General features: G+C 36.8%; 1 protein-coding gene across 3 annotated transcripts; it reads right to left on the reverse strand.

Moving 5' to 3' along the window:
• Nucleotides 1-6,810: 6,810 nt before the first annotated feature.
• Nucleotides 6,811-103,120, reverse strand: USP7 (ubiquitin specific peptidase 7). Of its 3 annotated transcripts, none has more exons than XM_078152770.1 (31): nucleotides 101,927-102,891; nucleotides 52,479-52,583; nucleotides 44,146-44,344; nucleotides 40,516-40,654; nucleotides 39,663-39,751; nucleotides 36,219-36,327; nucleotides 35,357-35,487; nucleotides 32,419-32,473; nucleotides 30,947-31,027; nucleotides 30,754-30,844; nucleotides 30,358-30,440; nucleotides 29,921-30,030; nucleotides 27,867-28,023; nucleotides 26,569-26,713; nucleotides 25,916-26,046; nucleotides 24,607-24,741; nucleotides 22,871-22,972; nucleotides 22,630-22,735; nucleotides 20,398-20,502; nucleotides 20,231-20,298; nucleotides 19,748-19,848; nucleotides 18,654-18,807; nucleotides 17,481-17,548; nucleotides 16,685-16,793; nucleotides 16,505-16,582; nucleotides 14,273-14,373; nucleotides 11,314-11,413; nucleotides 9,814-9,933; nucleotides 9,319-9,390; nucleotides 8,647-8,737; nucleotides 6,811-8,211 (listed from the first exon to the last, which is right to left on the reverse strand). In XM_078152770.1, the coding sequence occupies exons 1-31, from the start codon at nucleotides 102,000-102,002 to the stop codon at nucleotides 8,105-8,107; spliced, it is 3,318 nt and encodes a 1,105-aa protein (XP_078008896.1). In that variant the 5' UTR covers nucleotides 102,003-102,891; the 3' UTR covers nucleotides 6,811-8,104. The 3 variants fall into 3 exon arrangements, 2 of the variants coding, with proteins under 2 accessions (XP_078008896.1, XP_020828588.1); XM_020972929.2 differs by having other exon boundaries at nucleotides 20,410-20,502; nucleotides 101,927-102,889; XR_013485972.1 differs by lacking the exons at nucleotides 6,811-8,211; nucleotides 8,647-8,737; nucleotides 9,319-9,390; nucleotides 9,814-9,933 and adding an exon at nucleotides 13,382-13,523 and having other exon boundaries at nucleotides 11,313-11,413; nucleotides 101,927-103,120.
• Nucleotides 103,121-144,179: the final 41,059 nt, after the last annotated feature.

Genomic DNA, 144,179 nt, shown 5'->3' on the forward strand with positions numbered 1-144,179 from the left:
CCAGTAGGACTTATTTACTCATAGAAAAGAGTAATATGCATAAATGAGCAAGCCTCTCCTCAGAGACCTGAACAAACTTAGTTGCTTACAGCAATGCCCTGAGTAGGGCTCTAGGAAGGGACCCCTGGGGGCAGCTCCTGTCTGAGGTCATGCTGTTGTGGTCCCTTTAGCTTTCCTGTTATCTGTAGCAGTTTCCTGTAGCTCTCCTTTGGCTTCGGCAGGTGGCAGTCCGTCACAGGCCTTCCTGTTGTTATACATTACTGCGAAGGAGTTCTCTTCCTCCAGTAGATGTTACTGGTCCTCTTTCCCAGAGGACCAGCTCATTATCAGTTCAGAGTCTGTCCTGACTGAGCTCAAAGCACACCTCCAGAGCAAAGGACCTCCATTTTTTTTAAGTCATAATTCTGACAGTTTTTCTTGATAACTTAGGAAATCAGAAATTTCTAAGCAAAGTCATAAGTCTAAGCAAAGCAAGTTGAGGTTTTTGTGAAATCATTCTGCAAAACAGGTAGGTGAACTATTGTTTTACTGCAATGGAAAGAGTGTTGGATAACTTGGGTTTGAAGCCTGGGTCTGCTTCCTCACAACCTATGTGATCGTGGGCAAGTCCTTTCTGTAAAAAAATGAGACCACTGAACTGGATAATAAGAGGCCCCTTTAGGTTCTAAATCTATGAACCCACAAGGCTCTGATCTGATGTCAAAAGTAAAGTTGCTTTCCAACTAGAATTATACATCACAACTAGAAATGGATTGAAATTATTGAAGTCCAGTCCTGGTTCAGTGAAATGTTGGACATGTCATCAAAGATCAGTCCAAATCCCATCCCTAGTACTCACTACTTGTGATCCTAGGCGAGGGGGGGGGGGAGAATCATTCCATCCCCTCCCCCTCCCCCTTAATTTTTTTCATTTGATGACTCAGGACAACTTCCAAGAGTCCATCCAATTCTAAATCTGAAATCATGATTTTATAAATGAAACTGCCTTTTCTGAAGCCTTTTATACAATTTCCGTAGCCCCAGGTCTCCCAAAGGGCATAAGGAACTGCCTTTTTTTCATTCCTTGTATTTACATCCCCAATACAGTATAGTGCCTGGCACATAGCAGGCTACCTATGTAAAAGCCTCTTGACTGATTCCTATCAAATCTTTACAAATTTCTCCCCATTTTCACGACCTCTGTCCGCCAGCATTTGGGCAGCCTACATCATTAGTCTACAGGCTCAGAAGAGATCTTCACTTTCAATTGCCTTATTCTCTCAAATTACCCTGCATTTGAAAAAAAAATTATAAATCCTACAATATTTTTTAAATCATCAGCTGCCAGACCCATTCATAGCAGACACTGAATACTGACTGGTTAATGGGTTTCTTGCCCCATCCCTCCCTGAGTCCTATGATGATGCAATATGGTACAGGAGTAAAATAAAAATGAGTCTCCAGGTCCCCAAAGAACTGGTTCTAATTCTGGTTCTGGCATTACGTAACTGTGAGATCTCAGGCAAATAAATTCTGGCACTGAGGCCTGGATTTGGGGCCCAAATGCTGCCACTTACTACCTTTGTGACTTCCCATCTCTAGGCCTTGTTTACCACACAGGATTGGAACTACAGGAACTTGGAGGTTCCACCTTGAAATATATGATCCTAGGAAGCTTCTTATCTGCCAAATGGAGGCTGCCACACAGGGCTATCTTGAACAATGTGAAAGTGCTTTAAAAATTACAAAGCTATTTTTAAAAAATGGTTTTGAGAGAAGGTTAGATAACTTTCATTCACTAAGACCAATGGCATTACAAGTTTTTATTGCTCAACTAATACTTGGCATGATGGATGGGGTCCTTTGGATTTTATCAACAGAAAGCTGAGCACACTCTGAGGGAATGAACGCACCACGGAAGAGGTGACAATTCACTCCCATCTAGTGGTGAACTTCTTCACTGCCACCAGTACAATGTAAATCTCCAATGTTTTTCCTCTATCTTGCTCCTAAATGCTGCTAGACCAAGTGCAAAACATTCGGATTTCACGGACTATATATTTATTCTAATTGCAGCTAGCCTCTTCTAGCCATTGTCAATTTTGAAACAGCAATTTCTTAGCTAAAACAGTAACTTTCTACACTCTCTACACATAAGGGTTATCTCCTATCTAGTGTCTCCACTTTTCTGCCTCTGAGCCTTGCTTTACACTGCTATAGACGGCAGAAACAATACCTGTTTTGTGTAGGCTGGATCAGCTCACTTAATTCCAATCCTGAGCTTGAAACACTGGGCTGAACTTAGTCTAGAACATCTTGGCCTGGAGGAGACTGCCTCCCCCAAACTGATATCCTACCTACCTTTCAAGTCCCAGGACAATTGGAGCTCCCTTAAATACCTTATTTTTACATCTACACCTTGCTTTCTTCCCTTGGAGTCTCAGATTGAAAAAAAAAATGGTGAAGCCAAGGCTAACTCTTTGCATGGTGCTCCTGACACCATTATCTCTAGCTCAAACATTAAAGCAAGGGTATTTGAAAATCAGTGAAAATAGGTCATCCAATCCCCTGCTCAGAAGAGATGACAAGTGTGAAGATGGAAGCCCTTCACCAGAAGCTTCCACTGCAACTCATTGGATTTCTTAAGACAGGCTTCTCAGTGACCCTTCTGCCATTTCCTTGTATAAGATTTTTGCAGGCTTTTTATTGTACTCCTGTACTATTCTCTGCAAACATTCTCAGCTTTTATCTCTTACATCCTCTAATGCCATTTTATTACTGTATCCCTCTTTAATATCCTTGTTATCCCCAAACCTCTTCTCATCCTTTCCATTTTTTAATTCTGAGCAACTCGATTCCTCCAAACACTCCAAACCTTCTCCAGTGCTAGAGGTCTTTCTCCTGATGCCCTCCACGTCAGGAATAGCCATACACCACAGGATATTACACTTCTGCTGACACTTCCAACCTTACCTTGCCTGGTCTTTTATGCCTTAATCCTTCCAATTATTTTTTCGGTGGAGTCGTGGGAATAGAGGAGCTTCACTACAACCTCCGATAGCCATCATCTATCCTTGTTCTTCCAGTGTACAATGCCTGAGCTCTGGCCTCACTTTTCTCCTTAGAAGGATAGGGTCTATCCAAACTTTGCCTCTCCCTAGTGCCTAGCAAAATGCTCTGGATACAGAAAGTGCTTTTATATTTCTCAGGTTGTTTTCATTTTATTTCTATTGGCATTTTAGTTATCTCTAATTGAAAAAAAAAACCCACCTAATACTGCATCACCCCCTAACTAATAAAGGTGGTAGAGATGCATAGGAAGGTAGTTTGGATGAAATAAACCGTGTGTGTGTGTGTGTCCAGATTTATGTCTGTAAACTGAACATTTTGATTGCAGATTTAGAAACATTTTTTAAAGTCTTCATAACCAAATAATGGAGTGCCTATTACATGTAAACTATTAAGATTACTTAGTAGATGAATACTGCTTGCTTTCAAGTTGGACAAAACCTTGAACTTCATTGAGTCAAGCATAAGTTAATAAATCTAGCTTGCTAGTCAGACTCATACTGTTCCTTCACACTGGAAGGGGATGTAGATATACTGATTCTGGTAAAAGGAATCACACCCTATCTGGGTATACTTAAGAGTAGGATACATCTACCACTTTTTTTTCCCCTATTTCTAACAACAGCTACTACCTGATACATGGTTTTGTACCAAACTTTATAAACTGTACTCATATTAAACCCAATGTTAACTATTAGCAGTTTTTCTAATGCCATCTTCCCGGAAATTACCACTATGTTGTTTTCGTGTTCCATGCTACACAATATTATTCATGTCGGTTTCAAAACTTGACTCTTGGCTAACTCTCAAACATGCTTGTTGATACATTAAACAACCTTAAAACTAACAGAAGGGACTGAGATACTGATACCTGCTTCTTTCCTCTCCCCACTGACTTTATCTGGTGTGCTACGTTTTTTAAAAATGATCAAGATTGAGCTATTATCACCATTGTGAACAAGTTTATTTCAATATTTGAATTAAATGGTTCCATTCTTTTTCTTTCTAAAGTACCAAACAAAAGAAACAATCAGGAAAAGGCACAAAATGTAAGTGTGTTCAAGTGTTTTTCCCCCTTTCCTTTAGTACTTAGAATCACTGGGAAAAATGATTTTCTAATTTTACCTTTTAATTTCTTTACTTAAAAACCAAAACAAAAACCAAACCTTTCCTTTCTATTCTCAAGGAAGGGGAGACAGACAGGAATTCAACAGAGCAGAATTTAAAGACTTCTACTGATGAAATACTTATGTATCACTCAGAAACTTTAGAAGAAAGCTACCAAGTCTGTCAAATAGAATAAATCAAACAAGGTATTTTTATTTAAGATTTATAACCTACCTCCTTCCCAAAAAGTAGTAAGGAGGCTAAAGCCAAACAAGTTATGTTCTTAAGACACATTTAAGTTTTTTCAAACTTGTGAGAGTCAAACGTGTAAGAATCAGAAGATAACAAATTATTAGAGTTAACTGGTACAGATATTCTCCTTTACCCAAGATTGTTACTGAGCTGACAGTTGTCACCTTGAAGATGACTTCCTTTAGGAAAGTTCTCTGACAGTCTATCACATAATCTAATACATTTGAGTGGAGGTTTCATGACATGTTAGACAAGTGGATAAAAAGTTAGTAGTTGGCCAAAAGTAGAATTTGTATGAAAGTCAATTTAAAAAACCCTTACCATACACATTCATTTGATACAATACTTCAAGAACTGGATGATAGTGTGAGTATTCCCTTCATCAATGAAATTCAAAATTGCACTACAATTTAGTATATGTATCTTTGAGAATTTTTCATCACCCTGTAGACAACATGGTGATAAGCCTCTCTGAAATTATTTAGGCTAGTGCTCAGAAAACAGTTGTGCAGTATATCATGGCAGCCTTCCCTCATGTCTTTCCAGCTTGGTAGGATCTACTGGAGCTTGTGCTCTGCTGGTATAGCCAGGATATTTTCTGCTATTCAACTACTGACTTGGGTGGGAGACCACTTCCCTTCCTTCTTCCCTGCCTAGTTTCCAGAGCCACTCACTGACTTTGGCACGGCTGGGCTCAAGTAGATTTTGGTAAATGGAGTTCATGCCATCAGGTGGTCTTTCCCTGAGTGTTACAGGCCTCTGGCATGCTTCTTGAACACATCTTGGGGTCAAAGGAGACAACTTGTGTAAACATGTAACCTCACTCAAATCTTTTCAAGAAGCTAGTAGGAAAACTGGTATCAAAATTAGTCCCATGTAATAGAGGTGTAATGAAAATGTCAAAGTGGAAATAGAGTTTTAACCAATTATTCAGATGAAGCAGTAGAAGATAAGCAGTATAAATGTTTGATCTTTCTGGCATGGAAGCTGAACTCCCTTCATGCCAGGAAATTCATGAATTTCATTATGTAAGATTCGCAAAATAAACTGGTTCCTGGCATTATAAAGCCTGAGAACATACACTAGAAGACGCCACAATGTTTAGTTCTCACTAAACGAATAAATGATTTGGGTAGAAAGATTTTGCTCCCCCTACTGCCTTCTTGTGTTGAGATACACATAACAGCACCCATCTCTTTCAAAGGCTCTGTTAAACTTGCCACTAGGAAATATTTTTAGGGTTCTTTACTTCTACAAGGATAACACATTCTAACCTAAGATGCATTAAGTTGCTGCATACTTTGGTTAAAAAAAAACACACCCATAAGTATGTCAGTATGCTATCAAAGGCATGTCATCACAATACTGTGGCTGCTAAAATGAGCCATGGCTTCACAATATCCCAAGAAATTAAACAAAATGCATCCCACCCAATTATATACTCTAATGATTAAGTGAATCTATAACATATGTTTTATAAAACTATTATCCTGATTACCCACAGAAGGCCTAGTACATTGCAAGTATCCAATACATGTTAAAGAAGGTGGTAGTCACTTCAGTGGTTTAATATAAGCCATTAATGCCATCATTAAGGAAGTACCTTATATTTCATAATTAGAAAACCATTTTTCATTCAATTAAAACTCAGAAGCACTGCTGTCTTTGATCTCCTTGACTGGAAAGGAAGTAATAATTAAATGCATCACACAATGTAAACATTACCAAAAATTCTTTGTAAAAAGTCATTTAATATCCTATGGAAGAGTGGCAGGTTTCTGTTACCCTCTAAGACTGTACTTAATCCCTTTTCCCTCCAAAAAACCCCTTAAAGTTCAAAGACAAAAATTATTGGTCAATTATCTTTACTATCATTTCCACAACTAATTTTTCAGGGATTCAAAGGACAAAGTCTGTGGTACTGCTACTCCCCATTAGTGCTATCTATTCATTGATTTTGAAGGCAGCTTTTGGGTTATGAAGGCATACACATTACAGTGGAAGTCTAGAAAGAGAGATCATATTTAATAAGTACAGATTTTATCATATACCTTTATAAACACCACATTTGGGGTATGTGGACCACAAAATTTTGAACAAGGCAAGTGGAGCCAAATCTACTCCAAAAACTATGGATCCCACAGACTATATACCTTAAAAAGTATTTAAAGAATATTTCCAGTCATTGTATTTGTACATGGTTCCCTCCTGGAAAACCTTTTATTTCTTAAGCTCAAATGTGACTAGTTAAGAGGTCAAAAAACCAGGATTACACATTGGCAATACTGAAATTAAAAAAAAAAATACATCTTAGTAAAACCTTGTTGTAAATGAAAAGGTTTCCCAAACTGTACTTCCAGGGAGAGTAGAAATCTTCCTCAACTTCCACGTCACTCACTGAAGTAAAATTTTTATAGAAAATTTTATTCAACATACAACATTTTCCAGCAAAAAGGCAATATACAGGAAGAGTTGTACACTGCTGCTACAGAAACAAAAAAAAATACTGGAAAAGAATGAAAAATTGTGATTTGCTGATTCTATTTTTACTGCACTCAAAACTAGACACGCTGGCATTAGCTCCAAAATAAAAGGAAACAGTCTGGGACTGAAATAAAACTACACACAATGAATATCAACATCAGTGAAATTCACTTGCAGACTCACCCAACAAAATTAACCTCCAAGTGTTAAATTGTACATGTTCATTCATTAAATATACAATTTCATGTTCTTTTTTCTTTTCCTATTTTTTTTTTGCTTTTTTGTTTTGCTTTTTTTGTTTTTGTTTTTTGTTTTTTTTACAAAGTCAACAGCTTACTAAACACTAGTGAGCATGCCCTCTGTGCTAAAAGGCTAATGTTTCTTCCATCTGTTCCCATTTAAATGAAACTATATTTATAATCCTTGCAACCTGTTTTTGCCAACTTCTGATTTCATTAAATTTGCCAACAGGCAGCATAGTAAACCTTAATTGTATTCAACAGTGTTTTTAATTTATTAAAAAGACCCAAAATGTCTTTTAGGGTTTTATTCAGTGCACCCACTCTGCAAAACGGGTAGCAAAGTAGTGGCTGAACTAAATAAATCAAAACTAGTTTATTAAAAAGATCCTATGTAGCTGGAGGAGACATAAATCCCGAATAAGTGCCAACAATATACACAATGAAGTAGAGATCTCTATTTATTGATGTTGTGAGTTCTTTTTCTTTTGCATTTACAAATGCACAAAAGGTCATTTAAAGTATAACTGAAGGAAATAAATCAGTTGTGAGTCTAAACATAAGACTTACTCGCTGCAGGTTTGGTGAAAGAAACCATACCAGGAAGGGCAGCCAGTCAGCTTATGCCATCTATAAACATACTACAGACAAATTTTTCGCCAATATCAATTGTCCTACTAAACTCTTTCCCCCATTATGCTGACAATTGCCTTGCATTATGTTTACCATAAAATAACTCTCATTGGCATCCAAGCTTTATAAAAACACCTTCATTTTGCTCAAAAAGGGCAGTCAATAGATACAGAGAAGCCAAACTGAACAGCCTCAACAAAATAAAATTAACATCAGCAGCAAATCCTCTTGCTGAAGACTTCAGATATAGTGCACGTGTACCAAAGTTCTACTGTTGTTAAAAAGGTGCACACACACACACACGTATTGTCCCTTGCCTTGAACAAACTGGTTAAGTAAAGTCAGTTATGAATTTTAATAGCCTTTTCAAGGTAAGTGTAGCGACTTCTCTTTGGGGCTTTATTGAAATGGTCAAGCCCCAGCCAAGGCCTGGGATGAGACATGTTACCTAGGAGGAAAAAAAAAAAACAACTTTTAGAACTTTCAGCTTACACTTGAACACAGCAGTGAGAGTTGTTATGGTTTTAAAGTCCAATGGCTAGTTAGTACGCACTTATGTACGTACATGTGTACAGGCACACAGACATACACATTCTCTCTGTATATTTAAATTATAATTCAACTATTTCTTATTAGTCAATGTTGAAGTGAACAATACTAGGCAAATACTTCAAGGCTGTGATGTTTTGGACCCTGGTACATAGTGTAACTGTAGTCTAAGAAAAAAAATGACTCGATGTTTACTTGGTTAGTGACATACTAAAATAAGGTGTTTCTTCTAAAATTTCATTTAAGTACTAGTAAATTTATAAGATTTATTTTGCTGTTTAAGCTTCTTTGACTTGCAGTTCATAAAGAATAATGTAAAAACCAAGGCACTCACCCGGCTGAGCCTCAAAATCTTTCAAATTGACTTCATATTCATCTTCATTTATGTACTGGTGTCGACCCATCATTACAATGGCAAATTTAAACTTAAAAATAAAAAAGCACACACACAAAAAAAAAACACCAAAAATCTTTTCAAGTCTGAATAGAGGCAAAATGTGACACTGCTGGGGTGGTTAATTTTATTAGTAGCACCAGTTATCATCTTGAGCAATAAACTGAAGCTTCTCATATATACAGATATAATATATCCTTTGGTATAATGAAAGCAAACCATGAGGGAGAGGTGTAGTGTTATTGTTGTGGGCACAGTAGGGGAAATTAATGTAAGGAGGATAAATATGTGGGAAGACAGAGTTGCGAAGCTGCTGAGATAGGGGCTTTGCTGGCATGGCTACTGGCAGGGGCAGACTGGGGATGGATCTAGGGACTGTGCATTCAAGATGGCTCATCAACACTGACATTTTATCAGGGAACCCCTCATTCACACTAAAAGGAACACCAGTGTTTAAGGAAAAGTAAGCTTAGTTGTGCTAGGGAAAGAAGCACATTTTACATTATTACTCAGAAGCAAACCTTTATACCGTCTCTAACAATTATATATCATGTATAGGTCTATACAAAAATGATTTTCACTTCCTCCTACAGGTCTAAGGTAAATTCTTACCTTCTCAAACTCTTTTTCCTGGATATCTAGCATTGTTTGAATTCGTTTCATCACTTCTCTGAAATGTTCACCCTATAAATGATTAAACAGATATTATAACCAGTGATATTTAAAAAATAGAAAATTCCATTTGAAATTTTAAAATAACACTTTTCAAATGAGCCACATACATGACATTTATTTTAAAATTTAAAAGCAAGCTAACTGCAATTCACAAACAAAAATATATTAATATATTTATTAATAATATAATATATTAAGAGTCAAGCAGTGGCCCAGGTCAGATGTCAGGAGAAAATTCAAAACTATATAAGCAGGTTATGGCCCTCACAAAACCCATACTGAGTAGGAAGAAATGACATACAAGCTTTCCTCAGCTTAAACTAACAGTTACTATGCAATTTTTAAAAACAAAAGCAAATGATTAAATAAATGTATTACAAATGATTAGCCTGGTAATGAAGAGAAGCAGGACAATCTTAAAAAATGACTTACCTGGTGTATTCTGAGCAAAAATGGTATACCAAAAGTTCCAAAGACCTCTTTGTGGAAATGAGCCACTGTGATTAGCATCTCATTTTCTTTATCTATATCTACCTGGTCCAAGGGTATTTCCTGTAGTCAAATTAAATATTCTGATCATGAGCAGTTCTGATAAACAATTTAGAAGACAGAAATAGGTAGATTTACAATTAATACACAGACACTAACAAATTCCAAGTTTTTTGTTCTTAAGTCATTTCTAAACTGCATTAGTTTTTTTTTTAAAGGATATATTGACAATCAAAATTCAAATGATTTTCAATATAAAAGCACCATTCTAATATACTTATTAACTAATGGTTTCAGAGAAACTACAGAAGGCTTGTATGAAATAATGGAGTGTGAAGTGAGTAGAATAATTTATTACAACACCAACATTGTTTTTAAAAAAAAAACCAAATAAACCAGAACACAACTTTGAAAGCCTTAAAAATTGTGATCAACCATGATTACAGAAGACCAATGATGAAGCATGATACCCGAGTCTTGACAGAGAGGTGGATGGACTAAAGTGCAGTTCTGGCCACGTCATTCTGCCTCTCCTCGTTCAATAAACTCCAGTGGCTCCTTATGGCCTGTCTCCAGGATCAAACAGAAAGCCTTTTGCTTGGCAATCAATGCCCTTCATAATAATCTGGCCCTTCCTACTTTTCCAATCTGCTTAAAACTTCCTTGCCATATTCTGTGATCCAGAGGCTCTGGCCTCCTTTTTGTGTCATGCACAAGACAACCATTCTCCTGACTCCAGGCACCACTAGCTATCTCCTATGCCAGAAATTCTCTCATCTATATTTCCTGGCTTCTTAGAAATAACAGCTTAAATCTTATCTTCTACAAGACACCTTTCCTGATTCCTGTTAAAGTTAGAACCTTCCTTCTATTGATTATCTCTGTTTTATCCTGCACACGGTTTGTTTTCTCCCAGTAGACTGTGTGATCCTGGAGATCAGGGGCTGTCTTTTACCTTTCTTGTATCCCCAATAAATCAGAACAAAGTACACAGTAAGCACTTAATAAGTAAATGTTTGTTGACCAAGTGACTGAGTCCATTACCTCTGTCAGGAGGCGAGTAACATGAGAAAACTATAAAATAAGTACCTAATGGAGGCTTTCTTCTGCAAGTAACCAGAAGAACTTTAAAAAAATCATAGCATTGGACAGAACCCTCTAAAACATTTTTTGCCCAAAACAAAAATTTGCTTAGAGTACCCTATTTGCAGAAATCTTTAGAATCCATTCCCTCATGAATCGGAAAGCTATCTTCCATCAAAAATGTAACATTAAAAAAGAATTTAAGGAAAAGAAAATTTAAGGAGCCAGTTGTATACTCTAATTAATAACTGCTAGTTTTTACACAAAGTTTAGCTTTTATCATAACAGTCAACTTCCTTGCAAAGAGGAATAACAATCTTTTATAATTCCTTTCAGTTCTAAATCTTGTGATTTACTAACCTCTATTCGAAACGTTCGACTTGTTGCAGGTGATAAACATTCTAACAATTCATCTTCCTGATGGACACCAATAATTTTGTAGCTTACGATTTCTAGCAGCCTTAAAAATAGGAAATGAGTAGAAACAGAATTAAAGGAATTTTACAAAAATGACTGCTTGGATTAAATTATTACAACTAGCGGTACTTTCTGAACTTACCTATTCTAAATTTGTCTAACAGGATTCACTTTATGGGGTATATCACTTAACCAAGTTAACAATTTTTTGGGTTGAAATGTCAAAGGGGTTTTTCCTCCTTAATGGTGGAGGGAGTTGGGGAGAGAAAAAATAGATGCTAATTGGAAAAAAATTACAAGAAATAAACATGTGAGAGGGAAAGATGGGATAATGAAATGATCACTAACTTTAAATATACATGGACAAATAACTCATTAAACAACATTATATCTGAATTAAAAGGCTTTTCCTTATTTTAAGAACAGCTGTCATTAAAACAAATCTTAGAAGTCAGACAATTATTTATCATCTTAACTGATCATTTAAACTAAATATGACCCTTAAAATGGCCTAAACATTGTCTTTTCTTATCAAAAGAATAATAAGATCTAACAATTTCCAAATAAATTTTATGTTTCAAGGGTTTTTCCATTTATTCAGCTGTCTACCTCTTTCTGCCTTACTGATTTTGGCTAACACCAACAAAATGTTGGGCAAAGATAGAAGACAAAAGGACTTAAATTCAAATTCTAAATAATCAATTTAATTCTTTGTCGATAAACCTAGATTTGTTGCTTTCCTTTGTAACTATCACTCTGGGATATAGAGAACATCCCACCCTATGACCTGTAGGCTTCCCAACTCATGCTATGCCTGTCCTTTGAGGGTAGAGAAGTGGAAATGATGAACATTCTCACACCTGGTCATGCCCTTCACATCCCAGTGACTTTAAACTCCTGTGGATCATCAGCCAAACCCCATGCCATACTCCTAACCCACCTGATTCCTCATTCCCAATCCCCTGGACCCTCCCACACAAATGTTCAATTTAACTCCACCCAATCCTTCCATTGTGCCCTCTGCCCATTCCGTAGGCAACAAACTTCTCTTCATCTTACATCTTCTCCCACACCTTCTACCTACTAGTTCTTACAGAAACCTAGCTTCCCTCTGATGACACAGCCTCCTTTCTGGTACTGGCTAGGCCTTCATTCATTCTCCTTAGCTCTTCAGTCAAGGCAGAAGGAGTTGAAATACCCCTTGCTCCCCCACTGCCACCTGCAAGTTCTTCCCATTCTTCCATCACTCAATAACTTCTCCTTCATTTGAAGTTCATGCTATGCAAATCTACCACCCAATCAAAAACTTGGTAGCTGTTGTCTCTAGACCCCAATCCTCTTCCTTCCTCAATGAGTTCAATACATGGTTCACAATTTTTTCTTTCTCTCCAACTCCGCCCTCATACTAGGGGACTTTCAATATACCTATTGACTCTACCACCCCAACCATTCAGTTCCTCAACCTACCCTACTCACCTCCAATGACAGACTCTTCCACCCAACTTCAGCCACGTGCAAAGATGGTCATACCCTTTACAATCATCATGTTCAAGAACTCTGAATTACTGTTTTCTGACCATAATCTATTGGCTTTCACCTCTTCCTGTGCCTTCCCTTAGAAAACCTTACTCTTCATCCTCACTATGTAACCTCCAATTCCTTGACCCCTCAATTCTCTAAGGCCATCTACCCTGCACTAGTCATTCCTTCCTCTTCTCCCCACACTGATTGTTGGTGAACCAATTCAACTGTACTGTCTTCCTCTCTTCAATCCCCAGCCTCCTTACCATATCTCTAATTACACCCAGGCAAGCTTCAACCCTGGATGATTCCCACTATCTGTTACCTTCATGCCTGCTACTGAATAAAGGTGTAAGAACCACAATGATTCTGACTAGGTCCATTACAAGTTTATGTTATACAACCTCAACTGGGCCTTCATTGCCACTAGGCAATCCTATTACATCTACCATATCAACTCACTATCCCAACTCTTCAAACCTTTTCTTACCTTCACAAGCCCATGGAGCTCAGCATCTCCCCACTGTCTCAGCTGAGAACGTTGTCTCACATTTTACAGAAAAAAATCGAAGCCACTTGCTGTGAACTTCCTCTTCTCCCTTCTTCTTTAACTTCTATCACTCAGATGCATCCTGTCAATTTTTCCTCCTTTAAGGGCCCCTGTCTGGTGAAGTGGCCTTACTGCTTACCAAGGCTAACCTCTACTTTTTCAGTTTCCCCTATCCTGAAAAAACATCACTTGATCCTTCGTTTCCCCTTCCCACTAACCATTGTCTTATATATCTTTCTGCCCTTCTGGAGCTAAAATCCTTAAAAGGGCCAACTATAATGGAGAGAAGAAATGTACCTCCATTTCTTTCTTTTCACTTTCTTCTCACTTCCTTACATTCTGGTTTCTGATCTCATACCACCAAAGCTGCTCTCCAAAATTACTAATGATCTCTTATTTGCCAAATCCAGTGGTCTTTTGTAAATCCTCATTCTCTGTGACCTCCTGGTAGCCTTTAAACACTGTTGATCACTTTCCTCTCTAGATTTTTATTCTCTGGTTCTCCTATCTCACCACTTATGTCTTTTTTGTTGGATCCTCCTTTTTTGGGGGTCTCACCTCCAGTGGTGAGCACAGTGCCTATTTAATAGATGAACAGGGGCATTGAGGTGGCACAGTGGACAGAGCTCCAGCCTTGGAGTTGGGAGGACCCCAATAGTTCAAATTTGGCTTCAGATACTTGACATTTACTAGTTGTGACCCTGTGCAAGTCACTTAACCCTGACTGCCTCACCAAAAAGCAAAAAAGTTTAGATGAATATAATTGAACAGCAAGACTGTTTTGTCTTGCTTCCTTTACACTTTCCAAGACTATTTTCAGGAAATGCTTACCTAAGTTTCCCTGACGCTTTCTCACATAGTTCTACAGCCTTTTTACATTCTTCTAACAGGTCCCGGACACACCCATGTTTGTCTGGATATAGTGTTATTTCCTAAATAGTAAAATAATTAAACACATACTGTTTAAAAAATACAAAATGGCTTTTTCCATCCAAGTTTCCCAATGTCTCACCTTCATGTGGAAATGGCCAAGTCCTCAAGGGTGATAACAAAAAGAAAACTAGCTATAGCAGATAATACGCAAGCAGAGTAGTGGTGCAGCAGCAACAAACTGTGGCCTAAAATTTCCGAGCTAACTACAGAAACTCTTGTCACAAGATTAGATAATCCTCCCCTCCCTCTTCCCCAGAAATTCATGACACTGTCTACTTAGGTATGGATGAGCTATTATAATCTACATAGCATCAGACAAAAAATGGACATTTTTATAACATTTTAAAAAAGCATTTCTTTCACAGCAACCTAGTGAGGTACACAGTATATTTTGCAAAGCAGTAAACAAAAGTGGTGTGACTATCTAGAATCATAGACTATCAGAGTCAGGACACCTACATCAACAAAATAGTTTTCATAGTGTAAGGTACCTGCAATAATAATCTAATCTGGCCTGACACAAGGTATGGAAAAACATTACGTTCAAAATGGCTAATTAGTAGTTTTACTTCTAAGTGTCACCCTTTAGAAATGTCTGAAAGTATCTGGAGAATCTAGTAAAATTCAAATGACAAATACTACCATTTTAAATCAAGAGAGAATATGTGCAATATAGAAGATAATCTGAGACGAAAAATGTAGCAGAATAATTTAAAAAAGTCTTAATTTACCATGCCCTACATGCAGTATGCTGGTAAAGAATTCTTATAACCATTTTAAAAAGAAGCTGCAAGGTACAGCCTATTGCTATACCTTGAGGCCAACTCAGAAGCCAAGTTCCATAGGAAAGTTTTAGTGGAAAGATATAAAAAATTTGTCACATATATAATGGTTTGCTCATAAATTATTCCAAATTTTCAAGTATGGTTTCTCCATGTTACATCTTTAAGTTTATTACAATTGCATTTACTTCAAAATGGGCTCACAAAGTGCTACAACTGCAATCTAACGAATCAGGGAAATATGCAACTATTTATCCCAGAGTAATAAATGGCTATGACAGCCAGTGTCAATTTTGCATCCAATCCTTTGAGGCCCAGTCAAATGTAAGGAAAATATTCACCAAATTCTCCACGATTACAAAAAAAGGATGCCACAAATCTTATTCTTTTCATAATACTGTGAAAATAATGGTATTCTCTAGAGAGATTTTGTTTCTGGATGTGATTTTCTCAGTGCACAGGAAAAGATCAAGTCCAGATTTCTTTTTTCCTTTTGAGAGGAGAAGGAAGTATACTTGGAAATAATTTCAGTGTTATAAAAGCTCAGGAGCAATATGAATTAAATCTAAAAAAATCTTCAGGATTATTTTTACCTGCTATCAACAATATGCTATCAAATATTTTTAAATCCTGAGCCCTCCAGAAAAAGACATTTTAATCACTCAACTTTATACATAGTTATATGTATGACTGAAAGATTGAAGTGGAATATCTATAGATGAATATTTTCATTTGAATCACATGAAAATGCTAGAGGCAGCTAGATGGTTCAATGAATAGAGCACTGAGCCTGCAGTCAGGAAGACCTGAGTTCAAATCTTAACCTCTGTTTGCCTAGGAGGCAAGCAAGCAAGGTGGTTCAGTGGATAGAGTGCTGCGCTCTAAACCCATTTGGGGTTTCAGTCATGTCTGACTCTTTGTGATCCTACTTGGGGATTTCTTGGCAAAGATACTGGAGGAGATTTGACATTTCTTTCTCTGGTTCATTTTACAGATGAGGAAACTGAAGCAAACAGGATTAAGTGACATGTCCAGCGTCATACAACTAGTAAGTATCTGAGGCCAGATTTGAACTTAGGAAGACTCATCTTCCTGACTCATGAAGACCTAAATTCATATCCAGACTCAGACACTTAAATAGCTGTGTGACCCTGGGCAAGTAACTTAATGCCTGTTTGCCTTAATCCACTAGAGAAGGAAATATCTAAGCACTCTAGTATCTTTGTCAAGAAAACTCATGGACAATAGGGTCCATGGGGTAACAAAGGGTTCGATATAACTGAACAACAACAAAACTTTAATGAGGAAGCTTAGAATTAGCTCATATTATGCATTTTACTTTGCTTACCTCTTCCCTAAATTGAGTGTTTAGCCAAATACATTTAAAACTCCTCCGATTTTCAAAATCTGTTATTTTCATTTTCAGCTAGGAAAAACAAACACAGTTTAAACATATATCCACATGTATTTTCCTCCCACCCTTTTTATGATTATTGTCACTTCACTTATAAATGATTTGGCTTCCTACCTGCTGGTAGTAAAGTTTCTTGGGTTGTCTGGGTTTAAAGAACTGCAGGAGATCTCTTAAAGTACCTTCATAATTATGTCTAAGAGGATTACCTGGGCCATCCCTATAACTACACAAGAAAAGAGTATATAAATATAATTTGTTTATTTATACCTACAGTCTAAACATCTGGCTGTACATACAGAAGCAAGCCACTATCCTTTTAATCCTAGGTATGTAATTCAGAATCAACCATTGGAATTACCTAAACCAACAGATTATGTAGTTGTCTTTTTTTTTTTAAATACTCACAGATGAAATAATCTTGCATCATGGCAAATACTGCTACCAAATGTAATATTTACATATGAATATATGCTGAAGTTTCTTTTAAAAGTTTAAGATTCTGAAATCATATAACTGAAACTGCAAATAAAATAAGCATCCTTAAAAATTATACTTTGACTTACTCCTTTACATTTCAGGCTAATTGCCTGAAAAAGCTCTTTTCTTCCCATTCAACAAGTTTCACATGATCACCATCTTCCAGCTAACACACATTCTGCAACCAGTCACCCTTCAGTTTTTCAAATCAGTGACTGCAAAATATTAAAATACAAAACCTCCTACTCTTTCCTTAGGCCAACCCACTGCAGTAATAGGAAGCAATGGAATGCCAACTGAAGGACTTGCTTGGCATGGGCAATTGAAAAAAAAAAGGCTATAACTTATTTTAAACAGGTTTCACTATACCAGAGAAAGCACATGGAAATAAATGCCAGGCTGAACAACACAGATTTCTATAAATACATCTTACCCTTGGGACTTGAAAAACTGAAGTAGCATTGGATCTGTATTTAGCCTCTGTGCAACTGTCTTTGCAACCTAAGAAAAGGAAATGGTGGTGATGACAAGGTATGTCTCAAACTAGATCAAAATGTAAAATTTAAATATAATTATGAGCTATCAACACATTACCAGTTTTCTTGGTAAATACTGAAAGGCATACGGATATGGATAGAATATGACCTACACCAATAGTTTTCTTAGCTTTTTCGCTGGCTCATCATAATGATGGAGATGATCTTAGTCTTTGCAGTTCAAGAAAAAACCCTCAATATATTGAAATAACCCTGGTTCACCCAATTTTTATTCAAATATTTTAGCTTACCAAAGGGATACATTTTCTTATTAAATATTGCTCCATTTTCCTAATTATAGTTATCAGAAATTCAATCCTAACATACTAAGACTGGAGAAAATGAAAACCAATTTATACACAATTCACTGGAATATTCCAGTGAATTGCCTAAGATGGCCAACAGCTTTAAAATGGAGTTTGTTTTAATGGGTATATATAAGAATGCTCCAAATCTATTTTCTACTATCTAGTTGTAAAATGCCAAAGTTATGTTGATAGAAATAAATTTGAATTTCTTAAGAAACGCCTGCACCCCAAAAGCTGAGGTTAATTTTTATATATACCCATTATATTGTGGTTACACAACACAATATACACACATAACATATAATACACACACACACACACACACACACACACACACACACACACACACACACACACACACATTCCTCCCCTTGCCCCCCATTCTAAATTTCCCCAAAGCTGGGCTTTGGGATACAAAAGCATAAAGAGTGTGAAGTATGAGTAACAAAAATGTATACTTTGTTGGGAATAATGGGAAGGGGAACAACTCATACATCTCATTTCTGTAGGAATATTACAAATAATTAAGGAAGGAAAAAAGAAGTGAAAAGTATGTCATGGGGAAAATTCTTAATATAATTTAAAGTGTATTATGTGTTTTGAGTATGACCTACACAATGCCAAAATGACCCAAGTTTAAAACTGATAGTCTGAACAATTTCTTGCAGATTCTATTTACTAGAGAAGTTCTTTTAACTAGACTGAAGGAAAAACAATTTTTTCTATAGCCTGGGAAGCAAAACTGCAATTTGTAACACATACCTGAAAATAATTCATCCTATTTGACAATGTAACAACAAACCCAGGATCATTAGGAATAGTTTTATCACAGAAAATGACATCCACACGGTGATACAAGTCTCTGAAATACTCCTTTGCAGTTGGTAGTTCACTGTTATCATTTTCTGGGTCATCTCTGGAAAAAAAAAACAAATTAAAAAACCAACCTAAGTTATTAACTACTTAAAACTATGTGATAGGAGAAATGGTTAACACAAATTACACTAATATTTTTTAAAGATATTTTCAACGAGAAAATTAATTTGATAGAAACTTATCTACATCATATTGACATTTAAATGTTATGTTTTGTGGCTTAGAAGACTACAAACTAGTATTTTAAAATGGTCTAGTGCAAGACAAATATACCTCTAGAGGAAAATCTATTAAGATTAATGTCTCACAACTTAAGTTTTTGAATGACACTTAGAAAGTTTATTTGCATGATCTTAAAAATAAGACTGGTTCTAATCTGCTATCCAAAATCTGGTTGTTCCTAGATGATGTTTAACTTTAAGGGAATAAGCAAGGAAAATCTTTAGTATTAGGTCATATTTAAGACACAATCGCATATCCATGACAGAAAGCATAGAAATACTCATTTTAAATCCAAATATAACCATGCCATTAATCTAGCATACAGACTACAAAAGAAAATTCTCTGACAACTACAATTCAGCTTTAATCTTTGTTTGGGAGAAAGTTAAGTGAGGCTAATTTGAAAATCAGATGACTAGAGAAATATCAGAGTTCTTTACTTAATCCTTGTAAGAGTATAGACTATCACTAGAAAGAACCTTGGGGGCCTTCCAGTTGTATATGCTCATTTTATAGAGGAGGCTCAGAAAGGAAAAATGACTTTCCCAAGGCTACCATGGCAGCAAATAGCAGAGCTGGCTCACAGACTGCTCTTTCCACAGTTAGTTGTTTGGGTTTAAGCTTATTTAAATTTAGGTAAAAGGTATCAAGTATATGGTAAACAAAGGCCAGGTTTAAATTTCGTATGACAAATTCCCACCATTCAATAAGAAAAAGTTTAACAATTAGTTCAACTTGATCATTCAAAAAATACTTACTTCTGAAACACTATGATGTCACCATCCATTAGTTCATCGAGTGCTTTATCAAGAGACACATCATAATCCTGAATTCTCTCTGTTAAATTCGGTTTAACTTCCTATAGTAAAAAAATAACATGAAAACAAAAACAAAACAGCTTTTGTTTTTATAAGAACTGAGAAAAACAGTAATCTAATAACAATGCATGGCATTTACTTTCTTTAGTAAAGAATTTTCGTAATCATTTTATCTTAAACATAAGCTTAAGATATATAGTATAAGGATTCTTAACTAAACATAAACACTAAGTCACAAAATAGGTATACAATTAGTGTGATGTTAAATTTATTTTCTTTAAATCACAATCTGGCTAAAAACACAAGTTTGAAATCATCACTACTTTACATAATTTAATACCAGTCAGGATGAGCAAATGAAACTTAGAACTACCATTTAATATAGCATAGAATGTTATTGTAGAAAAGGTAAACAATCCAAACCTCATAGAGGATAAGGTTAGTTTCTTGGGAAAATCCTGCTCTTTCACACATAACTGGGAGCAAGTCGCCTAACAAAGAAAAAAAAAACACATGCATAACAACATATCACATTGTAATACACTGAAATTTTAAGTACCAAAATTCTAGATTGTAAAAGAAAAGCTTACGTAAAGACTTACGAATTTTACAGGATATAGGCGTATAGATATGTCCACAATAATTCAAACTCCGTGTTTTTGGATCATACATCTTCAGGAATAGCATTACATCATCTGTAAATTGATAAACAGATTTTTGCATAAATACCAAACACACACACACACATACACACTCCATATTAAACACCAAAAACATATTAAGTTTAAAAATAAAGTTCACTTATCGTTTCATTTAAACTTGATTAGTATTATTAGAAGCTATTAATTAATGCCAGGGCCTCAAATTATGTTGAACTCTAACAAATTTTTGAAGTTTATTTGTTTATTATGATATAATTATACTGGAGTAAAGGTGATGAAAGAACATTAGTCTAGGATCAAACATAGGTTCTTCTTTGAACTGTGTGACTCAGGGCAATCTGTCAATGTTGTAATGGATAAACCTAAACTGAAGTCCTACCTCTTAATGGCAGGGGGGTGGCCCTAAGATTTTTCAGCCAAAGTGCAGGCATTAGCAGCTTCTATAAAAAAGACTAGGCCTAATATCCTGTAGTACATTAGGGACATTTAAATATTTATACAAAGTATCTTAGGAACTCATCAATGTAAATATTCCCCCCCCAAAGGAAACCATCTATATCTTCTCAACCTATGCCATTCCTGTCCATGTCAATCTGTAAATCCATCAGAGAAATCTTCCAACATGTTCAAAATGTTACTCTAGAACATGTAATATTTTACATTTAATTAACATGATCAATACAGAAAACCATGAAAAGATGTACACAGAACTGATGCAGAGTGAATGAAGAGGTGCCAAGAAAACAGTATGTGCAATAATTATAAGAATGTAAATGGAAAGAATCCCTCCTGCCCCAAAAGAAGTGAACGTTGCAAAATTAAAAAGACAGGAAATCCACGAATGTAGTACATTCTATATATTTTCAATGTACTGATCAGTGCTGATTTTTTTCCCTTTTTTGGTAAGAAATATTATTTATTATTAAAATGGATCTTGAGGAAGGGGATGGAGATGAAGTTATTTACAACATTTTTTGCTGTAGCAAAGAGCTGAAAATAAAGTGGTTGGCCATCAACTGGAGAAAAGCTGAACACATTATATAATATCTGGCTCCTTTCTACTTCTCCTGACTTCTTACAGCCCTCTATGTATGATCCAGTTATGGTGGTCTACTCCCAGTCTGTCAAACATGACTTTCCATCTCCATTCTCTGTGTCTTTACACCGGCTTTCTCCTGCTCTGTTCCCTTACCTCTGCTTCTTGATTTCCCTGGATTCCTTTTGAGACTGCTAAAATCCTACCTTCTGCAACAGGCCTTTCTTGTTATCTCCCTGCCTCTCAACTGCTAATTAATGCCTTCCACTTTTAAATTACCTCCGTTTAAACACACACACTCTCTCTTCTTGCCAGTACCAATTTATTAATATGATGTCTACCCCATTAGAATATGTGCTATTTGTGCAGAGGGGTTTTTCGGTGTTGGGATTTGCCTTTCTTTGTATCTCCAGTCCTATCTATTATTACACCATTAAAAAAAAATGAGGTTTGTAAGGTTTCTCAAACCTGAACGTTTTTTCCCCTACCCATCCTCTTTTATTCCCATCTACATTAGCAGGTATTAAAGTACAGATTAATTTGGTTTGCAAGATCTTGTCAAGGTTTACACAGGACTATTTTTACAGACAAAGAATATCTCTTGAGGACCATCTATTGTCAAAGACCATACATGACATCTACTTCATCATCTATGACTAGCCTAACTTATATTATATTGAGTAAGTTCATCACTAGAAATATGGTCTCTTTTGAAGTATGTGCTAGATGATGAGCACTTCTGACTTTTTTGACATGACTTCTGATTTTATGTATTCTAAATTATGTTAAATAACATACAAAAGGCTAAACCTGTATGATACAAGGAAGGACCTTAAACATGTATGTCCTTGGCTCACTTTACTGTATCGTATTGACATTTGGAAAGTCTCATCTCTGTTCTTATGCTCTTACAAAAGCTCCAATTTCCTCTTCTCTGCTCAATCACACATGCACAGAGTTGTCACATAACCCCAGAATAGTCCCTTTCTTCCCCTGAATTCTACTTACAAGTGGTAACAACAACAACAACAACAACAACAAAAAAAAAACCCGATTAGGGAACACAACTCACATTGCTTTGCTCTTAGTTTACTACAAAGCTTTTATTTTTAAGAAGAACTTACGGTCTTTATCAAACTTCGGTAATGTTGCCCCACTAGCAGCCATCTCAGGATCTACTGTTTCAAGGAATATCGTCCATGGATTTTCATTGTCACTGAGTTCAATCATCTATTTGGGAGAAACAAAGATAGGTCACTGAACTTGGCAGCAAAAATTTATTCATAAAATGAAGATGTGATCCCATATTTCTAGAACTCTCTAGGCTGGATCATATAAGAGGCTAGTATCACATATAAAACTTACTGTTTTATTGCCATCTGCTTCATTATCTAACATTGCTGGTCTTTTTGTTCCATTACTCCTTGCCTGCATGGGCCATAATCGAATCTGATCCTGTGGAAATCCCTAAACAAACAAAACATAAAATCCCAATGAAGTATCATAATGGATAGAATACTGGACCTGAGACTCAAAAAGGTCCGGATTCAAAATCTAATTGATTCTTACTAGCTAAGAGACTCTGGGAAAATCATTTAAAATCTTTAATCTCAGATGCCTCATAGGGTTGCTATGGGGCTCAAGTGTGATACTATACATAAAAGCATTTTGCAGACTTGAAAGAATAATTTGAAGCAGCACGGTGTAATGGATGACGCTCACCTTAAAGTTAGGAAGACATGGGTTCAAAGGCTGCCTACATAGTGTTGTGTGACCACTACCAAATCACTTAAAACACTTGGTGCTTGAAAGCAACTCTAAGACTTAAGTCACTGATGAGAATATTAATCTGTGTGGGAGAAAGACTTTTCCATCTTGATAGTTCCCTATACTGATGAAATCAAAGATCAATCCTCACATGATCTTCCCAGAAAAAACAGCACCATGTCACTATCAGCTATTATCATCTTCACACTTTTTTTTTAGCCAGGCAATGGGGTTAAGTGACTTGCCCAGGGTCACACAGCTAGTAAGTGTTACTTGTCTGAGGCTGGATTTGAACTCAGGTACTCCTGACTCCAGGGCTCTATCCACTGCGCCACCTATTACTATCATCTTTAATAATTTACAATCACAGGCTGTAAAGAGTCAAAAACATTAGTGGTCTGTTACCAAGTATTCTTGTGCTTCTCTGGAAAATCTATCATAACTGCAATCTTTTTTCCCATTCCCTTCCCACCAGGGAAATAGTTCTTGACTACTCACTTTATGAATGATCAAAGCTTCTTCTGTTAGGTACTATACTAAGCAGAAACATCCAAGAGGAAATGTGACATCTGAGAATCAATTTTGTGCCTTGGTAAGAGTGCTAGTCAAGTACAGTTATCAATAAAACAAAACAACAAAGACATTTAATCTCCTGAAGGCTGCTGCAGCATGAGAAGTTTGCTCAGACAACACAGACCAGTCCTTCCTCTGATGTTGCCTATTAGATTTCCCTATGGCTACAATCACCATCCTTGTCTCTGATCTTCCAAACTAAAATACTAATCAGTCTTTGGACGTTCCTTCCTTTTATGTATTGTGTCCTCCATTAGAATGTAAGCTCCTGAGGGAATGGTTTATAGGTATCTTCTTCTTTTGATTAACTTGTCTCTCAGGGAGAGAGACACAGGGGAAATGTAAGTGATATAAAAACAAAAGATAGCAATAAAAAATCTTTATTGAAAAAAGTAAGCTCCTCTAAGGCAGTGAATTGCTTTCCTTTGGTATTTATATCTCCAACACTTGGAACAATGCTTGAAATATAGTAAACAATTTCATTCATTCTCTGCAATTCTACCTTTTGTGGATTTTGTATCAACTTTATAGGAAAAATATTTCTAGCACTTAAGGGTGAAGAGAAACTAACAAAGGTTTCATCAGCTTACCTCATGACCTTCATAAAAGATTTGGACAAAAATTCACCCCCATAAGATACAAACTGAAGACAATTTTCTCTTTACAAGTTCAGTTAGGAAGAATTTTCCCAACAAATGGAACCACTGAACTAGGGCACCAAAACTGAATGTTACAAGAATCATTCAACAAAACAAACTTACCATGGTTTGAGAAAGATTCTGTACAAACTCAGCTAATGAGGAGTTTTTTAATACTTTGAAGACCGTATATTTTACTTTTTCTTCATCATACATATCATTGCCTTGGTGCCCACAAAACTGGTCCTCGGTCACTATCTGGAAATACGCATTGACATGTGAAAATGATTAAAAATAGGCAATCTATCAACCAACCTTAATGAATAAAATCAGTGTGATGATTTACAGCTAGTTCAAGGAGAAAATGATAGGGAAAAAAGACTAAATACAAATAGCCATATATACCCACAAAACCCGCAAATTCTAACTCAAAGAACATCAATTCCTTTAAGAAAAAGAAACTGACATTTTTTCTCTGAGTCAGAACACCATATCATATTCATATATACATATATACTAAGAAAATAAAATGAGAAGTAATGTAAAGCACTAGATGAATGCAACCTATTTTCTGTATAGTGCAAATCTAGTTTAAAAATTTGATTTGTTCTCTCTAGTAGAACGTAAACTTCTTGAGTGCAATATCGCCTTCCTTTTTCAATGTCCCTAACCAGTTTCTTCTCCTTTCCTAGCCTGTGTAAAACGCAAATAGCTAATGGTCCAGTGTACATAAAAAGACACAGGTACTAAAATAAATAGATACATAAATAACTCCTGGTAGACCCAAGAGTTGACTTTTGTGGGAAAAAAGAATTAGGCTCAGATTAGCCTGGACATTTCAACACAGGAATCTAACAGGGGGTTTGGAGGATAAGAACACAAAGATGGAGGTGATGGTAGTGATGTGAGATAATAGCAGTTAGAAACACTGTCAACATAACCAATTTGGGGCGGGGGGGGGGATAGTCGATGGAAAAAAAAGAAAAGCTAGAATTAACTCTTCATCCCATTAAGACTTCTGAGCACAGGGCAAGGGAGAAAAGGACTTATGAGAGAAAAATCTGAGAGGAAGATACTATGACCTTCCAGATGGATATCTGTCTAAGTGGTACACATACTTTGGGTGGGCATGAATCATTAATCACCTGTCTTGCTCAACAAGTTTTTCCATTAGTGAATGTCTTTATCTTTTGTATTTCTATAGTTCCTAATCTAATGCTAGGCAGACAAAAACATTAAAAAATACGATTAAAAATAAGAAAAATAACTCCAAATATTGTTTGTAGCTATGTCTAATTTTTTCTCATTGGTCACTTATTACTCCTAAAGTCTGAACATTCATAGGAATTCATGCTTTATACCCATGCTTTTATACCTGTCTCATCTAACAGTCAAATAAGGACTTTGTGCCCTCCTTGGTTTGGAAGCTGACCTGCACTTGCATATAGAGATGGGCTTCCTGCCGCTCCTTCCTCTTTTGAGCCTCTATTCTTTTTTCTTCTTGTAAGCGTTCTACCAATTGTTGAGGAATATCATGATCAGTGACAGCTTGCAAAACTTCACCTGCAGAAATAACTGGGATTTAGTTTAATTTTTTTTAAGTGATTCAATTCTACTCCTCTGAAGTGAATATGCTAATCTGATTAATCATTTTTCAATTTCATTATGTAGTCTGGTCTGTTGGCTGAAGAATTACTCTTTATGCCATGGACTCATACCAAAATAAAAGATAGCCACATGCCTGATTTGACTAACTTTCCTCTTGAACTCAAGATAGATTTATATCTTTAAAATCTGACAAGGACTTCCAAATTAAAAAAAAAAGTCTCTTCCACCTCCCCAGAAGACAACACTTTGGTATAAATCATTTAAGGTAGTTGCTGATAGGTTACCAAAAAATCTATACAACTTCATAATACAATCTGTGTTGATTGCTTATACTAAATCCTCTAGCCTTTTTTATTCTTTGTTGAAAAGGATGCTGAGTAGAGAAAAATGGATATATTCTGAAATTAAGATGAGAAAATAATTTTAAATGATCAAGGAAGAGAAGTATACAATAAAAATAACCAATTATATACTTACTCAGTTTTGATTCCCTGATATAAACTAACATATAAGCATTAGTACAATGCCGAACCGATAAGTCATCATCATGACCTCCGTAATTATGCTCAATTGCTTCTTCCTTTGTACACCTTGACACAACATCGTCATCAAATTTACACCACTGTAAACAAAATGGATATTGCTGAAACAATATATACACCAACCACAGGATACCCAGTGAAGGAATTGTTGCTCTCTGTGTGTGTGTGTGTGTGTGCGCGCGTGTGTGTGCATGCGCACGCATGCAAAATTTCGGGGGGTATTCTACCCCCTCGCCCCCCAGTGTCTAGTGTAGTACCAGGTACAAAGTAGAGGCAGCTAGGCAGAGTAGTGAAAATACACTTCTGTGTTTGGAGTCAGGAATTTGGCCTTGTTTACTTATTAGCTCTGTGACCCTGGGCAAATCACTTAAACTATTTGCCCCAGTTTCCCCAACTGTGACTCAGAACTTAGCACAATGCCTGACACAATACTCCTTTTAATAAATCCCCTTTTCTTCCTATCTTTGCTAAATGTGATTTAATATAGAGTCACTGGTTCTTTATGAAGTTTTAATATATCAAGAAACTCATGTTTCATGCTGCTTTCTCTGCAACAATTCTTTTTCCACAAGGTCTACATACATGAAAAGCATAATTCCCATCCTGGAATCACATTAACTCAAAACAACAGAGGGGGTAACAAGTCCTTCTAAGCCACTTTTCTTCTAGAAGTGTTACTATAAGTACCCACAACATGATGTAAAAGAGCAGTGGACCAGGGGTTTGAAGAGTGAGTTCCAGTCCCTCTATACCATGTGACCTTGGCAAAGCCACTTAAATTAAACTCTCTGAAGCTTCAGCTCCTTTATTCGTCAAATAAGAGGAATCCAATTTGCCCTGCCTACTCTAGGCAGAGTGAAGACCAAAGGAGATATTGTATATTGTGTCTTGAAATTAGACATATTAAATTAGAAATGTTAAATATTGACATCATTATGACAAAACTCCTCATACAGGGATGCTTCCTCAGTGATATTTAGGACATGCTCTCTATAAATAATGCCCTGACAAGATAGCTGTAAGAGAGCCTTATCAGATCAAAATACTTGCTAAATGCTTTAAAAGAGATGGCTATAAAAACTTAAGACCTGGATAAATTTTAAAACAAGTAATGTCTAACTTCACAGAAAAATGAAACAATTACAGGTGAACTCAAAATTATTAAGTTTATTTTTAAAAAGGGTGGCTATATTTGGGGTTTTACTTTAAGGGTTAATAACTTTAGCTACTTACTTTGCCATCCCCTCTAGGGTTTAGGTAAACCACATAATGTCCACCATGATTATCTCCACTATGTACTAGTACTGCATGAAGAATATAATTTGCAGGATCCTTGGGATCAGTTTTCTGTAAAAACTCATCAAGTGGCAACTGTTCAGGAAACTCAAACCTATGAGAAAAAAGAAATAGCTTCAATAGATGTAAAGTATTTCAGAAAGTTATGCTTGTCACTAGTAAAAAAAATCTTAATTAGCCATGTTAATGGAAGAAGTCATGACATGGTTAACACAAAGATAGATGACATAAAAAAAACTGATATTGGCCATTGGATGGTAATTTTTCTACTTAATATGAACAGAGCTGTTGCTGATTTTCTGGAAACTGAAAAATTTTCAAACAAAATAATGAAACCATAGTATCCAACTATTCCATCTTGTTCTTCCTGCTCCACAGTTCATGCTAGGAATGGACTGCAGTACTTCTCAGGTTGTGTGGCCAAGAAGCAGCCTAAAGCAATGCTAAGACTTTCTGAAACTCAATTGGTTTGTATCTTTCTTTGGGAAAGGATGCAAAATCAGTGCAATGAATGCAAGATCAATGAATCAATGTGTGACACGGCTGGGGAAAATGACCTTATGCAGAATGAATAAGAAGTGCCAGAAGTGATAGTTATGCTGTATTGCACAGCCATTCCCCACTTTTAGAATGCCCTTCCAGGTCTAGTATGAAACTTCTCCTGAACCGCTCCTTCATGCCCCATGCCAAAAATCATTATTATGTTTTAAAATGTCATAGATCACTTTTTGTCTCTTTCTTTTGCCCTTCATAGCTGCTGAGGCAGGTGGACACTCATACCTGTGGATTTGGGGAAGGTTTCAGACTACAAGGTAGCAAGGAAAGGGAAAGCTGTATTAAAAGAGACCTTCCTCGAAGATTATTAAATGACCCACTACCACTGAGATTTCCACAGAACTCTTTCTCATGTTGAATTCAACACCAAAGCTCTATGGATTACAGTTTGAGAAACACTGTACTTAAAAGGTGTTATCATGCTTTAGGTAACACTGGTAAGAGCCAGAGGTAAGGGAAGAAATACAAATGAAAACAGAGCTTTTGAGAACCCTTCACAGAATCCCTTTAGTAAGTTTGATTCAGTCACCAGGTAGTATTTAAAATTTGATTCACCAAAATTCTATTTATTGACAACTTTTGAGAAAAACATCAAGTGATGTACTTGTATAACTTTTAATTAAGCCACATCTGTGTCACTGTTTATAAACATAAAAGGGACAGCAAAGATATCCAGCTCTTAAATTTTTTAAAAAGTCATCGACAACTAACCAGTTTAGAAGCATAATGAAGCTTTTGAAGAAAAATATATTACTAGTCTGAATTTTTTTAAGCCTCACACTAAACATGTATGTATGACCTCATCTTTCCTCTTTGCTGGTATTAGAGAACACACTTAATGGTTACTAATTAAAACAGTAGAAGCACACTATCATCAACAGGATACGTGTTTATGTTTACCTATTTACATTTGTACCTCTTCCCTCAAGTCACAACAAAAAGCATTATTTCTAATAAGACTGGGCAGAAGTTGTGAAAGTCAGAAATTCTGCACTAAGCTATTTTCAATATCAATCAGTTACTTTTAAGGAATATAAACTACAACAGTCAGCTACAAGAACCGTGAATCTTATGTAAGGTTATTTTTGTAATATGGCTAAGAATCCCTAATATACTATAACAGATAGATAGATACACTCCATTAAGGCATGACAAATTTAGTAAAAGTTAAAAAAAATTTCTTTTAGCGGGCTTGAAGGGAGATCAAAATCGTTGAAGATGTACTGAAAACATTTCCTGGGCTGTGAATATTGGGGAAGCAATGCATAATTTTCAACTTATCTTGAAGTTCAAGTATTAATGCCACACTTATATAGAAATATAATGTAAACTAGTTAGAGCTGCAGGCTAAGTAACATATATGTAAATCAAAGTGTTTCTTAAACCTCTAATGAATGGTAACAACTATACATGATTGTTATTTATCTCTATATTACCTATCATTTATCTTGATATTTTGGTCCGTTTGTGGGTCATACATAAATCTCATGAGTTGCAGATGTAACACTGGTGGCAACGTGAGGAATTTCACACCTTTTTCAGCCTCCTGAACAATGAAAAAGAAACGCAGGCAAGCTATTATTATCTCTTAGTAACCAAAACACCAGCATTTAAATTAGACATTTAATTTTTATTAGGACAGCTGTCTAGTCTTATTTTTTAAAATATGCAATAATGATCAATTATTTATAAGACTATTGCAAAGCTACAAAATTAGGTATATGCTTATATTCTGTTCCACATAAAGATCCGGATCTGGGAATTCTACCAACATTATAATTTGGCTGGCAATGAATTTAAAAATTAAGGTAGATGCCAGAAATATACCACTATCAATGAGCTAAGAGATACTGTTACAAAATTCACAAGGTACCTGCAAGCCATGTTCTCCAGCATCATATTTGTTGTCACCATCTAGCTGTTCTACTGCCACATAATCTATGAAGGACTCAAATACTAAGAAAAGATATAAAACATTTTTATAAAAATGTGGTTATTACAAACATTGTAGTATATAAGTCAATTTAAAGACTTTTAAAGAATTCAAGGGTCAACAAATTCAACATGTTTAACAAAATCATAAGCAACTTTTTCTTTACTTGGCACCTTCTTCACAAAATTGCAATTCACTGTACCATTATAATCATCAACACTGGAGAAAAGGTGATAGGCAATCAAAGCAGGACAAATGGAAAACAAATACATTTAACCAAATGTAAAATTTCATTTGGGACTTAATTCAACAAGATATTATGTATGTGGAACTTACTATTTTTTTTCCCCTTTATACTTAGCTGGATATCATAATAATCTTCTCTCCGATCAGATCGATAGTCCACATCTTTGCACTGGATATAGGACTGCAACAAAAACATACTAGCTTAATATACAGCTTTACTACAAGTAATTAGCAACCATTTAAATATTTCTTTCAAAATAGTTTTAGTGGGTATTTTACATACCACCATCTTGCCTCTAAATAATTTAGGTATGGTGCCTTCTACACACGTTCCTTTCATTTTATTCTCCACATTATCAAGCAACTGAAACAGAATTTTAAAACTTTTTTTAATTTTAATGATTATATAGCTCCTATTATCATATATTATTTTACCATATCATAATCATATCAAATTATATAGATTATAAGAGTTAAAAGGACCTGAGAAAGCAAGTAGTCAAAACTTCCTTTTTTACAGATGAGAAAGCTCAGGTTAGAAACGACATAAAACTAATGAGCAGCACAATACGGGTTTGAATTCATTAGGTCTTCCGAGCCCAAATTCAGTATTGTTATTCATTAATTTTCTAGATACTTCTATCACAAAAGAAGCTAATCACGACATATGTAAAGATAATGACATCTTAAGAGGCAGAATAGTTGTGAAGCAGTTCTCAAAACAAGAAAGCAGACTTAGTTTGAAGTCTAATGAAGTTTGTAAGCTTTGAAATAAGAAACAGAACTTGATTTTGGCTATTATGGGGTCTAATATAGCTAGGCTACAGGAATGATGGTGGCTACATTGTCATTAACTAGTAAGACAACAGAATCTTATATTAGGCACCAAACGGGGTTTAACAATTAGGGGGCGGAGAGGGGTGCACGCAGAGAGTGTCACAGAAAATATTGAGTTATATGTCCTGTAAAATGTGCTAATCCAAAAATGCCAATCTAGGCTATGCTTTACTTTTTTTGGAAAACTACAGGCTTTAATAAACTGATCTGTCTCCAAATTTTAAAATTTTATTGTTTTTTTCTTTAATTTCCATGTAACTTCTTGTGGAAATATTCCAACCTGGTGTTGACGTGGGAGATCCGCATGTAGGTTAAATTATGAAGGGAGAAGCCATGTATTGTGGTATATAAAGAGACCTTGTAAAGTAGTGTTGGATCCAAAGTGATTTCTATTAAACACATCTAATTCAATCTGCTTACTATACTATACACACATTCTCACTATAATAAGACTAAATTTGCATTAATTTAAACCTATTCCAAGTTCTCAACCTTATTAAGATTTCTCTTAACAACTTTACTGGTTATCTTTGTATTAAAGAAAAAGCTACTCTTTCTTCCTAGCAGGAAATAGTTTGTTTCTAGTTTTAAGCAACTAAATGCAAAATAGATTATTCCTTTGTAGAGAGGGAAGAGCATAGCATTAGTCCTAGAAGAGACCTTGGCAGAATCGCAGAATCTCGCTGTTTGAAAAGGACTTTAGACCTCATGTACTAGACTAACATACTCATTTTACAAAGGGTAACAAAACTTACACCTAAGTTTAGTCAACAATGACCCAATGTCACTCCTTATTGAACAAAAGAAATTGCATATACACCTGGGCTTGACTTTTTATTAAGCAATAAAATGTACTTTACTTTTTTTTTGAAAAACCTATTTTACATAATCAGCATAAAAATACTGCTGGAAACTTACCACTCGACATAGTTCTTGGACATCATGTTGCATGAAGCTGTCTAAAGTTTCCCATCTTTTAAAAGATAAAAATAAAATTTCTATTTTATGGAACTGTAGATTTAAGAGCTGGAAAGGCACTCTAGTCCAACCCCAGTATTTTAACAGTGAAGAAATTTGGGCCAATGAGGACAAAGTGGCTTGTTCAAGGAAGTGCAGGTGAGTGAGGAAGCAGAAGCAGGGCTCTAACCCAAAGACTACAAATCTGCCTCTGGATTTCTATCAGATTAAATCAATTTAAACTGTAAACAGAATTCAACAATAATTTGGAGAATTTATGTACTCAATTTATGTACAACTGACTGATATTTATGCTAAAAAGATGACCAAGTACACTTTTACAAAGTTGGAATGTTTAAATGCAGAATTTTTCCAGTGATAAAATTAAAAGAGCATTAGTCTATGCTATGTCCAAATTTTGTTTAGAAAATATCATAATTGAGATCCTGGAGATCTGAGAGAAATTAAAAGTCTATATAGCTATAAAATACTTTCTACATACAGAATCTACCCTAAGTCAAATATCACCACTTAAGATCCTGGTGCCTGAAAAAAAATTTCAAGTTAAATGGTAAAATTCAATGCTGTTAACAGCCATGGAGAAACAGAAACATGGAAACTGCCTCTGAAATTATGAATGATGTCCTTTTATTTTCTAAGGATCTTACTATCTATAGAAATATTTTTTAAGCAAATAAATTTTTCTTGGCATATAACAACCATAATAGTAGGAGAGAGAAAGGTATATGGAATTTCCAATATAGAAATCCAATCTACCCATGAACGACTCACCTGAAACTTGCCTGAGGATTTCAGAAGTGAACTATATAAAAATGATAAGCAGTATTTGAACCTAAATCTTCCTGAATCTAAGGTCAACCACCTTCTATGCACTATTCCATAGTCTATTTCTTAGTGAAGTTTGAGAAATTACAAATAAAAGATTTTATATGCAAGGCTCTTTACTGTTACTTTAAGGAAGAATGATGTATACATGAAATAACATATTAAAAATACAAACACCAAAAAACCAGCAGTGAATTCTGGAAAAATACACAAGGGGAAAAAACAGTTCAAAAATAATTAAGGCATTTTAATACACCTTGTGTCAAATACACCTTGTGTATCTGAATGTGTATTTTTTCTTCGTGAAATTGAAATTTCCTGAATGCTAAATGCAGAGTAAAAATATCAAGTTCCAGGTGCTAATTTTGTGAGATACTGTGGAGGTTAATTTGACGAGATTTGGCAATTGAATTACTATAATAGTGAAGGAGAGTAAGGAATCAATGGGATTGGTGATATTGTGAACCTGTGAGAAAATGGAAGGATGGTAAATTAAGAACATAGGCACTTAAGATTTTTTTGAGAAGCAAATTCTTTAGCCTAGATGTATAACAAAAAACAATTTTTATAGACTGTGTCAGGATATAGAATGTATTGCTAATTAACTGATGCATCAACAAAAATATTCAACACAAAGAATTCTAATTATAAATGAAACTGTAGGCTTCCATTACAGTATATTTTAAAAGTTATCTTTAATAAATTAACTTAAGCTTGTTTCTTCTGATTTTTGTATTAACATACTTATGATCTGTATACATACTCTTGTTTTGATTCCTTTTTCACTCTGTATCAAATTACATAAAATTTCATCAAATTCAAGCAACATTTACTAAGCACTTAATATTTACAAGGCACTGGGCCAGGTGGTGGGAATCCAGGGTGGAAATTATATAATCTTGTTCCCTTGGAGTTTATAGAAGGATAAACATTAACACAAAATAATTTAAAGCATATAAAAAGTAAATTAGCAAGAGGGATGTGAAAAGCTTAAGCAGTGGTACTGGACAAGTACTTTGACGGAAGGATTCTATGAATGAAGGTGAGGAAGGTGTGCAATGCAGACCCAGGGGATAATATATTCAAAGGCACAGAATATTTTATCAGTCATTTGTGTTTTAAAAAGTGGCATATTTCATCAATTCATACATTGTAGTATGTAGCAATTGAGCTATTCATGATTTGTCAGGTTACTTTCTACTTTTGGTACTAAAATGTGTAGACACTGTCCCTTTAAGCCTGGGTCAATAACAATCCCACATAAGGACCATCAACTCAAAGATGTGAGTATTTTTGTATCTCTGACTAGTCCCTATTGCTTTCCAAAAGACTACACTAATTTAAAATATTTCTATCAGTCTACCTGTTTCTCCACAGTCCTGCTGGCACAGAATCACGTATATATGAATGGTAGCATCCAGATTTTTTTCCATTTCACTTATTATTGGAAAGACATGGTTACTATTGTTAATCTACTTTTACCACTTAATTTAATGAGGAATAAAACTTGTACAGATCCCTTCTTGAATACAAATACCAAATTTGTATCAAAACTAATGGTGAAATTTTCATTCCAATTTTTTCATTTCCAGATATGCTGCTTTTCTTTTGTGTATACATCAAACTAGTATATTTTTTTCTGAAATTTTTCATTTAAGGCTTTTAGGATTTAAAAATTCAGATCACTGAGGTTCATAGGGAACTTGTATTAAATGGTGTCAAGTTTCTCTTCAATTATGATTGTGATAGCTTAGAAGATATGTCAGAGCAGTCCTAATGAAATGAGGCTAATTCCTTTAATTTCTTCCAACACGTTTTGAAAATAAACATTGGAATATAATAAACAATGGAATTGCTGCTTGAATCCCAGGCATATTACCCTATTTTTATTCATTTCTATGTTTCACTGTTCCATCTGGAGAAAGAAAACCAGTGTGGATTAGGGTTTTAAATGATAAACTGGTTGATGCACTATAATATGCATGCTTAAATCAATTTTAGAGAAAATTACCACTTTTAAATGCAAGTAGGAATTGGGTTTCTTCATACTTACCCAAATGATTTTGTTAGCTTTTTTGTTCCTACTGGTTTGTCACTGTGTTGTAGTTCATAGAAAACTCTTTGTAAGGCTAAAGGAACACTTTTTGATGAGTCATCACCTTCTGTTGGCATCATGTATACAGCCTAAAAAGAATTGTTTATTTAAAAGTTATAAAAATACGCCATTTTTGCACTCATTCCTGCCGTGAGAAATTTTCTGTCTTAAACACAAATATGCATTTTCTTCATGTACTGGTAATTTGAGGCTTCTCTATAAAAGTAAATATGTAAAAAATAATATTTAGGTAAAATCTAAGGTTCACCTTGATAAGAAAAAATTTAATATCTCAAAATGATACAATTTTATTCACTTTCAGATCATGCCAAAGCAAACTACAGCTCCTACAATTATAAGCTAATTAGAAGGTAAACAACCAAAATGAGAACATTTGAATCCAGAACATGTTGAAATATATGCCAACTATTAAGAGCTAAGGCTGATTAGCAAAATGCACTTAGTGATGATAAACACTGCTGATTAAAAAAAAAGGTCTACTTATGTGCTTTTTACATTAGATATTAAGATAGAATTTTTTTCATTAAATTTCTAAACATATTAATATGAAATATAAAAGGATGATGAACATATAGTTTATTTCTCAAATAGAAATCTGTGAACAATTACATAGAGGCATGGTTTGTTAAAGCTAAATCATATTCACTGTATTTTAATCACTTGTGTGATTAACAAGAACAATGACTGAATAAAGGCAAATTTTATGTTAATAGTCTACTAAAAGAATTTTCTGAGTATTCTTCTAAATGAAAAGGTACAAGACAAAAGAAAATGGAGGGAGAAATGAGATACACTTTACCTTGCGTAGCTGATTTGTGAAAAATAAAGTTTGTAACAAACTGTTCATGTAACAAGTTGCTCCCTGGTTCTTTAAACCAACATATCCTGTATGCTTCTTGGAATCCCACCTAAAAACAGTTTAAGGTTAAGGGTAAAAGCTATGTACTTATGAATGTACATATGTACACATGTACGTATGTACGCATGTGTTTTAACTATTTACCTTCATATTAAATATCACAAAACTCAGATACATATCAATCTCAAAATATTTACCTACTGCATAGGATGGAAAGAAGACTGATTTATTATCCACGTTAAAATGATAGAAGCCTGAGTAATTATTAGTTATGAAATTTACTACTGACCCATGTAAATGAGCATTGTATTAATGAAATCAAGGACAAAGGTTTACAGTGAGCTGGCTAGTTTTAGCATTTTGTACTCAAGACAAAAGCTCTAATCCCAGCCAGCTGTCATGGAAATTGGTTTAAAAAAAAAAGAGGCTGAAACAATTGATGAATTAGGGGAGCTATTGTAACTAAGGAAAAATACATGAGAATGCATGCCCTATACATAGCACAGGTAAAATCCTACTGTAACAAATTCAACTTCAAAGTGTAGCAAATAGAGATCTAGCCTCATCATCATGAATATCTGGCTTAAGTCCCACCTGTGACACATACAGTACTGGGCAAACCACCTCACCCAAACCTCCCCTAGAAGAACTGCAGTTTTACAGTTGCTGATTTCTATTGACAGAGGTAGATATACAATCTACAGATATGACATTCCCTAATATCGAGGAGATGAAATTAAAACAGAGCTGAATGCTAAAAATGAAGAAGAGTATTTTGAATACAGAATAAAAGCTGATGGTTTCCTGTCACAAAGGAACAGAATCCATGAACAGAACACAGGTATGGAAAGTTAACCAAAAGAATGCTTGGTTTAAGAAGAAAATGCGTCACTAAACTTTTTCTTCTCTTTCTTTTCTACTGGCTCCTAAGAGCAGGATTTTTAAAATTTAATTTATGGAATAAAACAATCATTACCATAACACAGTATAATTAAAAAAGGATGATTTGCACATGAAATTGCAAATCTTTTATGTACAACTTGCTATTCATTTTAAATATATAACAAAGTTATCGTGTAAAAAAATACAATAAAGAAAGGATTCTTAACACTTTTTGCATCATGAATCCCTTTAGCAGCTTGGTGAAGCCAGTCAACTTCCTTCTCCAAATGATATTACAAAATACACATGATAAAAGAAACAAATTATATTGAAAGTTATCAAAATATTTAAAAATAAAAGTTCACAGACATCAGTTAAAAACTTCTGTTTTTCAAAGCTCTGGGTGAGCACCCTTGGCCTGTGAATGCAGGGAAACAGGATATCTTTGCATGCCCGACAGGGCCACACAGTAGGTATGTGTTTGCTAGATTGAAGATTTTCAAAGTAACTGGTGATAAGTATTTGCTATACTATCATTCTGGGTTAACCAAAGAGTTTTCATTTGTGGGAGGATTAAAGCATATAAGGGTTGGAGAAAAGATTTAAACACTGGTCAGGTTTTTTTCTTTAAATTTTTGTTGGTAGTTTATGGTATAAAAACCAGTATTTGAGTAAGCCTTCTGTAGCAATTACTTATCTTGAAATATGAAAATAAGGAGTTCAGAGGAAAGCTCTGCTCATAATACTTGTACTAATAATAACTTTCCAAATACTAGTGGTAGGTAATATGCTTAATTTGATCCATGATCTCATAAATATGGGCAATATCTACAATGCACATTAACATATTCACATCTTCATACTCTGTAGGAGTAATGTCCTAAAAAAGGGAGGCATAATGCTGTGGAAATAATGCTAATTTTGGAGTCTACAGAACCTTGAATTTAATCTTACCTTTAATATTTAATAGCTGTGTGACCATGGGAAGGTATCACACCCATTTCTAGTTTTACAACTAAGCCTATTTGACAAAGGTGATCAAATTAAAGTATTTGTAAAATAACTTTGCAAACCTTAAAGCACTATATAAATCTTCCCTGTTATTTTGCAAGCCCTCCCATTTGTTCTCCATAGTGGATCTACTGCACATACTGATGACCTTCTAGGTCGTTTAACAATAATTTCTAACAGTTTCAGCATAGCAATTAGTCTATCTGCTTTGCTAGATGAACAACAAAATCAAACATTTCCTGAATCCCTTCTGTACTACTCCTTTATGTATGTCACTGTTGGTAATATTACACAATCTACATAACATGAATCTTTCTATTGTCTTTTGGGTAACAAACCACTGTTGATCCTTTTAAATTTTTTAATGTTCCATGATTTGCAGGTTCAGGAAGCAGCTTTCTCTTCTATTTAATTATGGGCAAAACTCATTGTCCATCTGCAGTATCTTCCCAAGATGAATGTGTTAATGGACTGTCCATCTAACTGCATGCCATAGTCTAAGTACAGGTAGAGGTAATCTTCAATCATCTTAATTTTCCTTTGTGATTTATTATCTTATTGAGGAAATATTCTGAGACTTGATAGCCTCAGTACAATGTCATTCATAAATACAGTATTGGGATAACTTCACCAGCAAAAGGAAATCCTTGTTCCATTTAGATGCTGGATAGGATACCTCTCAGCCAAGCACATATACTTGCCTTTTTAAATTTCACTTGATATTGATAATTACAAAAACACTGAAAAAGTTATTACTGTCATATATATTGGAGGAATTTTCTATGATCTTAACATATGTGTGAGATACATGCCACTGGTGGAAAGCCTTTGGGGCTATGTTTTGCTGTCATGTGCTTGTAGTTGTAAAAGAGGAAAGAGAGACAGACTTAAGGACTTATCTATGCTATAACTTTTACTTATTTGTGTAAGGACATGGTTTACTATAATAGGAGGTTTTGATGGATGTGCTTGTGAGTACAAATTGCATTCCATTCATGCTGTCTCATTCTGTGTAACTCTTATCCTATATAGGAGTCTATTTACATACGATGTTCCTCTCAAATCACTAAATAAATGGCCATCTTCCTTTGAAGCTATAATGCAGCATGGAACCCTGAGGTAGAATTCCTGAAGGCTATAGCTACAAAGAAAGTATGGTAGGCCCAATACCAAAATAAAAAGTCATCAAGTATAGACTTTTCAATGGACTATAAGTCTGCCATACAAGGAATGGGCTAGCTAAATCTGGAGAGGAGAACCTTAATAACAAATTAATGTTATAGATACTAATTTTTCAGTCATTCTAATGCTAATATGTTCTGATGAATCACAGAAGGATTGTGACCTGTGTCTAAGGATATCTCCACACCAATGAAATCAACAGCCCCTACAACTAGGGTAGTAAAGAGCATTAGAAATATAGCTCCTGTTTTATATGTTCTGATGGCTTGACTAAAGGAAACTTTCTTGAAGACAAAACTAAAAACTTACGCAACTCCATGGGGAGCATCTGCCTGTACATAGACTTCAAAAGTAACCTTGTCATCTTCTATAAATCCTTTTTCAGGATCAGTAACTTCCTACAAAATAGAAAAAAAGACTGTTGAATCTGTATAGGACATAACAAGCTTATATTTACTCAATTCTATTTTGTTAAAATTTATTTTTGGAAAGAGTAGGAATTATGAACTACATAAATTCTTTCCAAACAGACAATAGTTATACTATTGACATGTAAGTTTCTTTTAAGTAAGGATTGTCTAATTAATTTAATACCTGTTTGTCCAATAAGTAGCACCCTCTACCCTGAGTCACATCTTTGTTAAGCTTCAGCAATCCTGCTTTTAGTTTTTATTTTTGTAATATTTCAGTGTGCAGTGCACCAAGCAAGGCATAAAAGACCCATTAGACTTTTAAGAAATTACTCCAGGAATATACAAACACTACCAATACTTTAATTTAGTTCCTTAAAATGTTTATGTCAAACCAGTGATAATGATACAAAAGGCTCAAATATTAGTAGTTTTATAGAATCTGCAGGTACTACTAATAATGAACGATTCATAATTTCAGCTGTTTTGTTTTCCTGTTGTAGACATTAGCTACTGTTTTGTCTTTACCGACAATATAGTATATACATATTTCCAACTGGGCACAGCTTCATATAAATGTTTCCTTGGTAAACTAGAAAAACATGCAATGTCATTAAGAATTTTTGCCCATATACTTAACATCTTGATGCTAAAATCCAGAGTCATTTTATGAACAGGAATCATACAGCATTTAGTGAAATAAGCGATATAAAATCCAATTGTAATATATACTAAGCACATTGTTAACTTACACTCCATGCCATGAAATTGGAAAATCCCCAATCATTTTCTTTATGAAAGAATAAGTGACTGATGCGGCGGCTGAATGATTTTTCATCATCTTTGTAATTTATTATCTTCAGCACAGCTTGTGCATGACAAGACCATGACCTGTTTTTAAAAAGTATATGAAGATATGAAAGGCTCAGTTGATAAACTAATATATTTAAGACACCACCATAGTGCCTTAACACCTTACTTCATATATTTTAACAAACATTAATCAGTTTAAAAACCTGATTAAAAAAAATAAAACTTAATGCTTTTTCTGCCTTTTAATTTTCTTTGGTGAGAAACTGGTTGTACCAAAAACAGTTACAATAAGATAAAAAGAACAGTATCTGCTATTCCTGTTGTGGCTTTTAAAATAATTGGACCTGTGATTTCATTGATATAGAGAGTTGCTGGTAAGGAAGCTTTCTCAACCAGTGCAGGTCAGCAACTATTCTGCAACCTTAGAAAGTTGCCTGCGGGTAGCTAATTGGCACAGTGGATAGAGCTCTGGCCTTGGAGTCAGAATTATCCAAGTTCAAATCCAGCTTCAGACACTTGACACTTACTAGCTGTGTGACCCATGGCAAGCCATTTAACCCCAACTGCTTCACCAAAAAAACGAAACAAACAAAAAGAAAAAAAAAGTTGCCTGGGGCACTGAAGGTAAGGAACTTTCCTGAGGTCACAAAACCAGAAAAGGTCAAAGGGGAAATATGAACCCAATATGGCCCTCTTACAGCACTATGCTGCCTCTCTAAAAATTACTCTTGCAGTAAAAAACTTACAAGCTCATTGTTTTACAATAGCATAAAAGTTAGTTGTTCTTTAAACAACATAAGGAGGCCAGTTAGATGGCGCAGTGGATAGAGCACTGGCCCTGGAGTCAGGAGGACTTGAGTTCAAATTCGGCCTCAGACACTTGACACTTACTAGTTGTGTGACCCTGGGCACGTCATTTAACCCCATTGCCTAGCCAAAATAATAATAATAACAATAATAATAATAATCCCACAAAAGCATAAGGAAGGTAATAATGCTTTCAAATGGCAATGCCCAAAATATTCTAACAATAAAGATACTGATTTTAGGTGTCAATATAGTTAAATTTCAAAGGGCTGAAGTCAGCCAGCAAACTTTACTTTTACAATTCTCTTTTGTCATCTAATAAGAAAAAGGAATAAGGTGGAGAAGAGGTAAATAAGATTAATAATTACCATGAAATTGTAAGCCATTAGGCATACATAAAAAAACCACATAAAAAGGGTAACATGTAGATTATATGCTTCAAGTTTGCAAAGAAAAGTGAATAATGGAAACCTAAGAAAAATGCCTTCATGACTAATCAAATGCATGACCTAACCATCTTCACTCAGGTGATATGGCAGAATTTTGTACTGATGTTTAGAAAAGTATCATTTAATGTGATACCTCTGCTTGTCTATTTGAGAACAGAATTCTGAATTCAACTACAAGAACTTCAGCTAAGGACCAAAAGCCCCAATATTAAATTTTTGCTAGTCACAAGCAAATGTTTTGCTGGCAAATGTGCCCTAATTTCTCGTGTGTTGTGTGTGTGTGTGTGTGTGTGTGTGTGTGTTTAAACCAATAAGGGGCTGTATGTTGGGCTATAAATTTTTGGCACTAGATTGTATTCTTCTCTTTTGAATATTCTGTCTAAACTGTGTTGAAAATGAACTAGTTTTCTTGCCTGGAAAACTTTGACTCTAGAGCTAAAATGAATCTGAGAATACTTAGTCCTACCTCCCTGTTTCATAGATGAGAAGACTAAGCCTGGAAGAGATGAAAGGACTGGCCCCAATCACACTAGTAGCAAACAAATAGCAGAGACAGGAGATAAAAGCCCAAGCCCTCTGAAATCCAGATTGAAGGCTCTTTCCATAACTCACTATGCTGCACCTTGATTCATGAGCATGTGAAAGATCACCAAAACTAGGATGAAATAAGACCAGCATTTATCCCCAATCTAATGTGGATTATGTGGGGGTTTTTTTTGGTTTTGGTTAGGTGATGTGGTTAAGTGACTTGCCCCGGGTCACACAGCTAGTAAGTGTTATGTGTCTGAGGTCACATTTGAACTCAAGTCCTCCTGAATCCAGGGCTGGTGCTCTATCCACTGCATCACCTAGCTGCCCTAGATTATGAAGATTAAATAAGAAAGGCAAGCCCTTTCTCAATACATTTAAAAGGTGATATTATAAACATTATTAATAGTGACACTGGCCACAGAGATTTATGGAACAAAAATGACATTTGTTTTACAATTTTCTTTTACTATGTTCTACTGCGATGAGTCCTCTTCTGATCAGAGAACACATAACATTACATACGCTCTTCCCATAAATGGGGCACATTTTCTTTTCTTTCTTTCTTTTTTGTTTTTTTTTTTTTAGGCAATTGGGGTTAAGTGACTAGTCACACAGTAAGTGTCAAGTGTTTGGTCTGAGGTCAGATTTGAACTCAGGCCCTCCTGACTTCAGGGCCGGTGCTCTATCTACTGTGGCACCTAGCGACCACCAAACGGCGTATTTTCCGCACTCCTTAATTTAAGCATGCCATTTATAATCATCAAGTTATGGGCATAAGAATGAGGAGAAAAGTGGACTTGTTCCACCTTAGAAACTTTGAAGAAGTGCTTTTACAAAACACTCTAATGCATTTCCTCATTTATGAAATGAAAGGGGTTGGATTGTACAGGGTTGGGGAACCTGTGTACTAGAGGCCACTTGTGGCCCCTTTTAGCTCTACATCCAATGATCTTCTGTAATGAATCGTAACTTTCAGATATGCTGTTTTATAAATTCACAAAATGTGAACCACAGATTTTTCCCTGTTCTGAATATTTTTTGGAAATTAAATGAATAACATTTTCAATACAACAGGGGATGAGGAAGATATCCCAAACATTAAATGCCACTTAAATATCCTGCAGTATGCTAGAAAAGGCCTGGGTTTGACAATGAGAAGTGAGTGCTAGCCCCAGGTCTATCACTAACTAGTTAGATCACATTAAGGCAAGCTGTTTAGTCTCTCTGGGTTTTAGTTTTCTCACTCATAAATAAACAAGCTTCATCAAGATGATTCCCAAAGTACCTTTCAGCTTTTCTTTGGATCTAGGTTGCTTAAAAATGTAGATATTTTTATCTACATTTGTAAAAAATGTAAAAAAACAAAACAAAACACCATATAAGAGACAAGCTAGCACTGTCAAATCATGAAGTGGTTTCCCCTCAGAAGATATTAAATGAATATAATAATGCTAAAGGTATCTAGCAACCTAACTATAGACCTACACAGAATAACCCTTGACTTCCTGGGCTAGCAGGGGCTAGGAATAGCAGGAATTCTGCAACTGCCCATATGAGAGGCATTTTATTGGTTTATGAACTGAGGATACAACACAATTAGGGCTAGAACTTCATAAGAATACAAAAGTATGGTAAACAGAAGGACTAAAGAGAAATTACTTTCCACATTTTCCAAAGGGAAAAAAAAGGCCTTGTATTAAATGTATCAAACATGTTTAATGAAAATTTAATTAACATTGCTATTTATGGTTTTATATTGTCATTATATTGTAAGTCCCTTACGTGGAGTCAGATTCAGCATTGCATTGGAGAAAGAATCCTACGCTTTTTTGGTGTGGTCTGTCTGGATAAAATCGTGGCATCACCATGATCTTCCATGGAAGATTCCGTACAAAACATGGAGGACTAAGGACTGACTCACTCAGCCTGCTGAAACGTTCAACTGTAAACTGAAAGGTTGCTTCTGAACGCCAGCTGGTATCTGTAAGAAAAATGGTCAGGAAATCAGAGCATATATGAATACTAAAGCTGATAATATTCTTCAACTATACATATGTAATTCTAGACAACAATAAAATGCCAGAAATACAAAAACATACTACTTGTTGGAAATTCATTGGCCAAACCATTAATGATTAACATGAAGCACAATGATTGTGAGTATAAATTGAGTCCCAACCACTATAACAGATTACTGAATGTGTAACTCTAACAGATTAGTAAATGTGTACTCATGAAACCTGAAAATGGAAACAGAGACAGTGGAAATTGAAGGGACGACAGAAAACATCTGTAAGTTTTTCAGTGAGTAACCATATTCAAGGACAATGAATGGCTCCTTATTGAACTCAATTACCCATAGTGTTGAGAATATCTATTCAGTGCAATGGAAAAAAAACATTAAATTTCTACTGTTTATTTTAGTTCACTGACAGTTCAGATGAGCAAGTGAGGGAAGAAAAAAGGACAATCTTGAAAATTAAAGATGAAATTATTTTTAAAAGCAAAATCAAAGATTTTGAAAATGGGCCCCATATATGGCAAAGGCCCAGGCAACTGGAAGAAAAGCTGAGATGAACACATCAACTGTTTTCTGGTTTATAAGGGGATGCAGAAGAGGTAATATAGAATGTGTGCTTGTCTTCCACCTAGTTAAGAATTAATCACCTCCAGGTAAATAAGTACAGATTTTTGTTTTGTTCGGTTTTTTGTTTTTTAAATAACCAGCCCCATGCTCCTAATAATGGAAGATCTTCAAACACCAATATATAGCCAAACAACTGACATTACTGCATATGAAAGGAAGAAAAAACTGACTTTAGAGTACTACGGTATTTTTGGTGTACGTATATTTTTGGTGTTCAACTGAAAAGTTCCATTAGGTTGTTAGATGATGGCACTCATTTTCAGAATCATTCTGGGAGAAAAAAAAAAGGACATAGGCTTTTTTGTCTAATTCTGGGCAAACAATTCATCTTTCCCAACAACATTGTGTCATGAAATCTAAAAGTTCCCTCTGATTTTTTCTTATGGCTAGGATAATTCATTTTTTAAAACCTTATCTAAAGCCAGGTCTTTTCTCTTCCTTTGCATTAGACTGTTAGAAGATGGTATAAATGTAGGATTTCTTGGGGAATCTCTTTTAGTGCTCTCTTGAAAAGCCTTGGCATTAAGGGCTGAATTTTTAAAAATCTACCAATGTCATCTCAAACATATTCAAATATCTTCTCATTAAGAGTTAAAAAGTCAGTGTTTTATACACTGAGCAAAGAGCCTCTGATTTTGATTTCAAGTTAACATAAAACTTATTTGCATCATGAGTTAGTTTTTTATTTAAACAATAACCAAAAAAGTAAAATGTATACTTCTCTTATGCCTCTGAATAGGGAAAATGTTTTCCCATTTAATTTTTTTCCTCAGGGATATTCTAATTTGTGTACACAAGGGTAGAAAATAGCCTACTACACCTTAGCACCTATTGGCAAACCCTTATTATTCCAGTTGGTGTGCCTACTCCCTATAAACATTATAATTTGGATAAATATCTTAATAAAATCACTCGAGTATGATCAACTATGATGTTCTCAAGACAAGTGACACTGTAAAAAACAGGCTTTGTAAAAATCTCACTCAACCCACTTTCAAAACCTCTGAAATGCAAAACGTGGCCTAAGGAACAGCACGGGCAGAGAAGCATGTGGATTGAAATATTTTAGTTCTTCATGTCCAGTAGCCCAGAGTCAGGCAATGATGAAATGTAGAAACTCACGACCTGTCAGAAGTGGGTAGGGTGGACTGTAGGAAATCAGCTGGGAGCATAACTGATTTCCCAATAATTTGCTATTTTTAAATCTACAGAAGTTTCCAAAGTTCACTAACACTTGAATTTGTTCTTGAGAAAACACGTCCATCAGTTCTCACAAGAGGGTAGTATTCTTTGCCATAGATAAACAGAACTATTAAAGGCACACTAATTTTTGATAACTTATTTCTTTCCCCTCAAAAGCTATAAGATGTTTCAGAGTTTTTCCCTGGTTAGATACCAATGATTTTCTAAAGAGTACAACTATTAAGTAAGTCAGAATAAGTCTTAGCACACCAATTCTTTTGTAGAGATAAAGAACCTGCTATAAGGGGAAAGGGTGGGAATTATTCAGGTTAATACATCATAGAATGCTTTATGGAATGAGCCACAAAGCAGTCACATGTGATGACATAATACTCATAGCACTTTGCAAAACCTCAATACAATGGTAACACCCATAGACAGATGAGGCTTAGAATGTTACTAAGAGCTAAGGAACATTCTCATATCTGCTCTAAACATTACACACAATTCTAGAACTAAAAATTAAAGTTCAAGGTATTCCCCTTCACAACAAATAACAATATGCTGTTTCTATTGCTTTGTACATAGTAAGTGTTCTATAAATATGGCTAAATAATGAACTCTTATGTCTAGACACTGCTATGATTTTCAATAAAAATATTAGCAATATCCCTAAATTACTACTATTTATCTTACTGATTTAAGTACTGATTGAGCTTTTTTTTTTTTAACAGTGTATTTTAACAATTATGAGCTATGGAAAGGAACATTTAATACCTATTGCTAAAATTATTATATAAAACTATATAAAAACAGATTCAAGGCAAAGCATGTTTCTAACCCCAATGGTCTATTTTGACAACTCAGACTACAATATACCAAACTTTGATGATACAATACAAATTGTATGATAGTTTAAATCTCTATGATTCTTTTCATGTCCAAATCTGGAAATGCTCCTTAGCTGGTTGGTTGTTGTCCTTCAACCTCTAAGAGGACCAATTAATATCACTACATTAGAGTAGAGCAGCTGATCACATCGATACAAGCTCAGAGTGCTCAGGTCAAGCACAAATAGTTCATGTGAACATTTGGGGTGGATTCTCTAAATTTGTGCATCTTGCATTTCTTTTGGGAGAAATGCCCCTAAACATAACTTGCCAGAAGTGAGACTCCAGTAGATAAATAATATATTCTGGTCACTCAAAAATATTTATGATTATGGACCTATGACACTGCAACATGATTTAAAAATGAAATGGTAAAGACTGAGATTTGTGGTAAAATCTGCCGCCCCAATTATTCATTCAGCATAGTTCTGCAGAGGTATGATATACCACTACTGAAAGATGGAAAAGCTAAAAATGTGAGATAACTGCTTACATTCGTTTATAATTTTTTTAAACGAGGGAACAACTCCAGTGGTTCTCAACTGTTATTTAGGCAAGTCATATTGACCACAGAGTATTCTAAAATAAAGGCAGCACCCCTAAAATGAGATCTTAAATAAAAATCTGATTTTATTTTGTACATTTTTTTAAAAAAATGCTATTTTAACTAAATAAACATGCTTCAGACACACACACACACACACACACACAGAGTAGGACCCTAAACAAGTTAAATAATCCAGTAAAGTGGGGAAATTTATATAATAAGGACATTAGTCTATTCTTGGCCCCAAGACAGAGCTCTTAAGATAGGGCTCACTTAGTACCTATCTAGTCCAAAATGTATCTGGAGTAAAAAAATCTTTTCAGTGAAACATCTGACAGAGGATTTATTTGTTTCCTCAAGGGATCTCATTAAACTTCCCAAGGTGGATAGCTCTGCTTTTTCTTAATTTAATCAAGGTTTAATTTTCCTCCTTGCAACTTCTTGTTCAGTGCACTTAATTCCTTCAAAATGATCTTTATATGGCACATGATCTCAACTGCATTGGCTGCCCCATCTGGATATCTCCAAACTGTCCATGTCTTACCTAAAATATAGCGTGACCATAACTGAACACAATACAATTATATTCTGGCCAGAGAAGAATGCTGGAGGGCTATCTTCTTATTCCTAGAAACTATTCAGGCTATGATCAAATATTGTTAACTCACTGACCTCCAAGTTCAGAAAAACCTTCCATCTTTTTCATCTAGTTATGCCATTTGTCTAATAATTATGAAGCTAAAGTATAAGACTTTACATTTATTGCTAACCAAAGGAGTCTTTTATTTGATATGCCCTACATATGTCACTTTTTAAAAATGCATGTTACACTTTATTGCATTTGGTTTCCACAACAGCCTTAGTAAAATTGTCTGTTCGAGGGCAGCCCCTTGATCAGTTTTAAATCAGAAACTCAAGATGATCTATAATCTAACATACATCCCACACCCATGTACTTTTCCTACACTTAACACTGAAAACTCCAGTCTTAGTAGTTGTGAGCAATCTCTGTACAGTTATCTAATAAGGGAGAAAGGAAGAATATTGTCCCATCACTAGATCAAGTATAAAGGGGACATCCAAGGATCTTCTCCCACTCCCATCCCCCCTTGTAGTTATATCCACAGCCTCAGGGATGAGGTAGAAGGGAAAGAAGAGTAAGCAGAAGAGTAAGAGGTCCATCTTACTTTGTAGTACCTGGGTCCTAAGGCATAAACTCCCTGAGAGTGAGCCTGCTTTTCCAACTGCTTTTGTGCAGACAGAAGTCTTTATGGGACTAAAAATGAGATTTACCAAACATATTCAGGTTTCAAGAAAAATAAAACATATATTTAGGCCAAAATATTAACTCCTGAATTTACAGAAGGGTAAAAATCTTCCTCAAATCTCAGAAACTCTCACTGATGCTTCTGCCTAAAAGTACATTTATACCTGTACTAAGCATGTAAATAGTCCAACTTCCCCCCTCCTTTTTTTGTGAGGCAATTGTGGTTTAAGTGACTTGCCCAGAGTCACACAGCTAGTGAGTGTTATATGTCTGAGGTCACATTTGAACTCAAGTTCCTCCTGACTCCAGGGCCGGTGCTCTATCTCCACTGTGCCATCTACCTGCCACCCTCCTTTTTTTCTTTTTAACTGTCAAGGGGCTGTTTTACTGTGTCAAATACTGCAATCTTTTTACCAGAGTAATTACTGTCATATGCAATCCAAAAAGCAATTTTAATACATCATGATCTATAACAGGAATTTTCACACTACATGTGCCCGATGTAAATCTGACACAATTGGGAAGGAAAATTCCAGATTTCTATCACTTTTGCAAATGTCACCTTTGGGAACTAGATGGATAATTATTATGTAATTGATACTGAATGTTTAAAAATTGAAAAGCACTAACTTTGATATATTTTATCTCTTCTTAGCAATGCAAGGATCTAAGACAACCCCAAAAGACTCATGATGGAAAATGCTGTCTACATCCAGAAAAAAAACTATGGAGTCTGAATGCAGATCAAAGCATATTATTTGTTCTCTCTTTTTCTTTGTTTCTTTTCTCACGGTTTCTCCCATTGTTCTAATTTTTCTTTAGAACATGATCTTCCTAAAGATAAGTCACCCTGCCATCCTCCTATTAAACTCAAAATGGTACCAAATTACCTACAGGCTAAAATAGTATGCTGCCTGCCCCCATCACTGGAATTCTCTTCCTCTGCCTCCTGAATTCTTTCATTCAGGTCTCAGATAAAAAATACCCCACCTTCTGCAAAAAGCATTTCCTGATTCCCACTAATGGTAGTTCCTTCCCCCATTTGACATTATTTCCAATTTATCTTGTATATATTTTATTTGTACATACTGGCTAGCATGTTGCGTTTGCATCCCCAACACTTCTCACAGTAACCACCACATTGTAGGCACTTAAGAAATGTTTATTGACTTGACTAGGTCCATTTCCCCCCTACTATTTAGGCATTTATGTAGTTCTTTAAGGTTTGCAAAATCATTTTATCCTCACAGCCACCCTTGGAAGTATATGCTATTATTATTCCTATAGATGAAGAAACTGAGGCAAAAAAAAATTATCCCACTTCATGTTGCTTCCAAAACAAATGTTCACTTTTTTCTCCACTAACTTCATGAAAATCTGATTATTCCTTCTATTCCAACTCTATTAAATAGAATTGACACGAAAATTGTTTTTGTCTGATGTCAAAACACTACAATGTACATACACTAACAGAATTCTTGCTACACTACAGGCATAACTCAATTACATCCTCTTCTAAACAAGAAAAAAAATTAAAAAGAATGTGAAAGATGTGAAGATAAAAATAAATCAATAAAGTATTTTTTACTTTGCAGTGTGTGATGGAGAGCCATTCTTTCCTCCTTACCTAAATCTTTACCTTCTCTCACTGCTACATTTAAAGCTCATTATGTAGTGTCATTTTCTTCCTAACATAAAGACAGGTTTGAACTACTTACAATGACCTGTTCAAAAGACCATTGCCAAGTCCTAGTAAATGATCCATAGAGACAATCCTTTGCTAATCTGGAATAAATTCTCCACAACTTTTTATCTGATATGCAATCCTGTGCAAGTTTGTACCCCAACCCCCTTCTAGTAATAATCTCTATTACAAAACTTCTTAAAGGTATGTTTTATACACTAAAGATAAGGATAAGAAATGGGCTCAGCTATAATTAACCTTTTCAAAATTTCAAAGAATAACTTAAATTGTTACAACTGAAAGAGATCAGCCCAAACTCCATATTTGCCATGCTATCATCTTACAATTCCTCTCACTCAACCTCATCTCAAAGATTCCAAACACCTAAAACCACCCATCTTAAACAGCACACAAAAAGATCTTTGACTCAAAATGCTTCATTGTCAGTTAAGGACAGGAGTGTCAGCTCTATTTCATCTCCCACTCCTAAAGAATAGCAGTGTAATTTCTAACAATTCAGTAACCTTTATCAAAATTCCATTACACACTAGAAATGCTCTTTAGATTAAGTTAGAAATACAGGTATTTTACTTCTGTTGTTTCCTCCTTCACTGTAGCTCTACAAAACTCTTAGCATATAATCAGTTTAAAATATAACAAGCTAGAGTGGAGTGCTCTCTTTGCTCCTGCACCTATACCTTCTTAATAAACACTGGTTAATTTAGACCAGTTTTCTGGATGCCTTCTGTAAAAAGTCTCTTTTGGCATTTCTGGTGATTGAAAGAAAAACACCAAAAATCCAACAAAAAACCATACCCACACAATTGTCCTTTTCTACACAGGGTTGTAAGTGCACTCCACAGGTAATAAAGCAGCGGGATTTAGACCACGCCTTTTTACCTTCCTCAGATATTGCCTCAGCCAGCTGACAGGGGATAAACCGCACTGTGAGAGAATTCTCAACTACTGCTGCAGTTTCTCATGGAGGCTGAACTTTTGGCAGGAGGTCTGAACAGCAGTCCTTCTGGTGATGCAGCCCGAGACTGATGGTTTCTTTCAACTGCCCCGTTACTCCCCTGGGAAGGACACAACCCTCATGAGGATTGATGGACTTGTTTTTGACAGAACATGGTTTCATATTACACTGCAAGATTCCAGGGACTGCACAAAATTTTTACTGGCTGGTATCTTTTTGGCTTTGGTGGGTTTTTTTTTTTGCCTTTTCCTTTTTCATTTTAAATTCACTGGTCATAATTAGCCAAACTATACAAGCTTTTTTTATGAAAGGGAAAAAGTCAAAGAGGAAAGTGGTGTACAAATGATATGAATTCATTATGTTTGCTTCGATATTAAATTGTACTTCTGATACTATTGAACTAATTTGCTTCAAAAACTGATTCTTGTATAACTATATGATCTAGGGAGGAAATGTATCCTTTTATCTAGAGATAGTGTGTAAGAATGGAGACTATCTAAAATTGGTTTTATACCTATATAATTAACAGGGAAAGTAGTAACTAATCACCTATATGCTAATGTATTAGAAACACAATGGAAAAACCAAGCAAGCTCCAGAGATCTAGATATTGTTATGCTATTCGAAAAGAAAAGAGCGATAGCCTATGCTTCACATTTTGAGCTCACATTCTTGCTGCTATGAGTGAATGGAATGTTGCAGGCATGAAATAAACTAAGCTGCTATAAATTTTTGGTTTTAGATATTCCCAAACTACTAAAGGAAAAAAAAAGTCAACTCAACACATTCAACATGGAATCCACAAACTATTTTGCAATTCAAACCATAACATGCCAATGCTTTTTAGACCACACTGTATAAAAATTACAATAACTCTAAAGAAATGTAAATAATGATAAATCACCTTCACAAATCTACTTACCATCCTCCATATCTTCCTCTGTGTTATTATGTCCATCAGCCATTGCTACATTCCCATTGATGACAGGATTTTGTGTAATTCTTGGTGGATCATCTGTATCTCCAGCTTTGAAGAGGGGGGAAAAAGAAACTCAGTATTTTAACTCTGAAGTCTTCACTTTATAAACAACTCAATAATGGAGCCATATTTAAGTACTTTTATTGGAGGCCATAAATTTTCATAATAAAAACACTTACAAATGGTTTTAACAAATACATTTAAAAATTATTTCCAACTGATCATCTGAATGTTAGTTTTCCTTTGGAAAACATGAGTACCTTTTATATTTCCCTCAAATACAACCAATTATCAATATTATTCAACAGAAAGCTATGTCTGCGTATAACAAAAACACTCAGTACACTAACATAAGGATACACTCCTAAAAATGAGTTCTAACCTGGATCTGTGAAAAATCAAAAGAAAATGCTATCAATCTTACTGTTTTCTGCATTTAAAAATATCATACTAAGAGTGTAATAATAAGCTTCACCAGATTGCGAAAGGGGTTGATGACACACAAAAACTTAAGACCCAGTTTCAAAGGAAAACATATCATATTCAGGTTTTATGTAAACTAAATTATTTTGGGGGATAAAGGGAAATATATTCTATATTGGGGCTACAGTTTAAAAATCTACACAGACTAACAAAGAATAGTATCTGAACTATTGTTTTATTAACAATGGCCATTTTTTTTAACATTTTACTCAACTATATTATATATTTACTCATGTAAAAAGCACATTTTTAAAAGTAATCTAAAATAAATCTAAAGTAATGTCTAAAGTAAATTGGCTTTTTTGTAGAACCTCAACTGGAGCTGAGGTTCAAGGTGAAAAAAACTTCCCTTTACAAATGCAGATTGGCATCTTCTCTAGTTTTGTCTAGAGTAGTTAAGTAACTTGCTCAGGATCAGGCATAACATAGCAAACAAGTCAGTGGGAGGACTGCTTTTTCTGGCCCTAAAGTTAAGCTCTTTATCCATGATAGTGCAGTTGTTTCCAGAGACAACTTTATTAGAGAAACCTAAATTCAGAACAACTATAAAATACCAATGAAAAATGGAGCAAAAAACCTAGTTAACTTAAGTTGAATGCTTATAAATACACCAAGAAGCAATAATATTATAACATAATGACATATCACTCACTCACTCTCACACACACACACACACACACACACACACAATTTTACATTTATATCACTTGCTCTTGATAATACAATGAGGCAGTTTTTCAGGCGTGTCCCACTCTGAGCTCTCATTTGGAGTTTTCTTGGCAGAGATACTGGAGTGGTTTGCCATTTCCTTCTCCAGATCACCTTACAGATGAGGAAGTGAGACACACAGGGTCAAATGACTTGCCCAGGGTCACACAGTAAGTGTCGGGGGCCAGACTTCGAGCTCAGTAAGATGAGTCTTTTTGACTCCAGGCCTAGCACTCTATCTGCTCCCCTTACAATGAGGCATACTAGGCAGACATTACTCCTTTTTTGCATATGGAAACAGATAATAAATATGTAAATTAATTTGCCATTAGAAAACTAGGACATGAAGATAGTTCTACCTGACATGTACATACCATGCTCAACTTCCAAAAAGTTTCCATAGTGTTTTGTAGTTTTCTTTGAAACCACTACGGGAATATTACTTGCATTCTCATTTGCCAAGAGTCTTATGCCCAAAGAGGTTAAATACCACAGTATCACCGTCAAATTTTACAGGACATCCAATTCATGATTGCATCTGTATACCATACAAAGTAAAGAAATGTGTGCTTTTATTGGAGTTGGGGTAGAAAGAGTAGAGACTTAGATGCTGCTTTAATTTGAAAGCAAAGAATATATTTTCAGATTATCTGGTGTCATCAAAAAACTTGCCACTTTCATTTGTGAATTTAAAAATGAGATCCCTACAGAAGACTAAAACTCCTATGTCAACACATGAACAATGCTCAAATACTGACATGAAATCCCCTCAGACTACGCTTCATTTGAATTCACAACAATCTGCACCCATCCCTAATGGTTTACGAATGTCAAATACTTTCTCTAACAAAAATTTCATCTGCAAATTCAATGTCCCATTATTATTTATAAATTATAAACAAGTCTTTTAAAACTAGATATATCCATTCATTATCTGTCTCTGCCATACACTTTGAAGATTATTCAAAGAGCAATGACATTCAGCACCATGGACAGCATCACTTTAATACAGGCTTGCCAGTTTCTTAGGTGACTTTCCAGCACCAAGAGAAAAAAAAAATTCTTTCACAATATTACTACTACAACAAAGTTTCCCCAATTTCACATTATAGGCTCTCCATTTCCCAAGCTACAATTATCCTTACACCTTTAATGTAAATGATTATAAATTATTTGAATTAATTTGAAGAGGAAGATAATGTTTAAAAATACATAAATGTATCGTTTTCATGTGTAGTTTGATAGTTCCCACAATTATTTTAAACTGAGTAGCAATGCACCCCTGACAAATGATTAAATTACATTTGTATCAAATACCACGCATTTATAAGACTATTGCTAAAATAACTTTCTTGACATAACACAAAATTTTCTTCTAAGGTCCTCTAAATAGTTATCACTAGTGTATCTCTGAAAACTTTATCATTTCCACTTTATAGACAAAGAAAACAACGGCAGTAAAAGTGCACTGTATTTGGAGTCAGAGGACCAGCACCAAAATTCCAGCTCTGTCTCTGGCTACCTGTGTCATCCAATTACCCAGGGTCACTTACTTAGTCTGTGCCTCAGTTTCCTTATTGCCAAAATGAGGGGGTTGAATTCAGATTACATTACTTCTCAGGTACTTCCAGTTCTAAATCTATGATCCCATGACTGAGACAAAAGAAATGAGACTGTAAGGAATTTATTCAAAAATTTGTTTGATGGGATATTGTTTTACATTTTAAAATTATATTGGTTCTCCTTTGTTTTATCCTTCCCTGGTTTACAGTATTTACAATCTCATTTATAGTATTTATAGTAGGTAGAGTCCTTGAGAATTTGTGTAGTAATTATACCTAATTGTTCTTCAAAAATTTCTTTCACAGTGAATTATATTTTCTTTTTCAAAAATCTTAAGACATCTTTTTTAAGATCTCTACTTTGTCATTTGAGTGTTTTCTGTGGGTATTTCTTTTGTATCCTCAGTTTTGTTAACAGAATCTACTATGCATAGTTATAGTTTAGTTCTTATTTCTGGTTTTGCTGTGATTTACTTTGTTCATTTGCTACTTTGTTGACAGGATTTTCTGCCCTTTCTTTAAATCAGTTTATCAATTTTGCTAGTCTCTGAAGAAATAGCTTTTAGTTTGATCATTTCTATAATCTTTTTGGTTTCTAATTAATTTGCTTCTAATTTTCAATACTTTTTTGTATGTTTCTTGGGTTTGCTTTTGGTTCTTAAAAATCAATGTTCAGTTCATTATTTCTCTCCTTTTCTAGTTGTTTATGTTAATTTTTCCATCTGAGGAAATTTTGGTGTGGTTTCATCATTATCATTCTTTCACAGAATTACTTCTATGACTTGTTCTTTAACTTTACTGTTCAGTCTCAATTTGGGCCTGTGACTTGTAAGGCTGATTTCCATAGAATTATACAGTGTTAGAGAAAAATCAGGAAAAATTTCAGGAAAAATCTAGGCCCAACATTTTACCAGGAAAACTGAGGCTTACAGAAGTTGAATGACTTATTTTTAGTGAGTCAATGCCACAGCTGGCATTAGAAGTCAGATGTCATTTTTAGTTCAGGATCCCTTCTATTACACGGTTTTACAACCATAGTTCCAATTTAAGAAATCAGTGAATCTCTTCACATTTAACACATATTATGGGCATTCACGCAGATATTTTACAATAAAAGCTACTGTTCTGGTTTCTCACTGCTGTGTGGTAGTAACTTTGGATTCACAAACACTATGCCAGTAGGTATAAACTTTCTCAAGCTGGAAGGCTTATAGTAAAGCCCAATAACAGGACTAGACTGGGAGAGACTCATCAACAAAACTATAGCTACCAACATGGGTAGCTGATAAAACCACAGCCCTCTGAAGACTGAAGTGTATTTGAGCATTTTAGGAGAGGCAAAAGGGCATCTTTTATAGAACAGTGAATTTGGAAATCAAGAAGACCTGGAGTCAAATGTTGCCTCTGACGGTTATTACCCTGTGATCATTAGAAAGTCACTGAACCTAGCCATAGGCAAGTTACAGCTAGATGTACATCCAGACTAAAATCTGTATCTATGAGAGTTATTATGCTGGGCATGCTGACCTATGATTGTGATGAGATTGTGTGGCCAGAAGCCAGCTTCTAATTAATTGGAAAGGAATAACAGCATTTAGCTATTAATACAGCTTTACAGTTTAGTTAGTACTGGGAACTACTTGCTCAGGTAAAAGCAAGAATGGAAGTTTCAATCTGTCTTTTAGCTTCTGTCTCTACCATCTGCAAACTGCTCTTTCCAAGGTTGTTAATAACTTCCTTAAAAAAATGGGTTCCCTGGCCTCCCCTCACCCTCTGGGTAGCACCTGACATTTCTAGACTACCTCCTGGTTTGGTATCTTCTCCCTAGCTTCCTGTGATACCTTCTGATCACACCTCTATTTGCTACCTCATTATCTTCCCATCTAATAACAAAATAGCTAGCATTTATAAAGCACTACACAAATATCTCATATTGTTTCATTTTATCATAACAATCCTAGTAGGTGGCTTTGACCTTATCATTCCATGTCACTACTTCATCTCTAAGACTTCTAAGCTGATGTTCCTTTCTTGGTGTAACTTCGTTCAGTAAGCTTGGCATGATGTAAAAGGGCTCTTCCCTACCTTTTAGTCTTCCCTAGTACATACACTGTTCAACTCAAAACCACGCAACACAAATTCATGGAGTCTAACCTTTACCAAAAGAATTGGGCCTCCAATTCTTTTTGACAATAGCCTTTTGTAGACTACACCCTTAAAAGTTTTATTTGCAAAAAAGTATCTATAATGTTTTCGAAGATAACATACATGTATTGAAAAGTAATACCAATTATAGGCTGCACCCAGGCTTTATACACAACAGATTTGGGAGGAAAAGCATATCTTAAATTTAGATTTAATTAGAAGTCTTAAAGATCTGTAATTTTATTGGTATAGGATTCCCTTTTTTGTGCCAGTTCATATCGTATCTTTAGAAGACTGTGGAAAGAGCACTAACTGGATTCAATGGATGTTTAAATCCAGCCTCTGATGCTTACTACCATGTGACCTTGCGCAATTCACTTAACCTCCATTAACTTCAGTTCCCTCATCTGTAAAAAATGAAAGAACTGAAATAGATGTGGTCTCTCCTAGCTCTAGCAATCATACTTATCATCCATGGAATCTTTAATATCATTAACCTTTACTTTCCAGGTTAGTCTCTATTTGATAGACATGAAAATGTCCACCATCATCTTAAATCCACATATAAAACTGAACCTATTACCTTTTTTCTCACAACTGGATGACAGTTTTCTGTCATCTATTTCTGTCAAACTTAAGGCTCTACATAGAAGCTCTGACTCCTTTATTCATTGTCTCCTTTCATCGACAATCTGCTAAGTTCTCTACAGCCTCACATGCAACCATTAAAAAATAATGGAATTTAAAGTTAGCTACAACCTTGGCCACCATAAAATCTTACATTTTTTAACCATGAGTAATGCCAAGCAGAATGGAGCTACTTGTTGCATAGAAAGTTAGTGCCAGAGCACAGACTAGAACCTATGCCTGACTCCCTGTGTAGAGTTTTTACTTACAGTATATTCCTATGATAACCATGGTCCTGGCCCTTATGAGATGTCTGGGTTACCATTATCATAGTCTCCTGCACAGCCTACCTGCCTGAAGATTCCTTTTCCGGATCAGACAGAAATGCTATCTTTAGGAAGATTTTAATCCCAATCAAACAATTCAATGGTTCCTCTCATAACTTCTTAATCATAAAATCTTAGCCTAGTAATGTCACCCCAACTGACCTTTCCAAATACATCTCCAAATATTCTTAAAGAGGAAGTGTGGAGAAGTAGACAGAGACCTGGCCTTGAAATCAGGAAGATCGGGGTTCAAGTATTGTCTGTCATATAATGGCTGGTGCATTCTCAGTGCCCCCAAGTAACTCTCCATTATATATAAATTATAGACTTGTGTTTCATATTTATCACACAGTGCTCATTCATTCCTCCAAAGCTAATCTCTTGAGAATTCTCTTCCCCAAGCCTATCTTTCTAAGTACCAGTTTAATTCAGATTCTAAGTTAAGTCAAAAGACATCTTTCAGAATTATCCAAGTTCCACATTCTCCAAATAAAACATTATCTGAAAAATCCCAGTCCACAATTCTCTCCTATGTATTCCCATTGCATTTACTATTTGTGTTACAGGGGCAGCTAGGTGGTGCAGTGGATAGAGCACCGGCCCTGAAGTCAGGAGTACCTGAGTTCAAATCAGGCCTCAGACCAAACATGTGACACTAGCTGCGTGACCCTGGGCAAGTCACTTAACCCCAATTGCCTAAAAAAAAAAAAAAGAAAAGAAAAGACTATCTGTGTTACATTTGGTACTTAAAGCATGTAAATGGAAGAGGGTCTCAACCCAACTAAATTATACAATTCCTCTGGGCAGAGACTGGGTATATTCTCTATCCCACCACAGAGCTTAGAACAGTTTTGGCACATTTTAGACATTTAATATCTGCAGGTGGTGGGGAAAAGCCAGGTCATTAGAGAGTTTGTGATTAATTAAGTCAAAACAAAAATAATGTTGAGTGTTGCACTATTTTAAATGTTTGTACGATTGGTTCTTGAATCTTACTATCTGATGTATTTGACCTAAATATGCATCCCAATCCTCAAAGAAGTAAAAACTATGCATTTATAAAATTATAATTCTAAGAAATTTAGGCTTCTGTTTCTACTTAGGATTGCCTTTATTAAAATATCTGATGTACAGAAAATCATTATTGGTTGTCGGCTTAACAGAAAACACAGCAATCACTTATACAACAGAGTTGTTCTAATATGCCAACTCTAAAACACAACTTCATAATGAAAATTCTGGGGTGCAGCTAGGTGGCGCAGTTAGAGCACCAGCCCTGGAGTCAGGAGGACCCGAGTTCAAATCTAGTGTCAGACACATAACACTCACTAGCTGTGTGACCCTAGGCAATTCACTTAACCTCAATTGCCTCACCAAAAAAACCTCAAAAAGTCCCTAAAATCCTGAAAATACATAAAATACTCAATCTGAAATAGATGGCATAAGAACAATATCAATAACTATGTTATATTATTATTTTATCAGAGAATTTTCAACTGTCATACCCCTAAAAGTCCCAATGTATATAATATTCGTGCATTAGTGAGGAAAACATGGGTTGTGTCCCAAGGAAACTACAAGAAGAGTTGGAAGAGGACAATATTAGCTTCCTGGCTGCAAACAAAGTCCACAATTTATACAGATATCAATAAAAATTGTAAAATAACATTAAATGCTGAGAAGGTCCAATTCCTCAGAAAAGATACAAATGATTCAAAGTAAATAACAGGAAGAAACCAGTTGCATAGCGTCTACCACAAATAATATAGCTTTATGTATTTGACTGAAATAACACATGCCATATAAGAGTGGGTTATGATGATTCAAAATTGAATGCTTATCACAAAAAATTAATGTTTGATGCTAGGTATAATGAAAACATTAAATTCATTATCCAGTGAATGCAATTAATACACCTTGCTGTAATATGCTTGAGGGCACTCAAAGTTACTGAAAGTAACTTGCACACCACATGTGTGTGGTGAGGAAGTACAGGATGGGGAAGCTGCTGGTAGCCCCATGGATACACCAGGCCTGGAGTAATTTCAAATCTAGCTTTGTGACCCTGGGCAAGTCATTTAACTTCTGTTTGCCTCAGTTTCCTCCAATGTAAAATGGAGAAGATCATCTAGATCACAGGGTTATTGTGAGGATCAAATAATTGTAAAAAGAGCTCACAATGCCTTGCACATAGGAGGTGCTATATAAGTGATTATTTCCTTCATCTGCTTCCCATAATGCATAATTATAATATTACCAGCAATTTGCCATTAACTTTCATATCCTAATTGAGAAGGACTCAATATTTGCATCTACAAGTATAAATTACAGCTTTTCCAGGGGAAAAAAATAATCTTGCTAAAAGGTATAATAAGATATTATCATTACAAATTTGGTAGTCTTTATTACCCAATACCAAAAAGAATTTATTGTTATAGCATAACAAAAAAAACTTCAAAGAAAAAAGTGAATATGTAAATGGTATAGGAAAATTTACTGAACAATAACTAAGTTATTTGCATTATCCTGCTAGATTCACTACAAAAAAAATTTAATATGTTGGCAATTGTATTTGTGTCTTATTTAATAGATATTATTTATATACACTTGCAAGATACCCAAATTTATGCTATAGAAACAGATAATACAAAATGTCACTAATGAAATTGCTCCAGAGTCATCTGAATAATGTGATATTAATAATATATGAAAATAATGCTACTAGCTTTTTACTACCCTCTTTTATTTAGTTGCTCTTGAGATAAAGTTAGCTGGTCCTAGTGGGATTAGTCTGTGGGTACTATCCAACCAGGTATCCTACTAGAAGTTAACTTTAAATTGCTGGATTCTGTGACTCCAATCTATAACAAGTATTGGTCAGGTAACTGGCTAAGAAAACACTGTCCAGTCTGATGGTTCAGCCAGAAAACTAATGATTAAAATACTTCACAGCAATTCGATGAACCAGAGAGTCCATCCACAGAAAATTCTATGAACACAAAAACAACAAAATATGATTAGCTTCTCTGAGATTCTAGAAATATCTCATGTATACGATGTTCTTTCAAAAAGAATAATTACAAATTTGACATTTAAAATAAACACACCTATGCTAATAATTTAAATGGTTTCCACTGGCCAGTCTTAAGCTTTATTTAGTTCAAATTTTCTTGACCAAGTTATGGCTGAACTTAGGTTAAAAACAGGTCTCCTGATTTTGTTAATATTCAACTTTTAGACATCACAAGCCTAACAATCACAAAACCTTTATAGCTGATAAACCAAAAGTTCATATGTAAATCCCATCATAAAATACTTATAAAATCCTGCCCATAATATTAAGTCACAGACAAATCCTATTTCTGTGGAAAATGGAACAAACCAATTAGAGTTCCAAAACAAATCCACAAGACCCACATATGAGCAGAAAATGCTTTCAATTGAGGGGGAATTCTTTGGGAAAATAAACCATTTGCAATTTGAGTATATAAAGATATACACGTAAGAAAAGCACAAAGTACCTTTTTAAAGAAGAGCTTTTACTCTGGAGTAGATATAACACATACACAAAAGGCCTATACTTGGCCAGTTTAAGATCTGTATTTCCTCCACTATTATTGAAGATGCTCAGGCTTTCTCTTCCCACTAGCTTCCATTTGTGATGTCATAAGTACAGAACTACTAACTCATGCAAGAAGATCTGTCTATTGCTATGGAAATGATAGTAGTAACACTAATTCTGCATTTGTGATTCACTAGCGGATGAAGCAGGTCAAGAAAACAGTTATAACTTATCCATCTCATATAATTTCATAACTCTTAAGTTTGCAGAGTAAAGCTTTGGGGAAAAAATATTTACGCCACAAAACAAAAACAAAAACACCCCGCACTTAAAAAACTAGGGGAATACTGCCACCAACTAAAGAGTTTTTACCTGTGATTCAGAGTCTCTGCTCAAAATGGTCTCAAACTTCTAAGCATTAATTTTCACTTTAATGATTAAAAACATTTATTTCAAATATCTTATTTTAACTTAAACTAGCTGTTACCTTTTAGAACTTTCCCTAAAGGAAATTTGGTGCTAATGTCACTAGACCTTAATTTTCTTTTATAAACTGGGCTCAAGGAGGACTTCAGAAAAACTTGGAAAGATATGTATGGACTGATGCTGAGTGAAGTGAACAGAACCACTACACAGTAACAGCCATGTTGTGCAATGACTAACTTTGACAGACTTAGTCTTTCTCAGCAATGCAAGGATCTAAGACATCTCCAAAGGTCTCATGATGGAAAATGCTATCCACATCCAAAGAAAGAACTATGGAGTTTGAATGAAGATTGAAGAATACTATTTGGTATTTTTTTCTTCTGTTTTGTTTCCTCTTTCTGATAGTTCCTCCTATTGGTTCTAATTCTTCTTACAACATCATTAATGTGAAAATACGTTTAATAGGAATGTATATGTATAGCCTATAGCAGATTGTATGCCCTCTTGGGGAGGGTGGTGGAGAGGAAGGGAGAGATTAAAACTCAAAAGCTTATAAAAGTCACTGCTGATAAATCAAAATAAATTAATTTTTTAAAATTAAAAAAAAAAACTTGGTTCAAAAAACCACTCAGCTTTCACTTGCATTTAAAATGCTTTCTCTACTTGGTCAACCTCTCAGCTACTAAAAAATGAAAAACTCTCCCCTTTGTAGTTTCCAGCTCTTAAGGTTCATGCCTCCACTCTGACCCAGCAATGTTCTATAATTTGCTCACACTTGACCTCCTCAAAAGTTCAAAAAAATCAGCCTGGCCTATGCAATTCAGCTAGATGCCTAACATTAACTACACCACCACTAATTTCTATGAAAGGTCTGAAGCATGCTGGGTCAATTTCATTAGATTAGTAAACCCCCTTCAAAAAGCCACTCTTTCACTCTTCTCTCCTATTAAAAAAAAGTTTTTGTTCTGTTGCTTTTTTCTTTGTTTTGGCTAGGCAATGAGGTTAAATGACTTGCCCAGGGTCACATCGCTAGTAAGTGTGGCCCGAATTTGAACTCAGGTCCTCCTGAATCCAGGGCCGGTGCTCTATCCACTATGCAACCTAGCTGTCCCTAAAAAAGTAGTTTCAAAGGTGAAAGAATTATAGTTTATTTAAACCATACATGCAAAGTACTAATTGGCAAATGCAACAGGAAAGATAGGAAGGTCAGTAACAAGAAGGCTGAGAAACTTAAATAGCCTTTATTGGGCAGCCCTTTATTTGATTATGTACACAGTCCTTTGGTTTAATGAAATTTAAAACTATCAATTTTATAAGCTAGTACCCAAAAGACACAGAGAGAATAAGAAGGATTAGGTACAGGCTTATGAGGGGCGTAGGGGGAGTACTACACCACGTGAAAGAACAAACTTCTATATTCAGGCGGTACATGATATCTGCCAATTTCAAAGCTGTGAGTTTTGTCATTGCTTTTGTTGAATGAGAAAGATACAAAAGGGCATAAGTAAACAACCTCACTGGCAAAAAAGCAGGAAAAGGCAGCAAATTCCAAACAGCAAATGGCACTTTGTACTCTGTGTGTGTGTGTGTGTGTGTGTGTGTGTGTGTGTGTTTCCCTGCCTCTGCAAACACTTGGCATAACTAAAGCATATAAAATAATTCACAATTATAGAAAACCTATTGGCTCAAGGTTAATTAACTAAATTTTTTAGAGCTATTTATTTTAAATAACTAAATTTTTTTAGAGCTAGAGTAAAAACCATCAATTCAGGAAAACTGAAGGGTAACTTATTTTTTACAGAAATCAAGACAGGAGGATTCTGAGAAGATGGCAGAGTAGGTCAGAAAATTTCAAGCTTTATTAAGATTTTCCCCCCCAAAAGAGATGAAATAATGCCTCAGGGAGAATACAGAGTGCTAAAAATAAAATAAGAGTACAGGTAGAATAGAGTTCCTCTTGGGATAACCAGAGAAGATCTGAAGAAAAAGCCCAGGATGTCCCTGTTCAGAGTAAACACCTCCAGGGTAGGTCCTAGATCCACTTAAACAACAAGTTGCAAACCCTGGGGGGTTAGCTAAGTTGGGAGGCTGTCTTGGCCCCAGCCAGGAACTTTTACCCCCCAGGACAGTGTGGGGAGCTGGGGAAGATTGAGGGAACCTCTACTGACAAGGAACACCAGACCCAGCTGTTCAGCAGAAATGCTGGGGGGAGGAGTGGCTGGTGGTGCAATGAGAAGGAACCTGCACCACACTGGTGAGTACAGAAGCATTGGGGTGTGGAACACCACCGGCTGTGGGCACTTACAGGCGACTGGAGGTCTCCGTTTAGGTTCCAGGCCAAAGGGGATAACTGAAGGAGGATCTGAGGCCAGAGGCACCTTCCCATACCCCAGAACTAGAAATGATAACAAAAACTAAGCTATTTACAAACAAAAAAAATAATGCAGAGGCAAAGGATAAAGAATCCAACCATAGAGAGTTACTATAGGAATAGAGAAGATTGGGTTCATCTTTAGAGGAGGATATTGAAGCAAAGAAACCCTCTTTACTACAAAGAATAACATCAAGTGGTCACCTGCTCAAAAAGAATTCACAGAACATAAAACTTTAAAAATCTAATGACAGATTGAGGAAAAATTTTTTAAATTGATCCAAGAAAAATAAGAAGATTATGAAAAGAAAGTCAACCAATAAGAAAATATTATACAGAATCTTAAGGAAGAAAATGACTAACTGAAAATCAGAATTGAGCAAGGGGAAGCCAGCAAAGTTATGAGATCAAGAAATAATAAAACAAAATACAAACAGTGAAAAAAAAAAGAGAATGTAAAACATCTCATAAGATAAAGTGATCTGGAGAACAGATCAAGAAGAGAAAACATAATAATTGGACTATCTGAAAGCTATAATAAAAAAAAAGAATCTCAATACAATTTAATACAAGAAATAAATGAAGAAAATTGTCCTGAAGCATTAGAACAAGAGGAGAAAGTAAAAATAGAAAAAAATCTACTTATCACCATCTGGAAGAGATCTTATAAGGAAAACACACAGGAATATTATAGTCAAATTCTGAAACCCCCCAGCTCAAGGATAAAACATTACGAGAAATAAAAACAATTTAAATATGGTGATGGCACAATTAGAATCACACAAGACCTACTATCAGTGACATTAAAAGACTGTAGGTTTTGTAACATTATATACTGAAGAGCAAAACAACTGGGGTTCCAGCTGAAAATATCATACCCAGCAAAGCTAAGCATAATCCTGAATGAAAAAAAAAGACATTTAATGAACTGCCAGACTTTCAGGACTTTGTTTAAAAAAAAACAAAAAAAAACCCTGAACTTAATAGATTTGAAATACAAGAGCCAAGAGAAATATAAGGTACATACCAAAGACTAACTACAAGGGACTCAATAAGGACAGACTGCTTCATTTTTTATGCATGTAAAACGTATGTCTAAGATTGTTATTAGTAACTGGGTATTTTGTAAGAAAGGTTTCCTCTAAAAGCTGGGGTTTTAGTTACAACTTAAAGGGAGCTAGTAGACAGAGATGAGGGAGAGCATTATAAGACAGAGGTAGCCAAAGAAAACGCCTGGAGTAGAGGGTATCTTGCTGAAGACTGAATATGTAAGATTGAAACTGAATACATACACACACACACACACATAATATATATATACACACACATAAATATATATATTACACACACACTGAACTGAATATATATAATGTCTTGAATGACAGTGATATGATAGTACGTGGCAAGGATTAAGGTGTAAGAGAAAAAGATTCCACAGCAGGCTATTGTAATAGTAGAGGTATGAGATGAAAAGAGAAGAGGAGTTATGTTTGAGATGTTGCAAAAGTGAAAATCGACAAGCTTTGGCAACAGATTAGATATGAAGGGTGAGAATGAGGAGTTGAGGTACACCTACGTTGTAAGTCTGAGGGACTGGGAAGTTAGTGCTAATGCTGCCTAATAATACAGACACTGGAGAAGGATTTAAAGAAAAAGATATTTAGAGGTAATTATGTAGGACCTGGGTTCAAGTCCCACGTGGACGACAGCAAAAGCCTCCTAATTAGTTTCCCCTGCCTCAAATCCCTTCGTTCTGCAATCCATCTACACAGCTGCCAAAGTAATTTTACCCAAACCCAAGTCTGACCATATCACTTCCCTACTCAAAGTCCTGTGGCTCCCTACTTTATTTCTGGCATTTAATGCCTTTTAAAATATGGCTCTAACCTACTTTTCCTGTTATATATTTGAACCTTCTCAATGCACTCTAAAGTCTAACCAACTGTGTTTGTTCTTGCAAAATTCACAGAAAACATTTTATATCTTCCCCCTCCACTCCCTTAGAATCCCTAGTTTTCTTCAAAGCTTAGCTCAAGTACCCTTTTCCATGAAATCTTTCCCGATCCTCCTCATCCAGTGGGTCGCAAAAAATTTGGCAACAGTAAAACATTTCTGAATGACCAAAAATTATTTCAAAATCAAGCGCTTAATGAATCTGAGGCTTTTCTGGCAGCTCTTGTCCTTGTTGCATCAAGCAACTTCACTGTTGCCTTGGTTCTGAATATAAAACGTGCACTTTTCACTGTGAATGATCTCAGGCCACGAAACTCCAGCAAACGCAATAAAAAGGGGTCAAATGGTGGAAAAAAGTTTTAAGAAGCCCTGATCTACACCTACATGTACATCGTCTACATTGTTTATGTACACTTCCCTGTCTCCTCCTCTCCCCCACAATAGATTGCGTTCATTTAAAATACATGTAATTGAAAACACGTAGTATCTCTCCAGATGGGATGTAAGCTCTTTATTCTTAAAGTTTCATTTTTACCTCTGCATTCTCAAGGCCTAGCACAATGCCTGATGCATAGTAGCACACAGATGTAGATTCACTGCGCAATTCTGAGCAAATCACTTAATCTCTCAGTGTCCTTAGGCAGCTCTCAAAGACCATAACAGAACAGTTACCCATCAATCAATTAATAATCACTTATTAAGGATGTACTGTGCTAAGTGCTGGAGATATGAGGCAAAAGACAGTCTCCTGTTCTCAATTTGCAACTGGTAATATGAAACTCATGTTTTCTATACCAATGAAAATGAATTCACAAGTCCTGAGCAAAGCACACATACAGGGGGGAAAAAATATAAATTAAAAAGAAGCTGGTCACCAGAGCAGCGTTGAACTTTTTTCTAGATTTTAGTTGGGATTTAGCTATAATGTACTCAACATTATGTTGGCTGGGGCAACTTTAGTTTAGGTATATGTGTACTTTATTTAAAGAAAAATGGAAGAATTCTTTTGGTTTTCTTCTCCCCAGTCCAAAACAAACACAGCCTAACCTAAAGATAGCTTATAAGCATGCAATGATAACAGTTGACATTTATATAGTTCTTTAATGTTTCCTAAGTGCTTTGTGTATATTACCTCATTGATTCTCATCATGAGGAACTTCAAGAGGAAAAAGCTGTTATCCCCATTTTACATAACGTGGACATAAGGCAAAGAGGTCATATAGCTATCATCTGAGGCAGGATCTTCCAGACTAATTCCAGTACTGTATTCACTATGTCATGGAATATAAATACAAAGAATGTATTTGCAAGGAGGATTTCATTCTAATGGAAGAAGACAAGTACAGCTCATACAAATACACACCATAAAGTGAATACAAATATATACAAATTAGTTAAATACAAGGTAGTTTAGAAGGAAGGGCACAAATGGAGGGATCAGGGAAAAACTTCATGAAGAATAATATATTTGACCTGCATGTTCAAGGAAGAGAGAGAAATAGATTAGGAAGCATGTGAGACCTCTAAAAACTGTGATGAAGAACAATCCACTGATTAAAAACTAATACTAAAAAATGTATATTTGGAGCATGGTGGGGTAGTAACGGAAGAGAAAAGGTAGAGATTGGTTAGATGACAGGACCCAGATACTGTAGGGAAAGGTACCTTTGAAGGGATATGGCCACTATAACAGAAAGACAAAATAAGCTTTAGTTTACTCAGGTGCTTTAAATCAGAGATTGTGATTTTAATATGGAATGCGGTAAGAGAGAAAAGAAGTATGGTCTTGTGGGATCAATTCAGATTAAGAGCTTGATTCCTTAGTAAACTGACTTTGACAAATAAATCCATGGACCAGTCTAGAGTCCTTTACAAAGAGGTAAGAGATAATATGTATATAAATAAATGCAAGAAAAATAGAAAAAGGCAAGAGGGACAAATTATGATTAATTTTCCATAGGTTTGCCAGGGCCTTGAAATATGTTAAAGATTCTAAGAGGCATAGTGTTAAGGAAAGAGTACATTATAGGTGTGACGTCAGCCAAAAAGAAAACTACCTAATGGCTGAAAAGACAGATTTGGTGTGGGGGGCGAATCTTAAACACCAACTTGAGGAGTCTGTATTTTATCCTACAGGTCACATACAGGGAGCCACTAAAGCTTTCTGAGTAGGGTAGTGACATGGTTAGAAAATTATTAGGAATTAATTAGGATAAATTATTTGGCAGCTATATGGGAGGCTGACTCAGAGGTTAAATTGAATAGAGGTAAGAATAAAGATATCTGGCAAGATAAGAATCCTGAACTAGAGCGGTTCCTTATCAAGACAGGATACACATGTAAACTAAATGAAACCTGACAAATGACTAGACATAGGGAGTAAGGGAGAGGGAAAAACTAAGGAGATTCAGAGGCTGTCAACTTGGATGTCTTGTGGTGGTATCCTCAAGAAAAACTGCAGGGACTATTTTTGGAGGAATGCTAATGTCCATTTTGATGTTCATGCAGGTGAAAATCTATAGTAAACATGTGGTAATGCTGAAGAGCCTTCAGGAGAGTCACTTATGAAAAAATATTAGAACCCATGGAAGTAGAGGAGGTCACCACAGGAAAGAGTATAGAGGGGAAATGATGGAACCTATTTGTGTTTTAGGTTTAAAAAAATATATCACTACTGTGTGGAAATAAAATGATAATATCAGAAATTTTTTTTGGTATTTGAGTGTAAAAAAATTATTTTTTCAATGTCTAAAACAAATGCAGCAGCAAAGGTAGAATAACTTAAATATGGTTTTTCATTACGACACCTAAAATGGATCATTTCATAGTACGACACCCTCACAGTCAAGTAAGTAGTTAAATTTTCTCACAGCCCAATATAAGTGTTTAAAATTTACTTCTAATTGACAATCCTGAATTTTGCTCTCTAAGAGTAGCCAAGATACTTCAACCTACATGACAAGTGGGAAGGGTGACATTAATTAAGAAGATATTTTAACGAAGGGGACCTAGGTAGCACAGTAGATAGAGCACTGGGTCTACAGATAAGAAGACCTGAGTTCAAATCCAATCTCAAACACTTACCAGCTGTATGACCCTGGGCAAGTCAACTATAACCTCTTTGCCTCAAGCTCATCTATAAAATGAGAGAAGGAAATGGCAAGCCACTCCAATATCTTGGCTAAGAAAACACCAAATGGGGTCAAAGAAAAGCCATGATTGAACAACAAAATTCTAAAGATAAATACTTTAAAAGTGAACACTCCCCCTTTTCTCAGAAGGGCTCCCTAGCTCATTACACATGGTACAGGTGGCTTGGCATAAAAGAAAAGCTCGGATTTGGGCCTACTGAAGCATGAGTGACTTCAACTATAGACACCAAACCACCCAATGGTTAAAAGATCAAATTACCCTCAGCCTTCCCTCTCCATGCTGAGACCAACTTTGTTAAAAGATATTTTTGCTCTCAGCATATTAAACTGTGATATCATCATATTACCTTGTCCTAACTCGTCAATCTAGCTTTGAGGTTGATTTGGAATGGGCACAGCACCAATAGGATCAATTCTCTTTACTCAAAAGGCATTACAACAACTGATTAATGGAAATGTTCACTGCCCTTAATGCCCATTGAAAATGAAACTTCTGGCTTGTTAAAATAACCAGCAGAGCTATTTGACAGGTGAATTTTTTTAAAAACTGCACACTGGTTGCCAATTTATTTCTAGGAAAAATTGGATTTTATTCTGCTCAGCACTATACAAGTAGCATTTTAATTTGCTTCTGCTTCAGGCAGGCAGGATGTTTTTTTCCCCACTCTAAGCAGAACCTGAACTTAGGTTAGGCTTGCCTTCAAGAAACATGTTCATTCTCCTTAGTGATCATGTGAGAGTTCTATACAATAATTCTTTTTTCTAATCAGTCATATTATACAAAAGACAAAAGTAAACACACACACAGAATTACAGAAGCAGAGAAATCAATGGTCCTTAAGTATCTGATGGTTTGCCCTCTATAAATGTACTTATCTGTACCATAAGTTCCTAAATAGCAAACTACTTTTTAGATTAATAGATATTTATTGAGTGTCTACTACATGATCAGCATAGGGTTAGAAATGGAAGGTGGGGGCAGCTAGGTGGTACACTGGATAGAACTCTGGCCTTGGAGTGAGGACGACCTGAGTTCAAATCCAGCCTCAGACACTTGTGACGACCCTGGGCAAGTCACTTAACTCCGACTGCCTCACTAAAAAGTAAAAAAAAAAAAAAAAAAGGAAAGTGACTGAAAAGTGAAAATACAAGCATGGCTAGGAAACTATGAATTGTTACAACCATTTTGGAAAGCAAAACAAAGTGTACAAAATGAAAAAACAAATGGAATATTGCACTACCACAAGAAATGTTGAAAGAGAATTTAGATAGACATCAAAAGACTTGTATGCTGTCAAGTAAGAAGAGGTTTCAGAGATAGTTGGATGAAAAACATTGAGTAAGAGACCATTGTCAATCTAGATGAAAGAATGTTATAGGGCTGTCTTCACTCCTATTTCTTTTCAACATTTTAAAACAATTACTTGGATGAAGAAAGGCAGGTTCAAGGTGAATATGATGAAAAATCTTCCTGCGAACTGGAGCTGTCCAAAACTGGAATGGGCTACCTCAGGAAGTAGTGAGTTTGCAGTCACTAGAGGTCTGTCAAGGATATACTTGTAGAGGGAATTTTTGCTTCAAATGACTCGTCTATCTCCTAACATTCACTTGACTCTAACTCTCAAATAGACCAGGGCTATTCTAGTGACTGACACTCTTACTCCCTCTCAACTTTCAGCTCATTTCATCAAAAGGGATCTGCTGGCCCCAGATAGCCATATTAGCAAAAATGACATTAACTATATTATCAGTGGGTCTGTGGTGCAATAAGCACAACTCCTAGAACCTCATTTTTGCCCTATTACAGCATCAGGCTAAGAATTGGGGGGCGGGGGAATATATCAACATCACCTGATGAATCTAAAACCAAAGCTCTACCACCCTATTTTTGTTAGCACAATATTTTTTTTTAAAGTGTCTGTAATATGGGACAGATGAAAGACTGAATTTGCTATCCAAAGACAGCCAATCAATGGGCTAGAAACCGGGTAATAAATTTCTAGCAGACACCCATGAAAAATTTAAAAATACAGTATGGTCCTGTCCCTTTCTAGTGATAATGTTTAAAAAAAAAAAAAGAAAGAGGGAAAGTTGCAAGTTGCTAAGAACTACACAACTCTAAGAAAATCCATAAAGACATTTAATAATAACAACTAGCTGGCAAAGAATTGGAAATTGATGGGATGTCTATTAACTGGGGAATGGCTGAACAAGTTGCAGTATATGAATGCTCTAAGAAATATTACGCTATAAGAAACGATGAACAGGCAGATTTCAGAAAAACCTTGAAAGGTTTACACGAACTGATGCAGAACTAGGAGAACATTGTACACACTATCAGCAACACTGTGCCATGATCAACTGTGGATGACTTAGCTCTTCTCAGCAACGCAATGATCCAAGATAATTTCAAAAGACTCATGACAGAAAATGTTATTCACATCCAGAAAAAGAACTGATGGAGTCTGAATGAAGCTTGAAGCATACTATTTTCATTTTATTTTTTCTGTGGTATTTTTCTTTTGGTCTGTTTCTTCTGATTGCACATGTATAACCTGTATTAAATTGCTTACTTAGGGAGGAGGGAAGAAGAAAATTCTATAGGAACTCAAAATTTTATTAAAAATCAATGTTAAAAATTCTTTTTTTTTTTTTGCAAACCTTCAGGTTTGCAAAACACTTCACATATACTTCCTCATTTGATCCTCACAACAACTCTGCTATAGACGAAGAAACTGAGGTAAAATGACTTGCCCAGGGCCACAGTCACACAGCTAGTAGTTGTCTGTGGGATTTGAACAGAGGTCTTCCAAACTTTTAGTCCAGTGACTTTATCCACTACACCAAACTTCCTCTAGGTATTAATGGAACTATTGGTTAATCTCAACACATAGAAAATGTTTGACTTAAAAAAAATTTCCCAGAGATGCCCTTTATTAGAAGGCATCTTCAGCAAATAACGTGATAAGCCATTCACACAGACCTGATCTAGTTCCAACAATGGTTGATCTCTCCAAACATGCAGATATTGTTTATGATGCCAACATCAAGACTAACTTCTAAACAAGGAACAAAACAGTGTATTTCCTCGGTCACCTGCACATAATCTGGTTTAGACAGCTCCCAATTACGTAGCACTAAAGGCTTGCAAATCTTAATACTCATTATCTCATTAGATCCCCACAGTAAACCTGTGTGGTATTTTACCTACATTTTATACAGGCAGAAACAGGAATTCGGAGAGGTTGAGTGACTTTGCTTAGGGTAACACAGCTAGTGTCTGAGGTAAAATTTGGACTCCTGGTCCAGCAACTTGATTCATTACAGACACTGCTTCTTACAGCATAATTTCAAATATACAAACAGGAATACAGATGACATTAATTAAAAATAAACTGTTTATGTATTTTTTTTACTTAACTCATAAACTCAATCCATGAAAACCAAAGGACAGGAGCAGAGTCTTAAATAATGATTGTTTAAATGCCTGCACCTTAGCAGACAGAGACCAAAATGGAAAGGTAGTGCCATTTTTTACTTAACAGGGTTGGTGGCATGGTAAAGGAGCTTGGACTTGAACATCAATGTTGGTAGTTATTTTTTTTATAATAACTTAGTCCTTCTCCAGTGTCTCCTCTTTGATTTGTACCTGATCTTACTGCTTTTTGTTTCTGCTTCTGTGCAATGCACTTTATTCTGAAAGTCTTATGGGAGGACAGGATGAGTTGACAGCCAAGCTTCCACCACAATGGTGGGAGGGGCAACATTCATGTATTAAGATTGAAAGATAATAGACACGCAGTGTAAATGCTGAATTGGTATCCAGACAATGTTCAAAGACAGGACTTTAGCATGTCTGGCCTTTTAACTTTTCATGCTACCCCCATGCCTGGTTTATACTACCTTAGATATTCCCTCTCTTCTTTCAAGTATGAGCTCAAGCATCATTTCTACATAGTCTTTCTTGATCTACCCCTCTACTCCCAATTCTGGTCCTGGTATACTCCCAAGTACCTTGTATTTATATTTATATTATTTATGCTTATATACATACTTCTCATTTTCCAATAAAATGTAAATTCCTTTGGATAGGAGTTTATGGATAAGGACTGTTTGATGTTTTATATTTATTTCCAATGCTTAGCACAATGCCTGGGAATATAGCAGATGCTTAATAAAACAAAGTTTGTTATCAATTGATTATTGCATAGATCCCCTTAGACTAAGGGGCAAGAATTAGAATGAAAAGAAAGTCACAACCCCTCCCTTGGAGAGAGAGTACTAACAATAAGATCATGGAACGACCAAAGCACACTCAAAGTATATCTTTTGTCCAATGAACATGGAATTCATACCCTATTAAATGGCCTAAATCACAGCTATGAAGAATATTCTGATTATTCTTCCTACTCTAAGAAACCACAAGGTATAAAATTGTTTAGAATTTTTAAAACGAGCATTTCTGTAGATATGTAAAATAACCTAAAGAATGTTACATATAAAACTATACCAATCTTTATTTCATAGCAATTTCTTTAAAACATGTGTATCAACATGACTAATGTGGAATTATGTTTAACATAACTGCACATGTATAACCCATATCAGACTGCTTGCTGTCTTGGGAAGAGGGGAGGGGAAAAATTTGGAACTCAGAATCTTTCCAAACATGACTGTTAAAAATTGTCTTTACATGTAATTGGAAAAAAATACTGTTAAGTATATATAGATAGGTATTCCATACATTACTTTCAAAACTCTTCTTCCTTTTGAACTTCCTTTTTTCTCCCGTGCATTTTAAAAAATGCTCCTGCCCCCTTCTTTTAAAAAAATTATAACTGCTAGCCCTCTTCTTCCCCCTCCCAACTACCCTTCCTCTTCCTCTCCTCATCAAAAATCCTAGTCAAGCAGAATGAATCCACACTGCACCATTAAGTCTATCACTTCTGTCAGGAAGAAACAGGTTTTAATACAGGCCCTCTGGAGACACTAAGAGTTCTTTAAGCCTTGCCCAGGCTGTGTGACTTGTCCAGGGTCACACAGCTAATAGGTATCTGACCTGATCTGAACACAGGAGGATGAGTTTTCCTGACTTCAGGTCCAGTGCTCTATGCCTTGCACCGCCTAGCTGCCCCATAAGCCCAGAAGAAATCTGGAAAGCAGAGAATTAATCAACAATCATTTATCAAATGTTTATAACATACAAAGCACTGTATTAAGTTCTGGGGATACAAAGTAAATGCCAAAACAATTCCAGAGGGGAGAATAAGAAAGCAGAAAGCAATTTCTCCCTCTGTAATTTGAGAATATATGACATTTACACACAAACATATACAAACATCTATCTATCTCAGAAACAAAGGGGAAACTTAAATTGGTTCAGGTGTATTTCAACTTCAGTCTTCTAGAAGGGTATTAAGAATCTTAGAAGCAGGGACCACTAGGTGGCAGTGAATAGAGCATCGGCCCTGAAGTCAGGAGGACCTGAGTTCAAATTCCACCTCAGAGCAAACACCTGGCACTAGCTGTGCGACCCTGGGCAAGTCACTTAACCCCAATTGCTTAAAAAACAAAAAAAAACAAACAAAAAACCCCAAAGAATTTTAGAAGCAACTAATCAGTTTTTAGGAATTTAATATTGTTTAATATATATCTCAATTAAAGGAAAATGTTTACATAAAAAAAGAGTTCTTTAAGCTTTCCAAATTTATTTTTTCTTTACAATCCTGTTGTCCCCGCAGAAACTTTTTTTCTTCGCTCTGCTCACTTAGCCATTCCACACCCCTAAGATTCTAATTCTTTAATTTGTTCCAGGATGAACATATTTAGAAATGAAAATGAAAGGTTTAAAAAAAGGTTTTTTCTTAGACAAGGATACTACTGCTTTTAAAACAAACAAAAAACCCTGCAAAGCTGCCTCCTGCTTACCAGCAAGGCACTGGTACACAATAGGTATGAAATGATTGATACATTTTTTTTTTACTGTACTTAATTTTTATGAAGAGGTTAATTCTATGATGGTGGTGGCACAAATCATGAAAAGTGACTTTATTTTTCTTTTTTTTTCTTTGCTTTTTTTGGCTAGGCAATGGGGTTAAGTGACTTGCCCAGGGTCACACAGCTAGTTAAGTGTTATGTGTCTGAGGCCGGACTGACTTTATTTTTCAAAAAGAAAAAAATGCAACCCATCAACCTAAAAACTGTACAAAATAAGTATCAGAAAAATACAAACTAAAATAAATCTGGGCTACTACCTCCCATTCATCAAATGTGCAAAGGTGAGAAGATTTAATGACTGAGGAACTGTGGAAATCCAAACATTGTAATTCACTACTAGTAAAAATATGAATTATCTTCCAGAATGGTTGAAGCAATCTGGAAACATGTAAAATAAGTCACTAACTTGTTTCTTTGTTGTAGAGTTCCCACAACTAGGTTTATACCACATAGATCAATGATAGCAAGTGGTCTTTATGTACAGGAAAAATATGGAATTTTAAAAATTGAAAACAATGGCTAGACAAACTTATGGTGTGGGCAGATTTGCATGAAGTGATGCAGAGTGGAAAAAACTCCAAAAAACCCAAACAAAAAAGTAGGGACAAAAAACCAGACAGATAACACAACTTAAAGAAGAGGCCCTTTCCCAATCTCATGTTAAATACAAGAGAATGTTTCTAAGGTGGATGAACTAATGAGATAAAGCTTCCTTTTATGAGAGGTGGAAGTGGTCACTCCATCTCAGAATTCTGATAGGAAAAAAAGGGAAAATAAAGCATAGTCTGACATGCACCTTAGATTTCAGGAAGAGATTTCAAAGTGTTCAGTGGGAAAATGGTAAATCCCTAATCCCTTGAATTTCATACAAGGGAAGGCTCAAGAATGAAATTCTGAAGACACAAAGGGAAGCAATTGTGATGAGAAGAAAAAAGGGAAAGTTAGCTAAAGAGATGAATATGGGTCACTAATCAACTAACCATTTTAAAGACATGTTCTATTGATACAGAATGAAGTAAGCAGTATGTTGAAAAACACATACACATTATGACTACTACAATGTGGAAGGCAAGAACAACAATAAAGCCTGAGCCCTGTGTAACTGTAACGACCAAGCTTGGCCCCAAAGATGACAAAATACACCTACTTCCTGTCTTTGCAAAGGGTGAGGGAAAAGATGCAAGCTGTTAGGTTGTGATACATTGCATGCATTCTCAGACATGGTAGATGCATTCTGCTTTGGAGAACTGTATTTTTATTTCCTCATTTTTTAATATTTGTTACAAATAGACTGCTTGTTGGGGAGGAAAGAGGTATTTAGAAATAAACGAAAGACTCAACAACAACAACAAAACCTGGTAATGAATGCCCAAATTTGGCCCAGGTGATGAGTTGAAAAAAACTACCTCATTTTCCATTTTTTGAAGACGTGAGAGAACTATGTTAGGTGTGGGGAACCTGCAGCCTTGAGGCCACATGTGGCCCTCTAGGTCCTCAAGTGTGGCCCTTTGAATTCAAACTTCACTGAACAAATCTCCTCAATAAAAGGATTTGTTCTGCAAAACTTGGACTTAAAAGGCCACACCCAAGGACCTAGAAGCCCACATATGGCCTTGAGGTCACAGGTTCCCCACCCCTGTAATAACATACGGTATATACTACCAGCTACAATAGATATGTTGGTTGGTTTTACTGAACTACCTTTCTTTCAGGTGTGGTTTTGGAAGGAGGAAAAGACATAAGGAAATTAAGGTAATATAAAAAGATACAGTAAAAAGAGAAAGATAAACTGGTGCCAAACTATCCTCATTTTGTTTTCTGACAATTTAACATAATAACTGATAAGGAGAAGATTGTTGATATAGATTTTATAAAACTTTCTCATGTTAAGTCTTGTGAAAAAGATGAAGAGATGTGGGCTAAGTGCTAATATAGTTAAGTTGATCTGAACCTCGTTGAATGGCTGGAATAGTTATTGATAACTTCATTTCAAATTGAGAGAATATGCATTATGGAATACCTGAGGGTTCTGTGGTGATCAACTGGTAGGGTCTGGGATTAAAAATATCAAAGACAAAAACCTTATGATAAAGATCTAATAAATGTAGCTCATTAATAGTAGCCAAAATATTGTGGACAAAAGATAGAGAAGGCACAAGTCCCATCCCTCAGCTCATACTATATAAAGGTCTCAGGTATTTGGTTCTGATCCTAAGAGGGATGACAGCATAAGTTCAAGAAAAGACCAATTCTGAGCAAGAACTGTAGTCTAGGTCTAAGTCACTTGGTGGTTAAAGAAGGTAATGTTTTATGTACACAAGTACACAGATACTGGTCTCTTTCCAAGAGGCATGATTCTGAGGTAAAGAAAATTTCCCACTTTTTGTAACATACCACTTACATGAAATTTAGGAAAAAGGTATGTGCCTATTAGATTATCTTTGGTGGTTTTGCAACTATTGTTGACCCAAGAGTTTTCTCTCTCCAGCTATGGGACACCAAGCTAGATGACACAAAGGCTGGATCAGAGTCAGGACTGACAAAAATTAACAGGCTAGTAAAAACTCCACTGACTGAGATTAAATTTAATAGGAATAACTGTTTACATTTGGGTTTCAAAAAAAATCATTGTCACAGTAGAAGATGGAAAATGCTTTGCTAGAACTTTCCAGTTTTTTGGAAAAGACATGGAGTTTTTATATGAGAGGCTTATCTTTTTATCATTCTTTTATCTTATTATTCCTAAGTTTTTTCTTTGGCCTCACTGAGCCCCTCCTGATTCCTCTGTCCACTACCAATTCCACCACTACATCTTCCCATCCAACCTCTCCCCCTCCCCTACATCCTTAAAAATCCTCACTAGATCATACCATTCTCCATTACCTTATATCTCTCCCTCCTTCTCAGTTGAAATTCTCTACAACTAGTGCCCCATCCCACTTTTCTCACTTCCTCTGCAATCTATTTTCTGACCTCATTCAATTCAAGCTGCTCTTTCCAAAGTTACTATTTTTTTAAATAAATTTACTTATTTTTAGTTTTCAACATCCACTTCCATAAGATTTTGAGTTCCAAATTTTCTCCCTTTCCCATCCCCCCACCCCAAGACAGCATGCAAAATGATACAGGCTTAACATATTCATTCATATTAAACCTATTTTCACATTAGTCATGTTGTAAAGAAGAATTAGAACCAATGGGAGAAACTGTGAGAAAGAACAAACAAAAAAATAAAATAAAAAGAGAAACAGAGCAAACAATATGCTTTGATCTGCATTCACTCCACAGTTCTTTTTCTGGATATGGACAGCAGTTTCCATCATGAGTTTTCTGGAGTTGTCTTAGATCCTTTCATTGCTAAGAAGAGATAAATCTATTAAAGTTAGTCATTACACAATGTGGCTGTTACTGTGTACTATGTTCTCCTGGTTCTGCTCACTTCGCTCAGCATCAGTCCATACAAGTCTTTCCAGGTTTTTCTGAAGTCTGCCTGCTCATCATTCCTTATTGCATAATAGTATTCCACTACATTCATACACTACAACTTGTTCAGCCATTCCCCAATTGATAGTCATCCCTCAATTTCCAATTCTTGGCCACCACTAAAAGAGCTGCTAGAAATATTTTTGTACATGTGGGTCATTTTCCCATTTGTATGCTGTCTTTGGGTTACAATTTCTGCGTCAAAGGGTTTATAACCTTTTGGGCATAGTTCCAAATAGCTCTCCAGAATGGTTGGATCAGTTCACAACTCCATCGACAATGTGTTTCAATTTTCTCACATCTTCTCCAGCATATCCTTTTACTGTTGTGTCATGTTGGCCAATCTGATAGTGTGATGTGTTACCTCAGAGTTTTGACTTACATTTCTCTAATCGATAGTGACTTAGAACATTTTTTCATATGGCTATAGCTAGCTTTAGTTTCTTCCTCTGAGAACTGCCTGTTTATTTCCTTTGACCATTTATCAATTGGGGAGTGAATTATATTCTTATAAATTTGACTCAGTTCTCTATACATTTTAGAAATGAGGCCTTTATCAGAGATACTGGTTGTAAATATTCTTTCCCAGTTTTCTGCTTCCCTCCTAATCTTAGTTGTGCTGGCTTTGTTTGTGCAAAAACTTTTCAATTTAATGTAACCAAAATTATTCATTTTGCATTTCATAATGTTCTCTATCTCTTGTTTGCTCATAAATTTTTCTATCCTCCATAAATCTGACAGCTAAATTATTCCTTGCTCTTCCAGGTTGCTTATAGTATCAGCATTTATATCTAAATCGTGTACCTATTTTGACTTTATTTTGGTATATGATCTAAGTTTTTTCATCCATGCCTAGTTTCTGCCATACTACTTTCTAGTTTTCCCAGTAGTTTTTGTCAAATAGTTGAGTTCTTATTATCCCAGAAGCTAGAGTCTTTGGGTTTAATCAAACAGTAGATTACTATAGTCATTGATTACCATGTCTTGTGTACTTAACCTATTCCACTGATCCACTACATTAACAAAATTTAAGATCAGGCCACCTTCCCTGGCATTTCTTTTCATTAATTCCCTTAATATTCTGGACCTTTTATTCTTCCAGATAAATTGTTATTATTTTTTCTAGCTCTATAAAATAATTTCTTTGGTAGCATGATTGATACGGCTGATACAGTAGTCTGATACTATGTGTAAGCAAATTAATTTAGGTAGAATTGTCATTTTTAAGTAATTGCTGTTTTTCCAATTATTTAGATCTCACTTTATCTGTGTGAAAAGTATTTTGTAACTGTGGTCATATAGTTCCTGGGTTTGTTTTGGCAGGAAGCCTCCCAAATATTTTAGAATGTCTACAGTAACCAAAGCTACTACTGATCTGTACCAAATCTAACAGCTTTTCTCAGTGTGCATTCTTCTTGAACTCTTTGATGCATATGGTACCACTGACTTACTCTCTGGGTTTTTGTGACTCTACTTCCTCTTAGTTCTTCTCATCTGTGTCTGTCTGCTCTTTCTCAATTTCCTTTGGTGGCTCTTCATGTTATGCTCACTAATAAGAGTGCAAAGTTCTAGCCTGGGCTCTCTTCATTTCTCTGATGGAAATAGTTCCCACAGCTATATAACCAGGCCTCAACTCTCTCCCAAGTTCTAGTTCCATCACTATATACTGCCCAGACGATTTAAGACATTTCAGATTCAACATGTTCAAAAGACAAAACTTATTATCTTTCCTCAAAATTGAGTCATCTCCCAAACTTCCTATTACTGTTGAGGATACTACCATCCTTGTAGCTACCCAAGTTTGTAACCCTGGAGTAACCTCCACACAAACCACAAATACAATTACATGCCAGATGTTACCTATTTCCTCTCCATTCACATGACGACTATCCTAGTTTAAACATTCACCTCTTCCCTGAATTACTGCAATAATTTCCTAAGTGGCCTCCTTTTCTCCAAGTTTTTCCTTTCTCCAATTCATCCTCCACACAATTACAAAATTAGTATTCTCAAAGCATAATTCTGACCATGTAGTTGCTGGGTTCAAAGAACTCCAGTGGTTCCTACTAACTCTAGTATCAAATCTAAACTCCTCTAACACTGAAGGCCCTTGATAACCTGGCTCTTACCTTTGCAGGCAGGTCACATTACTCTCCTTGGCAATACAGCTAGGTGGGCCTTCCTGCTGTTCACAGCACCTCCATGTCTTGGGACTTGTCTAGAATCACTCCTTCTTTGCCTTCTTTTCTTCAAAGCTAAGCCATCTTCTACATGAGACCTTTCCTAATTCCCCAAGCTGCTTGTTTTTCTCCTCACAAAAAAAGAAAGAAATCCTTGTTTTACATATACTTATGTCTATAGTCTCTCTTGATAAGAATATGGTTCCATTTCTTTCTTCCCAGTAACTAGCACACAGTAGGTGCTTAAAAAGTTTGTGGACTGACAAAAGAATGAACAGAAAGTCAGAATACAGACTCCAATATTTCTTGGATGCAAAATGTAATACAATTCAAGATGCCCAAGATTTTGGATACATTGGGAGCTTGTATTTGAAGTGAAAGGGAGGGAATGCCTATTGCTACTGTTTGCTTAAAACAGGTTACAATGTAATAAGTTGCACACAGTGAAATACTCATCCTAAATCCATTGTTTTAGTTTTCAAAGCAATTTTACATTTGATGCAGGTGATTTTAACAACACTTTCTCTTCTAGTTATGTATCATATAACAATATGTCACATTCCCAGTAGGTAAAGGTTAAAAGGTTAAATAGGGTTGATATTTAGTTTCCTGATAATGAACTCAAGTAAGAAAAGCAGAATATGACATTTTAAACAAAATAAAACTGTAATACTCCAAAGTTGCCTGATTACATTAGTGATTTTCATTGATTAAAAAAAAGAAACTTCCAAGCAGTAACCTTAAAATAATCTCGTTTCCTATGTCTCAAATAAAACCCTACTTCATTCAATGTTTCAGTTAAAACTAAATTAATGGATAACAAGGATGGTTGCTGCATTTCTTCCAAGTTCCACTGATACAATGACTTGTACACACTGGGTATAAATAAACACCTGTCAGAAATATCAGAATAGAATCCTGTTAGTAAATTAATTGAACTAGATGACCTCTGAGACTCTATAAAATGTTTGTCAAATTGAATTTTTTTTTAGTGGAATGTATTTGAGTTCTAACCACTACAACACTGATATACTATAGAGTACACCAGGTCAAGCATAAAGTTTGCACAATAATTCATTTCTTTTACCAGGTCCTAGATGATCTAGATTTTTAAATTATCTGGCAAAACTACCTGATTAGAAATGCTGTGTCTTATTAGCCACATTTTTACTTTATTTCCCCCTATGAAACAGCATTCTTTTAAATTATCATTTCCAAAATATGAAATAAAATAATTTTGAAAAAAATGAACTTTCTAAAAGTTTTTTAGATTGTTAAAGAAGAAAACACATCTTTTGCCTTCAAAATTATATATATGCAAGTAAGTTAAGACTGAGAATTTTCTCTAGAAAAACTAACCTCCAGATCTGTATAAGTTAGAACACATGAAATTATATGTGAAAGAGTGAAATTAAAATTATCTGATTCCCACACACAAACTGGAAAAGACTATAAATATAAAACCCATCAAAAATAACTTTACCAAAGTCAGACTAGTGCTACAGTTTTTTAAATGCTTTCCAAATTATGCAAAGTTTTGAGGAGTAGGGGGACGAGAGTAGGGTAAGAAGTGACATACCAGATGGTCTCACTCTTAAAGAAAGAGGTTAGGTCAAGTGTTGTACATTTGGAAAGCAGGGTTGGGGAATGGGAAAGTTTGGAAAATGATAGGGAATCAACCCAGCACAGCCCACCTGAGGCACAATTTGGTCAGCTTGGTTTATCTTGATTTTTTTTTTCTAATCAGGAGGTCTAGACTCTAGGACAATGGAGACCATTCACAGAAATGAGGATTTGCAGCTCATGAATGACAATGTTAAAAGGGCAAAGGGACTTTAAGTGCAGTAGCTAGGAAACTATAAAAATGACAAGTCACCCTTTGCAGGGCTAGATTTGAAAGCGAAGGAAGCCCAGAGTGGATGAAATGGGCTTGGAGGATAAACTATCAATATCAAAAAGCATTTAAAATACCTACTGTGTTACAAGCACTGTGCTAGGCATTGGGAATGCAGAAGATAAAATGATTATGGAACTAGAGTTCTCAACCAGGGCACAGAATAGGCTTAATGTGAGTGAGAAAATGTTAAATGGAGAAAGCCAGGAGGCGTGCAATCAGAACTGAATCTTCAAGTTCTGGATTTTGAAAGTAGTACAAATCCAAAAGATGGTGAGCTCTCATGTGACCATGCAACTACCAAGAAGGTACCTGAAACAGCCATTGACCTCTATCCTCAACGCCATTTTGAAAAAACTTTCAAACATGAGCTGTTGGGGATTCAAATGCAAATTCCCAGGTGGCTTTTTTTTAATATATTTTTTGGAACAATATTTCATTTTTTCCCCAATTATATGTAAAAACAATTTTTAACATTCATTTTTAAAAATTGAGTTTCTAAATCCTCTCCCTCCCTTCCCCCTTCCTGAGGGGAAGCAATTTAACATAGGTGATACATGTGCAATCACACATAACATTTCCACATTAGTCATGTTTCAAAAGAAAGCACAGACCAAAAAACCCCAAAGAAACAAAAACCCAGGAAAAAAAGTGAAAAATTGCATATTTCAATCTGCATCTTAGTTCCTTCTCTGGAGGTGAATAGCATTTTTCATCATGGGTCTTTTGGAATTATCTTGGATCACTGTATTGCTGAGAACAGCTAAGTCATTCATAGTTGAACATTGTACAATATTGCTGTTACTGTATACATAACCTTCCCATTTAAAAGAAAGCATGGATTTAGGAAATATGCCCAAAGTTTTAGGAGATTTTCTTACCTAGTCATCTGGTATAGAGATCTCAGTTAAAGTGGAAGAGTAAGATAATAGTAATAATAGCGATTTTAAAATAAGGTGAAAGAGTCTAAGGACATCAAAGCTTGCCTGTAGCTCACAACTGTGTGCTCCCCTGGGCATGAGTTATCCTATTCATATGCCTTCCAACTAGAATTAGCATATGTCTACAAACACTGCTTTAAGTGTGACTTTATGAATATACTGTAATATTTTGATTATTCTTACCTTTGCTTTCTAGCGAGTAAATGTTTTATTATAACTATTTTTGGTTTTGCTTTTCTTAAGAGTTTTAAAAAAATGAAAAAGTCTATGCTTGGCCTCAAGAAGAGATAAAAGGCACCTCCCCTTCCTTCTTTGAGAGGTATGGGGCTCTGGGTGCAGAACGTTCTGAGAGGTTATTTTATACTCAACTGTCTTGTTTTCCTTTTCTTTTAAATCTTTTTTTTTTTAAATTAAAGGGATGGATCACTGGTTAGGGACGAAGGATTAATCATTCATATATCAATAAAATTCTAAAGCCCAAAAGTTTGTTTCTTCTTCTTGCTATTAGTTTCTTATATGAATTTAACTGTTTAACTTTTGCTACACAGAACAGACCTATGTAATTTCAGTGGCATGATGAACTTTCTCTACTAACACAGGTCACTACCTTCTCTGCAATTTACAGTCTTTGAGAGTTGCCTAACACTGAGATCACACAACCAGCACATATAAACGGCAACTTTCCATGCACTATATATGTACCAGGTTGCTTTTCTCCTACTTTAACTGAGAATGAATATAAATTTGCTAGACATTGTTATCATTCTGTAATGATGTTGTTTGTCTGTCAATGTTTAAAAATCTAAATTCCTCTTCAGGTAACAACACTGTCATTTCTGTTTTTGAATTTGCAACTGCATATGCAAACTAACTTCAATTTTAATGAAGCTTATGTTTTTGTAGTAAATGTGTTTCATATAAGAAAAAAAATTGTTGGAATAGAAGTGTCAGTTTTTTAGAATGGCCATCAAAATGCATACTAATATAACATGTACTAATGTAACATGCCAAAGTCCAATGGGGGGTAAAAGGCCTTTTGACTACAAAATTGTATGCTAGGCATACTGTAAATGAAATAAGCTTAAAATAGCTTAAGTTATTACACTAATAATTCAAACTTTAAAAAAAGCATACTTATGACCAATTCACAACTACTCTTTCTGAAGTAGCAACACTAACTACTATTACTATGCTAAATCCTTCCAACACTAATGTTTCTAGCTGGAAAATAATACCAAGTCTAATGCAGAAGAATCATTAAAAAGAAGAAACAGATGGCATAGAGATAAAAAGAAACTTTTTTCCTTTTCTTTTACAAACTACCAGTATCATAATTCTTATATCACCAATTAGACAGGAAAGATTTTGAAGTAGCAATAATTCAGTACAACCAGAAACCAAAGAAGCACATTACCTGAATGTGAACATAGACTTTGAGATTATTCCCTGAATCTTTTTCCAAACTGTATTTTAGTGTACTTTCTGATCAGAGGTCATCAACCACGCATACTCTTAACAGCTACACACAGTACCTTGCAAAATGAAGGAAGTCTAAACATCTGATTACAGAAGTTGCCCAAAAATGTCAGATTTTGTGCCTTCTTTATTCAGGACCAGGAATTAGGCAACTATAGGATTATGGCACAAACTATCACAGAAGGCAAGTCTGTGTTTCCACTCATCTCTTACCTATTTCTAAAGATGTGGCAACAGTTCTTTGAGTACACAGATAAGAGAGAAAAAAGAAAACACATTCACTCCAAAACTAGTAAAAGAAGTTTCAAACTGAAAAAACAAACCACCCAGTTATCAAAAAATGTTTTAAGTTTTAACAACTCTAATTCCCTTATTCTTAATTTTCTCCAAATCTGGGATATAATACATATGTGAAACAAGCGTTCTTAAGCTCTTATTCAAAGACATTTTATAAAGAACGCTACTCACCAACTGACAAACTGCAGAATAACTAAAAGTCAGTCCTAAAAGGGAATTCAGATCTTAAGTCCTAGAATTTTGATGATTTACTCAAGGTCACAATAAGCAAAGGCTTAAAGGATATATAGGACTAAAATCCAGGCATTAAAAAAAAAACCTCAATGTTCCTTCCACAAAAATTAACAGTCAATCCACTCTAAGTGGTGCAGCGAATAAAGTGGTGAGCCTGGAGTCTGGAAGACTCATCTTCCTGAGTTCAAATCTCAGACACTTACTAGCTATGTGACCCTGGACAAGTCTCTTAACCCTGTTTGCCTCAGTTTCTCATCTATAAAATGGGCTGGAGAAGGAAACATCAAACCATTCCAGTGTCTTTGCCAAGAAAACCCCAAACAGGTCATAAAAAGTCAGACACACAACTGAAAATGACTAAACAATAACAGAGTTCACAGGATTTAGACTGTGAAGGACTCAGGGATCACCTCCTACGTCAACTCACTTGTTTTACAAACTTAAAAAGGAATATCCGCTACGGTTATACAAAAGGGGATTTGCCTGTAGATATAATTAGATGGTAACACATGCATCCAAATATGATTATGTTACTATGCACAAGTTGAAGCTAAAATAATCTAAAAAGAAATTTAAGTCTTTACACTAGTAGTTCATGAAACTCTGTAGGAAGGACAAGACAGTTATAAAACTTTCAATAAAGGTCAGCTTTGGAAAGTAAAGGATAACCAAGGGAAAAATCCAAGTATTGCACAGAAGCCCTCAAATTGTAAAAAGGAATATTTCAACACTGCTGGCAGATTCTTCATGGAAGTTTTAGGAAAGACATGAATCAACATCACACATGAGACGACATGAAATGTTTATTTAGGTCATTAGGGGAAGAAACCATACTAGTGAGATAATTAATCTATTGCAGTATCAAATACAACTAAGAAACGATCTGGTTCATAAATTTAACTTCTTTCCTTACTTGAATGAAATCTCTTACATGTGCAAGAAATGTGTTTATATAAACAGGATGATCTTGTTATTACATTGTTAGTAATATACATATTTATAGATTTTAAAATCTTTTATTTTTCATTATCTAGATTTCCCCAATGTTTTTCTCCCCTTCCTTCTCCCAAAGAACAATCCTTTATATCAAAGAATATAGTGTTCCATACCCAGATCCCTATTTCTTGGGGGGGAAAAATGACCAAGAGGCCAAATTTGGTCATCACAGTTTTACAACACTGCTTGCTGTACGTTCCATTTAGATTGTTTCAGGCATCGTATACACAATTTTCTTGGTCCAATTTACTTTAACTCTGCATTAGTGCATAAGTCTTCCCATGCCAACAAATTTACATTATCTAACCTTAACAGGGCCTTCAATGCAGCAATCCTTTTATTCCTCCCTAACTGGCTGTCTCACTCCCACTCTTCTTTTAGCTGAGAACCTGACTTACTTTTATTGAGAAAACAGGTTTTTTTGCCACACACTTCTCTTTCCCCATTCTCCTCTAAAAATCCCTTGGCAAATCCTCTTTGCTCCATCCTCTGATAAAGAGATGGCCACCTCTTTAATTTTCAATCTCTCCTTATCTACTGGTTTCTTCTCTATAGCCTACAAATATGTTCAAGGCTTTTGTAGTCATCCACAAAAAAAAAATCTTCATAATACCTTACAAGCACTAACCTCAAGCTACCTTCCTCCCTTTCTGAGCCAAAAATAGCTGCCATCACTTTCTCTCCTCTTACTTATTTCCTCACCTTTGTAATCTGCCTGAAACTGCTTTCAAATTTTATAGGCTATTTTCCAGTCTTCATGCTTCTAGACCTTTCTCCCTCCTCTTAGATATACCTCCTCTTTGGGTGGTTGGTGAAATTACTCTCTTCTGGTTTTCTTGCTACCTGACTATTCTCAATATCTTCTGCTGGCTTGTCATCAATGTCATCCCCTCTACTGTCATTTCCCCAAAGCTCAATCTTGGGCCTTTCCTCCTTCTCCCTACACTCTCTCCATAACTTTATCACCTCTCATGGGTTTAATTATCTCTAGGGAGATGAGTCATGGATCTTATATATTCAGTCCTAGCCTACCCTTTCAGTATCAAACCACAGAAGTGCCTAATGAACATGTCAAACTTATTGGACATGCCAAACTGGATGTTCTGGAGGTAACTTACACTCTACTCTTCTTTCCTGTTTCTGTTGAAGGTACCATCAATCCTCAAAGTCTGTGTCCTCAACGCTTTCACTCCTTACTCTTTCCATATCTTTGTTCATCATCCTTGGAGAATGCTCCCCTTCCTCTCTTCTGTCTCATAAAAGCCCTCCCTTCCCAAAATACAGCTCAAGCTCCCCTCTTTACAAATGTAGCCTTTCCCAATCCCCAAATGCTAGAAACCTCCCTAACAGGTGGTTTGCATGTGTATTATATTATTAATACATACAGCTTGTATATATACACACAGTATTGAAACTCTATGATGTAGTGGTACAGAGTCAGTGCTAGCCAGACTGATATACCCTGGGCATGTGACCCTTGGCAAATCACTGAACCTCAGTGCTTTAGGCTAGGCAACTATGAATGTTAAGTTGCAGAGGTGCCAATCTGAACTGACAGAAGGAGTTTCCTCAGACCCAGAAATTCCCTATAACCATGAAATCACAAGTCCAGGTCCAGTCCCTATGTCCTATACTCAGGTATGTACTTGTTCTTGACTAAATAATAAGCTCCTGAATAGGAACAGAGCCTGAGACATTGTAGGTACTTAATAAGTGCTTACTGATTGATTCATCACATTCAAAGTATTTTACAGAATGGTAATATCCTTACTTCAGGACTTATAACTTGTTTAGCCATTCCCCAAACAATGGGTATCTATTTCCAGTTCTCTGCTGCTAGAAAAAGTGCTTCTGTACATATTTTGGTATACACAGGGCCATTCATTTTTATCACTGGAACATTTGCTTTGCAGTAAAATCTCAATGTACATATTTTTAAAAATTATAAATTTGTAAATAGCCTAATTTATAGTTCCATGAACGATTTTATTTGTATGTTTTCATATTTGCTTATGCTGTGATTAAATTTATAATAATTTACAAAATGCATATCACACAAATTTCAGAGATGCAATCAGTCTTTAGAAAGTGAGTCAATCTCTCTCTTTTAACAGGGCAGAGTTGCCTCAAGATCAGTAGGGTAAGGGGCCACATTGCCTGTTCCCAAAAAACATTCAGAGGTTTATTTAACCACCATAAAATAAACTGAAATTATTGTGACATCAATTTCTAATACTAAAGGAAACATTAACTGCACAACTGAACAGTTACTGTATTTGGATCTCCAAATTTTTCAAGGTATAAATTATAAATTGGATATTGAATAAACTGTTGCTCAACTTCTAAAATATTCTGATAAATGGCTTTTACTACTAAAAAAAAAGAATTAAATAATTATTTTAAAAAATCTGCCTGTTACTAAATTTCTCTGGCATAACTTTTCTAAGTTGCACAATATTTTGTTAATTCGCACACAACACATTAGAAGGCAAGTTACTGTCAAAATCAAATGTACCCTCAAGCTTTGCCAGGCCAATTTGGTATTAGGTTTTTCCTCTTGACACAGGAAGTGAACATGCCATCTCTCCTTTAAGGGTTACCAAATAATTTCTACTAAAATTAGGATCAGTTTGTAATATTAATTTACTTATAATACCTACATAGCTCACTGAGACACAATTCAAACACCTGGCCCATATATAGTATGGTTCTTTCCAATGTTAAAATTCTATTACTTATTTAAAAGCTAAATAAAGAAGCCTGAAATTTTGAAAAAGTTAAATAATCGACTAAACATATAGAGTGTCCCAAAAAGCTGTCTAGAAACAGAGTACTGAGGATAAGAGAAGAGTTTTGCATTTTATTCCAAAGACAAATAATATTAAAGTCTTGGAATAGGGAAGTGATCAAAGAGATGCATTAGGAAAGTCTTTGGAATCTGTGATGGATAGATTGAAAATCAGTATAAAGGAGACTAATGAAGAGGCTATTAGAGAAACAGTAAGGAAAAGGTTTGAATTGGTATGATAGCAGTGAAAGAAGGGGACAGATAGATGCAAGAAATATTGAAAATATAGGATCCGCAGAACTTTGCAATTTGATTGACTGAAGGAGAAGGGGACTGGGAAAACCACATACGACTCAGGTTACAAACCTAGGTGATAAGGTGGCAACTTCAGTAAGCACAGGCAAGTAAGCAGAGAAGAGCAAATGAGCTTTTCTAAATGTGTGACAATTTAGGTGCTAAGAGGCAATCAAAAATATGGAAGGCACTCAGGAGAGGTTGGGACTGGAAATAGTTTTGATCATCCACTGAATAGATATCAAGCTTTTGAAGTATGTGAGATCAGAGAAAATGGGAAAAACCAAGAACCATTCCCCAGTGGTCAAAAAATATGAAGTTTTTTTAAGAATTAATGCAAATTGTTATAAACAAGGATATAAAAATAGTTCAAATCATTAATAAGAGAAATGTCAAAACACTGAGGTGTTACTTTACACTCAAACAAAAGACAGAAAGTCACATTGTTGGTGAAGTTGCAAATTGGTACCTTATGGAAAATAAGTTATGAAAAGTTTCTAAATGTAACAAAATATTCCTAGTGGCACTTTCTGATAGCAGAGAAACTCACAAAAAATCCTGTAAACAAAATGTGGTACACGAATAACAGAATACTATTGTGTTGTAAAGAAACAAGAAATGGAGAACACAAAGAAAGAAAAGTGATGTAGATTGAAGACAAAGCAGAACCAAAAGAATGACACATACAGGGAATAAAATACTGCAACACTAAATAGCAGTTAGCGTTCTTGGCTTTCCAGAACAGAAGATTAAACACACATCCCTCCTTCCATGTAAAGACTGAAGGTAAAAATGTTATGTACAAATATGATTACTTTTTCTTTCCTTTAAGGGAGAACATGTTGGAAAATGACAGATTTTTTTTTTTAAGAGAGGAGGGCTTCAGGAGAAATCTTTTAGGGAAATCCACACTTAAGAGGAAGTTCAAAGGAAGAAGGAAAACCAACAAGGAGGTATCTTACACCCTAGATTTGAAATTCTAGAATACCCAACTCTATCATCGTTCTTTGAGGCAAATCCATTATATGGTTAATGCCTGTGTAAAACTCAAACCAAAATGAACTTGAGCTATTCCATGCTGTCTTCAGAAATTTTATTATAAATTTATACACATCATTTTCAAGGTCCTTATATCTGTTAGTGACCAACAGTAAGATTCCAAACAAAATTTTTATTAATGTTTTAAGAATACTATTACTTATACATGTGCAGGGAGATATTTTACTTCAGATGATCTTACGTTACTGAATAGTTGCTATTTTATGAGGAAGGAAATCAATTTAAATCAACCAGCATTTTTTTTTTAAATGGAACATTTGATTTCCTATGGCACTAAGATCATATACTATAGCCTATACTATTGGCCCCTAATCTGCTTTGTTGTGAACCATATTATACATACAAAGAACTGAATGAATTATACACTTTGTGGGGGGGGGGGAATGGGAGAGAGGCAATCAGGCTTAAGTGACCTGCCCAGGGTCACATGGCTAGTAAGTGTCTGATGCTACATTTGAACTCAGGATGATGAATCTTCCTGACACCAGGCTCAGCACTCTATCCACTGTGCCCCCATCTGTCCCTGGCTTCTTTTGTGTCCCAGCTAAAATCCCACCTTCTACAAGAAGCTTTTTCCCAATCCCTTTTAATTCTAGTGCCTTCCCTCTGTGGATTAATTCCCATTTATCCTGTAAATAGCTTGTTTTCTTACACGGCTGTTTGCCTGTTGTATCCCCCATTACAGTCAGGTCCTCCTGACTCCAGGACTGCTGTGCTCTATCCATTGTGCCACTTAAATGCCCCCTGAACCATACACGTTGAAAAATAATTCTGAACTTAACACTAAATAAAATGAACACTTCCAGACACAAAGAACAGAAAAAAGTTAGTTATACACAATACTTCAAATCTTTATTACACAATCATTCCTTCCCTCTTAAGTACGTAATAAATTTTCTGTGCATTTTTAATGCTTCATTGATCCTATGCAGCGGCAGGTGTGCGTGTATGTGTGTGGGGGGGTTATCTGCAGGGTATGATGGAGGGTGGAGAGAACCTTACCACTACCTCCTCTGCCCTACCCTTAAAAAAAATACATCTAGTCAAGAATGAATCTATATAGCGAACTTTTTATTTTTTAAAGTATGTCTCTTTCTGCACCTTGAGTCCACCACCTCTCTTGTCAGGAGATAGGTAACATGCTTTATCATAGGTCCACTGGCACTGAAGTTTAAGTCTTTCAAAGCTGTTTTTCTTAACTGTTGTACTTTTATAAACTGTTCTTCTGGTTCTGCTTACTTTACTCAGCATCAGGACATAAAAGTCTTGCCATGTTTTCTTTTTCACATCATTTTTTTTTTGTTGTTCAAGTCGTTTTCTAGTTGTATCAGACTCTTCATAACCCCATTTGGGGTTTTCTTGGCAAAGACACTGGAGTGGTTTGCCATTTCCTTCGCCAGTTCATTTTACAGATGAGGAACTGAAGCAAAGAGGGTTAAGTGACTTGCCCAGGATCACAAAGCTAGTAATTGTCTCTGAGTCCTGATTCCAGGCCCATCTAGTATCATTCTCACAGCGCACTAATAATATACTACATTCATATACCACAATTTGTTCTACCCTTCCAACTGATGGTCACCTCCTTGATTTCCAATTCTCTGCTTTAAAAAACAAAACAAAACTGTGCTAAATATTTATTTTTCTCTTTCTTTCACCCCTTTAACCCTAGTGATACTCTAGTGATACCCCTACTAGATTCCTATCACTAGGGTTAAAGGTAGTTTGGTGAATTCTGGGACGCAGTTCCAAATTATTTTTTCAGAATCATATTTTCAAGGTCTAAAACCCAAATGAAGGTTTGGCACTTGGGAGTAATGAAGTTTAAAAAAAAAGGCAGGAAAAAGCAGCAGTGGAAAATATATTAGGAGAGGTTCTACCCTAATGCTTTCTGAAGATTAAAAAATAAAAACAAAAGATGCTATAGACTCATTCATAAAGGTTCTGGTGATATATTCCTTCATTTTCAAACTTTGCTCTTCAGTGTGTTGTTTCTTACCCCTTTGATTTATATTTGTCTTGCAAAGAGTATCTCAGTACAATAATTAAAAACGACCTGCTTCTAGAAAAGGGGCTCTTAACCTTTTTTTGGTCATGCAAATGATCTAAAAGTAAGGAAAGCCATGGCACTTTCAAAGAGATCTATATGGCTAATATGGAAATGTTTTCCAAGACTTCACATGTATAATGGGCATCATATTGCTTGCCTTCTCAATGGAGGTGGGGTGGGGTGAGGGCTGGAGGGAAAGAATTTGGAAGTAAAAATTTTTTTAATGAATGTCAAAAAAAAAAAAAATCAAAGAACTATAAGTTTGACATTAAATGAAATATTTTACCAGGAACTAAGCAGCCTAGTCAGAGGTGCTACTACTACTTCAATTAAACTGGGGTCTCTAAATAAAAACAGCTGACATTTTATGGTTCATAAATTATTTCACATATATCATAGTTCATTTGATTCTTAAAATATCCCTATGAAGTAGGTATTATTTTCATCCACATTTTACAAATTAGTAAACTGAGCCTCAGAGAGGTTAAGTCACTTGCCCAGGATCACACAGCTAGGGTCTTCCTGACTTTCACGCCCAGTGTTTCATCCTGAAACATTCTGCTTCCTATTTTAAAATCAAATTCACTGGCCCAACTGAGCACAGGTACTTTTTCCATAAGCCAAATCTAATTAAAGGCTGGCCAACCTGTTTTTTGTTGTTGTTAACAGAAGACAAACTATTTAATTCTATCACTCAAGATCTTTTACTTTGCAAGATAAATCTCTACTTATAAATTTGTAAAAACAAAAAGAAATATCACAGCCATTTAATTCCTGGAACTATTGGATAAGGGATTATGATTCTGATGTAGTCTTACTGTAAAAGTCATTACAATGAAATAATTCAGTGTATGAAGAATTCAGGTTTTTTGCTAATGTATATCCAAGCTTTACTCTTTTATTTTTATTATTTTACTTTTCAATACTCTATTGAAGCTATAGATTGGTGGAAAACAAGATTTTAACTTGAGACACTTGGCTTTCTTAAACCCTAGAATATCCAACAATATAACATGTCAGATATGCTAAAATTATTTTTAATAGCAGTACTGTTAAAAATTAATTGCTTCCAACACAATTAAAATCACCAAAACTATAGTTAAATGGCGCAGTGGAAAGAATTACTAGATTTGGAGTCAGAAAACTTGGGTTTCAATCCTGACTGATATTTGCTACTCCTGTGTGACCTTGGACAGGCCTTTAATCACTTCGGGTTTCAGTTTCCTCAACCATAAAATGGAAAGGATTGGACTGGATAATTTCTAGGGTCTTTCTAGCTCTAACTCTATCAATTCTCCAAATATAAAACTTTCAACAACTTAAGAAGTAGGCTTCTTTCAGCCTCGGAGTAAAGAAAAGTTCAAGCAGTCTTTTAATAATGCAAGAGAAATGTAAACCATTCACATACACAAATCAAAGAAAATGAGGATTTAAAAACTCCTTCCACCTCCATATTGCTAGATTACTACCCAAATTAGTCAGGTTTGGGAAGCAACACAATTTTATATTTAACACTGCAACTGCAGAATGACAAGAATTACCTTGTTACAAATTTGTCATCCCAGGAGAAGCTATGTACTAGATGTCACTTCAGATACACAAGTTACGTGTTACCTATTCCATAATAGTGAAACAATAACAAAACCAGAGAGGTGACCCATAGCTTTAAAAAATATATAGGAAGTGGGGCAGCTAGGTGGCGAAGTGGATAGAGCTCTGGCCTTGCAGGAGGACCTTAGTTCAAATCTGACCTCAGACTAGACATTTACTAGCTGTGTGACCCTGGGCAAGGCACTTAACCCTGATTACCTCACCAAAAAGAAGAAAAAAAAAGATTATATATACATACACATATATTATATACAGCAATTTCGTTAACTAGGAAATTAGGAGTGATTATAGCTTTGGAAAATCTGACTTTATTAGACTTCATTTAGAAAAAGACCTAAGCAACCCGGACTAAACAGTCTTGAAAACTGAAGGGGGGGGGGAGAACAACACTGAATCTGACATTACCTAAGACAAAAAAACACAGTGCCTGACACATAAGTGCTTAATACTTTCTCTATTAAAATGTCTCAACCTACATAGTATCTTATTTTCATATTACATTCTAAAAGTAAAGTACATTGTACCTAACTAAGAGTAAGACCTAGAACAGACTGCAGAAATCATCCACTCCAACCCCTTCAGGTAAAGGATAAGAAACAAAGACCCAGAGAGGTTAAATGCTTTGCCTACAGTCACATACCTAATGAAAACCTGACATTGCTGAGCACATAACTGAAGTAAAAAAAAGATTATGGTGGATATTATAAGAACATAAACATCGAATAAGATTTTTGTTGTTGTTGCAACATAAGATAGTAAAAGTGCCATAAAGTGGTATGAAGAACTATCATGGACAGGATCACAGAGTTGGAAGGGACCTTAGAGACCTAGTCCACACCCTCACCCATTTTATGGAGAGGCTTAACCTGCTCAAGATTCCATAAATAGTTAAGCGGCAGTGTTGGGATTAAAACTCCATTTCTTTGACTCCAAATCCAGTACTTTTCCCACTATACTATGCTGCTTACGTATGATATAGACAGAGCCAAGTACTGAAATTGGAGTCATGGGACCTTACTTTACCACTCTGTGACCTTAAACCAAGTCACTTTACCTTCATGGGTTTAGTTACTTCACCAATAGGGGACTCTTTCTCATCTATAAATTGAGAGGGCTGAACTATTTCTCTAAGGTCCCTATCAATTCTAGAGCTATGATCTTATATTATTTGAAGGGAAGGGAAGACCATTTTCTTCAGGGGGTTGGGGTGGGACAGGCAAGGTTAAAGAAGGTTTAGAATAACTTAAACTGGAGAAGGATAGACTTTACATAGACATTTGTAAACACCCCTGAAAAAAATAATATCTTTTGAATGACACAGATCCCACCATGAGCCAAGGTGTGGAAATGGAAGAGTATAATGTATGTACAGGGAAGGAATGGAATGTATGATGAGGCAGTAACCCAGTTTGATAGAAACACAAGCATAATTGAGGAAAAGTAGAAAATAACCTAGAAAGGAATGTTAGAAACAGACCTGTTAAAGGCCTGGACTATCAGGTAAAAAAGTTTAGATTTGATGCTAAAGGTCCTTCTACAGTCTCAGACTTCAGAATGGGGGGGGCGCAAAAGGTGAGCTATAAGACTTATTTTGTGATTATGTCAAGGATAGATTAGAACAGGGATTCTTATGTCATAGACCCTTTGGCAGTGTGGTGAAGCCTATGGGACACCCTCTCAAGAATCACATTTCTAGACATAAAGAATTACAAAGGAAATCAATGATATTGAAATAATTATCACGAATAAATTTTTTTAAAGTCATGGATCCCATGTTAAGAATGCCTGGGCTAGAGAGAAAGGACTAGAAGCTGAGGTGCCAGGAAAAGAAAGTATAGGTATTTCAGAAAGGAAGAATGGATAAGAAATCGGTAATGACTGAAGAGTAGGAGATGATGGAGGAATCAAAGATGACTCCAAGGTTTTTAGAATAAACTGGTGAATTTGCTTGACATCTCAGAAATTTACCAAATATATGGGAGCTCTGATATTCACATTAGAATCAATTAATCCTTGTTACAGTGAAAGATATGATACATGTTCTGGGATAACATTCACAAGTGAGTTATACACTGATGACTTATGATACAATCCACAATATAACTGAAGCCAAGGCAAAGTACTTTAAAACTAGATTTTACTGCTGAGCTAATGTGTTAGGTTTAGCTGGTCTGCATGAATGCCCAAACAGACTCATTTCTATGAAACAAGACAGTTAAAAAATACAAACAAAACTTTCATATTTCCTTCCATATTTCCAAGTGTCAGCAATGAAGGAATTTGATAAGTTGATCATTAGCAACTGAAACCCACCACAAGTGCCTATGGGAGTAATCCCTATTTCCTTACATACTTATTCTTGCCAGATTTTTTGTCAATCTGATCTAATTGTAGACTTTGGACCTATTAATTCATGCTAATCTGGATTATTAATCTAATTAATATATTTTTACTAGACCAAAACTGATGGAACGCACAGTTGAAAGAGAAAAGCTTTTATTTCCATCTTCTATAAAAGATAATTTTGCAACTATGAAAATTTAAAAGACTAAGAAACAATGCAGAAGTTGTTAAATATTTTCTGGACTCCTTGTGATTTCCGTACCAGTCTGTTCATAACTGAAAAAGCAGTAAGCATTAATCTGTTCATGATACTAGGTTAAACACTGTCCCAAAGTTAAATGGATGCTCTTTCAACTATTTCAGCATTTACAATGCAAGAGATGACACTGACATGAACAAACAGGAAGGAATTATTTAAGTGTGTTAAAGCAAAAGATATCTTGTAGGACAATGAATAAAAACCAATAATTGGATTGCATTTTGTATCCAGGATGAAGTAGGGAAAATAATCTGTCCTACTATTAGCTTAGTACCTTAAAGAAAAAAAAGCTACAAAGGTTTAAAATACTGAGGGTGGGGAAGACAGGGAAGAGGAATAAAAACCTTCAGATGAGGGAGAATTATTTTAGTTTAATTTATGAAAAATTTACCAAATGGTTACCAAACTACCCTAGAGAAGAATGAAGTTTCTCAGACTAATCTACATGCCAACAGTGATACTGCTCCTTCAAAGCAGTATATTTATGTTTTCCCTAAGCTGAATGACGCCTTCACAGTATTTTACATCATGGGTGGTAGCAGAGGGAATTAATCAGTCTAACTGAATTCCCAAATAGACTATAAGACCCAATGAACTTCCACCATACTCCACTCACTTTTACAGTGGATCGAAAATTTAAAAACCTATTTTTAGGATGATAGCTAAGAATAGGGATTAAATTTAACAAAATAAAAACAAAATCCAATTCTATGAAAAACAGTACAATTAAAAGGAATAGCTATACGTTCCCACTGATAGGGAAACCCAACCAACCTATCTGATTTCCTTTGACCCTTCTCTTCCTAGAAGCAAGACTCCTCTTACAAGGACACCAAACATGACTTTCAATAATACTCCACTCGTGGAGATCGTAGCATCTTATCAGACAATCTTTAGGAAGGCCACATGCATAGTACAGCGAAAAGAGCGCTGGCTTTAAAGTCAGAAGACCTGAGTCCCAAATCCCAGCTTTGTTACCTACAACCAAGACAAGTTATGTTAAATAACTATTAAAGATTTTAATGAGATTGTCTGTAAGGTCTCTTCTATCTCTAAATCTATTATCTTATGACCCTCCCTTTTCCCTTCCCATACACACAATGACTTGGAAAAACTCCAAAGGAAAACCATCCACAATTCAAATTTAAGCCCATAATAATAAAGTTTTGATTCTCTTATCACAGACTGCTCATGACACAGAATCATTTCCTAAATCCATAGAACCCAACATATACAAAGATGGATAAAGTAGGTGCATACAATGTACAATGGCACAGGGATTTTAAAGAATTTCTCTCTTAAATATGAGATAATAGCTTTCTATCTACATATCTATGGATGTTTTGTGATAATTGCAGGCCTCCAGAAGATGACAGTCTTCAAGAAAATCATTCAGAACAAATTTCTCAAAAATTTCAGCAAAAAGTTCTATAAAGCATATTTTCTGGAACTGGAACTTTTATGTAATTGGAGTTACTTTTAAGTGCATATTATTACTTCTGGATATTAAAAAACCCCCAACATGTTATTTATCCTTCAATATTTTGGTTAATTGTGATTTGTGAACTCAAACATTCCTTTTTGGAGGAAAAGACTGCTAAAAAAATGTCCAATTAATAGAAGCTTGCACTTACATTATCATTTTACAGTTTACAAGGCAAATTCTTTAAAACAAAAACAAAACAAAAAAAACCCCAACATAACAAAACCCTGTGAGTAGGTGGTCCAGATATGATGCTGCAATTTACAGAAGCCTAACTAAGGGGGGGACGGGGATGGAGTCCCTCCCCAGGTATTTGGATTCCAAGTCTGATTAGTTGCTTTTTTATATTATGACAGGAGAACCTGCCTCTTATTTTGATAAGTAAACAGTAATGAAATGGACTCTGGAGAAAGTCTTTGCTACTCTTTCTTAAGAACCACGTAACTCTTTAAGAAACAGCACTTCAAGTTTACTGGAATTTAATTACAGAGACATATTTACTCACAAGACACCAACTCTAATGACCATGTCTTTGAATTCTACATCTATTAATGATATAATTCTACATCATGTGACAGCATTTTGGTTTTCTTATGGGCATAGTTAAAAAGTACTGCTTGAAAATTAAACTAAAAAGTACCTACTTTTGAGAACAAGCTGATTGACACAAAATGGCATGAAGTCATTTACTGAAGTTAAAAGAATGAAATGCTCAGTAGTCTGTTAGATGAAGTTTAATCAACATGATGTCCACCCTAAAATACTGTTTTGGGCACAATGAAATTTTTCACCTGGTCCTCCTATACAGCTCCTGCTTCATTCATTACTGCCATCAATAAATACAGCATATGCCAAATACTTTAGTTTATTTCTTTAAAACCTGAATAAGGTAGTCTCACTTATCAACAAGTTACCGAAAATCAATAAATTCCCAGAAAAAGAATTCAGAATACCTAAAAATAACAGTTTAATTCTTACATTATATCAAGCTAGTGACTCTACAGCTTGTTCAGATTTTACTGTTAGCTTAGTGTCACTAAAATTCAAATATCCTTTCATTTTATCTTTAAATTATGACCTTTATAGTATGATTTTGAAAAAAGTACTGTTTTCAAAGTATTTTTCGTTTGATAAAACTTTGTCATGTCAAAACCAAGTTTCTTTCGAATAAATTTGCCTGACAAACTTACAAAAGTCAAAAGGAAATTTATAATAAATTTATGTTGACTTAAACCCACAACCAAACTTAACGTCGAAAGAAAATAGTATTCGATTCACATGTACAGAAAAACCAAGTCACTTTCAAAAACAGATTTGGCACAATGTTCCAAAGACAGCTTCTGAAACATGCTCAACTACCACGTGTGATAAGATTAATATAGTTTCAAACACTTAGTGGATTCAATTTGTGCCTTATATTAACGAAAAAGCTTTAAAGCTTTAAAAATCAAAGTAGGTAGGTAAAAAAAAGCAGCTTAAGTTAAAGTTGAAAAGTTTAGAAACTCAGTTTTGTATGTATTTGAGGTGAAACGTCCTTTCTATATACATTTCACTGCGGATCTTTGTGTTGTGGCTCAAATGTAACTCAAAATATGAGTTGAATTTTCTGAACCTTTAAATCCAAAATAACATACACACACACACACATAACACACACAGTGAGAAATATGCATATTTCTCTCTCTCTGGAGCACTTTCCTAACCCTAAGTACAACAATGCTGCTGAAATCAAAACACAACAAATATTCTTTGGCAAGACCACTGAAGTTTTGCCCTAAGAATACTTTACACTTTACAACTTCTTGCTCCAGAATGCTTAATGGATAAGGTATAGTGACAAATGTTTTGCGTAAAGGAAAAGTAAGCTGTTAGGGAACCCCTAGACAGTTTCCCTTTAAAAAGAGGCATCAAAGGAGACTAGGAATAGTTACAAGGAGATAAAACAATGCACCCACAACTGCCAAAAAAGCTTTCTAGCCCAAACTCTGAAGCCACCCCGAATTCAGAGTTAGTCAAAGTGCCCTACTGAGGAAGCTGTCCCCTCAGCACAGCAGCAACCCCCCCACCCCCAGGCGAAGAAGTTTGACCGCAAACAGGAGAGCCCCTGCGCCCTCTGGCCGGGCACCGTCCCCAGTCCGTGGTGCCCCACGTCCCCTCCTCTCTCCACCACAACACGGCCCTGCCCTGCCCAGCCCTCCCCTCCCCCCCAGCTCCGCTGCATGACTGTGCAGCCTCTCCCAAGGCTGGGGCCTCCGCAGTAGCCCCCAGCCCTGGCCCCCACTTTCGGGCCCGAGGAAGGCGGTCCTAGGGGGCTGCCAAGAAGTGCAGGCAAGGCCAAGCGGCCGGAGAGGGTGTGCAGGCGGGCAGGCGCCGTCCGGTTCCGTGCCCCGATTAAAGATGGCGAGCATCTCGCGTGGCTCCCTAGGCTCCCCCATACAATGAAAGGGACCTGGAGACAGCGGCGTCCCCCTCCCCACCCCCACGCGGGCCCAGGAAGGAGAGTGGGCGGGCCGGCGGGCCTACCCAAAACACTGGGCGGCGGCGGCAGCAGGGCTGCCCCTGGTCCCCCCACACTCCACCGGGCCCCGGGGAAAACAAACACCCTCCTGGGCCGCCTCTCCCACTCGCACAGGCTCAGACACACTCACACTCACACGCACAGCTGGGGCTCGGCCGCCCCTGGACGCGGCTCACCTTCCATCTCCATGTCTTCCGGCTCGCTCAGCTGCTGCTCCCCCGCCTTCTGCTGCTGCTGCTGCTGGTGGTTCATGTCGGCCGCGGCCTGGGCCTCGCCTGCTGCCGGGGACCGGGACTGCGGGCCCGGGAAGCGGGGAGCAGCGAGGAGCCTGGGCGGCGGCGGCGGCGTCGAGGCGGCCTCCTCCTCGTCGTCGTCTTCGTCGGCTCCGGCTGAGGCTGGCGGCGGCGGCGCGGGCAGGGGGCGGCGGCGGCGGCTGCAGGGAGGGCAGAGGCCGGGGTTGGCGGCGGCGGCGGCTGTGGCGGGGGCAGGGAGACGCGCACGTATTTGCTCGCTATTCGCCCAATCTCGGCGCCGAGGCGGGGGAGCGGCGGCCGAGGCGGGGGAGAGGCCGGCGGGCCGGGCCGAGGCGGGCTTCCCTCCCGCGCCTGCCTCCGTCCCTCCCGCCGGGGCCCGCCCCCGCTCTGTGGCTGGCCCCGGGCTTATGTAAGCCGGGCGGGGGGCGCGGGCCCACCAGCCCCCTCACGGAGACCGCCCGGGTCTGGGCGGCGGCGGCAGCGGCGGCGGCTCGGGGCTGGCTGGCCCCGGTGGGCGTCAGGCTGGTCAGGCTGGGCTGGCTGGCTGGCGAGCGGCCTCGGCCTCAGCGGGGCGTCCTGGGCGCGGGGCGGCCTCGGGCCCTGGGGTCGGTGCGGCGGCGGATCCGGCGGCGGCTGCGCCGCGCTCTCCGCCTTGCGGCCTCCGCCTGCTGTCCGGACAGAGCAGCAAGACGCACCTCCGGCGGCTCGGCTCCCTCTCAAAATGGCGGCGGCGTGAAATGTCACATCCGCATGGGGGGCCCGAGAGCGAGCGAGCGAGCGAGCGAGGCAGGAGAGGGAGAGAGAGGGCGAGAGAGAGAGAGGAGAGAGAGAGAGAGACGAGAGAGAGGGAGGAGAGAGAGAGAGAGAGAGAGAGAAGGGTGGGAGGGAGGGAGGGAGGGAAGCAGCGAGCTAGCGAGGGAGGGAGAAAGCAAGCCAAGAGCAGGGAGGCAACCAACCGGGGAAAACGGGAGCAGCAGCGCCGCCGCCGTCGCCCCGGGAACAGCAACGCGGGCCGGGGGCGGCCGAGGAGGAGGCCGCCCTGGGGATGCTCAACTTCCCGCCTCCTCCTAGCCTCCCTTCGGGACACCCCTAGCCACCCACCGCCCGGACGGCCCAGCAAACGGACGTCTCCCTCTCATTCATTCCCCCCTTTTACACCCCACGTGCCGACTTCCTACCCACCCCCTTTCTCCCTCGGGATCCTGAACCCCACCCGACCCTCTCTCTCACCCACGCACTCAACACACACACACACACACACACACACACACACACACACACAACACACACACACACTCTCTCTCTCTCTCTCTCTCTCTCTCTCTCTCTCTCTCTCTCTCTCTCTCTCTCTCTCTCTCTCTCTCTCTCTCTCTCTCTCTCTCTCTCTCTCTCTCTCGCCCCCCCCCGTTACCTCCAAAGGATCCCTCCTTTTGGCTCGGACTCGCAACTCCGAGGCTAGAGGGCTACGTTGGGGAACAGTAAGTGGAAGAAGCCCTGGGTCTGTTGAAGGCCGGAGACCTGAGTTTGAATCTCGTCTCTGCCGGCCAAGGTCGTGGGCGACCTTGGATCGAGTCACTCTGGGTCTCAGTTTCCTCCTCTGTAATATGAAGGGGGTTGGGCTCTAGATGTTCTCTAAGCTAATCTGATTCCAAGGTTAAATCTATGATTCTATAGTCTTGCCCTGCCCCTTCCCAGCCCCTGAAATAAAATGTCAGGTCCTAATTTACATCTATTCCCAGTCCATTGGACAGCCCCCACCCAGCAAGTCCCCGGTTCCTCCAGCCCTATAGAACTCTCTGAAGCTTAATATTCCTTTAATCAAATTTGCAAGACAGTAACTCTCAGACCAGTCCACCCGCTATTCACAAACCCACCCTCCCGGAGCGCGGAGAGGAAAGCCTCTGATCAGGGTTTCTTGTCTGGGAATTTATTCTTCATATCCCCAGACAGTTTCTCAGGACAAATAATCTTTTTGGGAAAGGTTAGTTACTGAATTATGAACTCTTTAGGGCAGTGACTGCCTTCTAGATTCCTGACATTCGTAAGTACTGTAACTGAGAAAAACAGATTTAAATGATAACCTAAAGGGAACAATAATACAATGTTAAATTAGTAACTGCCGGACAGGAAACTTTACGGTCTTATGTAAACATTTGCAAATCGTGTTATTTAAGTGTATTTGTGCATCTCCTACATCATACACCTGGATGTTTCAGTTCAAGGATATTCTATTTGGAAACCACTCATCTGAACATGTCTCAAATTGGAAAGAGAAAGAATGCTGAGGTTCATCCTAATATTCAATCCCACTTAAGAAGCAGTTTTTAAGCGCCTACTATGTGCCAGATGGAGTGCTAAGCATAATTTTTTTTCAAAGCACCCCACCTCCACATCCCCTTAACTCCTAAGAGTAGACAATCTAATATAGAATTTCCATTCTTCCTACTTTTTCTTCATCCGAGGTACCCTATTCTAAAATCTGGGTAGGGGTTTCAGCATTTGTTGTTATTCAGGTATGTCTTAAGATAATGAAGAGTTTGCAGATACAAAACCTTGCAAATTTCTTAAAGGCTGGGACAATTTCATTTTTGGCTTTGCACACAATACACAGTGGAGAATTTAAAGGGTTGAATGGATTGTTTCTATACACCGTGGATCAAATCAAGTACTTGTCCATGAGTTCTTGTTGCAAACAGCTATCTTTGATACCTGTAGATTCAGACAGGGAGATTAAAGAGACTTCGTTCCTACTGTAGAAAAAAAGAGGAAAGGTTTAGGAAAGCATTAAATAGAGGCTAGGAACTGTGGGAACAAGTTAGATATATTGTATTAGTTTGTTACATGAGTTGACTTTTAAAACCTCAGTTGCCTTTCTTGAAAATGGAAATGGGAGTCTCAATTCCTGTTTGAGAGTAGGGGTAAGAAATAGGGGGTGGGCTTCTGAATCTACCTGGAATTCCCGCTTTGTCCAGAGTTTCTAATTTCTTTAGCCCTATTACAATTCCTTACATTGCATGGCTGTTGTGTGTGTTTTAGCCCAAAGAAAATGGATAGAATCTGGACTTAAAGTCAGGAAGGCCCAGGTTTAATCCTAGCTCATGCACTAATTAGCTGTGTGAACGGAGGCAAGTCATTCAATCCCTTTGAACCTCAGTTTCCTCTTGTGTAAAATAGGGATTATAAGTGCACCTACCTCAGTGTTGTTTGAAGGTCAATTGAAATAATTGACGAAATAATAATATGTCAAATCATTTGCAAAGCATAAAGTGAAATGTTACATAAATGAATGTGAGCTATTTTTATTTTTGGAGAAAAAGAAACTTGGAGGGTATGCCAATGCAATGTCAGTGTATTTCTAAAGAATGGAGCTTGCCCCATTTTCATTGCACTAGTATTATGTCCACATTAAATAAAAAAGCTGTTTTTCAGTAGGAGGGGGTGTGGAAAAGCACTTCTGCAGAAGATGTGAATCAGCTGTGTGATGTTTGTCTGCTCAGAGGGCTGTGTTCAGGTTTAATGCAGTTGATGCAGTTAAAGGTTTTTTGAATTCTCCAAATTAAAGGAATGGGATTAAGTGTAAAGTATTACTACCACAACTTAAAATTTTCTAGTCTGTCCAATTAATGAAACTGAGAACAGGAGGAAGGATTGTAAACCCGGGTAGCCTCAATAAAAGCACACTGAGGGAGGTGGCTCTGCTCATTCAGTACATCCCATAAAGTCAATGGGAGTGGCCCCCTATCATTACTAGTTTAGCAAGACACATTTCATTTCATAGTTCTGGTGCCAATGCCATGACTTGACAGAAACTGTGTTATTAATTCTTCAGAGGATAGAGTATATGTATTGAAAACCTTTTTTAGTTCAAAATAATAATGTAATGAAGAGTCAAAGAGGCAACTGAACTAGTTCCTTTTCTTTTAATGGATCTCAGGGCCAAAGGTGATTGCAAAGCATGGGAAACTCATATGGAGCTATCTAAACAAGTGAGTCAGTTAGCAAGCATTTATTAAGGACTTCCTATGAGCCAGGCACTGCTCAAAGCTCTGGGGGTATAGAGAAAGAAAAAAACATAGTTCTTCTTGCCCTCAAGGAGTTCACATTCTAATGGGAAGAAGGAGGAATAAGCAGTTTCCTATTCTAATGAAAGGAGATGACATGCCAAAAAATTGTATATACAAGATATATGCAATATAAATGGAAGTTTTATCTTGACTAACATTCATTTCAGATATTTTATACGACAAGGTAAATTGCAAAATTATAATACAGTTTCATTTTAATAATTGTTATACTTGCATGGTTGTGCTTATAGATTGTTGGCATTTTTATATTTTTCTATAGGAAAGTATACCTCTCTTTGGTGGGATGATTAGATTAACTTGAAATTAAAAATTAAAATGTACAAAAATCAAAGATAAAGTAGTTCAGAATAATAACCTGAATAGTGAGCATCTTTGAAATAAATGTTTCTAAGAAGTCTCCTGATTTTCTCTCCAGATAGTTTTATGAAGGTAAAACTATATGAAACCATTACTTGTTGCTGTCCACTAGACAGGAGGCTGATCTTTGCTAAAAGGATTAAAGGACCCTGTTGTTTTCTGTGTCAAAGTTGTTGAGTATTATGAATGGTTATTTCACTGAATTCTCTATATTTTAACTGTAAGTTTAAGTAACATTGGTTATATTCTAAATACCTTCCTCCCAATTTATAAAGTAAGCTAATAGTAAGCATTTATGTAATAGTTCTTTAAGATATGCACAGTGTTTTATACATATTATCTCATTTACCCTCACAACAACTTTGGGAGGTATGTGCTATTGTTATCCATTTTGCAGATGAGGAAACTAAGGCAGACAGAAATTAAATGACTTGGGCAGGGTCACACAGCTAGTAAAGTGTCTGAGGCAGGTTCTGGATTCAGATCTTCCTAACTCCAGGTCCCTGTACTTTATCCACTGCCCCACCTATTTGCCTAGAAACTAATTTTAGTTCCCCTTTTTTATACAAGTTGCTACAAAGCTCTTAGTAGCAATTTAAGCTTTAATATCTTTAATAGCTTAAAACTGCACTAAGGCTTTTGGGACACCTTGTATTATATATCTCCTATAGTGTGATCCCATTTAATTTTTTTAATAAAGAGTTTAATTAAAAAAAAGATTTTTACATTTAGATTGTGGGGCTGCTTTTAATTTCTAAAAAATGAAATTATTTTTAAAATCAAGAGTTCACTGGCCTATACTCAAAATAGTTTATGAAATAAAGAGCTGAAAAAGACTTTAGAGGTCATCTAATCATAAGATCATCATTTTAGAACTGGGAAGAATTTCAGAGGTCATCTAATCAAACCAAAACACTTGCCATAGAGGGGATTGAGTAATCTGATCTACTGAATGGAGTTGCAAGATATAAACCTTTTGGAGCTTAATTACATCTTCCAGGGGAGATGGAAACAACCCACATTAAGGATGAGTACATCTCCTTAATTCTCATTCATTCAATTGACAAGCATTTATTAAGAAGCCATCCCATATTAATTCTAGTGCCTTCCCTCTGTTAAATATTTGTTATTTATCCAGTATATAGCTTGTTTGTATGTATTTGTTTGCATGTTCTCTTCTCCATTAATTTGTAAGCTCCTTGAGGGCAGTGACAGTGACAGTCTTTTGCCTCATTTTATATCCCTAGCCCTTAACACAGCCTATCACATAGAAGGCACTTAATAACTATTTATTGATTAATTGATTTATGTTAGTGTATTCTAGGCATTGTGTTAGGCCAGGGATACAGAGGCAAAAACAAGTCTTTGCCTTCAAGGGCTTTTATTCAATTGGGGGAAATAACAAGCATATAAATAAATACAAAATATATCCAAAGTTAATGCAAAGCAAATCGGAAGAGTTACACTGGCCACTGGGTGTCTCAAGAAAGACCTCACGTGATACACGAGCTGAGCTCTGAAGGGATCTAGGCATTCTAAGATGTAGAAATGAGAAAGGAGTGCATTCCAGGCATGGGAGATAATCTCACATGGGATGCTAAATATGCCTAAAAATACTAAATATCCCCTACCCCCAGCATGTGCAGATATCCTCTGCTTCATTCCCTTTGTAGGACTCATTGCTAGACTGAGTTTTGTCCCACCTCCACCCCTTGCCACCCCTAGGTTGCTGAACTGGAAAATCTGAGGACCAGTGGTACCACATAGATAAAAGAAAAAATGCTAACATGATATAAGAAAAAATGGCTTATGCCTGGTGGGTGTCTTGCAGGCAGCTTTTGAGATGAGTGGTGGAGGGAGGGAAGGCCCTCTCTATACTGGCATAATAGCTGGCCAGGGCCCTCTATGGTCCTGATCCTAGCATGGATCAGACTTAACTAGCTGCACTTTAACCATAGGCCCCTGGCTGCCTTTAATTTCCTTTTGTGTTACTTTTCTCTAGTGTTGACCCCATGAATCTGAAAAGGTCCTGGAAGACATACAAGTGCTAGAAACATGGGCAGTATCTCCTGGAGTAGTATGTGTAGGAAGTAGAGGTGAAATGTGAACTGGTCAGTTCTCAGCCTTGCAAAAAAAAAAAAGTATATCCCAATGAGGCTTGAACATTCACCTCTCAACTGATTATAGTGATGTTGTTGGATTCTATTCTAATCATTCTATGATTCTTTATTGTTTAACATTCCTGTCTCTGTTTGATCATACACTACCTGTTGCATGCCTGTTTCAGATTTGAACACTAGACACATTTTTACATTCCCCCTTCCTGGGGGGAACCCCTAGACTTGGAGTCCATAACTATTTCTATAATGAATAACTGTATGAGTAGCATGGGAAAGCCTAGAGGAAGCCAGGGTGAGGGTGAAGAGCCAAATAATATGAGAATTGGGAAACTTATTTTCATTATTGAGAAGACAGGCAACCCCAGAGCAATGGATCCTGGGCAAACTGAGATGACAGGCAAAGGACAGGGATTGGTGCAGGTTGCCAGGCCCTGTGGCTTCAACTCAGTGGGGGCCTGGTTAGCCACTGTTTCAAGCATGAAAACAGATCAGTTCATGAAGCTTGAAAAAGTAGGCTAGAGCTATATTGTGATCAGATTTAAGTACCAAACAGAGGAGTTAGTATTTTATGCTAGAGGCAAAAGGGAAACAACCCATGAAACATCTTGGGTAACATGGTCAGACCTCGTCTGAAAGCAATTTATTGGTTGGCTTGGATTGTTGTGGGTTTGGGTCTGAGTCATCCCTTCGTACTAAGCCTATAAAAAGGAGGATTCATTGAAGACTGTCTCTTTCCCTTTTTCCCTTTTCAGAGAGATCCTGACAGGGTATAGAACAAGGAGCTGACCTGGGTCCTAGAAGGGAGAATGCTCATGCATGTAAACAGCCTACCCCTCTACTCTCTCTGGACCCACTAATGGTTACCTTGGGGTGGAGATATATGGTAGTTTTATGTACAAGTTATTCATGAAACTCAAGAGGAAGATTCATGGAATCCAAGTTTCTGCTTCTGTTTTAGAGAGGCAATGGCATAAAAACTCAAATGGTTTATATCATTACAAATGGACCATTGGTCCAGCACCAGGAATGGGATGGAAAAGGAAACACAGCACCAAGAAAAGTTGAAGATGGAGAGCTATTGGTGAACAGCATGTCCCCTGCAATTGGGTCTTTGAGAATGCAGAATTTTAAAAATTCTATTTTTACATGGGAGAGGAATTAGCTGTTATAAATGAACTCTCTCAGTTCAATAGGCAAAATTTCCACTGTTGCTTTAAGGATCTCCATGTCTCAGAGTGGTAGAAATTTCTGAACCTCAAATTCCTAGAGGAATTCCTAGAGACTTTGGGACCAAACCCCTCTGATGGAGGCAGTAGCAGGGTGGGTATTTCCTGGTCAACATCGAGCTCTTCAATGATTGTGGGATGCAGCCTTATAGAGATAGAAATAGGAATGCCTGAATAGATAGCTATGGCTTCTGGGAAATCCTACAATCTAGCCTTCTTGAAAGAGAATGAAAGTCTCCTGTCCTTCCTGGAAAGAAGAGGATCTTTCTCATGGCTCCTGAAGCTGGAGGAATATTGAGAGACATAAAGGAAATTTTTTGTACTTGATCCATGATTTCACTAATATAAGAGCCTCCAGGTGAGAAATGTCTTCTTTCAAGGTAGATGAGCTACTTCTCTGCAACCTAGAGTCTTAAAGAATTGTCTGGGAGCATTGAGAGGTCAAGTGATTTTCTCAGTCACACTGTCCCAGTATGTCAGAGGAGAGACAACCCAGGTCTTCCTGACTCTAATATAACCAGATCCATATTAGTACAATTAATTAATACGGTGAAGTGGGATTATTCAAATTCTTAACTGCATATTTCTGTTGGGCTGGAACCAGTGGCCATATTTTATGCTATTTTAATTTTGAATAGTGCACATTTGAATACATGTGAATACTGCAGGGGATTCATTATTTGCCCTAATCAGGTCCTAGCAGTATACCATGCTATCTCTCTTCCCTCCTGTTACCAGGAATTATTTGGACAATGAAGTTCCAATGGAAATGGGTTGATGCTTTAGCACTTTCAAGTTTATTTTCCTGAGACTGGGGAGAAGTCTAAGCCCTTATAATGATATCATAAGGCTAAAGGTCTGTGAGCATACTAAAAGTAAAAGTAGGACTCACTAGACTTTTGGGGGGAGGACTAGTTTCCTTTTTTAGCAAACCCCAAGTTTGTTTACCTTTTAAGTGAAGTAGCACTATTAATTAGATAGAGACTCTGAAGATGGAATTCTCCAAAGAAAGAGAAAGGAATTGTATCAGTTATTAATGGACTATTGAGTCCTTCATGTAGTATTTGCTTGGAGTGAAATAAAACCTTGTCCATATTTGTGGAGACTGAGATACTAGCTATATGCTGATATTTTCCAGAGTCAACTCTGGATAAGGTAAAATGAGCCAAAGAGATGTGATTTGGTGGGGGCTGCCACCAAGATTGGACTCAGTACATGTAAGCGCAGAGCCTGTATTACTAGACCAAGGGAATGAAGAAGCTTTTAGAGAGGTTAAGTTACTTATTCAAGTTCACACAGGTGACCATTTCCAAACATTCTGGCCTACATTTCTGCCATCATCCACAGCCTACTCATTCATCTCCTACTGAACCTTGGCTTCTGCCTCTGGAACCACCTTGAGTTCTGACAGGTGAGCTTTCACCTTATTGTGCCAGGAACCAGGCCTCCATATCATTTCCCAGCCACCACTTCCAAACCATGCCACTGAGAATCTCTCTGCTCATTTTCTAGCTCCCCTTTATGTGTTGTCTTCCCCCATTAGAATGTAATTAATCTCCTTAACTGTCAGATTCATATTTGTGTCTTCAGCACTTAGCACAGTGCCTGGATTATATTAAGTGCTTAATGAGTTCTTTCTTTCTTTCTTTCTTTCTTTCTTTCTTTCTTTCTTTCTTTCTTTCTTTCTTTCTTTCTTTCTTTCTTTCTTTCTTTCACCTTCTTTCTTTTTTCTTTCATTTCTCTCTTCCTTTCTTTCCTTCTTGTTTTCTATTATCTGTTTGTCTTTCTGTCATCTATCTGTTTTTCCATCTATCATCTATCTATCTTATCTATCTGTCTATATATCTATCTATCTTTGTAGCAGAGACAGAGTGGTGTCCTATTCACCATATCATGCTTCCTCTAGAATCCTACTAGGAGTGGACTGGTAAAAAGAGAAAAGCACTGAAACAATTTTCACTGATTCACCTTTTTCTGAGTGTTTTGTACTTAGCTATGTTAGAGAAAACTCTATTAGAGCTCATTCCTTAAATAGAATGCAGAAGGTAAATGAATGTCTCTTAAACTAAGTAATGTTAGTATTACTCTTCTATGTGAAGCCTTTCCTGATCCATTCCTCCCTTATCTCCTACCCCAAGCCAGAAGGAAGGAAGAAAATAAGCATTTATTAAATTCCTACTATATACCAAACACCGTGCTAAGAAGTGCTTTATAAGTATTATCTCATTTAATCCTTACAATAAACTGGGGAGGCAGGTGCTGTTATTATCATCCCCATTTTATTAATTAAGGAAACTGAAGCAGATAGGTTAACAGACTTGCCCAGGATCATGTAGCTAGTATCTGAGACTGAACTTGAACACGGGTCTTCCTGACACCAGGCCCAGAGCTCTATCCATTGCATCACTTAATTGCATCTAGAAGTAAAAATGATAATGATAATAATAGGATTTATATAGTACCTACTATGTGCCAGGCACTGTGGTAAGCATTTTTAAAATATTATCTCATTTGATCACCACAACAACCCTGGGAGGTAGGAGCTATTATTATGCACATTTTATAGTTGAAAAAACAGGCAGACAGAGTTTAGGTGAGTTGTCAAAGATCATATAGCAAAAGCATTTCAGAAATTAATCTCTTTCCTCTAATCTCCCATAGCATTTTATTCATATGTTTTTAGGGCATTGATCACATTCTTCTGTATGATTTTTATTTGTGTGTATAGTAGTTGCTAATATTTATATAATATTTTACAATTTACAAAGCATTTTCCTTACAACTCTATGAGGTAAGTACTACAAGTAGAAGGTATCCCAACAAGTATTGAAGCAGTTTCAAGTTTTAATAATTGAATAATAATTAAAGCTTGATACTACCTTGATACTTTTGGGACATCTTATATTGTTTTCCCCCTTTCATACATGAAGAAACTGAAACCTTGGGGAAGGCAAGTGATTTGCCCATGGTCATACAGTTAATAAGTGGCAGTGCCAAGACTTAAATCCTGGTGTGGTGAATCCAAGTTCAAAGCTCTTTCTTCTATACAATGCTGAGATCTGATCCTGTGTTCCCTACTAGATCACAAGCTCCAAAAGAGCTGGGATTATATTTTATTGATTTGTGACTTTAGCATCACCTCAAGATGGTACCTTGTATAGATGTTCAACAAATATTTTTGGAATGAGTGACTAAGACATTTTAAAGCAAATGTTAGTGTTGCTGAAATGTTTTTGTGATCATTGGAATAGAAAATTTAAATCTATTAGTGAAGGGAAAGGTAAATTAAAATGGTGAGAATGGAACTCATAGAAGTTGTGGAATTTTCATGCCTCTCTAATAGGCAGATCACTTAACAGCATTACCAAAAGTAATAATGTGGATTTCCAGAGTAAAACAATTTTATTTTCATCACTACTGGTAACAGACTAGATTTAAGCTTTTCTAATTTTCCTAAGCTTCTCTAGGGAAGTTTAAATCTAAAGAAAATATTATATCTTATTGACAAATATTTATTAAGCATATGCTATTTGCTAAAGGATGTGATACAAATACAGAAGTGAAACAATACCTTCCACCTTCCATGAAAGAGCTTACTTTCTACTAGGATATTCTTGAATGTTGAAGGCATTCCTAATTTTGGTCCAAGGATCAGTTCAAGGGCCCTATCCTTCAAAAGGCCTTTTCTTATTGCTTCGGCAGTTATTTTTACACCCACTTCCCATCACTGAGCATGTGTTTTGAATATAATCTGTGTTTACTTGTCTTTGAATATGTTAGATTTCTTTAGTTGAATAAGCACTTTGAGAGTAGAAGCTGTCTGGTATGTTTATGTACCCAGGGCTTAGCACTGTGTCTTCCTCTTCATTTCCCACCAGATTATACTCCTCTGGACTTTTCTGTCATGTCCCAGAAATCTTTTCTTCCTGTAAGATCACGTCAGCCCAGGAACTTATACCTTGGAAGAGCCCTCAGCCCCTGTAGACCCTTCTTCTGGTAGAAGGGCTCCTCCTAGAATCTCCATTAGAGAAGGGTTCCCCAGTCAGCCATATCTTCATTTCTTGGACATCTCAGTCATATACCCCTTGAGGGCAGGGACTGACTTTCTTCTTCTTCTTCAATCAGGGTTAAGTGACTTGCCCAGGGTCACACAGCTAGTAATTATCTGAGACTGCATTTTAACTCAGGTCCTCCTGAGCTGCTGTTTCTTTTGTTTGTATTTGTGTCCCCAGTGCTTAGCACAGTGACTGGTACATAATAAACGCTTAAATGCTTGTTCAAAGATTGACCTTGCATATGGTAGGTGCTTAATAAATGTTTGTTGACTAATTGATTTTCTGATCAATTACTTTCTGTTTAAATAAGTTGTTAATAACTCAGTCCCTGAGTTTAAGATGAGCAAATTTTTGAGACAGAGAGTGTAGAGCTTAGTACTCTCAACCTCAGAGCCATCATGAAGAATTTTTGCACATGAGCCAGTATGGACTCTGTGCAGGGAAAGTAATATTAAACTTGACTTCAGATCAACTTGTAAAGGGCAGCAGGGGAGTAGAGCAATGTTTATAGAATTGCCATCATAAGCTAAGTGGGAGTAAGACCACAGATCCCTTTAGGAGAGGGGATATATGTACATATGGATATTTGGGGCACTGTGGGAGATGGTAGAAGAGTACATTCAGATCAGGTTGGTTCCACCACAAATATATGATGCCAACATCTTGAGATTTAGCAAAGAGTCTTGTCTTTGCTACATCCACTTCCTCATGATGAACTTTACCTACTATTGTAACAGAGAAAGACAGGTACCTGGGGTCAAGAGATTGTAGGATCATGTTAGAAGCTTGATATTATGGACCTAGGGTTGTAAGGGACCTCAAGGGCCATCTGGTCCAAATTCCCTCATTTTATAGACAAGGAAACTGAGGCTCAGAAAAGTTAAGGGATTTGATGATGTTCATACAATTGAATGTAGAATTCCAGAAAATCAAAAGGACAGATAAGAAAGTTTTCTTAAATGAACAATGCAAAGAAATAGAAGAAAACAATAGAATGGGAAAGACGAGATCTCTTCAATAAAATTAGAGGTATCAAGGGAAAGTTTCGTGCAAAAATGAGCATAATGAAAGACAAAAATGGATTTAACAGAAGCTGAAGAGATTAAGAAGAGGTGGTAAAAATACACTATAATACACTATAAAAGAACTACATAAGAAAGATCTTAATATCACCAATAACTACAATGGTGTGGTTACTGATCTAGAGCTAGACATCCTGGAGAATAAAGGCAAGTGGGTCTTAGGAAGCATTGGTAACAGTAAGGCTAGTGAAGGTGATGGAATTTCAACTTAACTATTTAAAACCCTAAAAGATTTTGCTGCTTAAGTGCTGAACTCAATATGCCAACAAATTTGGAAAACACAACAGTGGCCACTGGATTAGAAAATATCATTTTGTATCCCAATCCTAGAGAAAGGAAATGCCAAGGAATGTTCAAGTTGCTGAACAATTATACTCATTTCACATGCCAGCAAGGGTATGCTTCAGATTCTGCAGGCTTCAGAAATATGTGAACTGAGAATTACCCCAAGAGCAGGCTAGTTTTTGAAGAGGCAGAGGAATTAGAAACCAAATTGCCAACATTCACTGGATTATGGAGAAAGCAAGGGAGTTCCAGAAAAACTTCTATTTCTACTTCATTGACTACATTAAAGCCTTTGTGTGGATCACAACAAAATGTGGTAAGTCCTCAAAGAGATGGGAGTACTAGATCATCTTACTTGTCTCCTGAGGAACCTGTACTTGGGTCAAGAAGCAATACAGTTAGAACTGAACATGGAACAACTGATTGCTTTAAGATTGGAAAAGGAGTATGATAACAATGTATACTGTCACCTTATTTATTTAGCTTACATGCAGAGTACGTTATGCTGAATGCCAGTTAAGGTTGCTGGGGAAAATATCAACAATCTCAGATATGCAGACAGTACCACTGTAATGGCAGAAAGTGAAGCAGAATTAAGAAGTCTATTGATGAGATTGAAAAAGGAGAGTATAAAAGCTGCTTGAAGAGTAAGATAAAAAAACTAAGATCTTGACAACCAGTCCCATTACTTCTTGGCAAACAAAAGGAGAAGAAATGGAAGGAGTGTCAGATTTTATATTCTTGGGCTCAAAGATCATTGCAGATGGCAACTCCAGCCATGAAATTAAAAGACACTTGCTCCTTAGAAGGGAAAACTATGGAAAATCTGGACAGCATACTAAAAAGCAGAGATATCACTTTGTTGACAAAGGTCCACGTAGTCAAAGCTATGTTTTTTCCAGTGACAAAGTACAGCTGTGAGAGTTGGACTATAAGGAAAGCTGAGTGCCACAGAATCGACACTTCCAAATTGAAAAGTCTTGGACAGCAAGGAGATCAAATCAGTCAATACTTAAAGAACTTAATTCAAGCTATTCACTGGAAGGTCAAATACTGAAGCTAAAGTTTAAGTACTTTGGCTATATAATGAGAAGATGAGACTCACTAGAAAAGGCCCTGATGTTGGGAAAGATTGAAAAGGTGATGGCAGAGGATAAGATGGATAGAAAGTATCATGGAAATAATGAACATGAAACTTTGAGAGATAGTGGAGGATAGAAGGGCCAGGTGTGTTATGGTTCATGGGGTCACAGAGTTGGACAAGACTGAATGACTAAACAACAATATAGGCAGTAGGTGTCAAAAGTAAGTTTTAAACCCAAGTCCTTTGACTCCAGAACCAGAGATCTTTCCACTGTATCACATTGCATATGAGGCAGTGTGGGGTAGAGGAGAGAAGTGAGTGCATAGGTATGGAAAGTCCAAGCCTGTTGTTTTAAGCTCCCTCAGAACAGCAACTCACAACACAATGATGCTTCTGCAGCCTGAGACTTCAATGCTTATCAACCCCTAAACACCTTGGGGCACACAACATTCAGGTAAATGGCAATTTCTTGTTCCTTATCTCTTGTTTCCAGCAAAGACTTAGTCAATCAATAAGCATTTATTAAGTGCTTACTATGTGCCAGGTACTAAGTGCTGGGGGCACAAAGAAGGCTTACTTTCTAATGAATGAGACAATGTGCAAAAATATATATATCACTTAACCCCAATTGCCTCACACATATAAAATATAGATAGATAGATAGATATAGATATAGATATAGATATAGATATAGATATAGATATAGATATAGATATAGACATACAGGAGATATGTAATGCAAGTGGAAAGTAATCTCAAAGGTGAAAAAAACTGGGGGTGGGGTTGTGGGCTGGAGAAAGGTTTACTTGAAAAGGTTAGATTTGAGCTAAGTCTTAAAGGAAGTCAGGGAAGCCAGGGGGTAGAGGTGAGGAGGGAGGGTACTTTAGGCATTGAGACAGCCAGCTCAGGGACTTCCAGGAGCCAACGTATCAGAGTAAGCAGTAAATCCATGTAGCTGTCCCATAGTCACCTCCATCAAACCGTAGAATAGTGCCCTGGAATAAATCCTGAAACAGCAGAGCTAGCAGAAAGATGTGGTAGGGCAGTCTTTTAGCCTGAGAGATTTGGAGGATTGACAAGAGACAGCTGGTGAAAGGGAAGGGAATAGGAGGACAGAGTGTCCTACTTAAAGAACAAGAAGGCCAGTATTGCTGGATCAGAGGGTCCTTGTAGGGGCATAAAGTATAGAAGACTGGAAAGTAAGAAGGGTCATATTAAAAGACAGAGGATTTTGTATTTGAACCTAGAGGTAACAGAGCTACTGAAATTTATTGAGTTGTGGGAATAGTGACATGGTCTAAAGTATACTTTAGGAAAAACCGATTTTTGAGTTAAGGGAGGATGGATTAGAGTGGGGAAGAGACTCAATACTAAGTGACCAATTATAAGGATATTGCACCTGTTCCTGGGTCCTGTGGGAACAGTTCTTAAGTTGATTGTCTTAAGTCTTAAAGGTCTTTGAGCCTTGTGATTATTCAGTGGGGTACATAACCAGAGTTAGCATGGCAGGAATAGGAATGCAGTACCTGGTTTGGTTCACTTGGCTGTTACAAGAAACAGGAATTGTAAACATGTCAAGAGATGTGATGGATGACTTTATGCTGTCTTCAGTGAACACCTGGTACTGGCCAAAACAATATACTTTGCCAGAGGGTGAGATTGTCTAGAGCCAAAGGATTGTTGTTATTCCAAGCTCAGGGCACAGCCTACTTGCTAGGCCTTATCTCTGGGAAACAGAATGTCTCCAAATATCTTGACAGAACTTTACAAGCTGGCTCCCTTCTACCTTTCTAGGCTTCTTACACTTTACTCTCCCCAACCCCCACATTCTCTGAGGTCCAATGACATTGGCCTCCTTTATATTCTTTGAACAAAAAACTTATTTCCTGACTTCTAGCATTTTCACTGACTGTCCCCTTTGCCTGGAGTGCTCTCCCTCCTCATCTCTGCCTCTTGGCTTCCCTGGCTTCCTTAAGGTCCCAGCCAAAGTCCAACATTCTAAAGGAAACCTTTTCTGATCTCAGTTAATCCTAATGTCTTCTCTCTGTTGATTATTTCCAATTTATCCTGTATATAGTTTGTACATAGTTTTTGCACATTGTCTCCCCTATTAGACTGTGAGCTTCTTGAGGTAAGAACCTGCTTTTGCCTTTCTTTGTACCCCTGGTGCTTAGCATAGTTCCTGACACATAGTATGGGCTTAATAAATGCTAGTTGACTTGACTTCATAGGAGACTGGAGTTTGGGGACAAACACCCAAGATTAGTGGGTGTGACCTGGAGGAAGGTCCCAAAAAGGATACTGAGAAGGAGTGGTCTGATAGATAGGAGTAGAGCCAAGAGAGAGCAATGTCAGGCAAATCCATATGCATGAAAGAGGGTAATTGACATTATTAAATGTTTCAGAGAGGTCAAAAGGATGAAGAGTGAGAAAAAGCAATTAGATGTGGCAATTGATAGATCATTGGGTATGCTTTGCATGAACTCACATGTATAATTTATATCATATTGCTTGCCTTCTCAATTGGGTGGAGGAGGAATGAGAAGGAGAGAGAATTCAGAATTCAAAAATTAAAATAATGAATGTTAAAACATTTTTAAAATGCAACTGAGAAAACATTGGTGACTTTGTACAAACTTTGGATAGTTTCAGTTGAATGATCCAGACTCTCCTGGATTGCTTGTCTCCTCACAGCCTAGCACTAGGCCTGGTATATAGTAAGCACTTAATAAGTTAATTACTTAGCTAACTAATTTGTCTGTGTATGTGGGGGAAGGGGACTCTCTGAGAAAGCTAGAGTGTGTGCAGCTGGGATGGGGAAATTGAGAGTAGAAGAGAACTAAACTTTTTTTTTTAGAGAGGTTGAAGGACTGTGAATCTATAGCATCCTCTAAATTCTGCACCCTGGGGCAAAGTCCTTATTGCCAAGTTCTGTTTTGCCTACTTGTAAAATTGGGGCTGGGGATAGTATCTTTTATTCGTTTACTTGTTTTAGGTTTGTGTCATTTATATTTATATTGTATCAACCTATTGAATATGAGTGTCCAAAAATTGCTAAAATTAGTGCATTTCATTTACGGCTCTATGAAAGATCTCACTAGGCTTACCTGAATTTGTTACTAAATAGTTTCATGCTAGAAGGAAACACAGACAAACAGAATAGTTTAGAAAATTACAGCTCAAATTTATTATACTTAAAAAGAAAAACAACAAAAATACAATATAACTCTGCAGTTCATGTTCTTATGTTCTGTTATTATAATATGAAATGCCCATTTAAAAATTTTTAATTTCAGAATAAAAAGCTATCAAATAATCAAAATGATGCAATGCTTCAAAGGAGGAAAGGAGGGAAGGAGAAAAGGAAAGGAGGAGGGGGAAAGAAGGGAGGAAAGAAGAGAGGGAAGGGAGAAAGAGAGGGAGAGAGGAAGACAGAAAAGAAGGGACAGGAAAAAAGAAAGGCATATAGGGAGGGAGGAAGGAAGGAGAGAAGGGAGGAAGAAGAGAAAAAACAAGGAAGGAAGGGAGGGGAGAGAAAGAAGGGAAGCAGAAAGGCAGGAAGAAAGAGAGGGAGAGAGGATGAAAGGAAATGAGGAAGAGAGAGAGGGAGGAAGGGAGGGAGGCAGAAAGAAATAGATGGAAAGATAAGTCTTAACTAGGCTGGTACTTGGATAACAGTCCATTCCTGGGCCCATACTGTATGCCATTCCACAATATAAACAATACAATAAACATTTATTAAGCCAGGAACTGTACTAAGCACTAGGTATACAAATAAGAAAAATAAAAATAGTCCCTCTCCTCAAGGAGCTTACGATCATATTCTGTGGAGTTGAAACCAAGCAGAACTGTAAACAGAAAGTGGAGAGCAAGCATTCCGGCTTAGCAGGACCTGCCAGAGATTACAGTTCTCTGACATAGACTTTGAGAAGTCATGCCTTAATAAGCCATGAAAGTACATCTATAATGGAGGTCATTAGGAAATAACTCTGCTGCATCAAGAATCTTCCTGAAGAAAAGAATCCCAAGGAAAACAGTCATAGAATCCAAGTTGCAAATGACTTTAGGGGTCATTTCCTCCAAAGACATCTTATCAAAAGGTCACTCAATATCTGATTGAACAGTCTACAATATTAGGAAATTTAGTACCTCATGGGACAGCCCATCCCATTTTAACATGGCTTTAATTATTAAGTTCTCTACATTGGGTTAAAACTTGACTTCCTATAAATTCTATCAATAGATGATAGTCATCCCTCCCACACTGTGACTTTCCTCAAAACTGTTTTGATATATTGTGCATCAGCATAAGAAATTAAATGGGAATTTTTTGGGAGTTTTGCTGAAGCCACAGATGAAAGGCCAGCACATGACACAGAAAAAGTTTAGAAACTCAGAAATGCATAAAACATACGTATAGTGTTGTATAATATCCAACCAATTGTACAATAAGGTACTGTACACATCCCATAAGAGAGAGAAAAAATTCAGATTTCCCTGGTACGAAGAAGGGGCCAAAAAAATTTATGCATATTTTCTAGATTGAAGGGGTACCATGCCCCTAACTCCCAGATGTGGAAGAGATAACTGTAGTTCAATTTAATTCAGTTCAACAAGGATAAATTAAGTATTGTGGGAGGTGGAACCTCCTGTGAGCTCCTATCCACAAACTCCTCTAAATAAATCTAGAAAATGCACCAGGTCAAATTTTGATAGAAAAATTTAGAAAAAGTCAAAGTTTATCCAGCCTAGCTTGGCATGGTCAGAGTAATAGAGAGGTCTTGCAGACACCAAGGTCAGGCTGGGAGTGTACTGTGGGTAACACTGTAACACCTAGGGAGAGGCTGTGCACTGTCAAGAGGACTTATGTACCCACAGAATCACATCAGAGCACTATGATGAGGAAAGAAGCCAACTGGCAGCTTTACAGCCAACTATCTAGTTCCAGGTCACAGATCCAGAATACATTGAAAATGGAACCTATAGATAGCAGTGATATTCCTGGGTAGGAAGAACCTGAGCAGAGTACAGAGAAAGAAGGAGGTTCAGAAGCTAGCAACAGCAGTGATGTGGCTCAGACCTCAAGTTGAGAGCAGGATCTGACTTCTAGGATCTAGACTAGCCTGAAGAGGAATATCCAAGACAGGAAACACAGACTAAAGGGTAACCTAGAATTCTGAATATAATATAACATAATTTTGAACTAACTGGCTGATAAGGACAAAGTCTAGCAGAACTCTATGCTTGTATAGACCCAAACCCAAGTCAAGAACTTGCAGCGTTCTGGGGGTGGGATGAGAGAGCAGAGCAATCAGACTTTGCACTGGATCAGACCATGTTGGTAGCACTGAAAGCCTGCAGGTTTTCAGCCAGCCTCTAATATCCTGGAATGAAACAACACTCAATAATATCCCAAGAAAGCAGTGATAGGACCTGCCTAGACCTTCCCTCTAGAAATGTGGCATTGCCCAGCCCTAACATAAAGTCCAACTTGGAAGGTAGGCTTGAAGAATGGGAAAACAAACAAACCAAAAAGAACCCTACCCATAATAAACCATTATGGTAGCTCAGATGCTCAAGACACAAACATAAATGAACAGAATGACTCCAAAATATTTACAAGCAATGCATCAGAGAAAAACATAGCTTGGGCACAAACTCTTCTTGGAAGAAATAAAGCAAGACTTAAAAATGTTTTTACAAATGAAATGACAGTTTTTGAGGAAAAAAGTTTACAAAAGAAATGAGAGCTGTGGAAGAAAGAATTGGAAAGGGAATTATATTCCCTTTGAGGATTTCCCAACTTCACTGGGAAATCCCCAATGAAGGGATTTCATTATATTACATCTTAAAAGAAAAATTGACCAGATCTCTTAGAACTAGAGGACAAAGTAGAAATAGAAAGAATATACTGATCACTTCCTGAAAGAAACCCTAAAATGGAAACTCCCAGGAACATCATGGCCAAAATCCACAGCTTCCAGGTGAAAGAAAGAATACCGCAAGCAAACAGAAAGATATAATTCAAGTACAGAGGAGTCATAGTCAGGATCAACCATAATTTAGCATCCACAACTATAAAGGAGCAGAGAACTTGGCATACAATATTCCAAGGCAAAAGATATGGGCTTACAGGCAAAAATAACTTTTGCAGCAAAATGAAGTATAATCCTATGCTGGGGGGATGGAGGGGAAAGGGATGGTCCTTTAATGAAATAGAGGACTTCCACGCATTCTTGATAAAAAGACCAGAACTGTGGAAAAACTTTGATTTGGAAACACAAGAGTAAAGAGAAACATAAAAAGTTAAACATGAAAACAATGACAAAGGACTAAACAAGGAAAAAACTACTTACGTCTGAATATGGGTAGATGATACATGTGTCCCCTCAGAACTCTATCATCGTCAGGGTTCATAGAGTGATTCCAATTAGCTGAAGCCTAGGAGCAGTTGTGTTATGTTTTGATGATCTTGAGAAAGGAATGCAAAGAGAGAGTATGAGAATTACATTGGGTGGTGGGTGGAGGGAAAGGAAGGTTGGGGAAATCATCTCACATAGTCAGGATGCACAAATAGACACCTAAATAAATAAGGAGGAGGAGATGAGGGGAACAGCTGACACCTGGATCTCTCTCACATCTGAACTAGTCAAAAGGAGGAAGAATAAACACACAGACAGAGACACACACACACACACACACACACACACACACACATACGTACATCCACACAAATGCACACACAGAGTTGGGTACAGAAATACATTTCACTCAACAGGGAAATAGGAGGAAAAGAGAAGATAAAAGGGAAAATTATGAGGAAGGTAGATCAAGGGAAGTATCAGTCCTCCTTGTTGTTGAGTCATTTCAGTCCTATCTGACTCTCTGTGACCCCATTTGTTGTTGTTGACAAAGATATTGGAGTAATTTGCTATTTCCTGTTTTAGCTCATTTTCAAGGTGAGGAAACTGAGCAAACAGGTGCACCTGACTCCAGGCCCAGTGCTCTATCCCTAGCTACCCGATCCTAAGTATGTACGAAAATATTCTTAAAAGTATGTACAAAAGCTTTTTTTTTGAGGTAGTAAAGTGTGTGAATGTGAAGGGATGCCCATTAATTTGGAATGAACAAGTTATAGAATATTAAAAATATATGCATATATAATATATACCCATATATGTGTGTGCATGTGTGTATATTCTTATATATGTATATATGCATATATATGTAAATATACATATATTAGATAAATGTAGGTATGTTTATCAATGGATAAATATGTTATGGTGTATAAATGTGTTGTAGAGTACTATTGTGCTAAACTTTTATCAGTATAATGACCAACTATGATTCCAGAGGACTACTGATGAAACATGTTACTCATCTCCTGATAGAGAGGTAGAGGATTCAGAAGGCAGAATGAGACAAATTTTTATCTTGGTCATGGCCTATACATGTTTGTAGTTGGTTTTGTTTTTCTTGTATTCTCAATGGAGGGTGATGTTGAGGTAGGAGGTTGAGAAGTTGGATCTTGGCTGATGAAAACAATATTTTTTAGAAAGCCTTTACTACATAGAAAATACTGTATTAGGTGCTGGGTAAGATACAAAATTTAGATAAGACATTGTCACTGCCTTAAGAAAACTTATAGTCTAGTATGGAGATATATGTATGCAAATATTTATAACATAAAATAATACATGATGAAGGCATAAAAAGATGAAAAGTGATATGCAAGGTCTGTTAGCAAAAAGGCTATAGCGAGCAAACAGCTACTTTATCTTCTATTGTACTTCCCCCCTCCATGTCCTTTGTACACACTGTTTCCTATGCCTGGAATAAGTATCCTTGACCTTTCCACTGTTAGCCATTCCCTTCATTCTCCATTATTTTCTCTAAACTTTACATCTATAGAAATATTTTCTCCAGCTTCTACCTATCTGACTGTTCCTCAGATATCCTCTCTGGAACATGTCCTTGGGGCCAGAACTGTTCTCACTGGTGAATTACTCAAAGAATCTATTACATCTAAGTTAGCTCCAGTTATGCTTCACTTTAAAGAAAGCCATCTTTTTGCTTTCAACATGGTACCTCAGCCCCTGCCTCAACCTCCCTAGCTTTTCAATTCTGTAACCCCAATCAAATCAATACTGCCTTTGCTACTGGAAAGGGTGTGTCAATTTACTTTCCTAAGGCTCCACTTACCATTTTCTAGATTTCCTGAACCAAAATACACGTCCTAGGCCATCACTCCCTCACTTAGAATGTAAGCTACTTGAAGGCAGGAATTCTCATTATTGCATTTGTATCCCCAGCTTTTAGGTTGTTTCTTGGCATTTAGCTTCCCCTTTCACTGACTTATTAGGTCTTTGGTGTTCTAAGCAAGTGGTGGTCTCTCCTGAGTCCTCTACCTTCCTCTCTCTACAGATTCTGAGTGATCTCTTTTGCTCTCGTGGACTCAATTATTATCTCTATTCTGATGAATCACAAATATATCCAGTTCTACCATCTCTCCTGAGCTTGACTCCCATTGTCAACTCACTGTCTCTAAGGAGATGTGCCTTTAGTACTTCAAATTTCACAATCCAAAATTAAACCCATCATTTACACCCCACTCACTCTGTCTTTAAAATTCTTCATTTATCCACTGCTCTCTTAGTCACTCAGCTGTCTAACCACAGTCATCTTTGACTTCTCCCTCTTTCTCATCCCCTCACATCTAATCTACTGCTAACTCCTATCTTTTTTATCTCTACATCATCCTTCCCTTGCTTTCTATTCATAAGAATTGGGAGATGGCATGTTATATTATGGAATAGATCCTATTCCAGCCCCCAGTAACTGCCCATGAACCATTTCATACATGCAAACAGATCTCCCCCTGCCCCAAGGTAAGAAGAACTAAATAAATAGCTCTGAGTGAATATTAACTAGCTTACACTAATGCTATATAGCATGCACCAGAGTCTAGAAACTAGCTCAGGAGTGTTAAGAGTTAATCAGAAATTTAGGCCATGCTCTACTTTGCTATGAGGCCTGTTATAAGCCAGTGGCAGTCTGTGCTAGAGATGAGCTCCTGGATTCTGAGAAAGTTTCTTAGAGTCTAAATAAGGTCCTAAGAGGAAGCCTTTTTTTTTCTACAACAGTTCTAAAAATTTTTGGTCTCAGGACTTCTTTATACTCTTAGAAATTAAGTGAGAACCTCCCCCTTTTAAGAACTTTTATGTGCGTTATATCTATTCATATTTACCATATTTGAAATTAAACTTAGTATTATTATGACAATAGTTTTGACCTCAAGGACCCCCTGAAAGGACCTCAGGGACCCCCAAAGGTCCTCAGAGCATACTCTGAGAATCACTGCTCTCTAAGAACAGGCCCCAAATCAGTCTCAGAATAAACCAGACTCTCTTCTCTCTTTCTCTCCCTTTCCCCCAAATAACCAATTATGATTCCCAAGAATCCAGAAAAGTAGATCTAGGATCTTGTTTCTCTCACCAATCACTGTGTGGAAAACAAGGAGAAGTAGCACATGGTCAAAGAGGAGAATCTTATACAGAAAGGTAAAGGTGGAGAAGTTCCTTTGGAATTGTCCCTCCCTCCTTCCCCTACCTTCCCACAGCCTTCACTGCTGGCAGATCTCACACAGATTTGAAAGTGTAAATTGTATGAAGGGTCACTCTCCTTTCTCCCTTTCAAGTTGTAAATCATGATTTATCACAAAGATTGCTTCTCCAAAGAAGCATTTGTCACCCAATGCAGGAATTTTAATGGGTATGAGAACTTTTTAAAAAAATTTTTCATTTTGAGGAAAAATCCTATGAACTCAGAAATAGCACTAATTAAGATTCTGTGTATGGGGAACAAATAGGCCAGTTTGTTTGAGGTGAAATCAGTCTAGAAAGATGATTTGGAGCCAAATAGGGAAACATGGAAGCTTCTTGAGCAGAGGAGTGACAGAGTAAAACCTTTGCTTATGTGATATCAATTTGGCAATTGTTTGGATTTGTGAGGGGAGAGTAGAGGCAGGGAGAGCAAACTCCTTGAGGGGAGGGTCTGTGTCATATCTTTCTAATCTATCATTTAAAGGTATTTATTAACAAAAAACCCCCACCAAGATTAGAACTAAAGGATTGCTGAATCTAGAATCTTGGTACTGGTTATTTTAGAGTATCTCCCATATTCATATTTTCCTTCTGGTAGACATTTCACATTTGCATTTAACTGTGGTCAATTTATGGATAAGCATGGTTTGGTCTTTTTTTTTTTTATAAGATCCATTTGTCAGTAATTATTTTAGTTTAGTGTATTTTAGGTAGTGTTTTTAAACCTCAAATATACATTCTTTTAAAAAATTTAAATGTGTCTTTGTGGACAATGCTTGGCAAATTCTAGGTGCTCAATAATTGGTTATTCCCATATTCCATCTTTCCTTTTCCTCTATGGAAGGAAATAGGCTTTGATAGTTTCATTATTTTTTGCAAATTGTAAAAAGAGAAACTCTTTGGAGATCTATGGTACTTAATCTGGATTTCCTTCCCAGTACAGAAAACTCCAATTTTTAAGGAATCTAAGCAAATGGAAAGGTTCAATAACAGAATTTTGTTTACATGTTCTGCAAGGTATTTTGATGAAAAAGAAGCAAATGACAAATAACACAAGCCAATGTCACAGATTGAAAGCTAAAAGGCACTTTACGGGTTATTGAGTACAACTTTCTAATTTTACAGACGAGGAAACTGAGCCTCAGAGATATTAAGTGACATCCAATGTTATTCAGGTGGCAAAGCTGGAATTTAAATTAAGATTCTCCAGTTTCAAATCCAGCACTTTTCCACTATTGCATACTATGCCACTTCCAGAAAAAGCCATAGGATAATAACAATAATATTTAGCATTTATATAGCACCTACTATGTGCCAGGCCCTGTACTAGGTGCTTTACAAATATTATCTCATTTGATTCTCATGTCAACACCAATTCTGGGAGGCAGGTGCTATTATTATGTGCATTTTACAGTTGAGGAAACTGAGACAGGTTAAGTGATTTGTCCAAGGTCATACAACTAGTAAGTTTCTGAGGCTAGATTTGAACTCAGATCTTCCTTGACTTCAGGCCCAGCACTCAACAATGATTCAACCCTACACATTCTATATCCCCTTGCATCTGTGGCTAATATGGCAACTCTATTAACCATAATGGTTACTTAACTAGGATACTCCATTTCCCAATCATCCTGGATGGAGGAGAGCAAGGCATTATGAAATTATAAGCTTTTGTTTTGATATGTACATTTACCCCTGTTTTCGGGTTTTGTTTTTGTTTTTGCTTTTTTTATTTTTTCGGCAATTGGGGTTAAGTGACTTGCCCAGGGTCACACAGCTAGTAAGTGTCAAGTGTTTGGTCTGAGGCCGGATTTGAACTCGGGTGCTCCTGACTTCAGGGCTGGTTCTCTATCCACTGTGCCACCTAGCTGCCCCCGTACCCCTGTTTTTAGTGTTGTACCAATGCCCTAGCCATACAGGGGTGACCATGACCAATGAATGTACCATGTCCATGCACATGATGGAGAAAGATGAGGGCAGGTAAATTTAGAAAGGTTCAGAGTTTGAACATGGAAATAGGGATTTGGAAAATAATACTTTGCTTTTGAATAATACTTTGCCTTCCAGTCTTTTCCTATATTCTGGAGGTCGTTTTTGGATTAGACCCTCTCCCAGGTTCCAGCTTCTGCCTTCTGTCCCTCAGGCCATACCTTTGCCTGCTGGGAAGAGGCGTCCTGGTCCTCAAAGGACACAACATCACCTTCCACTCTGAGGTTGGAGCTCGAGGGAGAGCCTTGAATCATCTAATCACCTTCATCTCTCAAATGACTTCTCTCCAACCACTGAAACTCTGCCTAGATTCATTCCTCAATAGCTATCATGCCTCCTCATAATCTCCCCATCCTTGTGATGGTGAATCCCTTCCTTGTATAAACCCCATTCTCCATCATACAATACCTGCTCTCTTACTCCCATTTCATTCTCTTCTCTACCTCCCAATGTCTAGCTCCAGATCTACTTGCTACTTCTACTTGGCTCTCTGACATGCCCTCTGGAGAATGACATGGCATACCACTCCAATATCTTTGCCAAGAAAACCCCAAATGCTCTCACAAAGAGTCAGACAGGACTGAAATGACTGGACTGGCATGCCCTATACTGACTACACTATGCTTACTTCCTTATCTTGACCTCTTAGTGAATGATTTCAATGCTATACTGTCCTCTGCAATTGAATCCCTTGCCCCCTTGTCCTATTGCTGATCATGTCTTGACAAACCCCAGTCTTAGATTACTCATCCACATCTAAAATTCCTTTTCTTATGCTGCTGAAATGAGCTAGAAAAAAAAAATCACAAGACCACGTGGGCCCTACTATAGAAAGGAGAATCCTTTGACAATTCTTTGATTCATTATCCCACTAACCTTAGTGACTATTCGAAACCTTTTCATTCTTCCCACCTCTGTCTCACACAAAGAGGTGACCTTTCTCTGAGCCAAGGCAAACCCCACTACATTCACCCTTCATCCTCTTCTCCTGCAGATTTTATCTTCTATTATCCTCTCTCTCACTAATCTTCAATCTCTCACTATCTACTGGCTGCTTCCTTGCTACCTACAAACTCTCCCACCCTTTAAAAAAAACCTCTCATTTGATCCTACTATCCTGATAGATATCATCCTATATCTCTCCTCCCCACTGGGTCTAAACTCCTTGAGAAAGCTAATTTACAATAAGTACCTCCATTTCCTCTCCTCTCAATCTCTTACCCCCCCTACAATCCAGCTTACAACTTTATTCAACTGAAGCTACTCTCCTGAGTTGCCAATGATCTCTAAATTGCTAAATCTAATAGCCTTTTCTCAACTCTCATTTTCTTGACCTCTCTTTAGTCTTTGACACTTCTAATCCCCCTCTTCTTGATGTTCTATTATCTCTAGGTTTTTGGGACACCGCTCTCTCCTAGTTCTTCTACGTGTCTAACCACTCCTCAGTTTCATTTACTAGATCTTCATCAAGTTCATGACTGCTAACCATCAGTAGCTCACATGACACTGATCTGGGTTCTCTTCTCTCTATACTTTATCTCGCTTAGAGATCCTATCAGCTCCTGTGGGTTCAATTATCATCTCTGTTGAAATCATTGTCACATCTATATATCCAGCTCTAACCTCTCTCCTCACATCACTAATTTCCTCTTGTACATCTTAAATTGGGTGTCCCATAAGCATCTCAAACTCATAATTTCTAAAACAATTCTATCTTTCCTCCTAAACCCTACCATCATCTGAACTTCCCTCATTATTGCCAAAGACACAACTCCTTCCAGTTCTCCAAGCAGGCAGCCTTGGTGACATTCTTGATTCCTCACTTGTACTCTTCTCCCCCCACCCCATTTTCAAATTGTTGCCAAGTCTTGCCATTGCTACCTTTATATAACAGCTTTCATATGCTGATATATTTTCATCTTCACAGTAGCTCTTATATACTCGTCTCTTCACCTATACAATCACAACCCTGTTGCAGGCCCTTGTCACTTTGCACCTGAACTATTGAAATAAACTTATAATTGGTCCTTGTCTTTTCCCACTCTAATCCATCCTCCATTCAGCTGCCCAAGCGATTTTCTTAAAGTGCGGTTCTGAACATATTACCCTCCTCTCCAACTTAGTAAACTCCATTGGCTCCTTACCTCCCAGATTAAAAAGAAAATCATACATTTGGTTTGTAAAACCCTTTACAATCTGGTTCCTTCCTACCTTTCCAGTGTTCTTTCACTTTCTATCCCTTCAAAGAAAGACACTCTATCCAATAATACTGGTCTTCTTATTGTTCCTTAAATAGGATGTTCCATATCCTTATTCCCTGCTGTTTTGCTATCCTTAGTAACTGGAAGGCCCTCCCTCCCCACCTCCACCCCTTGGCTTCCTTTTCTTCTTTCAAGACTCAGCTCAAAGGTAATATTTTGAAGGATGCCTTTCCCCAACCTCCAGAACCCCCTTCTAGTTTTTTCCCCTCTGTGAATAACTTCCATTTACTATATGTGTGTGTGTGTATACATACACACACATGTGCGTGCGCACACACATACATACACATATGTGTGTATGCACATATTCATGCCTGTATATATACATCTATACACAAATATAGATATATAGATATAAAATCTATATTTTATATCTATAGATATAAATACATCTATATCAATGTCATATATGTGTATTTTGTACATTTTCTCCCTACTAAAATGAGCGCTTCTTGAGGTCAGGGATCATGTTTTTGCCTTTCTTTGTATCCCTAGTGCCAAACACAGTGCCTGGAACATAGTAAGGACTTAATAAATGCTTGCTAACTGATTGAATTTCTGCTTGAAGAATCTGGTACCTTTCATTTCTCTGACTGTCATTGCTGGTTTGTGATAAATAGTTAACTGGCTTCTTGTACTGAGGGAAATCCTCTTAGGTTTGCCTGGTTTTGAAGCGACAGAGACAAATTAAATGGATACACCTAATAGCCAGGAGGGAAGGAAAGACAAAGATCAGGAACCAGAGTCTTGCCCCACTGAAATTAATGCCAATTCTGGATGTTATTTTGTTTAAGTAGCTCATGACACCTTTGGGAGAGCCCATCAGCATACTTGGAGTTCCTTTGGGCATCACTATGAAGTTGGTCCACCCTAAGGTTTGCTTGTTTGTTTATTTGTTTTTGATGGAAAAACCCTGGTGAGCCCCAGGGTCTGAACTCTGGTTTTGTTGTTGTTGTTGTTGTTCTGCTGCTCCTGCCTTTCCCTGGAGGCTTGATGCAAGAATGGGATAGATTCCGGACTGGGGAGGTGCACGCTGGGCATGTTGATATCGACCTACTTTATTGCTACTCTTCTGATTAAAGTTTTATACCTTACATTTTGTAAGTAAATTGCAATGAAAACCAGAGGGTATGGATTGGAAGATGAGGAGTTTGCCTAATGAGTAAGGAGGGGAAATAAGTTTTGATTGAATAATGCCAATCCCTAGATTCAGAGCTTCAACACCAACCATAAAGAGATGGAGCTAAGAGGTAAGTGGCAGCCAGGCACCTTGAGAACTCTAGAAAGGCCAGATAGGACTCTCTCTGGAAGTGTCTATGACAGATGGGGCTGAGTGCTTGAGGGACAGCCAGTTACCAGTGTCCTGATGGTTGAATAGGATCAGGTGCTGATCACAATGCCCCCCTGCCAGTCACATTTTACAAATTATGTACAGAGAAACCAAATTTAGCTTCTTTCATAGAATTCATAGTTGGAAGAGACCTTAGAGAGCATAAGATCAGTTAGTTAAATCCCCTCATTTATATATAAGGAAACAAATTCAGAGGCATTGGATAACTTACCCAAGTCATGTAGGTTAAGAGCCATTATTTAAATCTACATCTTCTGGATCCAATTCTGTATAGTAAAAGAGTATGGCAAAAGAAACATTTTAGTCAATAATAACTGAAGCAGGGTCTTCAGGGCATTTGGTTTTTGTCCAAAGGGCAGATTGCTAGTCTGCCACTCCATTCCTTCACATGGCCAAGAACAGAGAAGAGGCAGAGTTCTTGGTGGATCAAGAGACCACTGCTGGTGGCTTGCTACTTGCAGTTGCTACAGCTATTGAAGACGGGCTCAACAGCAAATGTAGAAACTGGATAAATCCTGGAGAAAGGTGATGGCTAAGGCAGGAACCTGGAGCAGAGATAGGACCAAGGCAGTGAGATGTTCAGAGAGACCATCCATCCACCAAAGGCAGAAATGGATTGTACTAGCAGTTGTTGTGAAACTTCATCTACTAGTGAGATTGGACTAGGAGACATACCAAACTCCTGACATTTTCCTGTTCCATCCAATTCTTTGAAAAGCCAACCCAATCATTTCACACAATGTACTGGTTGGAGAATTTGGGAGAGACAACTGGACTTGACAATTCCTTTATAGTTGTTTGTTTTTATTCTTACTGTATTTCAATAAACCCTGTAGCCATAGAATTTTTTTTCACTGAATCTTATGAATGAGGTTGGTTGACAAAGAGAGGGAAATTTCTCAGACAAGTAATGTCCAATTAATAGTTTTTCCAAGCTAAGTCAGGAGACATTAGAGGGAAATAAATAGGAGTTTGGGGAACCAGGATTCTTTGTTATAAGGATCAGACACTAAGGAGATTACTGTGCATTTTTATATTAAATGAATAACATGAATATGATTGGCCATAACAAAAAAGAAAGAAAGAAAGAAATTGTGCTCTACTGTTTTGGGGTCATACTTTTTTTTGGCATATGATGCTTTTGTATTCTGCAAAAGACATATAGATTAGACAATAATTCAAGACAATTCCCAAAGACTCATGATAGAAAATTCTATCCACATCCAGAGAAAGAACCAATGGAGTCTAAACGTAGATTGAAGCATACTATTTTCACTTTTTTTGCATGTGATTTTTTCCCCTTTTGTTCTGTTTCTTCTTTGGTAACATAACTAATGTGGAAATAAGTTTTACATGCATACATACATGTATGTATACACACACATATATATCTTATATCAAGTTGCTTACTGTCTTAGGGAGGAGGGAGGGGAGAAAGGGAGGGAGAAAATTTGGAACTCAAAGTTTTATAAAAATGAATGTCAAAAATTATCTTTACATGCAATTGAAAAAATAAAATACTGTTTAAAAAACATTTAGATTGGCAATGAAAGTTTATTAGATTTACTCATAGAAAATCTGCCTATAATTACAATAATCTCATTCTTAGTCCTAGATAAATATTATGGGATAGGAACTGGACCAGTGATTTCATTGGTATAGGAAGCTCCTTGATTATAAAATTTCTTTTACCCACAGGTCAACACCTTCATTGCGTTCATAATCTTAGAAAGTTGCCTAAGCATGGAGAGACAAAGTGTCTTGCTTGGATCACACAGCCAGTATGTGTCAAAGGCAGAACTTGAAGGAAGTATTCTTGGCTTTGATATCAGCTCTCTATCCACTACTCCATGCTTCCTCTCAGAGAGATAATAAGGTAGGGGAATTTGCAATTCTTGGTTACTATAGTTTCTACTCTGAGAACCATTTAGCTCTTTTCTTTAAAAACAGTAAAAGTTTCTCAGGAATTATTTCTTAATAGAAAGGAAGACTTCATTGCCTGCAGATTTTCTAGGAGATGGATTGTAAATAAAGTTCATTTCAAATTTCTAAATGGATACTGCTTCTTAATGAAGATCATTTATTATGGTCTCATATGATGTGTTTGTTACTCTATAGATATTTTTTAAAAATGGGGAAATGAAGAAAAAAACTTCAAATATTTAGAAATGTACATATTTTAGAAAAACTTATTTTCATGTTGTAGTATTACTAAGTACCTAAGGGATATCAAGTCCTTTGTAAACTGGAAAACATTAAAAAGTTTTGAAGAGTTACTTTGTACGTTTCAAAATCTCTGTTGCAAAGCATAACATCTAGTTAAGCAATAGGTAATGATGTCATAGTGAAGAGTTGCAGACAGAATTTAGCAATTGTAGGGAATCATGTGGACCTCTTCCCTTTCCTCTAGCTTAGCAGGTGCTACTCACCAAGCCGTGTGGGAAGGCTGCCTGTCCCATGGATCAGAAAGGGAGAGGGGACGGTCCACTGAGCTTTGAGGAAAGCATAATGCCCACGGCTGCTGAACTCATAGTCTCAGTTCTTTCTTATTCTGTTCTGACTTCATTTTTAAATCTTGCTTTTTAAAACTGCTTTGTTGTTATTTTTTGTTTCTTATATTACTTTCGTTTCCAAATATATCCTTCCCTTCCCAGCCAAACTTTCCTTGGAACAAAGAATAAAAAAGGGGGGTGGGAAATCTGTTCAGCAAACCAATCAACACATTCACCTGTTCGACTTCCACACTCATAGTTCCCCACCTTCCTTCTTTCCTTCCTTTGTTCTTTCTCTCCTTTGTGGACATGGCTAATGTAGTTATTTGATTTGTACAACCATACGGGTTTGTAATGGTTTTATTTTTCTTTCCTTCTCAATGAATGGAGGAAGGGAAAGAGAGAATACAGAACTGAAAATAAAACTGAAGCCACACACACACAGAGTTAGAGTTCCACCCAACTGAAGGCCTTTTTCTACTCATGACATTGCAAAAGTTATAGTAGAGCAGTTTGATTGTCCTTCTGTCATCTTGCATAGGGACAGTCCATTTTCCTTTCCTATCATACAATTCTTTGATGACACTATTTAGTCCTCTTTTTCAGAGTTCCTCATTGCTTCGAAGTTGTAGCATATGTGTATAGACTGTAACACATACAAAATATATCCAAAGTAAATAACAAGGTTTTTTGGGAGTGGAGGACAATTGCAGCTGGGGGTGGGGGTCAGGAAAGACCTATTGGAGGTGGCATGTGAACTGAACTTTAAAGAAAAGTAGGATTCAAAGAGGCACAGGTGAAGAGAGAGTACATAGTAGACATACTAGAGAGAATTTAGAGAGAATAGAAGAAGACTCAGGACAGAGCCTTGGAAGCTAGGTGGCACAGTTAATAGAGTGCTGGGCCTGGAATCAGGAAGACCTGAGTTCAAATCAGGTCTAATTCTAATCTTAATATTTGGGGCACCTAGGTGGTATAGTGGATAAAGTACCAGGCCTGGAGTCAGGAAGACATCTTCCTGAGTTCAAATCTCAGACACTTACTAGTTGCGTGATGCTGGGCAAGTCCCTTAACCCTGTTTGCCTCAGTTTCCCCATCTGTAAAATGAGCTTGAGAAGGAAATGGCAAACCACTGCAGTATCTTTGCTAAGAAAACCCCAAATGGGTCATGCAGAATAATGACTGAACAACGGCAGGACAGGGCCACAGTTAGTAAATTGGATGTGGATGTGGAGGGAGGAGTTGTCAGACTAATAGGAGGAGAGGCAGAGAATTAGTGAATTAAAAAAAAGCTTTTGTTAAATGCTTATTGCATGATTTAACACTGTGTAAAGTGCCTAAAATACAAATACAAAAGTCAAGATAGTGCCTCCCCTCAAGGAGATTGCATTCTGGGGTAGAGAATTTACTAAAGAGAGTGGAGTCCAGGGAGGGGCACTTTGGTCAGGGAAGTTACGAGTTAGTGTTAGTGACCAGTTAGTGTTAGTGACCGTGGTTCTTAGAGAATGGCTAGACACACCCTGTCCAGGAACAAAGGCAGAATTGATTTGATTTTTTTTCCAGAATTGGGTGAGGCATTGGAGAGGCCTCTAGGAGATTGTTGAGGAAAAGATGCCTGGAGAGTAGGGAGTGAAACCTGATGACTGATGATTTACTGAAATAGTGGTCTGGGAAATGCAGTCAAAATCATCTTATGCTTCAGCAAGGTAGATAGTGTTTGACAAAGAGGGGGGAGGTTAGCTCTGGCCTTGGAGTCAGGAGGATCTGAGTTCAAATCTGGCCTCAGAACAAACATTTGACATTTAATAGCTGTGTGACCCCGGGCAAGTCACTTAACCCCCAATGCCTAAAAATAAAATAAATAAATAAAAAAGAGGGGGAGGTTTTCCTTTTTTCCGAAAGCCCACTGTCTCCAGAGACCAAGGCTGTGGAGGGTAGAGGGTAGTTTGGTTAGGAAGGATGTTTTTGTACTTTGGTTCATGCTATATCTTTTCTTTTTTTTTAATTTATTTTGAGTTATCAACAATCACTTCCATAAGCTTTTGAGTTTTTAATTTTTTTCCCCCTCCCTCCCCACCTCCTTCCTTAAAATGTCACACAATCTGATATAGGTTATACATATACATTCCTATTAAACATATTTTCACATTAGTCATATTGTAAGGAAGAATTAGAACCAATAGGAGGAACCACCAGAAAGAGGAAACAAAACAAAACAGAAGAAAAAACAAGAGCAAATAGTATGCTTCGATCTGCATTCCAACTCCATAATTCTTTCTCTGGATGTGGATAGCATTTTCTATCATGAGACTTTTGGATGTCTTAGATCCTTGCATTGCTGAGAAGGGCTAAGTCTATCAAAGTCAGTCATTGCATGACGTGGCTGTTATTGTGTACAAAGTTCTCCTGGTTCTGCTCACTTCACTCAGCATCAGTCCATAAAAGTCTTTCCAGGTTTTTCTGAAGTCTGCCTGCTCATCATTTCTTATAGCAAAGTAGTATTCCATTACATTCATAAACCACAACTTGTTCAGCCATTCCCCAATTGATGGGCATCCTCTCAATTTCCAATTCTTTGCTACCACAAAAAGAGCTGCTATAAATATTTTTGTACATATGGGTCCTTTTCCATTTGTATGATCTCTTTGGGATACAGACCTAGAAGTGGTATTTCTTTGTCAAAGGGTATGCACATTTTTATAGCCCTTTGGGCATAGTTCCAAATTGCTCTCCAAAATGGTTGGATCATTTCACAACTCTGCCAACAATGCTTTAGTGTTCCAATTTTCCCACACCTTCTCCAACATTTATCATTTTCTTGTTTTGTCATGTTGACCAGTCTGATAGGTGTGATGGGGTACCTCGGAGTTGTTTTGATTTGCATTTTTCTAATCAGTAGTGATTTAGAGCATTTTTTCACATGACTATAGATGCCTTTTATTTCTTCATCTGAAAACTGCCTGTTCATATCCTTTGACCACTTATCAATTGGGGGAATGATTTGTATTCTTATAAATTTGACTTAGTTCTCTAAATATTTTTAAAATGAGGCCCTTATGAGAGATACTGGTTGTAAAAATTCTTTCCCAGTTTTCTGCTTGCCTCCTAACCTTGGTTGCATTGGCTTTGTTTGTGCAAAAACTTTTCAATTTAACATAATCAAAATTATCCATTTTGCATTTCATAATGTTCTCTATCTCCTGTTTGGTCATGAATTCTTCTGTTCTCTATAAATCTGACAGGTAAACTATTCCTTGCTCTCCCAGTTTGCTTACAATATCAGTCTTTATATCTAAGTCATGAACCCATTTTGACTTTATTTTGGTATATGGTGTGAGATTTGTTCACCCTATATCTTTTCAACGAGGTATGTAGGATATTCAGGGAAGACTAGCACCTCTAGTGTGAGGGCTTGTCTAGCCCTTTTCAGGGCTGCTCATCTTTCTTTGATGTCCACCTTCACCCAACTCTTAACCTGTTGCTCCAAGAAGCTGTAGCATGCATAGTGGCCAATAAAACTGTCTTTGCAGGTGGGCTAAACCAAGTTGAGGGTAACTGACAGGCCTCAAACCTTTCAATGAATTAGAGGGATGACTACTTGAAGCATGTGAAGACTTCCCCCAGCAGAATGGGCAGATGAAAACAATTTGTTTCAATGGCCGTGTAGGTGACTGGAGCAGGTGCTGTGGAGTACTTAGAGACCGATCAGACATCAAAGATGCCATGCTCATCCAATGAGTTCTGGGTCATTGCCAGTCATCCTGACTTTTGTCTTGCCACTGGACTTCTATGACTCAGGAAGAAAGAGGGAGGCTGATGACTTTGTGCAGCTCTGCCTCACTTAAATCACATTCACAAGACATCTCAGGTGATGTCATTGGCCTTCTTCCTCTTGGAAATGAAGGACAAATAACATCTTTTCAATCAAAATCCATTTGTAAAAGGTAATTGATAATATTGCTTATCTATGATATCAAGGAGATATCAACTGCTAAGATAATATTGGGACAGTAATCAATGTCAATGACATTGGGAAGCAATATAACAGAACTGGAGCTTAAGCATTAGAACAATCACTCTAACTCCTCAGTATCACAGTTATATGTTTAGTGGGGTATAGCTAATTGGTACAGTGGATAGAAGCCTGGAGTCAGGAAGACTTATTTTCCTGAGTTCAAATCTGGCCTGAGACACTAGCTATGTGCCCTTGGGCAAGTCACTTAACCCTGTTTGCCTCAGTTTTTCATCTGTAAAATGAGCCGGAGAAAGAAATGGCAAACCACTCCAGTATCTCTGCCAAGAAAACATCAAATGGGGTCAAGGAGAGGCAGACATGAGCCTGGGTAGGAGATGTAGCCACTATCTTAGGATCCAACTTGCCAATGGGAGTAGAAGATGGGATATGACTATTTAGAGTTCATATAAGCTATATAAAAAACAGCAGAGTCCTGGTCCTCAGGAAGCATGAAGATAAAATATGAACACAAATTACTATAATATAAATTTGAAAATAAGGGCAAAGAAGAAATCCATAAAAACACTATGAAAACTCCAGAGGGAAGATCACTTCCAAAAAAATGGAGGGGAAGGAGTAAGGAAGATTTCAAAAAAGAGATACCTCCTGAGTACTGAAAGGAGGGAAAAATTTCAACAAACTGAGAAGGAAGTGAGGAGGGATTAAAGGGTTACTGAATCTCAGAGTCTGAAGGAACCTCAGGGGTCATCTAGTCTAATACTTTCACTTTGTAGATAAGAATACTGAGACCTAGAGATGTTAAGCGGCTTACCCTTGTCAAACAAGTTGTAAGAAGAGCTGAGGTTCCAACCCAGGTCTACTTACTCTACTCAGTGCAATTCACTGTGCTTGTTGGACCCAGTTGGTATGAATATTTGTATTATACATACATATATATATATATATATATATATATATATATATACATATACATACATACATATATGTGTATTATAACTGCATTAGCATGAATATTCATAAACTTGGCATCAAAGAAGTCTACCAACAGTCCTTTCAATCCCACAAACCAAAATTATCTGTAAAATAATATCTTACATTTATATAGTGTTTAATTTTTCAAAAGTTCTTTTACCTGTATCATCTCTTCCTTATTGCTATTGTTATCACTGAAGGGCAGCTAGGTGGATAGAGTACCAGGCCTGGAGATTCATATTCCTGAGTTCAAATCTGGCTTTCCTAGCTGTGTGACCCTGGACAAGTCCCTTAACCCTATTTGTCTCAGTTTCCTCATCTATAAAATGGGCTGGAGAAGGAAACATCAAATCACTCCATTATCTTTGCCAAGAAAATCCCAAATGGGGTCACAAAGAGTTGTGGATATGACTGTAAAGGCTGAACAGCAACATCATTAGCATTATTTTGGTCCAAACCTTTGATTACATTGGTAGAGGGAACTCCCAGTGAGGAAATTTTACTCAGTGATACAGATACAGATTAGCAAGACATCTATAACTTACAGGCTTAGAGAGTTTCTGGGGCTCTGTGACATTAAGTTGCTTAGTTGTCTGTGGTTATAAAGTACATTTCAGAGACAGGAGGAACTTGAAACACCAGTCTGACTTCAAAGACAGACTCCTATCCACTGACCTATTCTGCCTCTCTCTCTCTCTCTCTCTCTCTCTCTCTCTCTCTCTCTCTCTCTCTCTCTCTCTCTCTCTCTGTGTCTCTGTCTCTGTCTCTGTCTCTCTCTTTCTCTCTCTTCTCTCCCTCCACCCTCTCTTTCACTCATTCCTCTCTCTTTTTTTCTCTCTTTCCTCTCTCTCTTTGTGTGCGTATATATATTTCTAATCTATTCTTCAAACATGGGTAGTGAAATTATTGAAATATTGTCTCCTCACTCATAGTTATGCTTTCTCACCTTTATTATCCAGTTTTATTCTTTGAGAAAGGTAAGGCAGGTATTTTATCAACCTCATTTTACAAATGAGAAAACTAGGATCCAAAGATTTTAAGAGATTTTGCTCAGGATCCCACAGAAAGTTAGCAGCGGAGCCAAGACTAGCAGCATGAGCAAAGTCACAGAGATAAGATAGGCCAGGAGCACATAAGATGTCTGGAGGGGAGTGATATAAGACTTAAAAAGTTTGGATCCAGATTATAGAAAGACCTGTATTCCAAGATAAGCAATTTTCACTTTACTTAGTAAACAATGAGGAGCTGTAGAAGGTTTTTGAGCAGAATAGTGACATGATCAGAGCAATGTATTACAAGATCATATGGACTGATGTGTGAAGGGTGGCTTGAAGTAAAGAGAGATCTAAATCAGGAAAAGACTTCAGGAGCCTATAGTAGTTTGTTAATAGTCCCTAAGCACACTATGGAAACCAGGGCAGCTGAGCGGTAGGAGTGGGAAGGCACTGCTGGAGGCAATAACCTCCAACAGAAAAAAATCAGGGAGAGCCAGAAGTTCTAGCTGGTGTTTGTTAGGTTGGCCTCCTGTATTGTGATGAAGGTGCTTTTGTTTCAGAAGAAGATGAGAATGATAGTGAGTCAAGTGGTACCTGGATATGGCAGACAAATATGGCTGGGGGGGGTCCTGTTGTTTCTACATGTCTGTGTTCCCCTGTGTTGTATATTCCCCTGCAAAAAAGACAGAGAGAGAGAGAGCACTGAAGGTTTTGGATAGTGATGAATCTGGGTCACGTACATAGTCAATTACAAATGCATCCTAGAGAACACCTCCTCAGCCCTTCCCTATTTGATCCAGGTGCCTGAGTCAGAAGTCATGGGGCCCTGTAATAATCCACGTGAGTTGTGATGGAAGTATAAATTAGGTTAGTGGCAGTGGGAAGGGAATGGAGGAGAAAGAGAAAACAAATGTTGAGGAGATAGAATCAACAAGTCTATGGATTTGTCAGTTAAATTAATAGCCATCTATCTATACTTTATAGTCTGAGCAATAGAAATTTGATTTTTCCTTTTTGGATTGTTAGGCTGATTTCTTTTGAGTGGTTTTACATCTCATTGAGGAGCAGCTAGGAGGCAGGTGGATAAGAGTGCCAGGCCAGGAGTCAGGAAGAGTCATCTTCTTGAGTTCAAATCTGGCCTCAGACACAATTTGTGTGACCCTGGACAAGTCACTTAACTCTGCCTCAGTTTCCTTATCTGTTAAATGAACTGGAGAAGGAAATGGTAAATCATTCCAATATCTTCTGGAAAACCCCAAATGGAGTCATGAAGAGTCAGACATGACTGAACAACAACTAGAGTTTCATTAAGGACACCTTGCAGTCTTCTAGAGCTTGATGCAATGCATACTATTATATCTGTAAAAAAAAAAAAGCATCCAGAGAACCCATAATGTATAGGGAATCCCTCTTCTACTTGGATGCTACACCAGATTTCCTTCATGACACTGGCAGAGATCTTTGGTAAGCCTATGTGTGCCCAGTAATGATAAACAGGAGATAACTGAGCAGTTTTGTATCTTTGGTTGCCTATATCTTAGTACTTAAATCTTTTTGGTGGTTGTTGTTTTGGAGATGATCAGGGTTAAGTGACTTGCCCAGGGTCACACAGCTAGTAAGTGTCTGAGGCTGGTTTTGCACTCAGAGGTCCTCCTGACTCTAGGGTCAGTGCTCTATCCACTGAGCCACCTCGCTGCCCCTTAGTACTTATATCTTGAACTGACTTACAAATAGACAATGAGCTAGGCCAAGGATTGATCAGGTGGAACAAAAATGAGCTTGGTTGTATTTGGCACGTCATACAGAAGCGTCAGTGATCTCAAACTGCTCTCCAACATTCGATCTCATCTGTTGAACACTAACATTCTCTTAATGTGCTATATGACTCAAAATTGGAACACCATAATCTCTAAAGAATAAAAACTATGGATGAGCCAGAAGGCAACGAAAGACACATTGTAGGCATAGGTAAGATGTAGTGTATTATTAGAAACCATTTAACATGTGTAAAATTGTGCTACCATATTGATTAGGTTCCTATCTTTTTTTGTGTGTGTATGAGTCTCTGGTGAAGTTCTTGGTGCCCCGACACCATTTTCCCAGTAAGTCCTATGGTTTTTATTGCACAATTTAGCACAGCATGGTAATATTTTGGAATGCATATGCTGAGTCCTAGTAGTCAGTCCTAACAGAGCTGACTATGCTATAAATATATTGCTCAAAGTCACTACGCATAAAGGGAAACTTATCAACCACCCCCTTCCCCCACAAAAAAAAAATCAACCCTCTCACTTCTCTAGTTCCTTCTTCTAAGAATTCTGGAATGTAAAAGTAAGTAGCATCATGATAGCACCCATGAAATGTATGATTGGAAAAGGAAGTAGAAACTTCATACAGCAAGAGTGAAGACTCAGAGGGGCAGTCTGAGTCCTGAAGACCCTTCTACTTTCTTATCTGATCCTATGGTTCTACTACATTGATATCTATGGAATCTTTAAAAAAAAAACCCAAAACCTATGAAGACTTTTGGCACATTGAGTTAAGTTCTCTATGAAGGGTTGTTTTTTTTTTTTAGGAGGAGGTGCTAACACTTTTATTTTCCTAGATTTCAGGGTTTGTATATGCAAAAATAGGTGGAATAGAATGCAGCTTATTTCTTCTAAGCATATAAAAGAAAGACAGTTTTATAAACATTTTAAGATACCTCAAAACAGTGTATTTTAGAAATCAAAGAGTAATTCAATTCCGTTATTTAGCTTCCTGATAGTTACATACTGTTATCAGATCACAAGAGTGTTAGTGAGCTAACATTAGATTACAATGTTTGGACATATATTAAGAATATTATTTCTCCCTCCCCAAAATAAAACCAAAGTAAACTACAATGATTACTAGTTCTTGCTTGAATCACAGTATTGATTACACTTAGAAAGGAAAAGAAACCTAAATTTCCCCTTAAATAGCATGTTCGTGCCATACATGCGCACATACACACACATTTTTAAAGTGATTGAACGAAAATAAAGGAACATATCTGAAAATATATGTCAGAGGGAATAAAGACATCAAATATTTTCTCAACACCTTATGTAAAATAATTTATTCGGACTAGTCTAGGAAACATGCTATAGTTCCATGTATTGGAATGCTTTAGTCCATTTCTTCCATGTCATCATCTCCACCTATGAAGGATTTATGAGAAAATATAGACAAGAATTATACAGAATGAGAAGTCACAGATGTGTTCTAACTGTACCACATTCCTGGGAGTCGCTGAAGTAGCAAAGAGGCATTAGGAATGATTGGATACAAAGTTAGTAACGGAGAGGGAAAAATTAAAGTCGATTCCAGAATTCTTAGAATAAGGGAATTGAGAAATAAGAAGAAGGATTGATTTTTTTGGGGGGGGGGAGTGGAAAAGTTTGCTTTTATAGTGAATTTGAGCAATATATTCATAGCACAAAGGGCCACTAGGTGCTGCAGTGGATAGAATATGGAGATTGGAATCAGGAAGACCTGAGTTCAAATATGGCTTCAGACCCACACTAGCTGCATAGTAGTCATTTAAACTGTGTTTGCTTTAATCCATTGGAGAAGGAAATGGTAGCCAGTATCTTTGCCAAGAAAACCAGAAATGGGGTCACAAAGAGTTGGACATTACTGAAAAATGACTCAACTACAACAATTCATAGCATGGTCAGTTCTGCCAGAACTGATTACTAGACCTCAACATATCCAAAATATCAGTGTGCTGTGCTAAATTGTGCAACAAAAGCCATAGGACTTAGTGGAAAATGGAGTCAGGGACACACAAAAAAGATAGGAACCAATCAATATGGTAGCACAATTTTATACATGACAAGTGGCTAAGAAATACACAAATGCTATAATAAATTGGGGCAGCATTAGCAGCTCTGGTTGCTACTCTGCCTTCTCCCTAGTTGCCATAGGGCCAGGCTGAACAAATCTTGGGGGGCTGGAGACCACTTTGGAAGGGGGCAGGGAATAGGTGCTTCCAACCAACCTTCCTCCTCTCCTGCTGAACCAAAAGATACACAGTAAATATGGCAATTTACCTCGAAAAAGACCTGAAGTCTGATTGTGAAAGTGGGTGTTGGAGGGGTTACAGCTTGTGAGTTTTGTAAAGTAGTGCAGTATTCTGTATTCTTGCTATTTCTTTCTTTCTTTTTTTTTGGCAATTGGGGTTAAGTGGCTTGCCCAGGGTCACACAGCTAGTAAG

Source organism: Phascolarctos cinereus, unplaced genomic scaffold (assembly GCF_003287225.1).
Source record: "Phascolarctos cinereus isolate Bilbo 61053 unplaced genomic scaffold, phaCin_HiC Scaffold_4;HRSCAF=312, whole genome shotgun sequence".
Taxonomy (NCBI): Eukaryota; Metazoa; Chordata; class Mammalia; order Diprotodontia; family Phascolarctidae; genus Phascolarctos; species Phascolarctos cinereus.

Excerpts from the sequence above, each read along its gene's own strand:
- USP7 (XM_078152770.1), bottom strand. The coding sequence starts at position 102,002 with ATGAACCACCAGCAGCAGCAGCAGCAGAAGGCGGGGGAGCAGCAGCTG. Across the intron at positions 39,752-40,515 it reads CCAATTTCATGGCATGGAGT|GAAGTTACTGATCCTGAAAA; the intron begins GTAAGTTAACAA and ends TCTATTTTGTAG. Across the intron at positions 24,742-25,915 it reads ATCTCTATATGCAAGTGCAG|ATAGTGACCGAGGACCAGTT; the intron begins GTCAGCTTCCAA and ends GCGTATTTCCAG.